This window comes from Phycodurus eques, chromosome 3, assembly GCF_024500275.1.
Source record: "Phycodurus eques isolate BA_2022a chromosome 3, UOR_Pequ_1.1, whole genome shotgun sequence".
Taxonomy (NCBI): Eukaryota; Metazoa; Chordata; class Actinopteri; order Syngnathiformes; family Syngnathidae; genus Phycodurus; species Phycodurus eques.
In genome coordinates, this window is record NC_084527.1 from 20,923,748 (window position 1) to 21,063,625 (window position 139,878).

Sequence of the window (139,878 nt, forward strand, 5' to 3'; positions counted from 1 at the left end):
AACAGGTGATAGAGGCTGGAGATTGAGCAGATTCTGATCATAAAAGAATTGATTCCCAAAACTCAATCACAGATTTCATAAATTCTGTACATCACAAAGGCACCACGGTCACCTCCCTTAACTATGTTATTAAATACTATAATTTTATGCAACTGTAGAATCACAAGAAATGCAATAAAGGATTGTTTTTGCTCAATCGCGCCGCACTTCAATGTCTGTAAACAAGTGGGAGTCAAAGTGAATCAAGAATCGATGGCCTTGCTGTTTTCGAGCCTTGAAGCCGCCAAACAACCGTCGGCTGCTTTGGTCTGATCGTCGGTTTGCGGCGTGTATTTGCCGTGCTGCTTACTTTTGTCAGTCCACCAGCTTTTTCGCCGAGCTCGTGTGACAAGTCACGGTGAACCCGACCGAGCGAGCTGACATTTGTCACAGCGAAATTGATAAACGAATGCGGAAAGAACTAACTCACAAGTCATGTTCGGTTACACTTGATTGGAGTAATATACGAGTGTACCGCATTTACTCATGTTTACATTTGAGCAGAGGAGTTTGACCTCTGCGCAAACATTCCTCCCCCTCCATCAGTCGCACGGAGAAGTCGGAAAGTCAATATTGGAGTTTTTCCGTAAGTAAGTCCTTCACCTAAGCAGATATCAGAAAAATAACATATTTGTGTTTCAGTATAATTTTTTTAAAAAGATTTTGATTGTGGATTTTATTATTATTATTTTCTGATGTTATGTGTACTATATTTGTATGTCTTTTGTCAATTGTTTAATCATTTTTAAAATATTCAGTTTTTTTATCACTTTTTTTCATATTTGGAGATTATTTTGGTTTTATATTTTGTTTCATATTCATTGATTTTTATGTGTTTATTTTCTTCTCGTATTTTTGTATTACAGTAATTGGGAATATTTTTCTTGATATTTATTTATATGTAAATATTTATATATTTTCTCCCAAAATGTTTTTGTTTTCTGGTGTTTTTGTTGAATATTAAAATATTTGCATTTTTGGTATTAATTTCTAATATTTTTGTATTTTCTATTTTTGTTTAATATTTTATTTCTTTTTGAATACTGATGTATTTTTGTGTATTATTTTTCTATTTGTGTGCAATATTTTTATAAAAAAAAGAAAATGTCAAATATTGTCTTGGATTTGTCAGCTGGTATTTTATTTTCTAATGTTTTTTGTAGTTTTTACTTATTACTTTCTAATATTTGTATAATTTCATCTCTTTGTATTTTCATCATGTTCCATTTTGTATTTGTTTTTTATCCAAATTTCAATTATTTTTTGCATTTTTTATATATTACTATCAATAGCATTCATATTTAAAATAGTTCTAATTTCATTTTTTTCTACACAAAAAGAAATTCTGTATTTTTTATTGCATTGGCTCCTGTTAGAATGTGCACCTAATTTTTTGACTTGACCGCTCCCATTAGCAACAGTACTTACACGTACACGTTAACAAGAAAATATTTGGCGCACGGCTCTAAAACAAACATTTCTTGTCTGTCAGATGAGGGGTGAAACTGGTTTGTTTTGAGGGGAAGGGAGCGATGGGGGGGGTTTCACACATTTCAGGAATGCCACACGTCTGGTAAAGCCCCTCCCATCCCCCACCACCCGAGCTTCAAAGAGCCTTCATTCTGACCGTGTTCTGGTGTGATAAATCAGTCGTCTTTCAGTCATTAGATGACATCTATCTTCTTTGTGAGCATATAGTACATCAAGTCGAACTTGCTCTCTAAGTGCCACGGAGCAGTAAGTGTTGCTTTTGATGTCGGTGGGAAAAACCGCAACAACTTCAGAGCTGGGTGTGTGTGTGTGTGTGTTGGGGGGGGGAACACCCTTTGCTTGTTCGGTTTGTGGGAGGAGGTTCTGTCTTCAGGCAAACATGGTGTCACACATGAAAACACACATGGGGGGAAAAGCCTTTTAATTGTTCCATTTGAGGTAAAAACAACTGTTGTGGACAAATTGAATGCAGACAGGATTTGATAAACATTATTCTTCCTAGTTAGGCTAAAACATAAATTGAGTTTAAAAAATATGATTCACAATCAAAAAATACTGACGACCAGTCCCAAGTGTAGTGCCCCTTTAGCCCGAAGTCAGCTGGGATGGGCTTCGACTTTCTGTGACTCAGGAAAGGATATGTGGTGTAGAAAAATGGATGTCTGGATTAATTTAGTGCTTCCTCTTGGGGAATAAAAATTCTTCTTGGCAAATAAACTTGGATTGATTAAACTGATAAAATCGCACAGCCCTATTATGAACATTTAATAACAGTTCTGCTGAGGTTGTATGCCAATAAAAATCTTGGAAGCCTTTTTTAAAGAATTTTTCGAAGTTACTATTTGCCAGACCATCTCGGGATCATATCTCAAACTTTGGCTTTCAAGTCACAGCAAAAACAAACAAACAAACAAATAATCAGACGAGGGATTGCTCGCATCTCCCACAGGTAAGTCGTGTTTCCCAAGTGCAGGTACCACTGTATTATATCTCTATCCCAGTCTCAATGCACAATGCACATACTTCTACACACATTAAACTTCATTAAAAAAAACAATCAATAATGTGTTCTAGTCTTTAAAAAATAAATAAATCACATTTGACCTTCAATTTCAATGGCATGTTCTTTACCTGTGCTGCCTTCTGCACTGCCTGTATTGCTTGCACTTATATCCACATCTGGGGTGGTGTCATCATTTTCAATTTCACAGGTTGGAACCCAGTTGCCTGTAAGAAAATTAGCAAACTGGGGATAAGAATTTTGTTTTTTTTTGTGCAACAGTTGTACAAGTCCAAATATCAGTCAAATCTAGCAATATTTCATAAAAGATGCGAAACAGCATTCACTTAAACTAACATGCAGATACACTGGCATCCAAGCTAAGCCCTACTAACTTTCTGAGTCTCCTATCAATTTCTGAACCTCACTTTCAAGGTTGTTTTTGCGGGAAGTGAAGTCTGGTTCATGGGCGCGGCCATTTTGGAAATGGTCAATGCTGTGGAATCAGGAGAAAGTGCTGGGTGCAATCATGGGCAACCTCTATACATGTCAAATTGGAACTAATACTCACTGGTAGGCCAGTATTTATCTTGAAAGCTATGCCTTTTCTCCATTTATACATGAGTACATTTAGAATGTTGTGCCATATCATGTGTAAATGTGTGTTGGTATGACAATTCCTTGAATCCTTCTCAGTGGCTCATTGATGCAAAAGTACATTGAGCGTGCGATAAACTTGTCTGACTGTTTATTTCTAGGTGCCATGTTTATGGGAGTTTTTGTGGTTGTAATAGTTCAAGTTGTTGTATTTAAGGAGCAGGTCTATCTATGTGAATTAATTAATTAAATAAGTCTGTTTTCTTTCCGGGCGCCACGGTGACAGACTGATGAGCACATCCGCCTCACAGTTCTGGGGACCCGAGTTCAAATCCCAGCCTCGCCTGTGGGGAGTTTGCATGATCTCCCCGCGCCTCCTGGTTCTCCGGTTTCCGCTCACATTGAAAAAACATTCATGCTAGGTTAACTGAAAACTCTTCATTTCCCATACATATGAATGTCAAGGGTCGTTTGTTCATATGTGCCCTACGATCGCCGGATGACTATTATTATTATTGCTAAAGCAAAAGGAGCTCTGGCCCAAAGTCAGCTAGCATAGTCACCAGCAGCTCAACCACACCCTAATGTGAATGAGAACCAGGTTAAGTAGATGGATGTTGTTTCAAAATGAATGCTGGCTTGGCACATTCAGGTTTCTTACCTGCACGAAGTTCAAATCACAATCACAAGCGTTTAACTACGTTGGAGTTATTTTACTAGTTGAGATGGAATTTTTAGGTGTCTGAAATGAATGAAATTGAGAAAAGCAGGGTAGCTATGTTGCATAACGCTATTTAACATTTTGTGATATTCAGGAGTAATAAATTGCCCTTTCCGTCTATTTTCTAACGTTGTCACTGTGCCTTTCCAACAAACGATTCACATTGGCTTTCACAGTCAGTGCTACAGCGCCACCCGTAGCTCCGGTATGACTACAAACAAGATGAACACGTGAACATAAATGTGAAAACTAGCTAAAAGTAATGTTGTGAACATTTAGATGCACTTTGGATGTACAACGTTTGTGTCTGGGAAACAGCTTCCAGTTGCTGTCGTTTGTTCTCCTCCATTTTCTTGACAAAGTTCCTCTTCATACAACGCTATCGTTCTTTCAAACATTCCGAAAGATTTCGTCGGCGGCTGCAATTAGTCGCTCCCTTACCAACTCTTTCGACATTTTGACGTTTTCTTTCGCTCGCAATATCCCGCTTCGTCGCCAGCTTGCGCCAATTGTGAGATGCTTGAATCCGTTTTTCTTCTTCGGTGGTGGTTCTACAGCGGCCGAGCAGCCCATTACGCCAGGCGACCGCCATCTTACGGCGGTATTGACAACGACTCAAAAGAAAAGAACAGAGGAAGAGGTCAGAATCCAAACGGCCTTTATTGTAAAACTACGCGAGGCAAAAACATGACTTTCGACTTGTTCCTAAAATTAAATGTTATAATAATACAACAAAATACAAGGCATGAAAATGTTTGATGTACAATTAACATGATACAAAACAATAACAGCGGCACGGTGGACGACTGGTTAGAGCGTCTGCCTCACAGTTCTGAGGACTGGGGTTAAAATCCCGGCCACTCCTGTGTGGAGTTTGCATGTTCTCCCCGTGCCTGCGTGGGTTTTCTCCGGGTACTCCGGTTTCCTCCCACATCCCAAAAACATGCATGGTAGGTTAATCGAGGACTTTAAATTGCCCGTAGGTGTGAATGTGTGTGCGAATGGTTGTTAGTTTATGTGTGCCCTGCGATCGGCTGGCAACCAGCTCAGGGTGTACCCCGCCTCCGGCCCGAAGATAGCTGGGATGGGCTCCAGCACTCCCGCGACCCTTGTGACGATAAGCAGCTTGGAAAATGGATGGTTGGAAAACAATAACATACCACAGTTCTGGTTAAACAATCAGTATAGCTTTTAATATACGTCTGCTTGTACTCCTTTTCTCACCATGACATCTGACTGTTGTACACTTATAACATTTACATGTTAACATTTAAAGTGTTAAGAATAAGTTGCAAGTATGAGTCTAAAAACAAACACAACCTCAGCAGAACAGTTATTAAATGTTCATAATAGGGCTGTGCGATTTTATCAATTTAATCAATCCAAGTTTAATTGCCAAGAAGATTTTTTTTCCCCAAGAGGAAGCACTTAAATTAATCCAGACATCCATTTTTCTACACCACATATCCTGTCCTGAGTCACAGAAAGTAGAAGCCCATCCCAGCTGACTTCGGGCTAAAGGGGCACTACACTTGGGACTGGTCGCCAGTGTTTTTTGATTGTGAATCACATTTTTTAAACAAAATTTGTGTTTCAGCCTAACTCGGAAGGATAATGTTTATCAAATCCTGTCTGCATTCAATTTGTCCACAACAGTTGTTTTTACCTCAAATGGAACAATTAAAAGGCTTTTCCCCCTGTGTGTGTTTTCATGTGTGACACCATGTTTGCCTGAAGACAGAACCTCCTCCCACAAACCGAACAAGCAAAGGGTTTTTCTCCCGTGTGAATTTGCGTGTGTGTCAGCAGGGTGGACTCCTGAGAGAAGGTTTTGCCGCAAAACGAGCAAGTGAAACTTTTTTCTCCCACGTGAGTTTTCATGTGCCACTCCAGGTTTACCTTCTGAGTGAATCTCTTATCGCAAACTGAACATTTAAAGGAGTTTTCTGTGTGTGTGTGCATGTGTTCGTTTAAATTTCTCTTACAGGAGAAGCTTTTACCACAAGTGTAGCACATGAAATATTTATCAACACTGTGCATTACCGTGTGTGCAATCAAAGCAACATTTGAATTAAATCCTTCACCACAAACCAAGCAGCTAAAGGGTTTAATTCCACTGTGTGTCCTCATGTGCGATGCCAGGTGAATTTTTCGGGAGAATCTATGACCACAAACTGAGCAGTTAAAGGATTTCTCTCCGGTGTGGGTGCTCGTGTGCGACCGCATGCGTGACCCCGGACTGTGTTGATCAAGTGGTGACCAATCGGGCGATGTGTCATCGTCTTCGTTCTTCACGAGGGCGCCGGTCAACAGCAATTCGCTGACGCCAGCCTCCTGTTCCTCCTTAACGTGGGGGCGCTGGGGGTGCTCAAAACTGGAGCTCGCCACAAGTTCATCTGTAGGACAAGAAACCAGAAGTGGGTGTCAGTCAGACATGTGCAAGTCATAATTCTCAAGCCTTAACATTCAAATGTCATAAATTAGTATTTGTGGGAACGATATACCCATTTTGTGGCTACAAATGAGAACTTTGTACACACATACCTATTTCATGGCCACACATTAGTATATTGTGCGCACATGATACCCATTTCATGGCCACAAATTTGTATTTCATGTTGTGAACATTGGCACTTATTCCATAGTTGTGGATTTAAAAATGATGTCTGGAGAAAAAAATCCACCCAAAATAGAATAAGTAGTCATTTTACACTTGTGTTCTGATGACACTTGATTTTCAGCCAGATTTTGGCCCACACACATTCAGGTCAAAAACCTATATGAGCCTGCTGACGTCAGCAACAGAAGGTGAGCACATTTCCTTACGTGTTCTTGGTTGCATTGCAAATCGATACTATTGGTCCGTCCCCACGTTATTATTTTTGACGCAATATTAACCAGTTTAAAGTGGTGAAAATAGCTTGAGAACAAATCTGTAAATGTTCTTGAATGCTCAAAATGTCTTGAGAAGTGTTGTACAACTCCGCCTATTGCATTGTTCTGCAGAAGTCTGCGAAATTATTGGCGCCTATATGAAATAATAATTATTATAATTAAATAATAATAACGGGTGAAACTTGTGAGGCCAGATAAATTTGAGCCGGGAGGGAGGGAGGGAGGGAAGGAAGGAAGGAAGGAAGCTAGAAGAGACATGGAGATAAGAGAGTGCAGATTCAGTTGTGCCTTTTTATAGTCCCCTCCAAAAGTATTGGAACTGCAAGGTCAGTTCCTTTGTTTTTGTTGTACCTGAAGACATTTGGGTTTCAGATCAAAAGATGAATATGAGAAATAAGTTTAGAATTCCAGCTTTTATTTCAAGGTATTTACATCTAGATGTGTTAAACAACTCAGGACAGATCATCTTTTGTTTGAAGCCACCCAATTTTCAAGTGAGCAAAAGTATTGGAACAGATATTAAATTAACTTAAAGTGAATAACATTGTATGCATTCTTCATTTGAAATGCTTTTCCAGGCCTTTACTGCAGTCTTTTTAGTTCCTGTTTGTTTCTGGGCGTTTCTCCCTTCAGTCTCCTCTTCAGGAGGTAAAATGCATGCTCTAATGGGTTAAGGTCCGGTGATTGACTTGGCCAGTCTAAGACCTTCCACTTTTCCCCCCTGATGAAGTCCTTTGTTGTGTTGGCAGTGTGTTTTGGGTCATTGTCTTGTTGCATGATGAAGCTTCTCCCGATTAGTTTGGATGCATTTTCCTGTAAATTGCCAGACGAAATGGTTTTGTAGACTTCAGAATTCATTTTGCTGCCACCATCATGAGTTACATCATCAATAAAGACTACTGAGCCCGTTCCAGAAGGAGCCATGCAAGAAGGCCAAGTCATTACGTTTTACCAACACCATGCTTCACAGATGACCTTTTGTGTTTTGGATCATAAGCAGGTCCTTTCTCCATAATTTTGCCTTTCCATCAGTTTGGTAGAGGTTAATCTCGGTCTCACCAGTCCATATAACTTTGTTCAAAAACTTTTGTGGCTCATCTCTGTACAAAATCCAATGTGGCCTTCCGATTCTTTTTGCTGATTAGTGGTTTGCATCTTGTGGTATGGCCTGTATATTTCTTCTCTTGAAGTCTTCTTTCAACTGTGGATTGTGATACCTTCACCCCTGCCCTGTGGAGGTTGGCAGTGATGTCACTGACTGTTATCTTTGGGTGTTTCTTCACAGCGCTCAAAATTTTTCTGTCATCAACTGTTGTTGATACCCTTGGCTGACCTGTTCGATGTCTGTTGCTCAGTACGCCAGTAGTTTCTCTCTTTTTCAGGACATTCCAAATTGTTGTACTGGCTATGCCCAATGTTTGTGCAACAGCTCTGATGGATTTTCCCTCTTCTCTCAGCTTCAAAATGGTTTGCTTTTTTCCACGTAGACAGCAGCTCTCTGGTCTTCATGTTTGCTTAACAGCAAATGCAGATTTCACAGCTGAAACCCAAAGTCAAAAACAAGCACGAATGTTTAAGCAATCAATCTAAAAGGAAACACCTGAGCATCTAGAAACACCCATCAGTCAGATGTTCCAATAATTTTGCTCACTTCAAATGTGGGTTGTTTCAAACAAAAGGTCCTCTGTCCTGAGTTGTTTAACACATCTTGATGCAAATACCATGAAATAAAAGCTGGAATTCTGAACTTTTGTCTCATATTCATCTTTTGACCTGAAAACCAAATGTCTTCAGTATACAACAAAAACAAAGGAATTGACCTTGCCGTTCCGATACTTTTAGAGGGGACTGTATACGGTAACATGGGTTTAGTCAGCTCAATGTTGTTTTGAAAAGGAGTTTTGGTAGACACAGGCCTTTGCTTTTGTGAAGTTAAAGGCTTTTTGTGCATGGGGTGGTTAGTGTCGTGTGACAGTGACAGACTTTGATAGGCACGGCTGTCAACACAGCAAACACCCGTCAGCACAGCGCAGTGTTCGTACCATTTTATCAATGACACGTAATAATTTAGGATTTTTTTTTTTAGCATATTAAATTAGCGATTGAACATAGTTTTGGGGTGCTGTTCTGTTCATATGAGTGTGCAATGGTATATAATAGTAATATATGGTATAATAGCAACTTGAACAAAGCAGTGTTTGGAAACTGAAGCAATTTTTTTTTTTTTTAATTATTTCCTGAAAAGCTGTCATTTTGGAGGTGTGGGGATTCCGCCCGACAGCACTTTTTAGTATAGTACAATCCTTTGTCCACACAGACTATGCACAAATTTAGTCTCCAGCTCCGTCGCTGACGTCACCCCAAGACATGCCGGCGTATTGATTTTAGTGATGTAAAATAGGCCTTCCCAGGGCAATTAGTTATTTAGCGATTGGTCCAAATTGTATTACTATTGGGAATGACTGCCAGTTTCATTTTCTTGAGCAAAAAAGGCTTAAGAGAACTTGTTAGTGAAATACAGTCCATCTTGACACTATTGGTCCCACAAATGAGAATTTTTGATCACACAAATTAGCACTGACAATGCTAATGTTCGCGCTGCCCCTTCGCCAATGGCTAATTGAAACAAGATGTAGCGAAGCAAATATTTCCCACGTTAGCCATGCTGGTGTATTCACATTAGTTCTCGCAGCGAGCTCGCTCCCTTTTTCCATCAAAGCATGAGCTGCCAATCCCACTTTGGTTGTCAAGCCGTCCCCGTCTTCCCCCACAACACGATTAAGTGATGTAATGTTGTACTTTAGCTCAAGTTTGGCAAAAGGGGAGTGATGTAATTTGGACCACGTTGTCCTGCTTTTGAAAGCTGTTACAATTATCGGACAGCTTAAGCCTACTAATATTTACCACCAAAGATTTAGAATATTCATGTCTTCAACTAAAAAGTTTGAATTTGAGAAAATTCTCCTATTTCCTGAGCTAGATAAAATCTTTAAGATCCCTTTGAGGATTATTAAATAAGTGAATCGTTTCAACACTTTTATTGTAATTAACAAGAACATTGATCAAAATGTAATATAGTTTACTATTTCAACCGCTTTTATCATCACATCTTGGTGATTAAAGGTTTTTTTCTTCATCGCTATACTCGGCTGACAGCAGTGCTACTGCTACTGGCAAGAGCATCATTATCCAGCATTAAATTTTTACAAGGCATGAAGTTAAATCAATGTCAATTTGATGGAAGGTTTTATTTATTTTTACAATAGTAAAATGAAGATTTGTTAATCATATCAATTCATCATAACATTTAGGGCTGGCTAACAGGAAGGAGTTATTTGTTGGCTGTATCCTATGTCGTGTTGGTCATACTATAGAATTATTTATTTATTGTGTTTAGTGACTCACACTGATGATAAACTTACCCATAAAAATTCATGCTAAATCGAAATCGCTGTACTTGTTTAAAAAATAAAAATGCAAACAACCTCGCAATTAGAGTATTTTCCCTAATCGTTTAGCCCTAGTCCTGATTGATGACTAGATAGTTTCGATTGGGCCCACATCGTTACAAGCTTATCAGCTTCCCAGTGACGAGGACTGGCTCAGTGTGGCTAAAGGTTTAGCCACATAAACACACATAATGCTATGGCTAAGTAAACACAAAGGTGGCTGGGAATGTTTTTTTTAATTTTTTGTAAAGTTTAGCCACATTGGCGAAGAGGTTTCATCATGACCCACTGCCAACCCTGCTAGTGCTAGCATTGACAATACTAATGTTAAATTCCTTGTGTCTTGTAACATCCATCCATCCATTTTCTGAGCCGCTTCTCCTCACTAGGGTCGCGGGCGTGCTGGTGCCTATCCCAGCTGTCATCGGGCAGGAGGCGGGGTACACCCTGAACTGGTTGCCAGCCAATCGCAGGGCACATACGAACAGACAACCATTCGCACTCACAGTCACGCCTACGGGCAATTTAGAATCTCCAATTAATGCATGTTTTTGGGATGTGGGAGGAAACCGGAGTGCCCGGAGAAAACCCACGCAGGCACGGGGAGAACATGCAAACTCCACACAGACGGGGCCGGGGATTGAACCCGGGTCCTCAGAACTGTGAGGCTGACGCTCTAACCAGTCGGCCACCGTGTCGCCGTCTTGTAACATACTTGGCAAATAAAGCTGATATTGTTTCTGATCTGTGCATATGTTGTGGCCACAATTAAAAAACTAATCCCATATCATGATGATGGTGAATATCTGGAGCCCCCCCCCCCAACACACAATTGAAAAAAATCTTGGTGTTAGTAGGTGGTCCACCTCACCTTCTCCATCCATGGCATAGCATTTCTTCTCTGCACTTAATTATGCATATAGATTTGTGCATAGAGATTTTGTTCTTGACCATATTAGGACGCTAAACAATTAAGCACCTTTGGTAGAACAATAATAAAAATAAATATCTCAACAAAATATTCCTAAACTTCCAGATCTCGACTAATCTTCACCAGTCTCATAAAGGGAAAAATGCATTAATGAAAAGTGTTTGTTTATTTTGTGTAACAAGTAGTATTTAAGGAACTATTGCAAGATAGTACTGTATGACAAGTCTATTTTACTTAATTACTGCACATAAATAAGTCAGCTTTCTCAATTGTTTTTTCTGTGTGACACCTTGTATTACCTTCAGAGTCTGTACCGCTCCTCAAAAGTTCTTCAATGTCGTCACTGTCTGACAGTGGAGCGAAGATGTGTTCTTCTTGCGGTGCCCCGCAGTGGTCTCCACTGGTCTCTGTCGTCATGTGGGGCGACTCAGGCAGTTGTTCTCTGCTCGTCATGGGGACAGCCGTGACATCCTCCTCCTCCACTTCAACTTTAATGTGGGGGGTCTGTGGATGGTCCAAACTGGTGGTGCCCGCGTGGAGCTGTTGTACTTGATGACCAGTCAGCAGCTGGACATCTAAAGGACACAAGCAACACACAGTTGAGCTCACGTGAAATGAATATGACTATTTGACACACAAAGAACGACCGTGATTGATTAGTTGTGGAATTTGATGGTTCTGATCTAAACACAATAACAGTCCCCTCAAAAAGTATTGGAATGGCGAGGTCAATTTCTTTGTTTTTGTTGTATATTGCAGACATTTGGGTTTCAGATCAAAAGATGAATATGAGACAAACGTTCAGAATTCCAGCTTTTATGTCATGGTATTTACATCTAGATGTGTTAAACAACTCAGGACAGAGCACCTTTAGTTCGAAGCCACCCACTTTAAGTGAGCAACAACACACTTTAAGTGAGGAACAGACATTATCATACCACCTTCAAGTGAATAACATTTAATATTTGGTGGCATAACCCTTACTTGCAATAACTGCATTAAGCCTGTGACCGATTGACTTCAACTGACTGTTGCATTCTTCATTTGAAATGATTTTCCAGGCCTTTACTGGAGCCTCTTTTAGTTCGTGTTTGTTTCTGGGTCTTTCTCCACTCTGTCTCCTCTTCAGGAGGTAAAATAGTACCAATAGAGTACCACAAGATACAAAGAATTTGACATTGCTGTTCCAATACTTTTGGAGGGGATTGTATGTTGCCCCAAAGGGAGCACGGTGGTCCAGTGATGAGCACATCTGCCTCACAGTTCTGAAGGGTTCGAATCACGGCTCGTTTGCATGTCCGTGCTTACGTGGATTTTCTCAAAGACTCTACATTGCCCACAGATGTGAATGTGAATGGCTGTTTGTCTTAATGTGTCCTGCAATTGGCTGGCGACCAGTCCAGGGTGGACCCCCGCCTCTTGTCTACATTCACCTGGGATAGGCTCCAGCTCACCCGCCACCCTAATAAGGACAAGCACTGGAGAAAATGGCCAGATGGATGTCGTCTCAAATTAATTTTGGCCTGGCACATCCACTCGGATCTGTACGAAGCTTAAAAAAAAATAAAAAATAAAATAAAATGTAGCTAAAGAGGAGTTCATTTACTAGTTAAGGTGGAGTTTTAGACTACGCATATGACTACGTTATGTGGACATACATTTCAAAACAACGTTCCAAGTAGAAGTTTGTGAACATCTGAACGCACCTTGTATGTTCAACACTGTTTGTGTCTTGTAAACAGCTTCCAGTTGACGTCGGTGTCGCTCGGTCTCTTCTTTCGCCCGACAAAGTTGCTCCTCGTACGACGATATCGTTCTTTCAAACAGTCCGAAGATTTCATCAGCGGCCGCAATTAGTCGCTCCCTTACCAAATCTTTCAACATTTTGACGTTTTTTAAAATTTATTATTATTATTTTTTTTTACACAAGACGCTACGTCCACCTTCTTCTTCGTTGGTGGTGGTCAATCGTTTTTCTTCTTCTTCGTCGTCGTCTTCTTCTTCTTCGATGGCTTTATCCTGGTTGCCAACAAAAGTTAAGGTGCATCACCGCCACCTACTGTTATAAAGTGTATCTCAGCTTTTCCTACTAACACATGACCCAAAATAAATAAATGCAAATAAACATAACTACGGTACATCCTGATAGTAATTGTCCTCGTATTATTTTCCAAACGCATGCTATCTTCTGTCCATCTCAAAACTATTACTATGACACCCATCCATCTAACTTGAAGTAGTCGCCTGTTCCTGAACTTCACGCCTTCCCTCCTCCCATTTGAAACCCTCCATACTTCGGTGATGTACCGCTGCTATCACGAGCACACGAACGCTTTGTTTTAGATTTTATATCAGCTTTTGCATTTGTTACTCCTGCCACAAAAGTCTTTTCCCACGTTTCCACACCCATCACACACACCTCATCTTCTTTTCACACTCATTCGCCAGATGACCAAACCCCTGACATTTGAGGCATCTCACTTTGTATGCAGCCAACATATACCACTTTTGGAAGTTCCTTTTCATCAAAATCTATCACATTTCTGTAAGGAAGAGAAGGCCAAAATAGCTCCACAGAGATGTGAAGGACTCATTGCCAGTTCTAAAAAACACTTGATTTTGATTTTGATTTCCAGTCGTTGCTGCTGAGGACGGCCCAACCAGTTATTTGGTTTAGGAGGCTATTACCTTTTCACACTGGGCCAACTATCGCCACTTAAAAACAGCATTTTAAGTTCAATTGGGTTATATTTGTCTGATATTTACATTTTTTCCCCATCACCTAATACAGTATATGACCATATTTAATATTTCATCTCTCCCACTTGCCTCCTTGGAATTTTGGTTCGCTTCAATGGATCCTATATGCCCTTCATTCCTCCCTCGCTCTCAAACCTCACGACTACATTCACAATTCCTAAATCCTGTACTTCCTCCCCCTTCTCAACAACACTACTCAATCTCACTATTCGACCCAAACGAGTCTCTTTTCTTCTTTTTCCTTTCTCTTTACTGGCCCTGCTATTGGCTGGCGACCAGTTCAGGGTGTACCACGCCAAGAATTGTAATTTTTCATCATGGCCATGGAACTGTGGACCAGCTCTACACTCTTGATTAGAGTTCTGGATGGTGCATGGGAGTCTGGCTAATCAGTCTACGAGAAGCCATTATTTATAGAGAATAAATTCATGTTACAAGAAAAAAAAAAATAATTCCAACAATAAATATTTCATTTTAATAGAATAAAAAAGAAGCAAAACATTTCACAAGAATGAAAAACATCAAATGAAAAATACAACTTTATTTTCACAGAATACAGCAGCTGTAATAAGTATTTAACACGTCACCGTTTTTCTCACTAAATATATTGCCAAAGGTGCTATTGAAAATGTTCCCAGATGTTGGGAACAACCTACGTAACCCATACATACAAAGCAAGTAGAACAATATCCCAAATTAAATTGTGTAATAATGTGGAATGACACAGGGGAAGGTATTGAACGCGGAAACTGGTATTTAATACTTTGTACAAAAGGCTTAGTTTGCAATGACAGTTTCAAGACCTTTTTGTTGCCTGTCAATTAGGACTGAACCAGCTGATATTCATTTGCACTGACAAGGGACTAGATTGCTGTTTGATTACACTGGGGAAGAATTTGAAAGAAACATTCTGTTGAGTTAGATTTCGATGTTGATTGCAACTAAAATTGACGTGCTGATTCCAAAATCGCATTGTTTTTTTTTTCTAATACGTCACGTTTTTTTTCCACATTTTATCCTCTAGATAAGCAAAATTACACTAATTAGCTGTAGTAAGACTTTCCAGAAAAATGGTGACGTGTTAAATACTTATTTCAGCCGCCGCGTGACGACTTTTCCCTCTTCATTTTACGAAACATTTTTTTTCTCAGCATGGCCCTAATAGTCCTTTACATACATGCCAACAAAGCAGGTGGCGCTGTGATTCCAAATTGTGCAGCCCATTGGAGTCAATCAGGGGCCTGAACAAAGTCTTTTGGGGAAAAGGCACCATTTTTACAATATTTACTGATCTAGTATAGAACAAAGCCCCTGCTTGTTGCAGCCAGGTAAAACGCATCATTTTGCCATCTTTGCTTTCAGACACACAGACACATAAAAGAAAACATCAATTCACTGATAATCATGCCTGTCCCTAATAACAACACTTTTGCTACTATTCCTTGATGGTAAACTCATCACTCATGGTCAAGAGTGTCATAGAAGCTGTGGTAGTCTTGGGGTAAAACATGTTTGAGCTCCTGAAGGTGTTGAAACTTGATGCTGCTGAGCTTCTGGCGGTTCCTGTACAGCGGCGACACAGTTCCAACCGGACCCTCCATTCTAGGGAGCGGAGACGCGTATGGCTGCCACTCCTCAAAGTGATCTAGTTTGTATGCCATCGTGCCATCTGTGTTGTATCTGTGGGGTGGACAGGAAACATTAGAAAGGTGTATAATAATAATAATGATAATAATGGGATCCTTCTGATGCAGTGGACAAACGCCGTAGTAACACATGCAGACAGGTAATATAACAATACTCACAGGCAAATATTCTTCCTAATCTGTTAAAAATTAACGTATTCATGTTATATCGAGACTTTCTTGTTCTACTCTTTTTATAGCTTACAGGAAACGAGTAGCTCCATGCTTGCATCGCACCACACTGCCACAAAGAGGCCAAGGTGCACACAGCACAAACAGCAGGTCCAGTCATTGACTGTATCAAAAGACGCACTTTTTTTTCCATGCCTGTGACATGTAATCAAACTACAACTTTTCCTGTTTTAGGTCGATTACCAACAATATTTTTATTTGCTAAATGCCAGAATAATGAGAGGATTTTATTTAGACAACTATAATAGACAAAGACAATATAGTCATGGCTAAAAGCATTGGCACGTTTTTAGCCAAAAGTGTATGGATCTTTCTTGGCTTTTTAATTTTTTTTCCAATTTCTGTTATTTTAATATATTGTTATTTTACTAGTTACTAATTTATTTTCTGGTTGTAAGTTATATTTAAAGTTGAGTTTTGGTAGTTGAAGAAACAAATATTTGAAATCAATTAATAATCGTGTTTATTAATTGTGATTTCAATATCATTCAAAATAATCGGGATTATTATTTTTTTCCATAATCGCCCCAACCCAAGTGTAGTTAGTCTCGCCTTCACACTGCGTAGGTGCGCAAGAGCTGCAACGCAAACCCAAACAAACAAAACCCTGATGGAAGCCCCCCTAATATTACATAGTATGCACAACATCAAGACACAAAATAAAACATTGTTGGAATTTCTCTGCTTAGCAAATATTTTAATCATTTTGTAATTGGTTGATTCTTTTCAGCATTATTATTAATTTGTACAACTGAAATGCCTTGATTTTAGTCAGGTTAGTACAGAGTCATCGCTTTGAATGCAATTGTACTTATCATTTCTTAAAGTGGCTTAAATAATACAGTATCTTCTTCTTTTCCTTTGGGCTTGTCCCGTTAGGGGTCGCCACAGCGCAGTCATCCTTTTCCATGGAAGCCTATCTCCTGCATCCTCCTCTCGAACACCAACTGCCATCATGTCTTCCCTCACGACATCCATCCACCTTCTCTTTGGTCTTCCTCGAGCTCTCTTGCCTGGCAGCTCCATCCTCATCATCCTTCTTCCAATATACTCACTATTTCTCCTCTGGACGTGTCCAAACCATCGAAGTCTGCTCTCTCTAACTTTGTCTCCAAAACATCGAACCTTGGCCGTCCCTCTGATGAGCTCCTTTCTAATTTTATCCAACCTGGTCACTCCGAGAGCGAACCTCAACATCTTCATTTCCGCCACCTCCAGCTCTGCTTCCTGTTGTCTCTTCAGTGCCACTGTCTCTAATCCGTACATCATGGCTGGCCTCAATACTGTCTTATAAACTTTGCCCTTCATCCTAGCAGAGACTCTTCTGTCACATAGATCACACCTGACACCTTCCTCCACCCGTTCCAACCTGCTTGGACCCGTTTCTTCACTTCCTGACCACACTCACCATTGCTCTGGACGGTTGACCCCAAGTATTTAAAGTCCTCCACCCTTGCTATCGCTTCTCCTTGTAGCCTCATTCTTCCCCCACCAGCCCTCTCATTCATGCACATATATTCTGTTTTACTTCGGCTAATCTTCATTCCTCTTCTTTCCAGTACATGCCTCCATCTTTCTAACTGTTCCTCCAGCTGCTCCCTGCTTTCACTGCAGATCACAATGTCATCTGCAAACATCATGGTCCACTGGGGATTCCAGTCTAACCTCATCTGTCAGCCTATCCATCACCACTGCAAAAAGGAAGGGGCTCAGGGCTGATCCCTGAGGCAGTCCCACGTCCACCTTAAATTCTTCTGTCACATCTACAGCACACCTCACCGCTGTTCTGCTGCCCTGTATTATTCTAACATACTTCTCTGCCACTCCAGACGTCCGCATGCAGTGCCACAGTTCCTCTCTGGGTACTCTGTCATAGGCTTTCTCTAGATCTACAAAGACACAATGTAGCTCCTTCTGACCTTCTCTGTACTTTTCCATCAACATCCTCAAGGCAAATAATGCATCTGTGGTACTCTTTCTAGGCATGAAACCATACTGTTGCTCGCAAATACTCACTTCTGTCCTGAGTCTAGGCTCCACTACTCTTTCCCATAACTTCATTGTGTGGCTCATCAACTTTATTCCTCTATAGTTGCCACAGCTCTGCACATCACCTTTGTTCTTAAAAATGGGCACCAGTACACTTTTCCTCCATTCCTCAGGCATCTTCTCACGCACTAGAATTCTATTGAACAAGCTGGTCAAAAACTTCACAGCCACCTCTCCTAGATTCTTCCATACCTCCACAGGAATGTCATCAGGACCAACTGCCTTTCCATTTTTCATCCTCTTTAATGCCTTTCTAACTTCCCCCTTACTAATCATTGCCACTTCCTGGTCCACCACACTTACCTCTTCTACTCTCCCTTCTCTATCATTTTCCTCATTCATCAACTCCTCGAAGTATTCTTTCCATCTAGCAAGCACACTGCTGGCACCAGTCAACGTATTTCCATCTCTATCCTTAATCACCCTAACCCGCTGCACATCCTTCCCATCTCTATCCCTCTGTCTGGCCAGCCTGTATAGATCCTTTTCTCCTTCTTTGGTGTCCAACCTGCCATACATGTCATCATATGCCTCTTGTTTTGCCTTTGCCACCTCTACCTTTGCCCTGTGTCGCATCTCAATGTATTCCTTTCGCCTCTCCTCGGTCCTCTCAGTGTCCCACTTCTTCTTAGCTAACCTCTTTCCTTGTATGATTTCCTGTACTGTGAGGTTCCACCACCAAGTCTCCTTCTCTCCTTTCCTGCCAGAAGATACACCAAGTACTCTCCTGCCTGCTTCTCTGATCACCTTGGCTGCAGTGGTCCAGTCTTCTGGAAGCTCCTGGCGTCCACCGAGAGCCTGTATCACCTCTTCCCGAAAAGCTGCACAACACTCGTCCTGTCTCAGCTTCCACCACATGGTTCTCTGCTCTGCCTTTGTCTTCCTAATCTGTCCTCCTCACCACCAGAGTCATCTTACTCCCCACCATCCTATGCTAGTCTAAGCCACACTCTCTCCTACCACTACCTTACAGTCTGTAACCTCCTTCAGATTTACATCGTCTGCACAAGATGTAATCCAACTGCGTGGTTTCTACCTCCGCTATTGTAGGTCACCCTATGTTCGTGCCTCTTCTGAAAAAAAGTGTTCACTACAGCCATTTGCATCCTTGTTGCAAGGTCTACCACCATCTGTCCCTCCAAGTTCCTTTCCTGGATGCCGTACTTACCCATCACTTCTTCATCGCCCCTGTTTCCTTCACCAACATGTCCATTACAATTTGCACCAATTACGACTCTCTCTCTGTCTGGGATGCTCAGAACTACATCATCTAGCTCCTTCCAGAATTTCTCTTTCACCTCTAGGTCACATCCTACCTGTGGGGCATAGCCACTAATCACATTACACATAACACCCTCAATTTCAAATTTCAGCCTCATCACTCGATCTGATACTCTTTTCACCTCCAAGACATTCTTAGCCAACTCTTCTTTCAAAATAACCCCGACTCCATTTCTCTTCCCATCGACACCATGGTAAAATAATTTAAACCCTGCCCCTAAACTTCTAGCCTTACTGCCTTTCCTCCTGGTCTCCTGGACACACAATATATCAACCTTTCTCCTCATCATCATGTCAACCAACTCCCGAGATTTTCCTGTCATAGTCCCAACATTCAAAGTCCCCACATTCAGTTCTAGGCTCTGTGTTTTCCTCTTCTCTTTTCTGCCGAAGAACCCGCTTTCCACCTCCTCTTCTTCTTTGACTTCGACCCACAGTAGCTGAATTTCCAACGGCGCCCCGCAGGTTGACGGCGCCGGTGGCGGACGTTGTTAACCCGGGCCACGACCGATCCGGTATGGAATTCTTTGGATGAACGCTCATATTTGTTTGGCAAACTTTTAAGCCGGATGCCCTTCCTGACGCAACCCTCTGCATTTATCCGGGCTTGCGACCGGCCTACAGTTTGCACTGACTTGTGCCACCCATAGGGCTGCATTTAAATAATACAGTATAAAGATGGTAAATACAAAATGATCACTAAAACTTAACATATTATATCATGAAAATACAGGGCCACCACAATTTGGCTTGGGCCAACACAAAAGAAGGCTTAATGTCGGACCCTGTAATAGCTAGCTAGATAATGCTAATCACGATTGCTAACTGTTTAGCATTCAGTATTTTGTTGTCTCATATTCTGTACACCGAATTTATACCATACACCACTCGGTACCCGTTTAAGGAAGAAAGTCGATGCCTCATAAATGAGAATAGAATGCATGTTATTAGTAAAAAAAAAAAATAATAATAATAATAATATTCCAGCACGCCCACGACCCTTGTGAGGATAAAGCAGTATGGAAAATGGATGGATGGATGGATTTGGTTATTCAATCAATAATCAACAGGAGAATCGATTCTAAAAAGATTCGATAGTGACAGCCCGAGTTGCAAGTAGCAAATGTATTTTTTCACAGCTGTATGCATGTGATGAAAAATACCTAATTGCTCGCACATCCTCCACTGATGCATCTCCGCTGGGTTGGATGGAGACGGAGAGGTTTAGTTGGCGGTAGTCTGTGAAGAAATTATGGTCTACGTATTTCACCGGGCACGCTCTGGTACCGGGTCCTCCGATGACAGCCGCATACTCCAACGGAACGTGGATGTCGCGCTTCTTCAGTCGCCTCCTAACGGCGGTGTGCACCGCGTCACACTCGGTCCGGGTATGGCCTCGCTCCAGGAACTTCTGCGTGACGGGCTTGTGCGAGTCTGTGGCGAACTTGAGCAGGGCGTTGCTCAGGACCAGGTTCCTATACTGGTCGGCGTTGCTCCAAAGGATGTACTCCTGGTTGGCGGTGTTGGTTAGGAGGAAGTCCACCACGCACGAGGCTAACTCGTCCTGAGAAATGCCGGCTTCGCCCTCGTGCCACAGGTAGTTGGTGGTTTCCTGTGAAGCCATTTTGAAGAGGGTGAAGTTATGCACGCATAGCTTGGTCTTGGTGTAGTGCAGAGCAGATGGTTGGAGCTTGGGAGCGAGAAGGAGCCCCTGGAGGTCCATGCAAGCTACTAGAATCTCCCGGCCAGCTCGTTCTTGGTCCTGCTGCATCGCGAGCAAGGTGGAGTCTTTTTTACGCCGGTGCTCCTCCCACACTGATGTGTCCACATCTTTGGTCTTGCTGCAGGTGGAGCACTGCTCCCTCTTGGCACGGAACAAAGTCAGGTTGAGGTCCTTCAAAGTTTTATTCAGCACCCGTTTGGATAAGGGCAGAACACCGCGTTCCCGGCAGGAGAGCATGTAGAAGTTGTAGAGGTGGATGGCCGACTTGAAAATGGGCTCCAGGTACACCTTGGATGAAGACGGTCCACCATAGTGCGACGGAACCTGCGGCATTGTTATTGTAGTAAGAAAAAAAAAACAAAAAAAAAACACTAGAACTTAAAACACATTTTCGTTGACTGAAAGAAAAATAATTACCAGACGTTAAAAACATAGTAACCAAACTCATTTCGTGTTGTTTCTAATGACATTAAATATGTTTGAAGTGCTGAAAACGTGCCAAGACTGAGAACACTATTGTACTGAATTGTTGCGATATGCCTTACAACTCTTTTTCACCTTCTAAATTTTCCGGAGAGGTGGAACCAGAAAACGTGTCACCTGTCAACGCGACCGAATACACCCACTATCATGGCGACGACAACAACCATGGATAGCGCCAAAGTATAGTGTGTGTGTGTGTGTGTGGGGGGGGGGGGGGGGGGGGGGGGAAATAACAAAATGAAGCCTGATTTCACATACTTTGTAGTTTTTTTAGTTCAATTCATTCATTGTCAGGCTTGTTAACAAGACTCTTCTCTGTGATGTGTCAAATTTACAAATGTAATTCTCCTGTTTTGTTGCAATTGAAGGTATATGGTGGAACCTCGATTTAACAGACCTCGCACTGAATAGACAGAAAATAGTGTCCAGTTGGAACTCAAAAGACACTTTTGTACAGTAGTTGACAATGTCTGCTAGTTCCAGAATTTTTTCCGAGTGCTGTGTTGCACTCAAAAGGCAGAGACTTGCACCCATATTTACGGGTTGTGCCTACGTTGTCACAGATATGAAGACTTAAGCCGTCTAAAAGACGTGTCTATGTGGCAGCCACATTGGGAGGGGCAACGTTCCCATCAAAGGCAATGCATGGACATTAGCTTTGCGTCGCCGTGGGCACGCAGCTCAATAGGGGCATGTCGTATCTACCTATTAATATCTATGGCTGTTGTTCACTGTTGCGAGCACTTGTCATATAGTACGTGTACACGTCTCTCTGCTATACTGATTTTGGTACACTGTACAGTTTTTTTTTTTTTTTTTTTTTTTAAACCAAGCCCCTCTCTGGGCTGTCCAAACATAAAGGAGGTGGAAAAAAAGGAAGCGTTCTAACCACGTGGCTCATGAAGGCAACCCTTGACTCGCCACCACAACAACCTTCTCCCACCAGCACGCCATTATCACCCGTCACAAGCACTAGCGAGGTAAGTTTGGATGAACATAAATCCATTTTCTGTGCCGCTTATCCTCACTAGGGTCACGGGGGTGCTGGAGCCAACCCCAGCTTTCTCGGGCGAGAGGCGGGGTACACCCTGAACTGGTCGCCAGCCAATCGCAGGGCACATATAAACAAACAACCGTTTGAACTTAGATTCACACCTACGGGCAATTTAATCAACCTACCATGCATGTTTTTGGGATGTGGGAGGAAACCGGAGCACCCGGAGAAAACCCAAACAGGCACAGGAAGAACAAGGAAACACCACACGGGCGGAGCCGGGTTTTGAACCACGGTCCTCAGAACCGTGAGGCAGATGTGATAACCAGTCGCCCACTGATGACCCCTCCCCCATATTAGTCCATTAAATCACGGTTCCATTGTACTGATAAAACTTAAGTAAAACCCAAGTAAACCATTAAAGGGAAAAAAACTGCAAACTTGCTCTAAAACCTCATTGTAATTAAAGTGTTCTGCGAGCTCTGTCACAAATAGCGAAAATCTGTGAGTAATTGACATCCCCCTAAAAAGGTTTATAATAGTCTAAATATGCCCCAAGATGGCGACAAATCACTAATTTAGTTTAAATCAAGTTCCTCAACTCACTTCAACATAGTTACTTGGCCCCACAATGCTGTAAACGCGCACGTTTGACCAAAGCGTAAAACTAGCGACACTGTAGGTTCCGCAAAAAAATCTGCAAACAGGTTTATACGCCAGTCGCAAATATCCATCCATCCATCCATCCATTTTCTGAGCCGCTTCTCCTCACTAGGGTCACGGGGGTGCTGGAGCCTATGCCAGCTATCTCGGGCGAGAGGCGGGGTACACCCTGAACTGGTCAGCCAATCGCAGGGCACATACAAACAAACAGCCATTCGCACTCACATTCACACCTACGGGCAATTTAGAGTCTCCAATTCATGCATGTTTTTGGGATGTGGGAGGAAACCGGAGTGCCCGGAGAAAACCCACGCAGGCACGGGGAGAACATGCAAACTCCACACAGACGGGGGTGGGGATTGAACACCGGTCCTCGGAACTGTGAGGCTGACGCTCTAACCAGTCGGCCAACGTGCCCAGTCGCAAATAAGCGCGAGATAACATAACGTGAAAATCTAAAACTCAAAGCGTAAAAACTAAGGAACATAACTAACTAATACCAAAGAAAATCCCAAACTACTCAAACCCTCACCTGCGGGAGATTGTGTAGGAAGAACCTGAGGAAGCTTCGATCTTCTTTGGTGACGCTTTTCGCTGTCGTCACAGTCGTATTGGGACAGACAACCCGTCTTCCTTTTCCTTTTCGGCCGGCCCACTTCAAGAGGAACCACTGTGAGATACCGAGCGTAGACAGGAACATGCGCTGGCACACACGCACCCGTCGACCGTCCACGACGAGGTGGCAAGAAATGGAGACGCCGCGGCGAGACTGAGCCACTTGGTCGCTCATCTTGGGTCGCTTGACACTGCTGATCTCGACCAGCGACTTGACGAAGTTCCCCTTCCCGCTCCAGTCCAACTCGTTCCAGAAGTGCCGGTAGATCTCCTCCCGACGCGACTGTACCACCAGTCTGCACAGCAGCTTGGACGAGTTCTGGCAAAAGGGCGACTGGCACGGCATTCCCATTTTCCGGGCCAACCTCAAAGCGTGCTCATGGTTTTTCATCCTCATGTACTCTTCACTCATCTTCCATCTCATTTTTTGGACATTGGCCCACTTGTCTATGTTTGTCCTTTTCAGCTCTTTCTTGCCATCCTGCAGTACGTTCATGTCCCCCGTGTCTGCCTCCAATCTTCCTGATTCAAAGAAATATATTATTAAAAAAAAAAAAAATTATTAAAAAAAACGGTTTTCAGGATATTATCCTTCATTCTGTTTATTTTTTGTGTGCTGGTCAGTGCTTATCATCAGTAACTGGCGAGAGAAGAGCCACCGCATTGTACGACGAGCATGGCATTTCTTATTTGACTGTGAATGATTTATTTGTCATAATGTTTTTTTTTTTGTGTGTAAAGCGGTGGTAATGTATCAAGCTTAGATTATGGAAGCCGACAGCATCCCGCCCAAGCTACTCTGTCTCATTTGGGCATACTATCGTTCAATGAGGACCCAGCTACAGATGTTGAGTGGTGAAACCGGGTCATTTGACATCTGCTCTGGTGTTCATCAAACTGTGCATCATCTTCTATCCTGTTCAACTGCGTCGTGAACCCAAGTCCCTGCTCATCGACAATTTTTAATCTCTCCTGGCGCCGCAAATCCTTTTTTTAAAACCGACGGTCTACATCTGAACACACCGGGCAGCCAAATGTTAGCGGCCAATTTGAAGTACACTGTCTTAATGCAGGATTGACGGAACGACGAGTATCAGCACATCTCAGACTATTACCTACCTCTTCTTTTACGACACCACCACAGAGTACCTACTCCCCCCACTGGTTCACCTCCGGGGCCCCGCTGACACCGTCCCATCCTGCTGCTGCTCGCCCCATTCAGCCAATCATCTCAGTCTGATCCCTCCATCCTAACAAGCACAACTCTGTCAACAACTGTCAGTCAATCAAACATTTGAAACGGTCCAAAACCAACCTCCGCCTACTCCCCCACTCCTCGCAACCTATTACACAGCAGCCTCTCCTGAAGCTGGCTCTGGTCAACACACATTCACTCAACAAGAACGCACTCATTTGAAAGACCCAAGTAAGTCGCAAAAAAAAAAAAGTCTTGTAAATTTGACACATCACAGAAAAGCTTTTTGTTAACAAGCCTGCCAAATTTAAATGAAGTTAAAAAAATGTTTTAAAGGAAATCATAAATTATGGAATCAGGCTTCAACAAAATGGTCAAGAATTGAGACGTTCTTTCAGCATCCACATGCTGTGGGCGTGTCGCTGACCTCATCCACTTCACGGTTTTTTTATTTTCATATCTTTAAGCGTGTTAAGTGTTAATAATGTGCATGATGTTACAGTACAGTGGTTACAGTGGCTTAGTTATATCATATTGAATGTAGTTTTTCAGGAATGAAACTAACAATGTGACAAGTGGCTGCCATCTTTGTGGAATTTTCTAAAATGAGCACTTCAAATGCCTCTGAAATGCTCCCTAACAAATAAAGAAGGAAAAAAAAAACAATTGATTACAAAAGTACATGACCTATTCTACTGCCCACACTGCTTTTCTCACTAATAATGTTCCTTTTGCACTATTCAAGTCAGGTATTTAGGGCAGATGACGCGGTTTGAAACGTCACGGTAATTTCGACACGTCGACTTGGAGAACGCCTCAGAATTTCGTCCAATAGAAGCTTATTGGTGGATATTTACAACTGAAACTTTTCATTTAATCGGAGAAGGGGTTCCCCGAGTAGCAGATGAAACCAAAGGATCAAGGAGATATGTTGAGAAATAAGCAAGTGATACTGTTTTACTCTAATTCAAAGGAGTTTTTGGACCCAATTTTTTATAGGCGATACCACACAAAAATGATCCCCCAAAAAGGCTTTTTTTTTTTTTCTGACACAAAGAACTCAATGACTCCGGAACCCATCATCCGATTTTCAAACTTCTTGGTACAGTGTTATCACATTGAGGTGGTCATTCCAACCAGACTCTGCATTTTCACAAACTGTCGTTTTTGGGGAAATCTTGTCACGTTGCTAATAAAACCTCTGCCTGGTTTTTGATGGTTACTTCTATCGTGCAAGGTCGTTCTTATTACGAATACCTGGCAAGAGGAGTATTGCATTCATTTTGTGTGTATGTGAATCTTTTTTACTTTTTGTAATAATTCAAGTTGGATTTCAGGAAGTATAGCATTACAGTACTGTATGACATGTCTATGTAACTTAAATAAATCTCTTTTCTTGGCTTGAGTTTCTTTTTTTGTATGACCCCTCATATCACCTTCAGAGTCCGTACTGCTCCTCGACGGTTCTTTGGTGTCGTTACTGTTGGCCATCGGAGCTAAGCGGCGGTCTGCTTGCTGTGCCCCACGGTGGTCTTCATTGGTCTTGGTCGTCATGTGTTGCGGTGGGTCGCTGCTGTGAGGAAGCATTGGCGACTTGGGCGGTTCGTCTTCGCACTTCACGGGGACGGCGGTGACATCGGACTCTACCTCTTCCTCTTTGACGCGCGGGGGCTGCGGATGCTCCAAACCGGTGGCGACGCCCTGCAGCTGAGGGGGAAGTTGTGGTACTTGGTAACCAATCAGCGGCTGGACGCCTGCAAGACACAAGCGACACAAACACATTTGAGCTCACACAAGTCAAGTATGTTAGTTTATACAGGTGGGATGGAGATATTGTGAAAATGTTTTGCATAAACACAGCTATAATGTGTCATGAAGACCCAGTGGTTAACATGCCTGCTTTACAGTTCTGAAGGGTTTGGTGTTCGAATCTCAACTCATTTGCATGTTCTCACCCCCGGTGCGTTCATGGATTATTTTACTTCGGATACTCTGGCTTCTTCCCACATCCCCCAAGGGAGGAAGTCAAATCCCTTCATATTGGCAAAAATGAGCTCAGTTACTCCTGTAGCGCCACCTATAGCTCGGCTATGACTATAAATCTGCGTTTATTTGGCCATACATTTCAAAATAACGGCTTTGTGAACATTTGGACGCACCTTGGATGAAAAACAACGTTGGTGTTTTGGAAACAGCTTCCAGTTGTTGTCGTTGTCGCTCGATCTCCTCTCTTTTTTGACAAAGTTCCTCTTCGTAGGACGCTATGGTTTTTTCAAAAAGACCGAATATTTCGTCTGCGACCGCAATTAGTCGCTCCCTTACCAACTCTTTCAACATTTTGATGTTTTATTTTTCTCCACTCGACTTCGCCTTGTCGACCTCGCGTTAATTTAGAGACGCTAATGTCCGCATTTTTCTTCTTCGGTGGTGGTCCTTCAGCGGCAGAACAGCCACAACGTCACGCGGCAGCCATCTTGAGGCGGTATTGACGACGGCTCAAAGATAAGAGCAGAGGAAGACAAAAGCGCTGCAAAGCGCGCAGAATCCAAAGGGTCTTTATTGTAAAAGCATGTGAGAGGCGCAAACATGACATTTGACTTGTTCGTCAATTTAAATATTACAAAATACAAGACATTCACATGTTATTGTACAGTAATTATAACGTTATTTTTCCTGTACATTAATAACATACAATAACATACTACAGTATATATATATATATATATATATATATATATATACACAACGTGTATTGGTATATTTGTTTTCTGTTTGGTTCTCCTTTTCTAAACATGACATTTTACTGTTACACTTTGAAAACAGATAGTTCGCACTTACATTACAATGAGGAAATGTGATTAGAACAACTTGGACGCCAGGCCTGTGAGTTTGAAAACAAATAAAACTTCAGAGGAACTGTAATGAAAGGCTCATAATTGGGCTGGGCATTTAATAGACGTTATCCCTTATTAATGTTTATTTGTCACGATGATTATTATTATTTTTTTTTCATTGATTGTTTTTAACAGCTTCCATCGTTCAAAGCGCGTCCAGCTGAGGCGCCCTGCTTCCACCATAGCTGCGAACAGAGAGGAGCGCTTACAAAAGCGCTGCAGTGTGGCCAACTTAGCGATTTTGTCGCTATATTTAGCAACTTTTTCTACCCGTCCAGCAACTATTTTTAAGTGTGTTACTTCTACCAAGAAACAGACATGAGAGGAATTATTTTCACATTGTTTTACACATGACGAGATAGTAGCCCAGTGGAAGAGTCAATTTCCTTGCATTATGATAAAACAAATGTGTATGTTATAGCATCACTGGGCAGGTTAACTTTTATTCAACATTGTGTGTCTGCATGTGTGCTTTAAATTTGTTCTTATGAGAGTAGTTTTTACCACATATCGAGCAATTAAAAGCCTTTTCTCCTGTGTGTGTTCTCATGTGTGACACCATGTTTGCCTTGAGAAAGAACCTCTTGCTGCAAACCGAGCAAGCAAAGGGCTTTTCTCCTGTGTGCATTCGTTCGTGTCCCGTCAACGAGACCTTTTGCGCAAAGCTTTCGCCGCAAACGGAGCAACGGAAAGGTTTTTCTCCCGTGTGTATTCGCATGTGTGTGATCATGGTGGGCTTTTGAGAGAAGGTTTTTCCGCAAAACGAGCAAGTGAAAGGTTTTTCTCCCGTGTGGGTTCTCATGTGTGATTCCATGTTCACCTTTTGAGTGAATCTCTTATCGCAAATTGAACAATTAAAGGGTTTTTCTTTGTGTGTGCGTATGTGTTCGTTCAAGTTACTCCTGTAGGAAAAGCTTTTACCGCAAGTTGAGCAAGTGAAAGGTTTCTCACCGGTGTGCGTTACCGTGTGCGCAATCAAAGCCACTTTGGAAATAAATCCTTCGCGGCAAACTGAGCAGCTAAAAGGTTTTTCTCCCGTGTGTTTCCTCATGTGTGACACCATGTGAATCTTTCGAGAGAATCTGTTACCACATACTGAGCAGCTAAAGGATTTCTCTCCGGTGTGCGTGCTCATGTGCGACCGCATGTGTGCCCTTTGGGTAAACATCTTACAACACACTAAACAACTAAAGGGTTTCTCTCCAGTGTGGGTTCGCGTATGTACATTTCAAACTGTACTTACTGGAAAAGTTTTCACCACAAACTGAGCAACAAAAGGGTTTTTCTCCTGAGTGCGTTCTCATGTGGAGAGTCAAGTTGCACTTATAGGAGTAGCTTTTGCCACAAATCGGGCAGGTAAAACGTTCTTTGCGCTGGTCGTCTCCATCGCAGTCTGTGTCGCCCCTCGAAAGTTCGAACGTGTCGTCGCCATGTGACAGCGGAGCTAAGAGGTTGTCTGTTGGTGGTCCTCCACAGTGGTCTCCACTTGGACTGTGATGATGAAGCTGTGACGATTCGGACGGGTTGTCATCGTCTTCGCTCTTCACGATGACGACGGTCAGTGGCAAATCACTGACGTCAGCCTCCTCCTTTTCCTCCTTAACATGGGACGGCTCTGGATGTTTCTCTTCTTCTTTAAGGTGAGGGGACTGTGCATCCTCCTGCTCCACACTGGAGCTCTCCCCAAGTTTACCTGCCAGACACAAGCAACCAGACATGGGCACACAGTAAGTCACCTATGTACACGTCTTAAGTAAGTCTCAAGTCGAGGAGGGTACTAGCGAGCTACATTTACTCTGTTATATTTAATTAAGTAAACTACTTTGACTCCGTTAAATTGAACTACATTTCACCTGCTACTTTTATTTTTATCAACAGGTATTCATTATCTAAACTGTAAGCTTTTTTGGTAGACTAGTGTCACGAGACTGTTCCACCACTCCAATGTAACTACTTAGGGATGTTTGACTCCATTAGACCAATCAAATAGAGCCAGGCAGTTGATCACACACCAAAGTGACTCATTTACATGAACATGGCAGAAATCTATATATTTGCTTTACAGACAGGCTCCAGCTCACCCGCAACCCGAGTGAGGATAAGCGGTATTTAAAATGGATGGCTGGACTACGAAAAAAACCGCAGCTGTCATGTGCTGTCATCTGTGTCTCCCTGAAAATGTCCACATTTCAGCCTACAAGAGCTCCACTTGGAATTTGATACCACAATAAACACGTTACACCTGTGCCATGTAAATCATCTTGGAGCAGTTCACAAGAACATTTAGCTAATAACGTGACAAAAAAAAACAGAGAACATTTAAGTGTCACACATCCTACTCACGAGACATGCTGATTATTGAATGTATATGTGCAGATCGCTCCAGACTTGCTTTGCTAGTTGAACTTGGCTTGCTCTGACCAACCAATGAAGGGGTGGACAAAATGTTCACCAGCTATTTGGCCCACAATTTTCCAGAAATCCAATTTCCAGTTATTATTAAGTGTTCCTGGGTCCGTGGAAAGGCGCTACATCAATATAAGATATTTCCGAAAAAGCCTCAAATGGGATAAAATAAGGTTTCAGAAAGTGGGGCTACCTTTTGCTTCGTTTTGCCTGGAGACGTTTGTGTGTATATATTTTCAAGACACCAGTATTGTTAAGCTTATTAACCAAAATAAACGTTGAGTGAAAATGCGAACAAACCTTCTTGTACACGTATCACAATTTGAGTCTTGCAAACAGTTTCCAGTTGTCGTCGGTGTCGCTCGCTCTCCTCTCTCGCTCGACCAAGTTGCTCCTCGTACGACGCGATCGTTCTTTCAAACAGTCCGAAGATTTCGTCGGCGGCCGCAATGAGTCGCTCCCTTACCAACTCTTTCAACATTTTGAGGATTTTTCTTTTTCACTCGATTTTGCTTGGCTTCCGCCCCCCGGTCCGTCTCAAAGAGAATCACATTTCCGCCTTTTCTTCTTCGGTGGTGGATTACATTTAAAAAAAAAAAAAAAGAAAAGAAAGCTTTATTTAACAATAATACAACATTACGAACATGGCAAGAATCACTTTTCATAAAATGTTAATTCAACTGCCAAGGGAGCAATAGCCATAGGATCCACATATGATAGACAAATAGACAACAAAAAACTCAAGCAAGAATCAGATAAGACAGAAATAAAGTAATGTAAATAAAGTCAGGCTATATTTAGCTTAACATTCCTTCAGGATGTTAGCAAAACAAAAATACTTAGCCCTCCACCATCATGACCAACATTAAAATATATGACCGTAGTAGGGCTCTAAAACAGACGGAGGGTTTATTACTAAAAAGTATATTTAATATTATTGTCGGCCAATGCAACATTATGCAAAGTTTGAATATGAACATTGTGCTTGAATATAGGGGAGTAAAAATAAGACTGTACTTAAATAATGATCAACTTAAAATATATTGCACATAAAAGTAAATAACACTTGTACCTTATTTTAAAACCAACATCATAAATATTAAATACAAATGTATTGAAAATAAAAGTTAAATACAATTGAACTGTACTTGGACATTGATTCTTTGGCGTACCACTAGAGGTGGTACTCGTGCCATACTTTGAGAACCACGGATTAGAGAACCACACTTATGGAGAGTCGGTTCCTTTAGGCTTTCAATTCATTTTAATTATTTAATGTGAATGCCAAATTTGTTTAGGAAATAATTTATACTGGGGGAAGATTTGATTTCCATAAAGTGCGCATCTTGCAACGGTAAAGACAACGGCTTCACATCTAATTAAGTGTAGAGGAAAAAAATAGTCTTTATTGCAAAGAATAAAACATATATAAAAATGACTTATGGTGCTACATGTAAATTCCTTTTAGTTTTACAGTTGACGCTAACACTTTAAGAGTATATGGTCAGGTCCAATAGAACGCCAGTCTTGAACTTACACCTTTTTTTTTTTTTTTTAATGCATACATGGCGTCCCACGGCCGCCGTCTTGCTGCGGTACTTAAGGCGACTCAAGAGTAAAAGAGAGCCGAGGAAGAAAGGAGCGCTGTTGTCATTTTTATTGCAAAGAACGTGAGCAACAGAGGACGATCCACTGCGTTCACAGTGTGGAACTTCCAAAGGAAAAGAAACTCGGGGAATAAATGGTTGGAAAAAATAAAAATTGCAAACATTCAGTTTTACCTGAACTCCGGCATCAGAAACTTCGGAAACTTTTTTATTTACGTGTATTTTATATCGTCACGTAGAGTGACTTGAAATGTTTCAGTCCATTCATTGGCTCTTGCCATACAACCAGTACATCACAAACATAATTTATGAACACCACCTTGATTTAATGAAGCTTCATCACAACTGAGAGTACATATGCCAACACACACATAAAATCATACAAATGTTGCAATTGCAATATTAAATGAGAATGAGACAATATTACAATATAAAACGTGCAACAAAGACAGCAGAATATATGATGCAGCCAGTGCATCCAGAAAGTATTCACAGCACTTCAATTTTTCCACAATTTATGTACAGCAGTTTGGGTTATTGGATCAAATTCATCTTTTTCCTCACACTTCTACACACAACATTTTTTTTTTCCGAATTAAAAAAAACATGCACAGGTAACAATTACCCTTCTGGTCTGCTATGCAACACTAAGGCAACATCATCGGAGTCAAACATCTTGTAGCTGCTAACGTCAGGCCTTCAAAATAAAACAACTCGGCGTATCCTTCGGCTAACTTGTTAGCCTGCCACGAGCAGCCGTAGCGCTTCTGAGGATTACCGACATGCCGCTAATGCACCAAGCCCGAGTGGACGGAGCAGATGTCCATTACCTCGGGTAAAAACTAACGTGGGGAGTGCCAGTCTACGTTAACAACAAATGGTGTGTGGATGTTCAGGTGATGGAGAAACACTGCTCGAAGGATGTTGAAGCGCTGATGGTAAAGTGCTGGCCGTTTTATTTACCCAGAGACTTTAGTGATGTGTTAACGCTGGCTGTTTACATCATTGCATTACTGCACTCCCGCGACCCTTGTGAGGATAAGCGGCTCAGAAAATGGATGGATGGATGAATGGATGAATGGAAATGCCATTTATCAGTTACAGCGCCAACCCCCCCCCCAAAAATGTGTAATCTGTTTTTAACATTGCACTTTATAATACTTGACTTGATAAAAACATACGGTAATTAAAGAATTAAACCTGCAATCCACAAATGTTTTGTTAAAAAGACATTTTAACCTAAGCCACTACTAGAGGAGATGGCACAATGCTTATTAAGCCTGTCAAGCCCCTAAGCTCCTCAAACCTCTTGCTATATTTTTCAGCATTTTTTAAAAAATGTAGTAGATGCCCGATTCATTTCCTGTGCTGGCCCAGTCGGTGGCGCAGCGCAAATGACGTAGCGGAAATGACAACACAGAAATGATGTAGTTTACCGGGCAACGGGTGGAGCGCGGTTGTAAAAAGCTCACTGAATATATTATTTGGAGCTTCTGTAGCACAAAATAATCATACAATAAAACGATGTAAACGAAAACAATCATGCGAAAATAATTGCCGCAAACGATTCGACGTCTGTCTCGGGCCTTTATCTGCCCAACAAGGTGCCTGATGTAAAATACAAAAAGCACAAACAGTAGCAATAATAGGGAAGTACTCGCTCTGTCTGTAGTTTTACTGCCTGCGATATTTATGTCTGCTATCTTCATCACAAACGCAGACAGGCTCTGATGTAAAAAGAAAAAAATAACTGCCTGCCACAAGTCCACACTTCAGCTCCATATTCCTGAGGACCTACAGCTTTCCTGATGTAAAATACACAAAATTGAGCGCCAAACAATGCAGCCACAAGATGCAGCAATGATAGGGAATTTACAAGAATTACTTCTTCCAAACAAGCCATCCTTTTCCCTCCCGGCTGTCTTTCAAAACATAATAAAAATGCAGAATCACATTCAAGGGGCATAGCATGCATTGCCTACGTCATATCGAAGCGACAGCTGTTCTTTTGTTGTAATGCAGAATTCAAGCTTAGGGGGCACCAAAAGTTATATTCGATACAAGCTTTCAATTGAATGTAGAGAATGTTTTAAAAATGGCTTAAATTCAATGGACATTGTGCTGCTCATTTTGGTGGGCATGCCTTTGCCACCTGAGGGCAGTATAATACAGTTACAATGGCATCCGCGGATTCACCTATTCACAGATTTATTTTTATTTTTTGTACATATTTGTTTTATTTTGTTTTTTTTTGTGGAACGTGCGGGAAGTCTACCCCCTTTTTTTTTTTCTCGCAAAAACGGCTCGTTGGCAGTATTTTTTCCCTACGTCTCACTTATTCACGCTTTTTTTTTCTGGGGAAAGAAATTCTAAAAAAATATTTTTGTATTTTTTTCCCCATGGCTATTATATTGAGCATCAATTATTCACAGATTTTTGCTATTTTCGGTAAGGCCCAGTCCCTATCCACCGCGCACTGCAGGGGTCTACTGTATACATAAATACACAACTTGTCAGTAAGCCTCAGTAATATCAGTCATTCTTCGCAGAGAAGAAAGAAGATATGCCTGTGGGTAATGTTATATTATCTGTCTGCATGCGTTGCTCCACCATTTGTGTTTAAATATCCATTGCTTAAAGGGTGACACACTTACACTGCAACACGATTCTATTTGTTAATTAATTGATGGCATTTTGCATTGGTTTCTTTAGCATTTCTTAACTTTCCTAAGGCAAAGTTATGTGGTTGTTTTAAATACACAAAGTGTAATTCTCTTTGTTTTATGTTTAGTTTGACAGTAAACCTCTACTGAAAGAAGAATTGTTCACCATCCACCAAACTGCTGGATGTTGTGAAGTGAGTTGAGTTGAGTTGAGTTCACGGCCACCATGGAGTGCTCGTATCTCAAATTTTTGCTTTCAGGTCCATCCGTTTTCCGTAGCGCTTATCCTTACTTGGGTCACGGGCACGCCCGAGCTCTTAAGTCCGGTGACTCATATCTCAAGGCACTACTGTACTTTGCTGATGCACCGCTGTCAGCCTGAAATCTTTTTGAGTATGATGCCACAAGCTTGGCACACCTAGCTTTGGGCGGTTTTGCCCATTCCTCTTGCAGCACCTCTCAAGTTCCATCAGGTTGGATGGGGATACAATTTAATCCATTTTGGAATGAGACTATAACATAACAAAATGTAGAAAAGTGCTGTGAATACTTTCCAGACGGATACGATATACATGATATACGACATTCACAGTCATGAAAAGTTTTATAATGCTTTTGTACCTTTTACACAATAAAACTACTTTTTTCCAAGTATGATAGCACAAAAATGAACCCTTGATCACGTCAATTCACCATCAAGTGAGCAACCGCTACTACCTTCTTCCTTGTGTCTCCGCATGTGTGCATTCAAATTACTCTTGTATGCAAAGCTTTTACCACAACGTGAACACGTGAACATTTTCTCTCCTGTGTGCGTTGCTGTGTGCGCGATCAAAGCCACCTTGAGGATAAATCCTTCACCGCAAATCGAGCAACTGAAGGGTTTTTCTCCTGTGTGCGACTGCATGTGCACGTTCAAATTGCTCTTGTGGGAGAAGCTTTTACCACAAATGGAGCAACTGAAAGGTTTTTCCCCCGTGTGAACCCTCATGTGTGTCACCATGGTGGGTTTTTGAGAGAAGGTTTTGCCGCAAAACGAGCACATGAAGGGTCTTTCCCCCGTGTGCGTTCTCATGTGCGTCACCATGTTTGCCTTCTGAGTGAATTTTTTACCGCAAACCGAGCAACTGAAGGTTTTCTCTTTGTGCGTGCACATGTGATCGTTCAAGTTACTCCTGTAGGAATAATTTTTACCACAAACCGAGCACGTGAAAGGTTTCTCTCCGGTGTGTGTTCTCATGTGCGTCACCATGTTTACCTTTTGGGTGAATCGTTTATGGCACACCGAGCAACTGAAGGGTTTTTCTCCACTGTGTGTTCTCATATGCGTAGTCAGCTGGCACTTATAAGAATAGATGTTTCCACACAGAGAGCAGGTAAAATTTGCTTTACGCTTGCAGTCACCTTCGCGGTCTGCGTTGCTCCTCGAAGGTTCTTCTATGTTGTCACTGTGTAACAGTGGAGCTAAGAGGTGGTCTGGTGTTTGTCCTCCACGGTGGACTCCACTTGGACTGCGATGATGAAGCTGCGACGACTCGGGTGGTTTGTCTTCGTTGTCTTCGCTCTTCACGACGATGATGCTCAGTGCCTCCTCCTGCTCGTTATTGTCCTTTTTTTTAATATGGATGGGCTGTGGATCCTCCTCTTCCTCTTCTTTAACGTGGGAAAGCTGTGGAGCAGGAGGGTCCACAGCTTTGGAGCTTCTTCCTTGAACTTCTTCTTGACAAGCTGTCGGCTGCTCGATGTCTGCAGGACACAAGCAGCACAATGCAGTGACATTTGTGAACACGTAATAGGGCTGCACAATATATCGTTTGAGCATCGTCATTGCAATGTACATGCGTGCAGTAGTCACATAGCAGGGTCCTGCGCAATTATGTGTATTGATAAGCACTCGATCAACTGTGGTATTGTTAATTGAGCAGGGCCTAGTAGGACTTGCTAATAAAATTAGCACCAATGTTACAAAAAATGATAACCCACCAAACAATACACACGGAAGAGCCCACAGTGTTATATACTTATTTTTTTTGTATGATAACTATTAATGAGGAAACAGGAAAAAAAATTACATGCTTGCATTTACAGTATCTCTCTTCAAAATGTGAAAAATAAATGTATGTCGCAACAGATTACACTTGAGGGGAGGGGCGAAAGCCACGGCATAATCGAAGGGACAAACTTTAGCTGTACACAATCATTTGTTTTGCTTAAACTAATGCACTCAAATAGAAATAATGGTAAATAATATTAAAACATAGATGTAAAACAACAGATTGATTAAAAACAAACAAATAGTGTTAGGAATGTGCTAATGACTCCTCAGTATAACTGGGCATGAAAAGAAATTATTTTAACTTCATGTCTGGCTGCACTATTGGGCAAAGTTCATACAAATGACTCTGTATACTTTTGTGCTCTACTAAGCATAGTTTTTCTTGAGAGTGGAAAAGAGAAATGTGTGCTTTTTTTCAGATGTTACATGCATATTATCCTGTATTTTTTAACATCACAATATATATCGCAGGGTTTAATGAAATAGGGTTTTTTTCAATATCATGCAGCCCTAACATGTAATCTTGCTGTGATTTAATTTCATTTTCTTCCTTGCTCGTGTTTTGGTGAGACTGCTGCTGTTTCCCCTTGGCCATAGAGGATAGTTGCTCAGTTGCTGGATGCCCTATCTGCAAATCCCTCACATATTATAGACACCCCCTTGCATATATCATACATACTGTACTAATATGAGCTTTTGAGTTTGAGTTATTTTATAGCTGGCCAGCACTTAATTTTTTAGAGCGATGAAAGGACAGCGAAGATATCCTTTGTGATTTTTTTTTTTTTTTTTTTTTTTTTTTAAGTACAGTGGTATCTCGACTTACAAGTGACTAGACTTTGTTTTGTTTTTTTAAGGTAAAATCTGTTACCCGGACAATTTTTTGTCTTGATTTACAATGACATATTTGAGTTACAAGCGTTACATGGTGTCGGTGAACATCACAACAAGCAGAAGAAGCAAATCTTGCTTCAAGCTGTTTGTTGCCACTCCCAGTTGAAGCTTACTGTAAAATTAAACACAACGAAATAACATGTTGTGTATTTAACCAAACCACACAACTTTGTCTGACAAACGTCTGCTAGCTTAATGCTAACACACCCAGCAAAATGCCAAAGAAAGGCCAACGAATCTAGGATCGATGTTGTGGTGTTATAACCTTTCAAGCGACAGATATTTGGACATAAACGGTGCAGCAACATGTAGACAGGGAACATAAAACTCGCATTAACTGCAAAAGATGACTAATATTACTGCAGCTTACTAAGCAGTTGGGACTGTCTTCTAGTTATGAATGTATTTATTATACTGCCCCATGGTCGCCAAAGCACAAACACCAGAAAGAGCAGCACAATGAATGCATGAAATCATGATGCACTAACTGTCTATCCATCCATCCATCCATTTCCTTTTCCGCATCTCCTCACTAGGGTCATGGGCGTGCTGGAGCCTATCCCAGGTATCAAATTCTATTTAAGTTATCACTGTATGTTTTATAACGTACAACAATGTAGACGAGTGCTAATTTTGTTATTCAAAAACACATTACAAACATTTCTGTTGATTTTTCATGGGGGGCTGGAGCAAATAAATGGCATTTCCATGTATTTGAAATGCATAAATATGACTTTAGATGTGTCTTGAGTTACAAGCGTGGTCACGCAACGAACTAAACTTTTAACTCAGTGCACTACCGTGACTGTATTTTTTATATTTTTTTATTATGGTGGACTGAGAACGTTTTCTAATAAATAAATCAAAAATCCAAGTAACAACCTGTCAGCTGCAATTGCTAAGTGGACTTAAATAGAACAACCCGTTCGTAAATAGAAGTTAAGTTGATATCTTTCATGACTATAAAGTACTGATTTTACTGTATGGACTGTGTGCAAACTTTAGGGTTCTGGCTTGCAAATCATGAGGTCAGAAGCATTTCAGTCCATTAATAACAAATACATAGTAAAAGTAAACTGCTACTTATATTTAAGTGCCCATTTTTTAGCATTGTTATCGAGCCTTGCAGGAACGGCACAACTAAACTTAGCGCTATAGCGCCACCTTTTGCTTAGTTTTGCTTGGAGACGCGTTTTCATTTGACTACAGCATATTTTACAGACACTAATGATGCTGAGTTTACTGGCCAAACTTAAATGGTTGCGTGAAAATGTGAACAAACCGTCGTCGTGTAGCACAACGTGTGTCTTGCTGACTGCATCGAGTTCACGTCGTTGTCGCTCGTTCTCCTCTCTTTTCCGACAAAGTTCCTCCTCATACGACGCTATTGTTTTTTCAAACAACACGAATATTTCGTCAGCGGCCGCAATTAGCCGTTCCCTTACAAACTCTTTCAACATGTTGATACTTTTCCACTGGATTTGGTCTTTTTCGTTGTCTCGAAGCCTTAGCGACGTACACTTCCGCCTTTTTCTTCATCGGTGGTGGTTGGACGCGGTAGAGTATCTGCGGCGTCACGCGGCCGCCATCTTGCTGCGGTATTTAGAACGACTGTTGCCATGGATATTCCAAATAACATAAGCAACACAAACATAAAATGTGACTTGTGACGGTACTTGTAGAGATAAAAAAAATAAATCTCGGAGTCCTCACTCACAGCTGCCATCTTTCTGCAGTATTGAAGATTAAAAAAGGTACCGGAGGAAAGGAACACCATGAAGGATACAAATTACTTATAAAAGCTTATGTGTAATATATGAAGAAACTTTTTTTCAGTTGTGACATTAAATAAAACAAGAATCCAAGAGAATATAAAACATTCATATTTGTAATAAAGACAACAGAATAAAAATAATCACAATATGATAAAACATGTTATGGCAAAATGACAAAATATAGTCTATAATATTTTATTCTTGTACCAACCTCCCTTTCCTCTAAAGGACAAGATGTAAATCATCTTTCTTTTCCTCATTCTCCTTCCCTTTTTACAGTTTAAGTAGGCATTGCTCTTCCGTGTGCGCCTCAGAGACAGGCAGACACACAAAGCATCTGGAACCTCTCTTGACTCGCTCGCTCTTTTTGCAAAGATATTATTGAAATTACAAAAGACAAGATTGTTTCCTGATTTAATTTCCAAAAACAAACAATAAACCACTTCTGAGCATATTTCTATGTATGAGAACTTTAATAGACATTGAACATATACATCGTGTTGTACCTTTATACACCACCACAATGGATTACAAATAAAACTTTCAGATTTAATTGAAAACATCAGGAGTCTTATTTAGTTCCATGTGTGATCTCTTGTGTTTAATCATATTCACCTTCCGTGTGAACCTCTGACCACAAACGGAGCAGCTAAAAGGTTTTTCCCCACTGTGCGTTCTCATGTGTAACACCATAATAGACTTTAGGTAGAATCTCTTATCGCAAACCGAACAACTGAAGGACTTTTCCTCCTTGTGCGTGCGCATGTGTATATTCAAATTGCTCTTATAAGAGAAGGCTTTACCGCACACCGAGCACGAGAACGACTTCTCTCCGGTGTGCGTTGTCGTGTGCGCAATCAAGGCTACTTTCTGAATGAAGCCTTCGCCGCACACCGAGCAACTGAAGGGCTTCTCAGCGTTGTGCGTCTGCATGTGCGCATTTAGACTGCTCTGGTAAGAGTAGCTCTTCCCGCACTGGGAGCACACAAATGACTTCTTTCCGGTGTGCGCGGCGGCGTGCGCGATCAGCGCCACCTTTCGGACGAATTTGGTGCCGCAAATGGAACACACAAAGGGTTTTTCCCCCGTGTGTGTCTGCATGTGTCGTGTCAAGCTGCACTTGTATGCGTAGCTCTTGCCGCAGTTGGAGCAACTGAAGCGTCCTTTGCTCGTCTCCGTTTCTGAGAGTTTGTTGTCGTCATCGCCTGTGTCGCTGGTATCTTCTACGTCGTCGCTATGTGACAACGGTGGTCCTCTGCAGTGGTCTCTCCTCGGACTGCAGTGATGAAGCTGAGACGTTTCGGGCGGTTCGGCTTCGTCGTCTTCACCCTTCACGACGACGACAGTCAGTGGGAACTCCTCCTCTTCCTCTTTGACGTGGCGGGGCTGTCGATCCTCCTCGTCATCATTAACATGAGGGGTCGGTGACGCCACCTCTTCTTCTTTGACTCGACAAGAAATCCGCTGCTGGGTGTCTGCAGGACACAAGCGAAAAATACCGAAATATTATGTCAAGTAGAAAAAAAAATAGATACAAAATACACTAATAAAATAGAAGATGAAAAAAAAACTAATTCATAAAATATAACATGAAAAAAAACTAACATTTGAAAATATATCCAAATAATAGGAAAATAATCATTTTAAAAAAACTACACTTCTGAGAAATATTAGGGAAGGAATATAAAAATATAAGGTGAAAAATACATTAACATTAGAAACTAAAATAAATTAGGACTAATTTGAAAGTAAAAAAAACGATGTAGCAAAATAATACTTGAAATAAATATTAGATGAAAAATACAAATACATTAGAAAATATACCAAAATGATAGGAAACACAAAATAATTTGACAACAAATTCAATATTTGAAAAATATTTGGGAAAATAATAGGGAGAAAAGAGAAAATATAAATTTAATTATACACTGGACTCTAAATTGCCCGTAGGCATGACTGTGAGTGGGAATGGTTGTTTGTTTCTATGTGCCCTGCGACCAGTTCAGGGTGTACCCCGCGTCCTGCCCGATGACAGCTGGGATAGGCTCCAGCACGCCCGCGACCCTAGCGAGGAGAAGCGGCTCAGAAAATGGATGGATGGATGAATTATACACTAATATTAGAAAAAAACAAAACTTTGACATTTTTTGAAAAAATACATTACTCAAAACAATATTAGGCAAAAATACCAAAACATTATGGAAAGACGAGAAAAATTGAAAAATATTTTAAAAAACTATTAATGACAACAATAACTATTAGATGAAATACCGTAGATATACAACTATTGGTAATATTAGTATAAAAATATACAGTGGGTACGGAAAGAGTTACATTTTTCACTCTTTGTTATATTGCAGCCATTTGCTAAAATCATCTAATCATTTTTTCCACCTCAATGTACACCCCATATTCCATCCATCTATTTTCTGAGCCGCTTCTCCTCACTAGGGTCGCGGGCGTGCTGGAGCCTATCCCAGCTGTCATCGGGCAGGAGGCGGGGTACACCCTGAACTGGTTGCCAGCCAGTCGCAGGGCACATACAAACAAACAACCATTCGCACTCACAGTCATGCCTAACGACAATTTAGAGTCTCCAATTCATGCATGTTTTTGGGATGTGGGAGGAAACCGGAGTGACCGGAGAAAACCCACGCAGGCACGGGGAGAACATGCAAACTCCACACAGGCGGGGCCGGGGATTGAACCCGGGTCCTCAGACCTGTGAGGCTGACGCTCTAACCAGTCGGCTACCGTGCCGCCGGAGGGACCCAAACAAACAGAATGAGGAAAAACGCGTGGTGGTCGTCACCGGTGCTCTGGAGAGGACATTCATTGAGCTCTGTTCACATACTTTTAATACAATACGGCAAGTAGCCAGCAAAACGTTATGTAGGCTACATAACATCCCAAAAACGTGCATTAATTGGAGACTCTAAAATTGCCCGTAGGTGTGAATGTGAGTGCGAATGGTTGTTTGTTTCTATGTGCCCTGCGATTGGCTGGCAACCAGTTCAGGGTGTACCCCGCCTCCTGCCCGATGACAGCTGGGATAGGCTCTAGCACGCCCGCGACCCTAGTGAGGAGAAGCGGCTCAGAAAATGGATGGATGGATGGTTCCCCTCCCAACACAATACATTGACGTGGCGGGTTGTTGTCATCGCCATGGTAACGAGTGTATCCGGTCGCATTGATCGGTGACACGTTTTCTGGTTCCGCCTCTCCCGACAGGCAAAACAAGGCAACTACCAAACGTGAACAAAGGCGTGATTGTCCCGTCACACGCTGCCGTTCCGCTAAATTTCCATGACAGCCCATCAATATTTCACTTCTCATGTGGACCAAATACCTCCGTGGGGGTTATTTGCTGATTTGCTGTCATTTTCCGTGCAACGGAAATGTATTGGAACAGATGTACTCAACGTAACGTGGCGACAGCTGCCGACCTTGTAGTGTGCTGCATTCCGTGCGTTTGCGCTGTACAAGCTCTCCAAGAAAACAAGTCTACCACAGTAGTGAAACATTCGTATTTCTGTTGATGTTCCAGGAAATTTTGAAATGACACACGTAAGACGATGAAGTTAGAAGGCTGGTGAACATTCCATGTTACCTTCCATGTGTAGCACAATTCGAGTCTTGGAAACTGCTTCCGGATCTCGTCGTTTCACTTGGCTCTCCTCTCTCGCTCGACAAGGTTCATCCTCTTCCTCGTCCAACTCTTTCCACATTGTGGCGGTTTGAAGAAATAATAATAAATTTGTTTCATAAATGATACCGAAGCGGCGGTGTTCACGAAGCTGGCCGTTGCTGTTAGGAGATTTCATCAAATGACTACAGTCGCGCGACTGATGACGTCACACACCCCATTGTTTGTCGAAGTATTATCTTAATGCCGTATTTTATTATTACACTGAAAATATGAATTGTAGATTTAACCTTACAAACGAAAAGAAAACAACGGTTAAGGCCACCCTTTAAATTATGAAATACTGTATATGCCAGAAAAATCATAGTACGCATGCGTATACAGACAGCTATTTTGTACATCTACGGAATGACTTCGTGGACAAATTACATGAAACCCTAAAAAAAAAAAAAAAAAATACCACGGTTGTAAAAATGTACATGTAACACAACAACACACTTTTCTTGCTTAGGACTATGGCTGATTTAGTCTCAATACAGCTTTACTGCTTTTTAAGTACGTTCTCTCTCGGAGTTAAGTCATCATTTTGGCTTTGACTTGTCTCTTATTATTCTTTTGTTTATCCAGTTAGGTGAATTGAGAACAGTGTCTCATTTACAATGCCAACTGGAGGCAACTTAGGGTTTAGGGTCTTGCCAAAAGACAGTCACAGCCAGGATTCAAACCATCGACACTTCAGTCGGTGGACGACTCGATCTCCCAACTGAGCCATAGCCGCCCTGCCTTGTAAATATGAAAGGAAGCATATGCACTTTCTACAATCCCAAAACTTCCCAGGTGTCTTAAAAGAGATGATTTGTGGGCTGACTCTCATCATCACGCTGGAAAGTGTGCGTGCAACAGCGGGTTGAAACTCGCCGGTGAGCGCATGCGTAACAGTGGGATGATCTAACCGGGGTTTGGCTGTCTCTTCTTCTGAGTCACTCACCGGCATGGCTCTTGTCATCACGCCGAGAAGTGTGCGTGGAACAGCAGGCTGAATCTTGACCGAGTGCACATCTTCCAGCTAGAGTTTGGCTTTCTTTTCTTCCGTGTTGCTCTGCAAGTTACTCTTGTCATCTCATCGGGAAGAGTATGCGCGACAGCGGACTTGATCTCACTACCGAGTGTGCGCATCCCAGCCGGCATCTGGCCATCTATCGTCATTTCACCAGCCAATATATGTGTAACAGTAGGTTACTTTTCAACGGTGAGTGCGCGTTCTGGCTATCTCTTCTTTCGTCCGTGTCACCCTGCAGGCTGGCTCTTGCCAGCGTTGTGTGGGTATTCAGGCTGCCCTTTGACCGACTCCCCTTGCGCGTTGCTCGTTGCACTTGCTCTAGTTATATGGCTAGCGAGTGTGTGCCGCAGCTGGCTGCTTGCTTGATTTAAATAAAAGACAAGACTCACAATCATTAATCAATGTAGTCACCCCTAGAGTTAATGCACTTCTGCATTCGCTTCTGCCAGCCACGGAAGCAGTCGGCAAAGTCCTTCTCGTGGAGGTCCCTCAGCTCCCTGGTCACGGCGGCCTTCAGCTCTTCTGGGTTGGAGAAATGACTTCCTTTGAGCTCGACCGTCAGCCTGGGGAAGAGCCAGAAGTCGCACGGAGCGAGATCTGGCGAATACGGCAGGCAGTTGAGAGTGGCAATATGTTGGTCGGTCGAGGACTGCTTCGCAATACCGAGCGCGGCGTCGCAGTAGAGCAGCCAAGGAGCTCGTCTGCTTCACCTGATCCAGTTGAGGAGCCAGTGGAGAGACCTGTTGGTAGAAGTGCTGACTGACGGTCTGACCTTGGGGAAGAAACTCATGATGGACCATGCCCTTCTGATCGAAGAACACCATCAGCATCACCTTGATCTTTGGTTTGGACACATGCACCTTTTTAGGTCTGGGTGACTCTCTTGGTCTTTTAGTTTCCGGGTCATACTGGAAGAGCCATGTTTCGTCTCCAGTGACAATCCGGCCCAGGAACTCTGGTTCATCCTGGATCTTCTCCAGCAAGTCTCGACAAACGCTAACACGGCGCGCCTTCTGCTCGTCCGACGAACACTTGGGCATCATCTTGGCGCATACCGTGCGCATCCTCAGCTCATGAGCCAGCATGGTCCGCACAGACTCCCAGTTGATGCCCAGCTCCTCCGCGATGGTCCGCACCGTCAACGCGCAATCGCTCCGCATCAGCTGCCTCACCCTGTCAATGTTCTCCGCTGTCCTTGTCGTAGAAGGCCACACCGACTTGGGGTTGCCTTCCACCTGCTCGCGGCCTCCCTTGAAGCGCATGTGCCACTCGAAGACACGCGGCCGTGACATGGAGTCCTCTCCGTACGCCTCTCGGAGGAGCTTGACGCACTCGGTCGGGCCCTTACCCAACTTAACCAGGAACTTCAAGTGAATTCTTTGCTCCGTGTTGGTGCTGCCACCAGTGTTTCGACAGCAGTGTGTTACACAATAGCCTGAAAAAGAAACACAGAGTGAGAGCATGAGAAAGCATGACAGCATGAGGGTAGTGTCGAGGTAGAGGGTAAGCCTGTAACGACACATTATCGAAACAGAATACCTGGTTTGCCTTTTCCAACTCTCAGTTTGACTACGTCTTTCGGCTGGCCTGGGAACGCCTCGGGATCCCCCCGGAAGAGGTGGATGAAGTGGCTGGGGAGAGGGAAGTCTGGGCGTTCCTGCTAAAGCTACTGCCCCCGCGATCCGACCTCGGATGAGCGGTAGAAAATGGATGGATGGATGGATTTTAACCCTTGGAATGTCAGTATTATTTGAATTGATTAAATTCTGTAATGTTAGTATTTTGTTTAAAAGTAGTGAGATTTCAAAACTTTTGTTTTCCATCACATTCACCCATTTTCTCCAGTGCAGGCCAAAAATGGTCTGTTGTTATTTTTATTTATTTATATTATAGAGTGATTGCCATTATTAGTTAAATAAATACAAATCACAGAATATAGAAAGGATTCATCCAAATCAGTTCAAAGTAAAGGTTAGTGCTCTTTAATCAGAAAACCCAGTTGTCACATCTACATTTAAGGATCTGGTTATTATAGACACTTTGTAATACATACGTTGGTATTTATAAGCGATCATGTAAAACATTAGGACAAGGCGGGGTCCATGTATATAGTTTATGTCAATGGGGTAAGCATCCCTGACGTTGACCAGTCGCCATCATGAGGCTGTATTGATTACGGCATAAGATTAGACAGTAGAGGAAGAAAAATAGCTACAAAGAGGTCCGAATGTATAGCAAATAATAAAACATACATAAAAAATGGCTCACGGCAGTACATGAACTGTATGTTTTCTACTCCTTTGTACCCTTTCACATATGATGTTCACATTTTGAGAACAGTGTTAGGTCCGGAAGTATTTAGAAAACACTTCTACACATGCGCGCGCACACACACAACCACACACACAGTAGCTCATCACTTTCTAAGGGAAGGCCTCTACAAAGAAGACGAGTAAATCATCGCCAGTGAATGAAAACTGAGTGGAGAAGATGACGAATCAGCTGTGCAGTACGATGAAGATGACAACAATGAATTGTAGTGTAGTGCACATCAAAAGCAAGCATTTACAGCTCTTCGGAAGAATAAAACTCAATAAAAACAAGATGGGGTCTGATTTGTTCATAATGGACCATTTTGCATTTCCGGTAGAAAGGTTGGGAGAGTACAATTTTCCAGTGTCTGCCTGTGACACCATCTGACGGAAAAACAACCTCATTCTTTAAAAGTGTGATAACGTGGGGTTGTATAGTAGGAACAGTGGAACCTCAGTGGACTGTCGGGACCCAACAATGTGTCCGAAAATAATTTCCATTTGTCACTTAAACTGCTGTTGACAAAGTCAACAATGTCAGCATGACCAAGCACACCAGCATGGTAATTTATTTACAATAACTTTGTACTGTACTGGGTGTTAGAAGCTGCGAAAAAACAACAACTACAAAACAATAATTTTGTACTGGGCAGTAATATGACTGCATATGGGGACAAATTAAAAGCGCTTCAATGTAACGGACAATCGGCTATATTGGACGCCCCCTGTCCCCGAGTCCGTTATATCGCGGTTCCCCTGTACAGTATATTGTGCTGGTACTTTCGCGGTCGAAATATCATGTAAGTTTTTTTACGTTTTCAAGACTGAGGGATAGCTCTTTCAGCCAACACTGTGGCGTGCCACCAATTATGTTGAGCAATTCAACTCTCCTTTTTATTTCCAAACTTTTAACAGTGACCCGGTACTACAAGGGAGACTGAAAGTTAACATTCGCCAAGACAGTTTCCCTATTGCAACAACAAGAGTCGGCGGCGGGCGAAGCTCCGTCTCCCTCTCCCTCCCCGCTAGGCGCTACAGTTGGCTCTGGTCGGTCGAGCCACTGCCAGCCGCTCCCGTCACAAAGCTCCTGCCACTAGTATAGGCTTGTCATTATTTGTATTTTTTTTTATTGGTTGTGTTTTATGCTTTCAAAACCCCAGTTTCATTGTATCTGCACTGTAAACTGACAATGAAGGCTTTCTATTCTATATATATGTTCATTCTTTATGTAGAGCAGTGGTTACAGCTGTGGTTGTTTTTCAAAGCGCTCTATAAACAAAATTGAGTTGAGTGTCTCAAAGGTTAAGTCTAAGTACACACGGACCTGCATGTACCGTGAAACTGCGAATGGCTAATTAAATAAGGACCCCTTGATCGCGTCCCTGATACTTGGATAACTAGCAATTACAAAGGTAAAACGACATCACTCATGGTAACGTTACGTAATTCCAGCACAGAGTTGAAGAGTTTGATCCTGTCTTTGTTATCGCTGTGCGTTTGGCTGCCGACCGCAAGTTAGCAAGTCTCCTTACCCCAAATGCGGAAGTGCCCCGTCCGTTCTTGCGGGGATTACTGTAAATCCTTTATTCTCTTTTAGCAGTGTCCCCACATGTGTGTAGTCAAACTGTTCTTATGAGCATAGCTTTTACCACAAACTGTACAACTAAAGGGTTTTTCTCCTGTATGTGTTCTCATGTGTGTTACCAGATGTGGCTTTTGTGAGAATGTTTTATCACACAATGAGCAACTAAAGGGTTTTTCACCTGTGTGCGTTCTCATGTGTGAGTTCACATAATCCTTCGAAGAGAATGTTTTTCCACAAACTGAACAACTATAGGGTTTTTCTCCCGTGTGTATTCTCGTGTGTGTTATAACGTGTGACTTATGAGAGAATGTTTTATTACAGAATGCACAACCAAAAGGTTTTTCCCCTGTGTGTGTTCTCATGTGTGTGCTTACATAATCCCTTGAGGAGAATGTTTTACCACAAACGGAGCAACTAAAGGGTTTTTCTCCTGTGTGTGTTCTCATGTGTCTAATAATTTTTTCTTTAGCTACATTTTTACCGCAAACTGAGCAGATAACACGTTTTGTATGCGTTTGTGAAGTTTTCTTGCTGCCAAAAGTTGTTTTCTTTTCATAGCATTCCCATTGTTTGTCGTCACCTTCACCGTCTGCGTCGCTCCTTAAAGGTTCTTCCATGTCATCACTGTCTGACAGTGGAGCTAAGAGATTGTCTGGTGGTGGTCCTCCACAGTGGTCTCCACTTGGACTGTGATGATGAAGCTGTGACCACTCGGGTGGTTCTTCTTCATCGTCTTCACGCTTCATAACAACCACATTTAGTGGCAACTCATCCTCTTCCTCCTTAACACGTGGGGGCTGTGGATCCTCCTCTTCCGCTTTAGCATGGTAGGACTGTGGATGGTCCTGCTCTAAACTGGAGTTACACCACTGAGGTGGAGGGGGAAGTTCCTCCTGATGACCCATCAGCTGCTGGACATCTGCAGAACACAAGTCAATTATATTGTGGGATGGAAAGGTAAACTGAAAAAAAGTGAAAAGTAGTTTTGTCATGCCTGGATCAGACTACAAGATTTTAGCCCCATTATTGGCCCGATTTGGTATCATGGGCGAATTCCCAGATCGGGCCCGACATATTTTGTCAGGAGCGACAAAACTCCTTGTCGTGTGACATAATCCATGACCAATGATTTGGTTCTACGATGCCAAAATGAAAAGTTCCATTTTTTAAAAAAAAATATCTTCCATGTCGTGTGACATATCAACGAGAACACTCTGACATAGCAACTTGATGTCGACCAATAGGATTGTGGCTTGCAACGGCGAATCGCCTCCCTTGCTAACCTTCGTCAACATTCACACGCACAACCAATGTTTACCGAAACTTTATTGCATAAATTGGCTGAACACCTGCATGTGTACGTACGAACGCTAGTGCTAGCACTAGCTGGCTACATAACGTTATAGTGCCTGCTTGCTAGCGGTATTAAAAGTACGCAAACATTCCATTAAGCTCTCGTTGAAAAATGGACTGCCCAAAACGTCCTCTCCAGAGCACCCAGGGATGACACCTCCCACGTTTCTTCCGCATTTTTGCTCTTTTTTTGTAAAGCAATACATTGCTGCAATTGTTGTTGTTGCCGTCATGGTAACAGTTGTATCGGGTAACATTGACACGTTCTCTGGTCCCGCCTCCCCCAACAAGATTTTATTCGACAAGATGTAGCTCAATGATCGTAACACACAGGATACGGTGAAATCATAATACGTGTCGTGTAGTGTGGCCAGTGTCTGACTGACAGAGTGCCACCGTGAAAGACCACGTGTCTTGTAGTCTGATCCAGGAATTAAGTGTATTTTAAATAACAACGTTCCATAAAATCATCAAGCCTACCCACACAGACGTCTTTGACCCTCATTACTCACAAGAAGACAAGTTAGCGGTTATTAGAACCCCTCAAGATAGAAAATCATCAGGAGTAGGCACACATCAGGAAAGCTCTTTATAACTGTGAGTATCCTTCGTGTACCTTTTCAAATCTGTCAGGAGAAGAAGGGCCACTAAACTTCATCCCAAGGATAAAAACAGAAGGCAAAATGTGGTTGTCCCTTATGTGGATGGTTTGTCGGAAAGTCAAGATTTTCTCCAAATTTAACATACAAATGCACTTCAAATCCAACAACGACCTCAGACAAAAGTTGGTCAAAAGGACAAAATCCCTAGAAACAAACGCAGCAATGATGTTTTTGCAGTGTAGTGAGGTGCGCAGTGACCTCTACATTGGAGAGACCAAGCAGCCCATGTGCAAACACATGGCACAACATCGGAGAGCCGCCTCTTCGAGTCCAGAGTCAATTCATTTGTATCTCAAAATGAAGGGATTGACCTTTGAGGACAACAATCTCCAAATTTTGTAAAAAGGTCCGCTAGTTTGAAAGAAGCCGTCCACGTCCAACTAGAAATGCCGTCTTCTAAACAGAGGAGTCTAAAGAGGAGGTTTGCGGCATCACTTACAACGATGTCATGAGACAAAAAAAGGGCAACACCACACTTAAGAGTTAGAATTGACGAAGCCGAAGTCTTCAACAACCCCAAAAAATCCACTTGCCGGCATTCTACTTTTTCTCTCATTCCTAAAATGTGTTAAATAGTACTGGCATTTATTCATTTTTATTATGTCATTAATATAATTGGTTTATTGTCAGGGGTTCACATAAGTTATGCGCAGGTCATGTGCATGCGCTCTGAAAACATTAAATGCACACTAAATACAATTGTGTCACCGTGCAAGAGAGGAGGTGTGCTTGTTTACTTCCAGGCGCTCCCGTTCAAAAAGTACACTACACAGTACTGTTTCCCCCTCACTCCGCCTCATAGAGCTGTGCTGTAAAAAACAGCTAACACACCTAGCTTCTAACCAATAACAAGACCTTATTTCTCTGAGGTGGGCTGGCATCGTTTTCGGGGGATGGGGTTCCAGTGTGGCACAAAGCAAGCTCACGGTTGAGCTCAACTGAACTATGACAGGAACAAATGTTCACTTCATGAAGTTATTCCATTCAGTACGTTCACGCAAGCGATTTGTTTGAGTCATTCTTGAACGACACTGCACTACGACACTCTTGAGATTGGGAGGAAAATTCAAACGTGAGGTAAGTTGAACACAAATGAGTTACTAATGTTTTAACTTACTGTAACTTCTAGGTTCAGCCATTATCTTATATAGTTCATCATTTCGCATTTTGTTGACAAAAAGTTGACATAACAGGTTGAGAATCTAATGAAACGTGCCAACTTGGATGGTAAAATTAACCGTCAAGAGGTTATGCATTCATGTTTATGTGACATGAATGGTGACACCATGGCAGGTTTTCATGAACTATTTAGGCTTACCAAAATTGCATTAGTTACTCCAGATAGTAGTGCCTCCTGTCAAAGAAGTTTCTCTGTGCACTTAAACCGAGCGAAACACACACAAGAACAACTACGACAGACAGCCGCTTGAGCATCTTAGGAATACAAAATATTGAGTGTAAGAGGGCAAAATCTCTTGAAATGGAAGGAGTTGTCACACAATTTGCTACTCCGCATGGAAACAAGAGACTCATGCTATTGTAAATCATGCAAGTTGTAAAGATCTGTAAATATGAACAAAGGTAAACAATAATATTCAGAAGTGTGTCACTTTTAGACAGGCCACTTCCTTTTTTTTATTGCAAAGATACCATCCATCCATCCATTTCCCATACCGCTTCTCCTCACTAGGGTCGCGGGCGTGCTGGAGCCTATCCCAGCTGTCATCGGGCAGGAGGCGGGGTACACCCTGAACTGGTCGCCAGCCAATCGCAGGGCACATATAAACAAACAACCATTCGCACTCACATTAACACCTGCAGGCTTGTATGCTATTTCTTTACAAAAAAACATGCCTTTGGTAACATCAATGGCTAATAAATCTTCTATTGTGAATCAATTTGCGTGTCATGAGAAGCTTTCGAAAATAGTAATTATTGTACTTTCCATTTAGTGCCTTACGTTCTGACCATAAACCTTTTCCACATCAAGGTTCAGAAAATGGATGAACGGATGGATGTTTATTTTGTTAGATCTATTTAACTAGGTTAGCTCTAAATTAAGTTATACAGTGTAAATACATCTAAAGAACACTTTAAGACATTGCTATAGTCTACATCTATTAATAACGCAGTACTTTAATTATTAGTAATAAATCCTAGAACCACATTCACCACTGCCAGTGAGGTTGGTGGTCAGGAGAAAAAAAAAACAAAAAAAAAACCACACTAAGCAACAAACCTTTTTATGTGCACCTGTTTATTGTTAACGATGAAATTACAAAATAATTGTAAAACAAACACTTTTACATAAACATTTGTGCATTTCATTACGATCAATATTTTGTTGACTATGATTAAATTCATTATAAACCCCGCCTCCTGCCCGATGACAGCTGGGATAGGCTCAAGCACGCCCGCGACCCTAGTGAGGAGAAGCGGCTCAGAAAATGGATGGATGGATGGATAGATAACATTTAAAAATGAGCTACTTTTATTGTCCATTAGTTAAGCCTATAATCTCCCTAGGTGACAGTATTGCTACGTGAACATGTTTTTGTTCCCTCTGCCTTACAAGGATTTTACTTCATTTAAGTTTTATTATACAGTTGTATACTTTTTCTCACTTACCCATACGATACAACTTGGTGACATCAGCCTCCTCCTCTTCCTTCTTGATGTGGAAGGGCAGTGCATCCTCCGCTTCCTCTTTAACGTGAGGGGGCGTGGGTTCTTCTCGACGAGCAATCGGCTGCTGCACGTCTGCAGGACACAAGCAACACACAATGAAACCTCCAGACACAATCTGCTTGAATTTCTGAGTTATACCTTAAACTCAAACAAAAATATGCAGAGGGGAAAAAGTGGAAAACGAAGCAGTGCTTTCTGCCGTTCCGCCCTCCTGCACTGCGATTGGCCAGCAATTCAGTGGGCAGTTCTCCTGTCAATCGCAATGGCCTAACCCAGAGGTCCCCAGCCACCAGGTTGGGGACCTCTGGGTTAGGCTGGTACCCCCTTTTATTTGAGAGTCTTAATGAAGTGGCAGTACCCATGTTCATTTGCCGACGTCTCCCAAACATCGACAGGAGGATGAACAAATTCAGCCGGTTGAACTGGCTGCCCAAAGTCTGTGAGTGTCACTGACAGCCTGGGACGTGGGCCTGTAGATTTACTGTCAGAAACCAAGGGGTAATATTGGACTCGGACTTGAATTTTAACAGCCGCATTAAATCAATATCTTCAGCAGGTTTTACTGTCTGAAAAACATTGCCAAAATCAGAGGAATCGTGTTTAAAACAGACTTGGAGACTAATACATGAGTTTGTCTCCACAGGTGAGACTACTGTAACGGCCTGCGCACTGGGCTCACTAAATGAGCTATAAGACAAGCGCGTTTCATCCAGAATGCTGCTGCTACTGCTCGAGTCCTGACTAGAATCGGGAAATATGGACATCAGCCCCTGCCTGTCAGATCTCTGCCTTGGCTTCAGACTTCAAAACAGCTCTACCTGTGTACAACTCTTTTCATTTTATATTGTATGTAATTATTTTATGTGCCTTGTAATTTCAGGTGGCAACAATGCAATTTGAATAGGCTTGTGTACGAATTGTGCTCTAACAATATTTAAACTTGCCTTGTCGTGCCAAAGTGAATACTAGTGAACAGACCTTGGACCATCTGAGTGGAGGAAACTGCGTCTCGTTGTTGCCGTCGCAGCTCGCTCTCCTCCCTTGCTCGAAAATGTGACATTTTCATGTCGTTGTATTTTCGAGTGATTTCACCGTCGCGCTTTGTCTGCGCTTCTCTCGTCCACTCGAGGCGACGCCGTCTTCCTCCTTTTTCTTTTTCGGTGGTGGATTGACAGCAGCTAAAGCATCCATGACACTGCATTGCTGCCATCTTGCGGCGGGATTGAGGAGCGCTGAGAAAGAAAAATGAGGAAAGAAGCGAAAAACGCTTCTGTTCAGACAGTCGTAGAAAAAGAATAAATGCATAATATTACGAGTAAAAAAAAAAAAAAAAGGCTATATTTTTTCAAGAAAATAAAACTAATACTTTTTTTTCTTCAAGATTTGTTTCATATTGCAAGAAGTCTTTCTTTAATAAAAAGTTGTTATAAGAATAATAGGGAAAATATTCAAGAAAAAAATGAGTCTTGATTTTTGGGGAGAAAATAGTCATTTCTTCAAGAAGAAAGTCCAAAGTTATTTGTAAGCTTTTAGATAAAAAATGGATTTGTTTTGAATACAGTGTGACGAGAATGTATTGGCCCCCTTCTCAAATTCTTATATTTTTGCATAGTTTCCCCACTTTAATGTTTAAGATCATCAAACTAATGTAACCCACGTAAATTTAAAATTGTGTTTTTAAGTGGTGATTTAATTTATGTAGGGAAAAAAAACTATTCAGTTACCAGGACCTGTGTGAAAAAGTAATGCCCCCCTAAACGTAATAACTGGTTGGGCCACCCTCAGCAGCAACCACTGAAATCAAGCGTTTTCCATAACTGGCAACGAGTCTTTCACATCTCTGTGGAGATATTTTGGCCCATTCTTCCTTGCAGAATTGTTTCACTTCAGAAAAAATGGAGGGTTTTCGAGCATGAACGTCCTGTTTAAGGTCATGCCACTGGATTTCAATCACATTCAAGTCTGGACTTTGACTAGGCCGCTCCAAAACCTTGATTTTTATTTTTTTTCAATTTTTTTTAAGCCATTCAGATGTTGACTTGCTGGTGTGTTTTGGATCGTTATACTGCTGCAGAACCCAAGTATGCTTCAGTTTGAGGTCACAAACTGATGGCTGAACATTCTCCTTCAGGATTTTCTGTTACAGAGCAGAATTCATGGTTCCATCAATCACAGGAAAAATGTCTTCTTCTTCTTTTTTTTTTTTTTTTTTACAAGTCACCCAGAATCAAAACCAGGGAATAATTAAATGCAACAAATATCTGGCAGTATATAAATAAGTAAGTAACTTAGTTACTTAGCTACTTTTTCAAAAGTAACTAAGTTAGAATACAAGTAACTTTTTTAATTACTTTCAGAAGCTGCCAAGTGGCAGGAATATCAAGTCAATATCCACAGTACATAAAAGCGCATTAGCTTAACCGTACCCATTACTTGGCAATATGCGCCACACAAGTTACAGAATGACATCATCATGAACCAATAACTGAAATATTAGTGTAGTTGAAGCCACATTAAATGACCTACTTAGTGCAGACTTCACATGCCAAATACAGTAAGTACCTAAACATGTAAACAAGCACTTCTCTAAGAGTCTTAGAGAAGTGATTTAAGACTCTTAAATGATAGATAGATAGATAGATAGATAGATGGATAGATAGATAGATAGATAGATAGATAGATAGATAGATAGATAGATAGATAGATAGATAGATAGATAGATAGATAGATAGATAGATAGATAGATAGATAGATAGATAGATAGATAGATAGATAGATAGATAGATAGATAGACTGTAGCAACCCTGCATATTGTTCGAGTTTTGTGGTTTCCGATTGTGTGTGTGTGTGTGTGTGTGTGTGTGTGTGTGTACGTAAACATGAGAGAGAGTGGCGGTTAGATGTTCCGCTTAGGGGAAAGAGACAGGACTGCACTTCATATTGTTTTGAAAGAGTGATTGCGGATAACAGTACTCATTTAATGTGCATTATAGAGTTGTTGGTAGCTTTTCCTGATACCGTACCCCAACAACAGACAGACACACACACACACACACGCGCGCGCGCACACACGCACTGTCTTGCTCCCCCCATCAAAAATGTCATGCGAAGAGCGAGAAAACGTTTTTGTGCCCGGTGACAAGCTTAAGCAGCTGTTTAACTAGCAAAGCTATGGGTGAGTTAAACCAGCTCACGAGCAGTCCGGACTCCAGATGAACTTGAATGCGCTCACTGTTCATTTTTAATATTATTTAATCTAAGTATTGTAACTCCTTGAGTGAATCAGTACTTACACCCATGAGTATTTCTGACCGCGCGCTTCGGTATGAATAATTCACCCACAATGGACTGCGCGCTTAACACGTCAGTAAACCTCTATTCCTATTCTGTAAATACAAAAGTAACAACGATCAAATACACTTTTTATTAAGGAAAATAACAAAAATACTGTGGCGACAGTGAAGCCGTGCAGTTCTTTTGCACAAACAACGTGTGGTGCCAAACGGCAAGATACGTAACCCAAATAACACAAAACACATTCACGTCAGGCAAGATGTATAATAATAGTGATAATTAACCAATGCAAATCAGACGTTGCTTTTGAATTGTGGTTTAACATAATTGGGGGGGAAACCTCATGCAACAGGCCTGGACTAAAAGTACGGTACTTTCTCATAAAAAAAAAATAATAGAAAGAATTTGATTAAATAAGAGGTGTTTGTTAGTCACTGATAGTGTAGTGGTGCACTCGCCTGACTTTGGTGCGGGCAGCGTGGGATCAGTTCCCACTCAGTGACGGTGTGAATGTGAGTGCGAATGGTTGTCCGTGTCTATATGTGCCCTGCGACTGACTGGCGACCAGTTCAGGGTGTAGTCCGCCTTTCGCCCGAAGTCAGCTGGGATAGGCTCCAGCGCTCCGCGACCCTAACCAGGATAAGCGGTGTTGACGATGGATGGATGGATGGTGTTTGTTTCTATGTGGCACGGTGGCCGACTGGTTAGAGCGTCAGCCTCACAGTTCTGAGGACCCGGGTTGCATTAATTGGAGACTCTAAATTGCCCGTAGGCATGACTGTGAGTGCAAATGGTTGTCTGTTTGTATGTGCCCTGCGATTGGCTGGCAACCAGTTCAGGGTGTACCCCGCCTCCTGCCCGATGACAGCTGGGATAGGCTCCAGCACGCCCGCGACCCTAGTGAGGAGAAGCGGCTCAGAAAATGGATGGATGGATGGATGGATGGATGTTTCTATGTGCCCTGCGATTGGCTCCATGTCGGAAGGTGGCGGTAACGCACGGAAGTTGTTTACCAACTGCCAAAAGAAAGTAGTGGAAGAAGAAAAGGGGTCGTACCATTGTACTTTCGTCGGCGCGGCATTTAGACGACACAAAAATCGACGCTAAGGGGACCAGATAAAGCGAATGAAAAAGAGCATCCGAAAGTTGAAATAGTTGGTTTAGGGGCGATTCATAACACACTATGACTGTTGAACACAACGATGGCGTCTTGCGATGAAAACTGGCGATAACGTAAACAACTGGAAGCTGCTGGCGATAATCTCATCGTGTTTGTACACATAAGGTAAGTCCACGTGTCTGCTACTTTTCTAATTGTAACAGCTTCATGAATGGGAAAAGTAAAGGGACTCTCAGTAAAAGGACAAATATTGTGAGTAAAATAACAATACAACTGAAACAAAAAATGCATATGAATAAGCAGGTTTTCTCGGTCCTTATAAGTATAATGCTTCACAAACATCTACATCCCGTCGCTTTTTAACATATATGTTTTCTTTCCATCCACAATGCTTTCAAATATTGACTTCTTTAAGCTTCTGTAGCATGGATGTATTGCCTCCTCGGTTCAAACATGTTTCGCCCATAACCCCGAAAGTTGTTACTCAAGCCGCCATATTGTCGAGGAAGACGTAAACAATTGTGTTGTTTCGTTCAGAAGAACGAATCTTTTTAGTGACCGAAGTGAATTGAATCAGTTTACGTAATGATTCGTTCTTTTAGCTTGGCCGCCGTGAGGCGAGCGAGTCGGCTGGGAGCGGAAACGGAACTGCTGAAGCGTTATGTCACTAATTTCTGACTCTTCGGCCAATGACCAATGAGCAGTCAGCGTGCAGGCGGGGGCGGGACTTCATTTAACTACTGCGATGTGATTTGCGATTCGCCAGCGTTGTCACTCACTTCGGCAAATGACCAATGAGCAGCCACCGCCAGGCAGCGCCGTACTGAATGTACTGGAGAACTGAAGAGTGATTCGTTCAGTGAACTGGTGTACTGAGGAATTGAAGAGTGATTCGTTTGTTGAACTTATCGTTCGCGATGCGTTAGACACGGGTGATTCGTTCGTTGTACTTCTTCGTTCGTGATCCTCTAAGGAATTTAAATGATTCAATTTAAATGAATGATAAATGTATATACGTACACATACATATCATTCCCTCTGTGTCTCTAATGCGATTATTAAAGCTTTTTATTTAATAATAATGATAATAAATTGAACATATAGCGCTTCTCAAGACAGTGGCTTTCCACTTAACAGATGACAATAACATTAAGGTGAGTGAGCAGGAAGCCCAGGTGGCGGGTGGCGGGTGCCGGTGTCAGGGACGCTGTCCACCGCGGTGGAATGCAGCAAAGTCAGGCCGGCCGGTAAGAGCCTAGCTGGACATAAGGGGACGCGGAGGGATGGTCGGTAGCTGCGCTTGCTGCAGGCATGTTCACGAGTCGCAACCGAAGCGGGGTTTTCGAGAGCTTGCTGGGAGAGAGATAGGTAGGTGATGATTTAGCGTAAGTTTTTTTTATAGATATAAACCTCTGCCGCCTTTCCTAGTTTGCGTGACAACAACGCATAGCCCTTTGGTGAATGTGTTGAGTGAACGTGAACCTCCTTAACTGAATGAGGAAGCACTTGAATGATTTTGTGAAAAATAATTGGATGATTCGGTGAACAAATATTTTGAACGAATCTTTTTTAAAGAACTGATTCGTTGATTCAGAACACTCAAAAGAACTGCCATGCCCATCACTAGTAAGCAAGGCTTTGTCGTTACCTAGTGGACAGAGGTAGGTGGAGTAGCTATGTTACAAAAATATTTCAAACCACCTGTATGTCAAAATATAGGTTATCATTGGATAGAGATTTGAAACACGAATAAAATGAGCCCTAGTTTGTAAGAAGGATTAAGGGGTTTCTGCCACTTTTTATGTTGTGAATCGGCCCCAATTGTCCAGAAATCAGTACAAATAAATAGGAAATTTGTGGCTAAAACCATGACGCTTTCGGAGAAAATATAGATGGCGGCATCCGCTTGAGCCATCTCATTCCGGAACACGCCTACAGCAAGCTAATAATCAAATTTACCTCATCAAATCCTATGAACGTGTGATTTTGGACGCTGAAATCGAGGAACATTTTGATCTTTGTCGGAACCACAGAAAAGCTCAACCGAATTGAAAATTTAAAAAAGAGAACAAGGTAGAACAAGGGTGACTTTGTGAAAAACTGAGAAACTCAATTTTGGTGGACCTTAACGAAATCCAAGCTCAGGAAATCTGGCACAGTGAAGTGGAAAGAAAATGGCACCTGGTCATCTGGGTTTTGTCACATACCTAGGTAGAGTTTCCAAAATTGTACTCAAGTACTTTTAAGTAAATGTAGTTCTCTAAATAATTATTTAAGTATTAAGTGATTCAAGTGTATAAGTATTGAATAACTGTTGAGTAACTTGAAATTTATTTTCTCTGACAAACCTAAATAGATGACGAAAGAAATAATATATTAAAATACTAGTCCCGAGCGGAATGTAGCACAATGTAACAGAGTAAAGGTTAGTCTGTTCTGATCAGAACAAAGTCCAATGTAAAAGGGGTATGTTGCATTAAAACTACTCTGGCAAGTACAAAAAAGACACTGAAGTAAATGTAAAAAAAATTAGCTTGTTACCAACAAGCTCTTCTAGGAGGTCCATCTATAAAAATATTTATAATCACAGTAATCGTGGTAACATACCATAATTTCTTGTTTGTACTACACAATTTTGACGAAAAGAATTCCTTGAAAATCGAGGGTTCATATTATACATGGGTAGAAGGAATTTTCTCTTTTTTTCCACATTGTATAGACGTATACTGGTACCTAGTGGTTGTGAAAAAGGTCTGCTTTCATTCCAATATCATATGTAATGTGTAATGTTACAAATTTATATACAATACAATATAATTTTTGCTGCTCACAGAGAATCATGAGTTATGTTATCATGAATGAATTAATGTCACATGAGAAAAGGGGCCTATAAATTTAAATGTATATTAATATAATAAATATGTTTTATATATATATATATATATATATAAAACCTTTATTAGTCCCACAATGGGGACATCTGCATAATTTCAGCAGCAATAGTGGATACAGAAAATACAAAAATAGCAAGCAAGAGAAGACATTTGGCTGCAACTGTGTCCGCCATTACAAGGTTGTTGCAATAGACATTAATAAATATTGAAGCCACAATTTATTAATGACTACAATTATAGAGTAATGATTATGTTGTGTAATTGAACAGTATGGAGAATTATTTTATCCTATTACGTAATATACTACAATAACTGTCCCACGGTAATGTCCATCATTCCATCCATCCATTTTCTTCCGCTTATCCGAGGTCGGGTCGCGGGGACAGTAGCTTTAGCAGGGACCCCCAGACTTCCCTCTGTCCAGCCACTTCATCCAGCCCTTCCGGCGGGAGACCTAGTCTCTCCAGCGTGTCCTGGGTCGTCCCTGGGGTCTCCTCCTAGTTGGACGTGCCCAGAACACCTTACCAGGGAGGCATCCTAATCAGATGCCCCAGCTACTTCATCTGGCTCCTCTCAATGTGGAGGAGCAGCGGCTGTACTCGAGCTCCTCATGGATGACAAAGCTTCTCACCCTATCTCTAAGGCAGAGCCGGGACATCCTGCGGAGGAAACTCATTTCGGCCGCTTGTATCCGGGATCTCATTCTTTTGGTCACGACCCAGAGCTCGTGACCATAGGTGAGGGTAGGAGCGTAGATCGACCAGTAAATCGAGAGCTTCGCCTTTCGGCTTAGCTTCTTCTTTACCACAACGGATCGATACAAAGTCCGCATCACAGCAGGCGCTGCACCGATCCGCCTGTCGATCTCCCGCTCCATTCTTCCCTCACTCATGAAAAGGACCCCAAGATACTTGAACTCCTTCACTTGGGGCAGGATCTCATCCCCAACCTGGAGAGGGCACGCTACCCTTTTCCGACTGAAAACCATGGTCTCAGATTTGGAGGTGCTGATTTTCATCCCAGCCGCTTCACACTCTGCTGCGAACCGCTCCGGTGAGAGTTGGAGATCACCGCTTGATGAAGCCAACAGAACTACATCATCTGCAAAAAGCAGAGATGGAATACTGAGGCCAGCAAACAGATCCCCCTCTACCCCAAGGCTGAGCCGAGCAATTCTGTCCATAAAAGTAATGAACAGAATCGGTGACAAAGGGCAGCCTTGGCGGATTCCAACCCTCCCCGGAAACGAGTCCGATTTACTGCCAGGAATCTGGACCAAACTCTGACACTGGTCGTACGGGGACCGAACAGCCCATATCAGGGGGTTCAGTACCCCATACTCCCGAACCACCCCCCACAAGACTCCGAGCATGAGGGGGCGAGAGAAGATCACGGACCCACCTCCTTCCAGGCCTGGCTCCAGAGGGGGGCCCCGTGACCTGCGTACAGGCAAAGGAAACCTAAATCCACATATATAATTCATCATAGGGGTCTTTTAGCTATGCTTTGTCTAGTTCCTCACCTAGGACCTATTTGCCATGAGTGACCCTACCAGGGGCGTGAAGCCCCAGACAACCTAGCTCGCAGGATCATTGGGACACACAAACCGCTCCACAACGATATGGTGACAGCTCCAAGAGGGGCCAGGGTAATGTTCTTGACATAATTAAAAAAAATATGGAAATCCAGACAAATCATTGTGGAAGTGAATTTCTTTAGGTTGGCAGCTCTGCAGTCATATCAGCAATTTTACAATAAGTGGCATAGTAATACTAATTTCTCTCGGTTTTTGGTCTTGGGTTCCTGAATTTCGGTTTCAGACAAGATTTTTCATTTCGGCGCATTATTAAATGCTACTTTGAACACATGCTGTTAGTTATTGCAGCCTAATAAATGGGATTCAATGAATAATTGTATTTGTCTGAGCCATGAGTTGCACTACTCTGAGATTCTGAGTTCCTTAGTTAACCAGTTTTCTCAATTTCAGTTTTTGGTTTCGGCCAAGAATTTACATTTCGGTGCATAACAAATTTTTACTCCACAAATGTAGAAAAATATAAAACAAGGTTCGAATTAAGCAATCTCGCATCGCAGTTTGCGAGTCAAAATTCACATTTTGCGCCTCACAAAACGCATTGAAAAGCAGTATTGCGAATCACAGTTTTTCCGCGTTGGTCATGTGATGTTGAATGTTAGCTGGTCAAGTCAAGTTGTACAAAGGATGTTAATGCCTTATCTTTTATGAACAATGTGAATGTAAGAAATAAGTGTTGCTTATATAAAAAAAAAAAAAGAAACCAGTTGGTCGTTTGTTAATGAAGGGTCTTATTTTCTCTTTTGTATTCATAATAGCTCTTTAACCATGCAAAAATATAATTTATCGAAATACTCGATTTGATAGAGTTTTTAGTAGGCTAATCAAATATTAAGTATTCAATAGCGGCAGCGATTCAACCCTCGTTATATTGTCGTATTTTTATTGTTTAATTAAAACCCTGGTGCGATTAACATTGAAAAAAATCGCTCCTTAAAATGAGAAAATGTCTCCTCGAATGAAGAAATTATTAGCACAACTGCTCCTCAAAGAGAAAAAAATATTTAGAGTCTTGTAAAATAACTCAATGGAGCAGTAAGTATTATGGTGTAATGGGGTCCAATGTCTAACTCCGACCAGCAGAGAACACCGTTCACTCTCTTACTAGAGGGTCGAAAGAAGAGGCTGCGTTCTAAAAGCGAAGGACCATACACAATGTTGAAACAGCAGTGTTACTGCAAATGTTATAAACAAATGTTATATTTTTGTGTTTTACAGATAAAATCAAAACGGAGACAGACTGAGACAAACCCTTTCTGCACCACGCTACTCTAACGAAAGTGGCGCAGGAAAATGTCAGCTCTGTTTGTCTGTTGTCATGGACATTTTCGGAATGTTTGAGCGAGTAAATATGCTCACATCTTATCACGGTGATTGACCAGAAATTTATTGTGATCACTAATTGCGATCACATAATCGGCCAGCCCTACTCCTGAGTTAAAACATGTCGAGTAAAAGGGCAAGTTATGCTGCTACCTTTAAGAAGAAAGTGATCAGTGTTGCAGAATCAGTTGGGAACCGTGAAGCAGCTCGGCAATTCGAGATAAGCGAAGCTAATGTGAGATTATGGAGGAAGACCAAGGAGCAGCTCCTTCAACAAAAACCCCATTCAAGAGCTTCAGGACGTGGGAAAGTGGCCCAGTTTCCAGAGATGGAAAAGGAGCTACTTGAGATAATAGCAGAACAGAGGGCAAGCGGCTGTGCAATCAGCACTGTAGAACTTCGCCTCAAAGCTTTGAAGATCATGAAGGACAAAGGTAACCATGAGTTCAAGGCATCAGCTAACTGGTGCTACTTATTTATGAGGAGACACGGCATCCCCTTAAAGCGCAGAATATCAATTGCACGTCTTTCAACCAGCTTTGAGGATGATTTGAATACATACCAGCAAGTAATTTTTCAGCTGAGAAAGCAGCATGGATACGACATCAGCTGCATAGCAAATGCTGATCAAACACCCCTTACCTTTGGTGTGCCATGCAGTCACACAATCAAGGTGAAAGATGCAAAGACGGTCACGATAAAGTCCACTGGGAATGAAAAAAACCACTTTACTGTGATGCTGGGCGCATATGGAGATGGGACTAAGATGATTCCATACATCATCTTTAAACAAAAAAATCTTCCCAATAAGTGCCAGTGGCCAAATGACGTCATAGTGAGATGCCACCCAAAAGGGTGGATGGACGAGGCGCTGACTAAGGACTGGATTAGATCAGTCTGGTGTAAGGGCAAGCCACTCAGTCGCAAAATGCTGGTGCTGGATGCCTGTCGGAGCAATCGCATGCCAGCCATCAAAGAGATCCTAAATGAAAATAAAACTGACTTGGTGCTAATTCCTGATGGCATGACTAAGCAGTTACAAGTAATGGAGGTGTCGTGCAATCGCCCTTTTAAACACCACATGCGGCAGAAATGGAATGAGTGGTTGAGTTCGGCGACTCAATCATTCACTGCTGGTGGCAAAACAAGGAAACCCGAACTGGTGGAAATTACCACATGGATAAAAGAAGCATGGGATGCGGTCTCCCCTGACATAATTTCAAGGGGATTCAAAAACTGCTGCCTCACAAACTCCATGGAAGGCACCGAGGATGACATACAGTGGGATGATGGGGCAGATGTTGATGAGCCAATGCACGAGTACGAGACACTGGACCAACTAGTCATTGAGGACCTCTGCGGCGATGCGTCAGACGTACGTGAAGATGAAGCAGATGGTTCTTTTGAAGGCTTTGCTGCTGAGGATACGGGTATGTAATTTCAGGTAGTGGATAGTCTGCACCATGCACAAATGTTTGTTCCTATGTAAAACAGTAGTAAGTGATGGTGTGTAGAGAATATGTTATCACAATTAGGGCCGTCATTATCGAATCTTTTTAGAATAGATTATCCATCCATCCATCCTTTTTCTACCGCTTATCCGAGGTCGGGTCGCGGGGGCAGTGGCTTTAGCAGGGACACCCAGACTTCCCTCTCCCTAGCCACTTCATCCAGCTCTTCCGGGGGGATCCCGAGGCCTTCCCAGAGCAGCCGAAGGACGTAGTCTCTCCAGCGTGTCCTGGGTCATCCCCGGGGTCTCCTCCCTGTGGGACGTGCCCGGAACACCTCACCAGGGAGGCGTCCGGGAGGCATGCGAATCAGATGCCCCAGTCATGCTCCATCACCAACTTTCATCCAGTATGTTTCAGAACTGTATGGTATGGCACAATTTGCAGTAGACTAATTTTTAAGTTTAAAATGGTCCAAACGGCACGGTGAACCACTGGTTAACACCGCTGCCTCACAGTTCTGAGGACCCGGGTTAAAATCCGGCCTCGCCTGTGTGGAGTTTGCATGTTCTCCCCGTGCCTGCCTGGGTTTTTCCCCGGGTACTCCGTTTTCCTCCCGAATCCCAAAAACATGAATGGTAGGTAAATTGAAGACTCTAAATTGCCCCGTAGGTGTGAATGTGAGTGCGAATGGTTGGTTGTTTATATGTGCCCTGCGATTGGCTGTCGACCAGTTCAGGGTGTACCCCGCCTCTCGCCCAAAGATAGCTGGAATGGGCTCCAGTACGCCCACAACCCTAGTCAGGATAAGTGGTTTGGAAAGTGGATGGATGGAAGATTGTCCCATTGTAGCGTTCGCTTTCCATTTCTATGTGGCTTATGGTACAAGCAGCTATACAACGGTGTCTTGACTCTCTGCTTGGTTTATTTCGCAGTCACACAATGACAATAGTGTTTGTTTGAAAAATATTTTCAGCTGTGTGGCTATAGTTATAGTAATGTAATGGACTTGCTTTTGTCCTGCAGATGTAAATCGGCTCATTGGTTGTAATGAAGAGCTTTCCCCTCAGCAGCCCCTGGCCATTAAAGAGGAAGAAGAGGATCTCCCGCTCCACATTAAAGAGGAAGCCAACGATCCACAGCTTCCCCACATTAAAGTGGAAGATAAATCTCCACAGCCCCCACAACTTAAAGAGGAAGAAGATGATCCACAGCCCCTCTACATTAAAGTCGAAGACAAAGAGCCACAGTTTCTTCATGTCAGACAGGAAGAAGAGGCTCAACAGCCCCCTCACCTTAAAGAGGAAGCTGAAGATCCACAGCCCGCACACGTTAAACAGGTAATGGAAGCTCAAGAGCCCTCCCACATTAAAGAGGAAGAGGAGGAGGCTCTTTCCAAGCTCCGGGGGGCTCTTTCAGTCAGCGACTTTCCACTGCCTGGCGTTTCTGTAAATAGTGGAAATTATGACGACAAAGAACCTGAGTTGTCACAGCATCATCACAGCAGCACACCACACGTGACGACAGCGGCTGATGTAGATAATTCTGGGGGACCACCACCAGACACCCTCTTATATCACAGTAAGTTTGGGGGGTTTTGAATGGCAGTTAAAAGACGAAATAAAAAAAAAATAAGTTGAAAAAAATTGGATATTTTTTATTTTATTTTATTTTTTTAAATTGATTTCCGCATCTAAGCTGCAGATCAGTTTTAATGACTTATACGTCAAAACGACAGGAATGAATTCAATTTTAATGACTGACTTTTTTCATGATAAGTTTGCTCACTTTGTAGGTTGTAGCTTTATTACGTTCGGTCCATTGACTTACATTAGTTTATGGGGCAAATTAAATGCATTCTCGAATGATCCCGTATGACGATGAAGATATGTGGACCTCAGTTTCCCTTGCCGGGACGCGGGTTACCGGGGCCCCCCTCTGGAGCCAGGACTGGAGGTTGGGCGCGAAGGCAAGTGTCTGGTGGCCGGGCCTGCACTTATGGGTCTGGCCGGGCACAGCCCGAAGAGGCAACGTGGGTCCCCCTTCCCACGAGCTCACCACCTGTGGGGGAGGGGCCAAGGGGGTAGGGTGTGTAGTGAACTGGGTGGCGGCCAAAGGTTGATCCCAGGCTACAGAAGCTGGCTGTAGGGCCGTGAAATGTCATCTCTCTGGCAGGTAAGGAGCCCAAGCTGGTGTGGGAAGTTGAGAAGTTCCGACTAGATATTGTTGAGCTCACCTCCACACAGCCTGGGCTCCAGTGGACTATTTTCCACTGTGGAGTTGCCCATAGTGAGAGGAGCAGAGCAGGTGTGGGTATACTTATTGTTTCTGCAGCGACGCGTATTCTGTATCCTTCTATCGTGGTGAAGAAGGAGTTGAGCCAAAAGGCAAAGCTCTCAATTTACCGGTCGATCTACGTTCCTACCCTCACCTATGGTCATGAGCTATGGGTTGTGACCGAAAAGAACAAGATCTCTGATACAAGCAGCCGAAATGACTTTCCTCCCCAGGGTGTCCGAGCTCTCCCTTAGAGAGATGGTGAGAAGCTCAGTCATCCGGGAGAGGCTCAGAGTCGAGCTGCTGCTCCTCTGCATCGAGAAGAGCCAGATGAGGTGGTGGCTGGGGCATCTGGTTAGGATACCTCCTGGACGCCTTCCTGGTGAGGTGACCCATCCCACCGGGAGGTGGCCCCAGGGACGACCCAGGACGCGCTGGAGAGACCAGAAGAGCTGGACGAAGTGGCTGGGGAGAGGGAGCGCTGGGCTTCCCTGCTTAAGCTGCCGCCCCCACGACCCGAGCTCGGATAAGTGGAGGAAAATGGATGGATGTATGACTTCAATGATCTTTTATGTATTTTAAATTCCATGAAAATTTGTATTCATTCATTTTCCGTACCGCTCATCCTCACTAGGGTCATGGGCGTGCTGGAGCCTATCGTAGCTATCTTCGGGCGAGAGACGGAGTACACCCTGAACTGGTCGCCGGCCAATCGGAGGGCACTTATAAACAAACAAGCATTCGCACTCACATTCACACCAACGGGCCATTTAGAGTCTTCAATTAACCTACTAGGCATGTTTTTGGATCTGGGAGGAAACCGGAGTACCTGGTGAAAACCCACGCAGGCACGGGGAGAACATGCAAACTCCACACAGGCAAGGCCGGGCTCTGAACCCAGGTTGTCAGAACTGTGAGGCAGACGTACTAACCAGTCGGCCACCTTGCCGTCAGTAAAAATGTTGTTCAAAGAGTAGCAAGAAAAAAAAAAAATGTTTTCATGTTAGGACCTGGACTAACTAAAAAGTGACGAGTGGCAATTTGTGTCACAGAAGACTTGGATATACAGGGTGATTGAAAAGTAACTCCCTATTTTAAAATACTTATTTATTCATATGCTGTAATATTTTTCAACTTATTTTTTTTGTGTGTATGTTCCATGATTAAAGGAGCAAGTCTATTCTATCAAACCAACAACTTTGGCAGAACTTGAAGGTTGAAAACGAGAAGTTCTGTCTTCCATCCCACAAGAGTTCCTTGTGAACTCAGTTAATGCGGTTCCCGGGCGGCTTGAGAAACTCGGTGGCTAATGCTGGCGCCCATATCGAATTTCAAATAAAACTCCATGCAATACACTTTCATTCTCATGTTCATTTCTTGTAAGAATTATAGTTCTGAAATAAATTACAAGTACTTAATAATAGGAAGTTACTATTCAATCACCCGGTGTGTGTGTGTGTGTGTGTGTGTGTAATATATATACCACCACCCAAAGATTTTTTTTTTGTGTTGCAAGAATTGTCAGTCTCAATTGATGAGTCGGTTACACTAAAGGTTCTTCTAAATGACACAAAACGGTACTTTATAATATGACCTACTAGCTCCTGAGCCTAAGGTTCCGTATATACACCCCTATCTTACTAGCGGAGACGCTAGATATTAGATAGATATTTGGGAGACCAAATATTTGCTTGCTTGCGCTCTTATCAGGAAAATGTCTGGGAGATGTCTCCAGACAACGTGCCAACCAATTCACCTATATAGGCCTACATGCAGTGCATGTATTATTTAAATTGGTAATAATGTACATTATGTTTGTGCTGTGTGTGTGTTCTCCACTCAGCTGGCGCAGCACTGAAACCTACAGTCCTCCAATGAGGAAGACTAAAAGACTAAAACGGGCAATGGTTGAGATATTTTCAAAGGTTGAAGTGGGCATAGGTAGAGATGTCCATGTAAATTTTGGTGACGATTGCTCATGTTTTACACATTTACATTAAGCGACGTTGAGCTTTTTCTGTGTGAGGAAAACTTTTGACGTCCATAAAATCCAAAGTAATGGGGCGATCGTTCTGATGTTTCCAGAGGTTGACATGGTTATAAGAATCATCATCGTCATTATTGTCATGAACATGCACACGTAATTTGTGAATAAACACACTTGTTAGTGGAACACACTGGAGCAGGGGGGCAACTTAAGCGCCCAGGGAGCAGTTCAGGTTATAGGTGTCTTGCTCAAGGACACCACAGCCGTGAGTCCGGGAGATGTTGGTGGATGGTCCGGTCGGGGTCTTGAACCTAGGTTCCCCATGGTGTCAGGCGATGATCTTAACCATTGGGCCACAGTTGCTATAAGTAGAGATGTCCACTTAAATGTTGGTGAAGATTGCTATCAGTTTTGCGACAAGCTACGTAAAGGTTTTTCTCTATAGTAATCATATAGAGGAGTCGCCAGAAGGTCTCCAAGTTGAAAGCGAACGTTCCAGTTCATCGCGACTCCTTGGCACAGCTAGTCTTCCAGGAGACGTCTCCGCAACCAGTGGAGACTCTGGAGATTTGCTATCAGGTCACCAACTAGTGTCCAGGCCAGTCAGAGTGGGCTCTAAGTCAATGTTGTTCCCACAGCTTGTTCTGCTATTTGTAATGTAAGTATTAAAATAAAATTTTTGTTGAAACAAAATATTTTATAATTCGTTGGGTTCAGAAATACGCAGAATTTACTTAAAAATACATTTTTGCGAAGTTGAAATGTCTGATTTATACAGTCTGCAAGTGGCGTTTGTCATGGCGATCTAAGTTTGGTGTATGGGAATTAGTTTTAAAATATGTTTTTCTTGATCTGTTTCAATATATTAATTTGGTGTCATTGATTAGGCATAATGCATGGTTTACGTGAAACGCTGAATCGGATTAACCTTGATTTTTTTGAAAAATAGTGGCAAGATTGCAGTGACAGATTTGACCTAATTTCAGGAGAGGATTAGTTTGGTGCAGGCCAACGTTCTTTTTCTCACTGACAAGGTAAAAGAAGTATTAAGTCATAAGATATTCTTGGTGTTTAATAACAGGAGGAGTTTGCAGTTTTCAAACTGCTGGCAAGATTTGAATGTAGCCTCTCCCTCTCTCCCCCTCGAGTGCTGTCCCAAAGCCACGCCCTTCACCAGCGTGCACGCGTACCTTTACCTGGCTTGCTGACTGCTGATGTACCGTTGTCATCTAGAAGCAACAGCTTTGACAAGTTTCGTTCACTGGTAAGTAAAAAAAACAGGTGTTGTCATAATGAGTTTAAGTAGCCAACGAACTCCGAGGCTTCAATTAAGCGGCATTGCGTTGCTATTTTTATGACGCGAAAACACATTGAGAAGCAAAACTGCGAATCACAGATTATTCGCTGTGGTTGACGGACGCACCGGCATAACAATGCGATTACATTGTCACCGAAAAGGCGGCGGTGAAGCGAAGTTTGGTTGCTGGCGCGGGAAGTGCAAAACTGTATTGCTAAGAAAAATGCAAGAGCAAACGACGGAAAACGGCAAAAGTGCGGTAGCGTTTCATAGTGAAATGCAAGGCGAGCACCTGTGACTTGTAAGGTTACAAGTCACATATATATACCTTACAAGTCACACATATATATATATATATATATATATATATATATATATATATATATTATTTGTACCAGAATGCTTTAGTTAAAACACTGTACGATCACACTGTCGTAAAATTGAATTTATTTTGTTTTGTAATATAAGAATAGCTCAGATCAAATATTTTGTTAATATAGTCAGCAAGGAATGCAAAATATCGCCATAGTTCTTGTCATACTGTCTTGCGTGTTTTTGTTCGCACATTAAGGACAAAAGCCCCGTTTTTGTTTTAATTGCTCATTTAAAAAAGATCAAGCAACAAGTTTTTCCTTGTGTTTTTGAGATTGTAGGGTGAAAGCTGCAGCTGACTACTAGTGTAGACTGAATAGGTGGCAACGTGGGGGAAATTAAATGCCAGTATTTTGAGGGTAACAGCCCGTCAGCAACATATTGAAAGAAAAAAAACAATGGAGTAGTTCATTTTGGGAAAGGTGAGCTTAGTTCAAAATGTTCAATTATGAGCTATGAACTGAACAAGTTTATTTTTTTTCAAAGTAGGTCACATAGAAAAAGCACTTTCCCAACACTGATTTACTTGCGTACAGGGTGCTTGAATGTTTTGCTCAGTGTAGTCACTGTGTGATATATGGCCAGTATACTACTGTCTGATCTGTAAGATCTGTTTGACTTTGAGTCATGTCAGTGAAAAACATGGCAAATGTGGTCAGAGAGGAATAATTGGTCAAATGGATTATGTACCCAAAGAGAAGAGGTTTTGGAGGATACTCGAGTGCTAAAATATTCGATCGCTACAGCCTGAACAATTCGCCAATTATATTGTCGTAATTTTGTTTATTAAAACCCCTGCTTTGGGGCCCTGTGCAATAAACCTGCAAAAGATTGCTCCTCAAAATTAGAAAGTTGCTCCTCAAATGAAGGAATAATTAGCAAAATTGCTCCTCAAAGGAAACATTTTTCGAGCCTTGAACTGGTGGCACTGTATTTACAAAGTTATCAGCACGTCCGTTACATTTGATTGATTAGTAGCTGCTTTTTTTTTTAGCAACAACTAGCCTTGATAAAAGCTATAAATAAGAATACACCACAGTTTAGTAGAGGCAATGTCCGGTGAATTGATATCCTTTGTTGTTCAGAGTTCCCATGAGGAAGAGGAGGACACGTCTACATCTGACTCTGACTATGACCCAGAGCCGAGACCATCGCAGAGTAGCAGACAAGACCCGGCAAGAGAGAGTACCCCAGGCTCAGTCAGGGGAATGTGTGTGCGTCGTCATGCAGCGATCGATGGCAAAGAATTGCGGCGATACGAGGCTGAAGTACCTCGAACCATCGCATACGAGGAGGTAGGCTATGCAATGTGTGATAATGTGATTTGTACACATGCACGTACACACAAACACGGTTTTAATAACAAATAAAGTACACTGCATTGCCAAAAGTATTGGCTCACCTGCCTTGCCTCATGATGATTTTAAGTGATATCCCATTCTATATCCATATGGTTTAACAAAGCTGCCAAATGTTACGGGACGTCCGTATTTGGTTACGGAAATCACTGAACGGCCACAGTGACAAAAATTTCAGAAATGAGCCTCGAAGGCAAAACTTGTCTTTGCGTTCGGTGTCAACGCATTGAAGGTCACTAATCATCGCCGCTGTGGTAGCAAATAAGCTACACTTTTTACATATGAATCGCTTTCCCCGCTATCCAGAAAGGACGAAAGTTTGGGGGAAAATTAGGTTCGATGGGAGGGTTACAAGAGTCCAGACTCGTACATGTAGCTTCAGCAATGGACTATATACTGTACAATGCTGTGAAAACAATTATGAAATTCTAATATTTTTGCGTAGTTTCCTCGACTTAACCGACCTACACAACAATAAGGAAGAGGCTTGGCAAAAATGGTATCAATGGCAGAGTTCCAAGGCAAAAACCTTGAAGGCTGGTTTTACTTTTGGGGGAAAAAAACAAAAACAAACATCTGAATGATGAAGTGTCGCGAATGATGATGATGAAAGTTGAGATTTTTGGAAGGTGTGTGTCTCGTTACATCTGGCGTAAATGTAGCACAGCATTTTAGAAAACAAGAACAAGAACATCATACTAACAGTCAAACATAAAGGTGGTAGTGTGATGGTCTTGGGCTGCTTTCTCCGTCTGGACCTGGACAACGTGCTGTGATTGATGAAACCATGAATTCTGCTTTTTAACAGAAAATCCTCAAGGAGAATGTTTAGCCATCAGTTCGTGACCTCAAGCTGAAGCACACTTGGGTTCTGCAGCAGGATAACAATCCAAAACACACCAGCAAGTCAACTAATGAATGGCTTAAAAAAACAAAATGAAGGTTTTGGAGTGCTCTAGTCAAGGTCCAGACTTGAATCCGATTGAAATGCAGTGGCATAACTTGAAAAAGTCCATTCATGCTCGAAAAACCCTCAATTTTTGCTGAATTGAAACGATTCTGCAAGGAAGACTGGGCCAAAATACAGTATCTCCACAGAGATGTGTGACTCATTGCCAGTTACAGAAAACCCTTGATTTCAATTGTTGCTTCTGAGGATGGGCCAACCAGCTATTGGGTTTAGGGGGCCATTACTTTTTCACACATGGCCAGCTAACTTTGAATAGGTTTTTTTCCCTTAATAAATGAAATCACCATTTAAAAACTGCATTTTAAGTTCACTTGGGTTATAGTTGTCTGATATTGACATTTATTTGATTATCTTAAACATTAAAGTGCAGAAACTATGCAAAAATCCCAACATTTGAGACGGGGGGGGGGCACTACTTTTTCACGGCACTATACGTAGCAGGTGTGTGTCAAATTGGTGCATATTGAGTTGAAAATGATGTCACAGTTATTCACTGTTGTGAACACCCTACACTTCATGCAGGGAGATAATGCGGTAGATTGAATGCAATATTATGTATTGGTTATTTAACAAGTAAAGCAATTTCTGTGGAGAGACATGATTGTAATTTTAAAATTACTGCATATCAAATTGCTCCCCAAGCTTTATATCTGTTCCTGAGGTCTAGGTCTTTTACCATATCCATCCATCTCTTTTCTGTACCGCTTATCCTCACTAGGGTTGCGGGTGTGCTGTAGCCTATCCCAGCTATTGCAATTAGTATTACTATTAATGCTGCATTTGAAAACATTGGCAAAATCCCTTAACCCTTGCAGTCCTATGCAGTGCAGGCTTTAATGTCAAGTGTTGCTTTGTCCCATATGTTTTTTAAGGGCGACATGCAATATGAGCAGTGCAGTGCTGATGACCTGAGGAAATTGCAACCAAGCCCTGTGCCTACACTGGTCGTGTTCACGTCACTTACAGAGACTGTGCAGCCTAGCGAATCTCTAAAGCGAAGCAGTGAGGGGTCTTCATCTCGTCTGCCTAAGAGGATACGAAACGAACATTCGTATTGTCTGGCGTCTGTTCCCGCTGACACTCTGGAGAAGCCAATTAGCCATAGTGAAGATGGTAATTTTGTTGTAAAAAGAAAGCACGCACAAGCTTATCAATATGAGCTGTCTTTCATAGAATTCAAAATGATAAATGAATACGATGCTGTGTCAAAGATTTGCTAGAAGAAGAAAAAGAAAATGCACGACGAGGAGGTGATAATGTGAATGTAAATGACTTCATATTTGATCATTCCTGCAACTCCCTCAGTATTGAATTCATTATATGCAAAATAGAAGACATTTTTCACTCAGCCCATTGGCTCTTTACAAAAAAGGATTGTTCATGAAAGCAAATTACACGTATCCCAAATTATTTTAATCTAAAGTATTGTGCGAATAGTTGTTACTATTGATGCACAATTGAAATTTTACATGGCTCTTAGATTGTGTACAAATGTTTGGCAGTGCCTTTAATAGAATTACAGTAAGAATTATTGAGCGTAAGTACTGCAGTAGCATGATGCAAAGACATTTGGTGTATTACTTTTCATCATTTTTAAATTATTGTATATTAGTAAATCATGGTAGTTGACTAGTAGTTTAACTCAAAAGTAGTAGTTTCAATTGTGAGTTGTTTGTTTGTTTGTTTTGAAATGATTTCTCTTCCTCATTTTGTGTGCAGATGTCAAGCCAGATGTCCATCTTGTGCCCATTGACTCTTCTGCGACAGGCACAATGGCTTCTGCAGAGAATGTCACATGTTCTGCAGCGAGCTGCAATGAGAGATTAAAAGCCATGACAGCCAAGATCGAGAGACTGGAACAGCTTTTGGCGAAAGAAAGACGGGAGAAAAAGAAACTTTTTAAACAAAAAAAAAGGATAGAGCTGTACGTTTCTAAATTATTCCGCCAAGAGCCGCTTGACAAATTCATCAGGCAAGTCAGCAAGGAAGTGGACTGCTGAAACTATCAAAAAAGGTCTGCAGTTAAAATGTGTATGTGGATCTACTGGATACAACATTCTCCTCTCATAATCTACCACTGCTCTCAGCCAGATCACCAAGAAGAAAATTGGAAGTTATACCCCTGGAACCATGGAGACTGCATGAAAAATGCACATCGCAATGGTCTGTGGCTTATCCTCGAAGTTGTAAATTTCACTTAAGACAAACTGTTGTTAAGTTGTAAATCATATGTGTTCAGATACAGATGGGGTTTTGTGTGGTTGGTAAATTTGTGTGAGTGGTTCGAAATTTGTTTTAATAAATTATTATTGCTTCAAAATCAGTGTTATGAATTATTGGCCTATTAAAGGCTGTAATTTATACATCTGAAATATTCCACTTAGCAACTAATTTTTATGCAGATTGCAGAATACTACTACTTTTGTGTTTAGCCCCTTAACGAAATAGGGTTCATACAACAAAAAGATCCTAAAACATGAAAAATCCACTGTCAAGTCAAAGTTTATTTTTATTTTTTTCCTGTCTATTTCTTGTTTGTCAAGGTGACCCGATAAAATGTGATTGCAGTACCATCAGATAAGAAAGATCGCCAGGTCCATTGCTTTCATCATCATCAGGTTCATTTTGGATCTTGCCTGTGAATACTTTGATTCATTCACATCATGTCATTCCCGGCGCATTGATTCAATTCCAACTTAACTGTTCTGGTTGTCTTAGAAATCCATCTTAACCGGCTCCGGCTTTTGGATCTTGAAATGTTATTGGAAAACTGAGTTGTAGTAGTAGTAGTGCAGTATTACAATGGGGTAAGTGACATGGGAGGGAACCGGAGTACCCGGTCCCAGAGTAAAGCCCGTGACCAGCTTCACTGTGGTTGACAAAGTCAGTTGAGGCAAATATGAGTGATTATAGTTCCATACAATATGATACCAAGGTGAATTGAATTCCATTTTATTTAACACAATTCTAAGACTCTCCTCTTTCTCTTACAGACTTGTTTGAAGATTGGGCCTGTCTGTGATGAGCTCGGTTTACGATATGTTCCCTCCCGGCAAGCAATCAAAAGATTTGACAGTACGAGAAGCGGACTGACTAACGACGCTGTACTAGAGCTTCACCGCCTTGCCCTCGGATACTCTGTAACGATAGCTTCAGTTGCCAAAAGGATCAAGGATCTGCTGAAGAACAACACATTGAATATCGGTACCTTGAGGGTAAAAATAGCCAGACTAAAATTGGGATGTGAAAAGAAGAGGAATATAAAGCCCAAAGAATTGAAGAAGAGTGAGTTCATGGCACCAAAACCAGTAGTAAGAAGGGTTCTAAAACTTGAGTACTCAAGTCTGTGATCAAAATGCAGTGGGTGAATTGGAAGGGAATGACGCAAGCATGCATAGTGACTTTGAAGAAAGGCAATTGAGACAACATAATTATGAGCGGAACATTTCTTTGTGACATTATCGCATTGAAACAGAAGAGAACATCAGTCAGCTAATAAAGCAAAGGAAACTTCTCTCCACGGACATCAATAAAAAGGAACAGGAGTTACTTGTTAGGAACAGAAGCTGGTGCAGCTCACAGGGAAAGTGAAGCATTCTCGTTACTTCCTTACCCTGGAATGTTCGTAGGGGAGAGGAAACAAGTCAAAAGAAAATTAGGGATCTAAAACTGTCCTTAACTGCTCAAAAGAGAAGTAAAGAAAGTAAAGATAAACCAATGAAAATCATCAGTGAAAAGCAAAAAAAAAATCAAGAGAAACTTGAAAATGAACAAAGGAAGAAATTGAAGGCACAGAAAGCCCTGTCAAGAATAAAACGACATCTTCAACCTACTACAGTTTCAGAGTCTGGTGACCATCAGCCTACTTTTGGCCTTGCAGAATGGTGGATCTGTATGTCTTGTGCTGGAATAGTTTTGCTGTGCAACAGTTGAGTTTGAGATACTCCTCCTGCTTCCATCCATCCATTTTCTGTACCGCTTATCCTCACTAGGGTCGCGGGCGTGCTGGAGCCTATCCCAGCTAACTTCGGGCGAGAGACGGGGTACACCCTGAACTGGTCGCCAGCCAATTGCAGGGCACATAGAAACAAACAACCATTCACACTCACATTCACACCTACAGGCAATTTAGAGTCTTCAATCAACCTACCATGCATGTTTTTGAGATGTGGGAGGAAACCGGAGTACCCCGAGAAAACCCACGCAGGCACGGGGAGAACATGCAAACTCCACACAGGAGGATTTGAACCTCGGCCCTCAGAACTGTGAGGCTGATGTGCTAACCATTCGTCCACCATTCCACCCTCCCTCTGCTTATTTTATTTATTTTTGTAATTATTATTGTGATGTTTATTGAAAATGCAGCCGGACAGAAAACGGTTTTAGGGGGACAGACAGAGGGATAGAGTGGACAAGGGTAATAGGGGTGAGAACCACAGCAGCAGTACAATAGGGAGACAGTCTACATATTTGAACACAAGTAACATTAGAACAGTCATTTGTAAAAAAAAATAATAATAATAATAATGATAATAATAATAAATAACATGCAATAACTAAACGAGAACAAGATAAGAAAGGACAGAAAAGGGCAGGACAGGATGTGGGGAACTGAGCAAGGCAGTGCTATTGACGAGTGGCGCGGTGGGATTCTTTTTTTAGTGTCTAAACACCTGTGAGAACCTGTGAGTTGATAAGTTAGTATAACCTGTGTTGTTATAAGTGATCCCAGCACTAGTAATTAAAGTCTATAGTGTTTCTATCAAACTTATTAGTGAATGAACACCATATCACACGCACGTTAGTCGACGGGTGTACGGAGTTGCTGAGCCGGCACATCGGGGAAGGGTGAGCTCCCCCCACCCACAAGTGGGGGGCCGAGTCAGCGAGCCCGTCCAGCAGGGGATCCAACCAGGGGGACACCACCGACGCCCCAGGACCCAGGGAGGTCCCGAGCCCAACCGAAGCGCCCTGACTAGTCCCAAAGGGATGGGCGCGGGCACCGGACCAATGCTTTGAAGTATCTCGGGTTTAGTCATTCGTTACAGTTTAAGAAAAAATACATTACATAGAGAGTAGCTATAGTTTTACTGACATTGTTCCTTCTTAAAATGTTCTTGTGTCTCTTATCTTTTATTACATTTCTGGAACTCTGAACTTTACGGAAGCTTATTACTGCCAGTCCCAATAAATAAATAAAAAGTTCACTAACACGTTATAACATGATACGTTTCATGTTATAACGTGATATGTTTCACGTTATAATGTGATAAATTACACGTTATAACGTGAATCATTTCATACAACGTGAAACGTTTCACGTTATAACTCTACCGTTGAGTTTTGCGCAAAACATGGATTTGCTGAGCTTTTTACGAAGTCGTGGTGTACCTGAAGATTGCCTCTTACGCATGGAGCAAGAACATGTACGTTTATTCTTAGTGTCCTGTTGTTTTTCACTCTTTTATGCTAGCTAGGCAACTCGTGTTAGCACACGCTAGCCCAAGGAAACTCCGGCGTGAAATGAATTGGAGTATGTTTGCAAATTCGTGGTTTGTCTGCTGTAGTAGGCATCCTCGAGTAGTCGAGGTTTCTCAACAGGTGGGTGGGTCAAGAACCAAAAGCGGGTCGCGGACTCGCAGTCAGCTAAAAATACCACGGAGTCCTCGGTTCACGACAGTGCGGAACGACGCTCAATTCATGAGTTTGGGTACGAATACGCTATGTCGTACCGTAGCAAAATAACACGACTGTTTTTCGTTTGATTCTTATGGGCTAGAAGTGTTTTTTTTTTTTTGTCACAATATTTGCTGTAATTACTTTACAACGGGGTGTGAGTCACAGACAAATTCCGGTTACGTCGCCGACGTTGGGATGCAACTATGTCGGAAACAGACCACGTGACCCCCTGTGCAGTGAGCTGCACCTCTGGCTAGTGGAGGTCATGGCTTGCAATATGCTTTTGGTGGTATGGCAAACTCTTTTGAAACGGCGTCTTGGGAATGTGAATATCACCACAGCATGAAACAAAGCACACTACAGCTATGTTTAAAAATGGAACGTGTTTTCTGAGGCTATTTTTAAACAATACCTTTTCTTGGTCTTAAATTTTGTCAAAGTGGGATTCGAGACTGCAACAATAATGAAATGTGGGTCCCTGGGTGAAAACGCAGGACCACTCACAGCTCAGTTGGGGGAGGGGAATCCATTCAGTAGAGAATTTTGTGTGACAATGTTATTAAATGAAATTAAAGACAGCCATATAATTATATCATATAATTAGGCCGGACATCTTCCCCCCCAAAGTTGTTGTTACCCCTGTTAATGAAATAAAAATAAATTGCATGATCAATTAAAATAGAAATGATATATTGCAAAAATATAACAATAGTATAGCAATACGAGCATATAAAAATAATCGAATTGTGACTCAAGTATCGTGATAGAATTGTATCGTCGGGCAACTGCTCACCCCCCCTCCAGGTGTCCTCAGTATTTTATATGACTTGTAACATTTTTAGATTGCAACGCAATTGCATTACACAATGGTATCAGTCTACATAATTTAAGTGTGCATATGTCAATGAATTGTGCATACATTTCTTTCTGTTTTGATAGATTGATGCCACAGTCATTGCCTACAGAGATGGCAACAGTCTGGCAGGCGACGTCCCAATATATGGCGAGCGCATCGCAGCAAGACGCTACTGTTTGGAAAACAAAGGTGCAAATAAAGGAACAAGAGAATAAAAAAAAAAATAATTCACTGCTTGAAAAACTAAAGAAAAAGATGGGTGTTGGGAATGAGGATAATGAAAGTGATCATGAGGAGACTACAGCTGAAAAGCGGAAAAGAACCTACACAAAAAACAACAAATGGGCTGAAAAGCTGACCAGAAAAGCTGAGTTGGGGTGGATTTATGAAGGTAAACAAATAAGGAAACGCAAAGGAGGGGGAACGAGGACACTCGATGTGTCCAAAGAGTCCAAAAAAAGCCTACATATTGCAGTATGCTAAGAATGGGAGTGTTACGATTTTACCTTTGCACTCATAGACTGGTAGACTCTGTTGCGGAAAGCTCTGATGCAAATATTGATGTCCAGCTGAGAGACACACATGAAGATGATCTTCAAACCATTGTCATTCAGACGGCTGATTTGAAGGAGTTAGATGCAGATGTAATTTCTGACACATCTGAGGTGATGATCGGCCCTTTCCTTGGAGAACCCATGGCAAGTCAGCTGGATGACACTTTGATACATCAACCCATCCTGCAGTTTGAAGTAGATGAGCTGGCCATCCCATCAGTCACTTTTACCGCATTAAGCAGAGCAACATTCAACACTCCAGACACAGCATTTACAGTTGATCAAGCAAGTGATTCTACAGCTCCATATGCTCTTGAATGTGTCATCACCACTAAAGTTTACATTTGTTGTCACGCTATTGGCACATGGGCTGATTCTGATGTTTTATTTCTTCTTGGTGGAGCAGCAGGCTCAGACGTCTGGCAGATGAGGACCTCTTGGACCACTGTATAATTGCCGTGCTGGATTCATTGTTGATTTCAAGGGCCTGGCAGATGTAGCAAAATTTTGGTTAAGCCGCAGATACTGTTTTTGCTCAGAACTAAGGACAGGAAGTCAAAATGAACAGAAAAAAATACAATGGTAGTGATTAACCTCAAAAATAGAAATGTTTAGGTTTTTAAGTATGTCTGCTCTCAGGAAGAGATACAGCTCTATGGCCTCATCTGCTGTGGTGGGTGAGTGTAAGAGATTTTCTGTCATTATAAGGCAGCACAAGTTGAATACAGTCTCATCACAAGGATATGGTCCTCTCTGTTAACAGGCCTGCACTGCCGCATGAGAGACCTGTTTTAGTTTATCTTGTCCTCCAAAGAGATGAGACAGGAAGGAGAAATTGACAGACTACGCAGAAAACATTTAAAAATAGAGCACTGAAATCAAAATACACAAATAATGGTCTAGGCATAGGGAACAAAACAGCTCAAAAGAATTAGATATGGGACAGAGTAAATGAGTGCTTAGGAGAGGAAGGAGGAAAGGTGCACAGAATAGGGAGGTAAAAACAAGCTCAAGCCCGTGAACGCGAATATTTACATTCATTCAAAGGGAAGGTGTATATAAGGCGAGCGGGGTGAGAGAGAGAGAGACATACAAACATACAGCAACTTTATAGGTAGATAGATAATGACACTTACTTACATGATGCCTACCTCTAGGACGTTCAGGCAAGTAAACAATACAAGCTGTTTGTCCAAGAAGTTTCCCAAAAATCAGTCATTGTCTTTGAGTTCCTGGAGACGGTTCATCCAGAATTGAGCATGAGGCCTTCTCAAAAAGGCCCACCGGCTTTCAATCCTCTGATTGTGATTACTGGACCCAGAATGTCCAGACTCAAAAGTCAGGCCTTAAAGATACACGCCAGTAAACTAACAATTTTACCACACTTTTCATTGCCCTTTTGAACCCTTAACAATTTTGGGAAAATAATGGCTGAGTCACACAGTTATTTTTTTGGGGGGGGGGGGTATGAAAACCGACCGGATGTAAAAAAAACAAAAAAACTGGGACAAAATTTATATGAAAAAAGCCGTTGAAGACCAAATCATACGTACAACTAATACAATGATGATAAAAGTATAATCCTATGAGGAAAATAAGTGAAATATTCTTTTTTTTTTAAAGTGACATTTCTTGAGACATTTATTCTAAAGCAAAAACACGTAATATTATGAGAAAATGATGTTTTTTTAAAAAATATATTTTGAGGTAATATTTTTTGGGAGAATAAGAACATCAGGAGGAAATGGCCCATATTGAGAGAGGGTATTTTTTCAAAGAAAAAAGTTATGAGAAAAAAAAGTTAATATTACAAAAAAAAATTCAATTGTAGAAAATGTTTCGAGATAAAAAAAACTCTTTGTTTTTAAATACCACGAGAAAAATGTTGCTACTTTTTTTAATGAATGATATATTAATAATAGAGAGTAATTAAATGAAAAAATATCTAATACGCAATACATATGAAGCAATACAAATGTGAGCATCGGCAAAAACCACCACTTAAGAAGAAAACTAAAATAAAACTGAAATATTGTAAAGTAGAAACCCCACCAATATGTATAGGTAGAAACGACATGCGCATTTTGAGCTACGTTCCGACGGCGACGCTAAGCTCGGGAGGTGAAAGTTCGTCAGCACATTCCATGTGTGTGGACAGCAAGAAAACCAAAAGACCAGGGATGCTGGCACATTGTGCTGCATACGGTTACGTAAAATGCCGTACAGTTACGACAAGGGAAGTGGGAGCCCCTTTCACATGTAAAAATATAGATATATTTCTTTTTTGTTGTGTATTGATAGCACACGTTTCGGCGTTGACAAAAAAAGAAAATCGGTTGAGAAATGGGCAAGTTATTACTTAATTTCAATGTCCATTCATTGCCTTCTATGGGAAGAACGACCTCCCCAACATGGCCGCGGCGTAGGCACGTCGTTTAGCAGGGTTGTTACTGCGCGCTGGCGTTTCTACTGTTCATATCGATGAGAAATACTATCGCTACAAATGGAGCAGAACGATACTGTCACCTCGTAGCCTTTCACAGGTTTTATGGAGCGGGTGGAGAGACAAGCATCTGGTGGCCGTCTTTTATACCGCCGCAAGATGGCAGCCGAGATACGTGCCGTAAAACGACCATCGAAGGAGAAAAGAGATCGAGAGACGCCACGAAAACAACGCGTAGGTGGCCAGGGTAAATCATTTGGGTGGGGGGGAACTAAAGTCGAAATAGTTGCTACGGGAGAGACTAATAATTATATATTGTGACAGTTTAACAGAACGATGACGTCGGTCGAGGACAACGAGCGTCAGCGAAAACGGCTGGAAGCCGTTGGCGAGACTCCCATCGTGTTGTACAGCCAAGGTCTGTCAGTCCACTACTCTCATTTACTTGTACCTTTTTCATAAATGAATAAAGGGACTCTCAGTAAAGGGAATAGTATTAATATTAAAAAAGGACAGCAATACAATTAGAAACAAAAGGCAATGCATGTGGGTAAGCGGGGTTTCAGTACAGACAGCAAAATGTAATAGAATTTCCACTGCCTTTATTTTTTATTAATGCAGATATAACGTCACTCATCCACGTGCTTTCAGATGTTAACTTCTTTAATTTTCTGTAGCGTGGATGTATTTCCTCGTCGGTCTAAATGGCGAGATGTTTCAAATCGATCGCAACCAGAAAGTTATTCTCACGCCGCCATATTTGCGAGGAGCTTGGGATCGTGACGTCACATCGCGGTGCATCATGGATGGTATCCGTTGTGAATGTAAACAAGGCATCTATGAGAGAGGCGGGAGTAGGTAGATAGTAGGTAGTCAGGTAATTCCTGACTAATTTCTACATTAAAAATATTTTTCAGTGTTTTTTTATTTTTATTTTTTTTATTGTTACGCAATATTCTAGTTTCGAGACATGGTGAATTTTTGGTTTTCGTTTGCTCTAAACTATAATCGTCAGAATTGTGTGCGTGTTTATATAAACATGAAATGTTTCACTGTGTGTATAGTGCATCTCTCTATAATGCGTTTCAAGTTTTTAATTCAATAACTGAATTAAACTTTTTGACATTATTTCAATTTATTGAGCTGTACCTGTATATAGAGAGAACTTATGAGCTATAGTCATATCTGCACCAGTTAAATGTACCGAAGCTTTATAGTAGTTTCAAGTTTTTCTTCAAATCTTTTTTTTTTGACAAAATAGTTTCTTAGGACTGCACAGTCTTTTGTGCATTGTCATCGCGATGTACGTATGCGCAATAGTCACATCGCAGGGTCAGCTGCGATGTTTGTCTACTGTAATATACACTGAATCAACTGTAATATTAAAAGTGACCAGCAAAGGGCCGTGTTTGGACATGCTAATAAGATTAGCACCCATGTTAAAGTAAATTATAACGCTTCAAACAACCCGGAGCAACCCAGAGTGTTGTATACTTCCGTCCTTCTAAGATAATTATGAATTTTCTATTTTGCTCTTCAGAATGAAACGAGGCAGGCACTCTGCAGGTGCATGAGTGCGTGAGGTGCGTTCACCTCTAAATGGGAGTGAATATGTTCTTTTGAAATACAGTACATAATTGTAAAAATTGATTACTCGGACAATTATTTGTATCAGATGCTTTAATTAAAACATTGTACGATTGCAGTGATAATGGAATTTTTGTTTTGTAGTATAACAATACATACATTTGTTAATATAGTCAGCCAGAGCTGCAAGGAATGTGAAGTTATCAATGTCCTTTCACCATCATTCCTGTCATACTCTGTTGCGTGTTTTTGTTTGCACATTAAGGACAAAAGTCCTGTTTTTGTTTTAATTCCTCATTTTAAAAAGTACCATTCAGGAAACAAAGAAAACCAAGCAACAAGTTTTTCATCATGTTTTTTAAGATTGTAGGGTGAAAGCTGCAGCTGGTTACTAGTGTGGACTGAATGACCGACAACAATGGGGAAATGAAATGCCAGTATTTTGAGGGTAATTCCTCGTCAGCAACATATTGAGGGGGGGGGGGGGGGGAAAGAACTATGAACTAGTTTGATTTTGGACCAGTGAACTCGGTTAACATTTTTGAATTATGAACTGAACTAGTTCTTTTTTAGAACTTTGAACTACTTCACATGGAAAATGCTATTTCATAATGCGGATCCTGTATTATTTCACATCGCCATATGTAGCGCAGGTTTAAAAAAAATTGCAATGTAATTTATTTTCCAATAACGTGCAGCCCGACATCAGAAAAATCAAAATCCAATTTATTTGAAAACTATCTATTGAACCGGAAACAGACAATGCTGGCGCGTTTTGGCTGCCGCTTCTCCCTCTAGAAAAGTTTTTCTTTTTTTTTAAATTGCTTTCTTTAATCAGGATCCCTCGCCATTCTATGGCCAAAGGTAGAACCCGGGTTGGTTTTGTGCCTGTCGGTGCCATAAATCATCCTTCCTAGCTAACTAGCGGGCTGGCTCTCGTCATCTGCCACACTGTGTTGGATCAACTTTCTCCCATTCATTCTCCTGCGGTCGACATCCACCTCGGCGATGGCTCCTTTCCGGCTTCGGTAATTTGTAGCGCTGCCATGAACTTCCATGCAGGACTTTGGATGCAAATATCACACGTATCAGACGTGCATCAGCTGCAACAATGAACTACAGCCGCATACATTTTGGCATCGGCCTCAAACACGGGCTAAAAATCGTGAAATATTTTGTATTTTATTTAAATGTGGCGTGGCAGCGGTTGCAGCTCTTGTCAGAATAAAGTACGTTGTATTATATTCTAAAATTCGTTCTGATTTGAGTCAAACAATTCTGATTCGCTGATCGCTTTTCCACGCCCACTTGAATGCCAATTTAAGTCACTGCTAATTCATGCATAGACCTAATGTGCACGTACATTAAACAATATAAGGACATTAAGAGGTGCTTGCACCAGATTTAGTAGAAAGCTCATTTCCATCTGTAGTCTAGAACATAAAATAAACAAACATATTAGAATGGGGTACACAGCAACTCACACCAACTTATAAAATATACAGAATTACAAAAGCAAACATCTCATAGTAACATGATTGACTTGTCCTGCAGACGTCCAGCAGCTGATTGGTTGTCAGGAAGAGCTTCCACCTCAGCAGACCCCTCACATTAAAAAGGAAGAAGAGGATCCAGAGTCTCCTCACAACGAAGAGGAGGCTCAACTGCCTGCCCACATTAAAGTGGAAGTGGAGGAGGCTGATGTCAGCGAGTTTCCACTGACTGGTGTGTCTGTGAAGAGTGAAAACTGTGATGAAAATCCACCTGAGTTGTCACAGCGTCGTCACGGCAACACACAACACATGACCGCAGGGCCTGATGTCGACCACCCTGGGGGAGCACCACCGGACAACCTCTTGGCGCCACTGTCAGACAGTGACGACATGGAAGTCACAAGCGATTCAGACCCTGAATGGTCTAAAAAGGGCACAAGTCAAAGTTCTCAAATGCCCTGTAAACGTCGCAAACCGAAACGTTTTCGTTGCTCCGTTTGTGGTCAAAGATTTCTTCGAGAACCGCATTTGGCTAGACACATGAGAAAGCACACAGGAGAAATACTTCGTTGCTCAGCCTGTTTTAAAGGGTTCCTTCATAAGCACGCTTTGGTTAAACACATGAAAATACACATGGGAGAGAAAGCTTCTAGTTGTTCAGTTTGGGATAAAGGGTTCATTAAAAAGTCAAATACAGCAAAACCTCGGTTCACGAACGACCCTGTTCTCGACCAAATATTTTTGGACAATCCTTGCATCGGTTCACCCACGATGCTTGATTTGGCGAACAGTCACAGCATTGAGGCAGAATGCTTAGCTGTGCCATCTCTCGCACAGTGTGAAGGTTCTCTGAGTGCTGCACACAATTCGGGTAATTTAGCCCTCAGTACGTCCCCAAAGCAACTGAAAACTGTTAGCGATGGTATTATTAGGAGGCCTATTCGTTTGACTGTAGAACAAAAGAAGGAAATAATAGCCGAACATGAAACTGGTGTCCGTGTTTGTGATCTCGCTGCGCAGTTTGGTTTGGCGAAATCTACCATCTGTACAATTCTTAAAAACAAAGCGTCAATAAAGGCAGCTGACGTGGCTAAAGGAGTGACACTTTTGACGAAGCAAAGAACTCAAATACTAGAAGAGGTAGAGAAATTATTATTGTTATGGGTTAATGAAAAAGAGCTTGCTGGTGGTGGTGTTAATGCGGCTGCAGTTTGTGAAAAGGCAAAGAAGTTGCATAGTGATTTGGTAGCCAACACACAGACTGCAAATAGTGTTGAATGTGAAAACTTTAAAGCCAGCAGAGGCTGGTTTGATAATTTTCTCAAGCGAAGCGGAATTCGTAGCATTAAGCATGACGAGGATGTTGCGAGTTTAAATAAAAGGGCCGCAGAGAAATGTGTTGGGCAATTTGCAAGGTTTGTGAAAAGTGAAGGCTATCTTCCAAATCAAGTGTTTAATTGTGGCGAAGTCGGGTTGTTTTGGCGAAAGATGCCAAAAAGAACCTCCCTCACTAAAGAGGAGAAGGCACGGCCTGGACACAAGCCAATGAAAGACAAGCTCACACTTTTATTATGTGCGAATGCCAGTGGTGATTGTCAAATCAAGCCACTTTTAGTCTACCACTCTGAAAATCCTCGTGCATTTAAGAGCAATCATGTGATAAAGGCCAATCTGCCTGTGATCTGGAGAGCAAATGCTAAAACCAGGGTTACAAGAATCCTTTTCGTGGAGTGGGTGGCCAAGGTCTTTGCACCAGCTGTCAAGATGTATCTTCAGGAGAATGGGTTGCCCCTTAAATGTCTTCTTGTCATGGATAAAGCTCCTGCTCATCCCCCAGGCTTGGAAGAAGACCTGGACATCGAATACGACTTCATAAAAGTCAAATTTCTGCCATCCAATACAACTCTATTGCTTCAGCCCATGGGTCAGCAGCTCATTTCTAATTTCAAGAAATTGTATACGAGGGCACTTTTCTTGAGATGTTTTCAGGTCACAAAGGGCACCGATTTGACCCTGACAGTTTTTTGGAGGGACCACTTCAATATTTTCCACTGCATCAACATTATTGATGAGGCCTGGAGAGAGGTCTCTTATCGTACCTTACAATCTGCTTGGAAGAAACTTTGGCCAGCTTGCGTGCCAGAGAGAGACTTCGAGGGCCTCGATAATGAGGAGGCGGCCGTCGTGGATGATATCGTGTCCATTGGCAAAAGTATGGGCTTAGAGGTTGACAGACCAGATGTGGAGGAACTGGTAGAGGAACAGGTGGAGGACCAACACAAAGAACTCACCACAAAAGACCTTCTTGAGCTGCAGAGTGAACAGGTTAAAAGCTCATAGGCAGGAGTATTCATCGGAAGATGAAATAGCTAGCACCATGATAGAAGAAATGTGCTCTGTGTTGAAGTGCAAACGTTTTTTTTTTCTCTCTCTCAAACCTGTCCTATTCGGCTGTTAGGTCAAGCACAATGGAGACGCTGTATCCCTTTTATGCCAGAACAGTTATACTGTGCCACAGTTGAGTTTTTATGCTGCCACTGTGGTTCTTTGTATTTTGAAGGATATTTATTAAAAATGTCAGTCGGACAGAATGAGGTTTTAAAGCAGAGTGGCAGGGGAAAAAAAAAAGAGGAAGAGACTGAGAAGGTAACTAAATTACACAGGAAGAGCATACAACAAAAGATAAGCAAAATAAGTCATATGTATGGTACACATGACACATTACATTCAAATATTGTATGGAGCAGGAGTGCTACACCCTTTGAGGGAAGGACAAGACAATATAGGACAGGACTGGGCAGAACAAGGAAAGGACAGGAGGGGAAGCATGCAGAACAGAGGTGGTGGACCCGGCTGTACAACTGAAGTGTGGTGGGAGTGGCTATGTAAATTTGAAACATCTATAGAAACGGAGTGAATGTGAGAGAATACCCGGGAAGTTTGCATCGTTATGAGTTATATATAGCAATGTGTGAGTAGCCCCACACCAAGCAAGTAAGTCCAAAGGTTGCGTGTCTGCGGACACATGCAAGTGAACTGACACCGTCTCACATGCACAATAACCCTCACGAGTGTCTTGTAATTGTTGCGGCAGCGCAGCGGGATCTGAGGGCCCCACCCCACCCATCCGAGAGGCGGGGCTGGGCCTAGGGGCCCACCCAAGAGTGGCCTGGTGGATGGGACACTAACCACACTGAGGGGCCCGGGCCAGTCCCCCTCCCCACTGACAGGGACTGCCAATGTAGCCAGCCCCCGACCAGCCAGAGGGCGAGACAGTGTCCCCCGCTTGGTGGACATGAAGGCGGATAGGGGCACCAAACAGGGGAATGACAATTGGGGGGGAACCAGAGCGCAGCCCCGGGGCATGAGAGGGGAGTCCCCCCATGTTAATATGACTGTCAGGTCCCCGACTGGCAGTCATTGGGCCTACCAAATGCACAATTGGCCCCCGAGTGTTGACCCTCGCCTTCCCAGAGATCAGTGTATGTAATACAATTTAAAAAAGGGGATGAGTGTGTGTAGTGCATTAAAAGACCTGGGGGGGGGGGGCAGGAAGGGCGGAGGAGCAAAGCATCTAGACCGGGAACCTTTTTCTTTCCCAAATCTTAAAACGGTGACCAAAGAAGCAGGTCACATGGTAAATGACAATGTGATGTCCCACTTTGGGGAAAAAATCTTCAAGGGAAAATATGTTACTCTGTATTGATTTATTGTGCCCAAACCAGCCTGTGAATTATAAAAGAAATAGAAGACAAAAAAAAAAACATGGTATGGAAGAAGACTACTAAATGCATTATGAACATTTTTTTTTTTTTTCATAATGTAATAAAGTGTTTAATTTTTTTATCTGTTCTACTTTTGCTTTTTTTTTTTTTTTTTAAACTAAACCCACAAAAAAAAAAACCAAGTAAACCTAACTTTATTCTAAGGCTGGAATGGCTTAATTCTAATTCCGTATATTTTAATGGAAAACAAATGTTTGGTTCACGAACAGGGAGACACTGATCGTGATGGTGTCAGTCTGAACTTGCACTTGTTGAAATGCTCCGATACTACGACACCGGTAGCAATTTACCAACTTCATCCAGCCATCCACTCTCTTAACTGCTTACTCTGCCCTCGCTGAGTACGTAATGCAGTAGCAGATGGTGCACAGTTCTTTAAGGTGCTACGGAGGAGGCCAACAAAATCTTGCAAATTCAACACAGCACAGAAAAGAGTAAGGATAAGCCCGACAATGAATGAATGGATGAAAAAAAATACTGCAGCCATAAAATTCTAAGTTAATGATTATTTGCTAAAAACAATAAAGTTGATCAGTTTGAACATTAAATATCTTCTGTTTGTAGTGTATTCAATTAAATATAGATCGAACATGATTTTCAAATCATTGTATTGTGTTTTTATTTATGTTTAACATAACGTCCCAACTCCATTGGAATTGGGGTTATACGTTTCATCATGTTTTGTTATTTTTTTTTAAATAAAGAACGTGGTTATTTCCAAAATAGGTATTCATTCATTCATTTTCCGTACCGCTTATTCTCACTCGGGTGTGCTGGAGCCTCGCCCAGCTGTCTTCGGGCGAGAGGCAGGGGTACACCCTGAACTGGTCGCGAGCCAACCGCAAGGCACACAAACGACCATTCGCACTCATATTCACATCTGCAGGCAATTTGGAGTCTTCAATTAACCTACTTTGCGTGTTTTTGGAATGTGGGAGAAAACCCGCGCAGGCACGGGGAGAACATGCAAACTCCACACAGGGGAGGCCGGATTTGAACCTGTGTCCTCAGAACTGTGAGGCAGATGTGCTAATCCATTTAGTTAAAGGAAACATCCACGGGTTCTGTAGATGCATTCGTTCAAAATAAAAAAAAAACAAGTCGTCAAAATTTAGTCAAATTAAATTATGTTCTTTGCCAGATGGCATGAAGTATTTTCTAAAGCAAGTTTTGAAATGTTTATTTATGTATTGATGTTTACGAAATCATTCTACAACACTGCCGCCTCCGGTCCCTTTGAAAACACTTTGGTAACATCAGCACAACATATCCAGTTGTGAAAGCTCTTTTTCATTTTGTTAAATCACGTCAATCAACATACCATGCAGCTCCTTCAAGTCCATTTCAACATTTAACAACTAGACTGGGTATGTGTTGCAGATATCTGTAATTCACATGTGCCTGTAGTCAAAAAGAACATTTCAGATATCCGCTAATACAATTTTCCTATCCACAATTGTCATTTCAGATATCAAAAACATTCTTCCTCGAACAAATGACGTCCTATTTGCCATTCCTGGGTATGGAGGGTCTCATCATTTTTTATCTACAATTCAGTTTCAGATATCCGCTATGTGAATTAGGCATATCTTCAACTGAATTGTAGATATCTGTAATTCCAGTTTGCGATATCCACAATTTGATCCTGATGACGAGCCATAAAACCAGTTCAAGATATCTCCAGGGCTAGTTTATGGCTAACTGTTAAATGGGTTTGATGTTGGGACCTGCTTTGGAGTCACAGTTTGCTCCAATCCAGTTTAAGTGCTAGTGACGTTTAAGTCTAGTTCACCAATCAAACGAGACAAGAAAGTCACATGTCCTCGCACAACGTCTTCTATTGGGCTTCCCGGGCATAGGTTTTCACACTAGATAAGCCAACCCGGCTCACTGTGGCCTATGTGGCGGCCATTTTGGGAGTGTCGTCGTTACCATGAAGGGAACGGCGCGCTACTTGTTTAGACGTACAAAAACAACAACTTTCATGTATTGTAGTGTTTATCTGCCCGAACGTGGATATTTCAGCTCACTTATAACTTGGGACAACACCTTGCAGTAAAAAAAACATTTTATTTTGTTATTTTTATTTTATTGAACGGTGCACGACTGGTCAGAGCGTCAGCCTCACAGTTCTGAGGACCCGGTTTCAATCCCCGGCCCCGCCTGTGTGGAGTTTGCATGTTCTCCCCGTGCCTGCGTGGGTTTTCTCCGGGCACTCCGGTTTCCTCCCACATCCCAAAAACAGGCATTAATCGGGGACTCTAAATTGCCCGTAGGTGTGAATGTGAGTGCGAATGGTTGTTTGTTTGTATGTGCCCTGCGATTGGCTAGCAACCAGGTCAGGGTGTACCCCGCCTCCTGCCCGATGATGGCTGGGATAGGCTCCAGCACGCCCGCGACCCTAGTGAGGAGAAGCAATTCAGAAAATGGATGGACGGATGCTGTGGTTAAAAAAAGGAGAACTTACTATTTACTCAGTACTTGAGTAATTATTTCACTGTGTACTTTTTACTCATGAGTAATTTTGGGGTCTGGTCTCCTAAAGGCTTGTTACAACATTAATTCATCTCTTCAAAGATACCTGATTGTATTATATAATTTAATGTTGTGGGTTTTTTTTTCATTTCCCAACCTTTCAATTTAATGGTTAAGCTCTTTGCCTGCCACCGTGGGGGACTAAGGTTCAAGACCCCGACTGGACCATCCGCCAACATCCCCCGGACTCACGGCTGTGGTGTCCTTGAGCAAGACACTGATACCCCGAAATGCTCTTCGTGCGCTTCAGCTGCCCCCTGCTCCAGCGTGTTCCACTAACATGTGTATGTGTTCACTGTGATGGATAAAATGCAGAGAACACATTTCGTGTGTACGCATGCATGTTCATGACAATAAAAGGTGATTCTTCTTCTTCTTAGTGGCGGTAATGCACCTTTAAGATGGTTTGCCAGCCACCAGTAAACACCACAGAAGAAGAATAAGGCGGAAGTTAGCATCGCAACCAAAGCTGCAGCGACAACGAGGCAAGGTGCGAGTGTTTTCCATTTAGTGTTTGAACTGTCTACGACATCAACATGTTGAAAGAGTTGGTAAGGGAGCGACTAATCACGGCCGCCGAGGAAATCTTCGGACTGTTTGAGAAAACGATCGCGTCGTACGAGGAGCAACTTTGTCGGGCGAGAGAGGAGACCGAGCGACACCGACGACAACTGGAAGCTGTTTGCAACACTCAAATTGTGATACGCGTCCAAGGTCTGTTCACTAACATTTACAACATCTTATTTAATTTAGAGCTTTCAACGACAGGAATAGTGTCCGTTTTATAAAAAGAGTGGCAAAATATAGGCATTTGCAATTGTTGCCACTCATTTAGTTTCTGCATCCTTTTGCACAATTGTAAAAATATATATATATATTTGTACCGGCATTACAAGATAACTAGCAAACCTTTATTGCTCGACATGGTTCGTTCGACTTCCAGGGATCATCAAGAATCAGTGCGAGAAAACAGCGCAACTGTCAACTTACCGTTCTTAGCTGTCCAGGATGCATACAAGTTGTTGCTGTAATGTCTTGATCAGAAAGTCTAGCCAAAATGGGGCACGGTTTATTCTTGTTATGCCAGTAGTGGATCTTTTGTTGGTGGTGTTACTTGTAAGGCCTATTGTCGATCATAGCACACTTAGCATCATACCGCTCTCCTGAAATCACATCTAATGCCCTCCGATAACTTCCCAAAGACTTAAATCAGCCCCAGAGGACTGCCGAATGCCCGTTGGGCCCAATTGCCACTCAATCCCTGACCCCACCACACAATGATGTTGTTTTTGTTTGAAAAATGTTTGTGACAGTATGGCAGTGGTTGTACTAACAGAATTGTCTTGTCCTGCAGAGGTTGGACAAGTGATTGCTCGTCAGGAAGAACTTCCCACTGAGCCGCAGGAGGGCAGCTCCAGTTTGGAGCAAGAATATCCACAGCCCCCCTACGTTAAAGAGGAAGTGGAGGAGGCCGACATCACCAAGTTGCCACTGACTGGTGTCTTTGTGGAGAGTGAACACGCCGAACCACGCAAGTCATCAGAGGGTCAACATTGCAGTCCAAGTGGAGACCATCATGGAGGACCACCACCAGACAACCTCTTTGCTTCATTGTCAGACCGTGATGACATGAAAGAATCTTTGATGAGCGACACAGACTGTAAAGGTGACAAGAAACAGTTGGAATTCTCTGAAAAGGAGACCACTCTAAATAAGAAAGCTTTTGAAACGCACATAAGAACACTCACGCGGGAAAACTCCCTTAGTTGCTCGTTATGTGGCAAAATAAAGGAAACCATGCTAAAACACATGACAACACCCGTAGTAGAAAAACCCTTTAGTTGCTCAGCGTGTGGTAAGTCATTCTCTCAAAAGCCGAATATGTTATCGCACATGAAAACACACACTACAGAAAAACCTTTTTGTTGCTCAGTGTGTGGTAAAAGTTTCACTGCAAAGGCAGTTATGGTGAAACACGTGAGAACACACACAGGAGAAAAACCTTTTAGTTGCCTAATTTGTGGAAAAGCATTTTCTCAAAAGCCACATCTGGTGTCACACACGAGAACACACACTGGAGAAAAACCCTTCGGTTGCTCTGTCTGTACTAAAACGTTCTCTACTAAGTCACAAGTGGTATCACACAAGAGAATACACACAGGAGAAAAACCCTATAATTGTTCAGTTTGTGGTGGAAATTATGCTCGTAAGTCCTCTTTGACTGCACACATGTGGACACACAGCAAAGAGGGAATAAATGTTCACTAGTACCCTGAAATTCTGTGAGCTTCGAAGCAAGTGCTGTTTTCATTGAACTTTGAAATATGAACATTGAATTGAATGTCTTCTTCTGAAGAGCTGTACATTAGTTGCTGTTTTGATGTGCTCTGCAGTATAATTCACTGATGTCATTTTCATTGTTCTGCACATCTCATTCATCAATGATGTCTTCACTCAGTTTAGATATCTTAATGGGAAACGATTTACTCGTTTGTGTTAGTCACCTAGAAAGTGATGCGCTGCTGTATGTGCTTAAACCTGTCATTGCCCAAATACTTTCGGATTTAACACACAATGTGTTCTCAAAAGCAGTGGAAAACATACAGTACAAAAGTCTTTTTAAAATTATTATTATTTGCTATTAAGATTTCCTTCCTTTCCAAATTGGAAAAAAGTAACTACTCTGATTTTTGTTAGTTGCTGAGCTGTATTCTCTTTTGCTATGGTTTCCCCCAAAAAGCTTCTTTATACTGATGTTTTTTATTTATACCGTGTCGTGTAGCACCGTGGGCCCTTGAGTACCATAATTTCAATCCTGTGAATGTGCTACGCATATTGTAGAATTGACAATAAAAGTACCTTGTACTTCGTACCTTTAAATACTGCCCCAAATACATCTACTTAAGTATAAAAAAAAAAAATAATGAGAGAGAAAAGAAATTTAAAGTATAATGAGTACACAAAGAAATATTCCAAAATTACCGAAGAAACCAGTAATGTGAATGAAAATGTTCTATATTTGACTGGTGGAAGTACTGTAGTCAACTACCTGTTAAGGTATCAAGCAATTTTGATTAAATACATATTTTTTTTAGTGTGGGGAAACACGAGCATGTGAAATGTGTAATAAAATGGAATTGATTCTATATAAAATTATGAAGTGTTAAAAATATGAGAGAGGAGCTAATGGGAGGACAACAGGCTTAGAGAAAACAGTTTAATTCAAACAATTTGTCCCGCTACATTTTCAATAAACATAAGAATAATTAACAAAAATAATAAATACATTAAACAGAGTGAGTATTTCAAACTCCACTATTAAACTGCAAAACTGTTCCAACACAAAAGGCATACAGATCACCATTCTGCATGGCCATGCAGCTGAACAGGACAGGTTAAAAAAGATGAACATCTAACCTCTTTTCTTTACTTCATTTTTATTTTGTTTTATGAAAATGACCGGTTTAGATTTGTGACCAAAGTAGTAATATTTCAAATAAATAAGTGGCGGTAATGCAGTAGTACAGTTTGCGAACCTCCGTTAAACACAACAAGAAGTCCCTGAAATTAGCATCAAGTTAGCATAACAGCTAAAGCTGCAGCGACAACGAGGGACAAATGTTGAAGAATTTACATTTGTGCACATACAACTTGGCAATAAAGAGGATGAGGTTAATTATGTCATATTAATTTTTAAATGAGGCTTTACATGTTACAAAACCCAGAAGTAGCTGCAAGATTATTATTATTTTTAAACTTCTTAGTCATAGCATTATAAAACTGTATATCTTATTATACACATTACAGCTGTACAGAACCATTCATAACAATATACATATAACAATATGGTCTTAACTAACATGTATCACAATACTTGAAAATATATACTATCATACATATAACAAGAAATATAACGATACATTTAAAATACAAATACAAACTTGAGAGGGATAAACTAGATTAAGCTAAAAGGATAGGAAAACACATTATTCATCAAAATTTTCTAGTGGAAATTGTTTTAAGAATGTTGTCTAACTTGTCTCTTGTCTCTTCACCACACTAAAGTGTGTGGACGGCAAGAAAACCAAATGGGACAAGGGAACTGGGTGTCCCTTTCGCATATATTTGCTTTTATTTTTTTCAAATGTTGTGTATTGATAACATACGCTTTGGCGTTGACAAAACCGTACCCCCATGAAAGTCGCTTGAGAATTGAGCGAGTTATGACTTTATTTCAGTGCCCGTGCATTGCCTTCAATGGGAACGACGACCTCCCCAACATGGCCGCCACGTAGGCGCGTTGGTTAGCTGAGCTGCTACGGCGCGATCCTCATATCTATGATTCGAACGAGTACTTCCGGTTCTGGTTCATCCGGCTCGGATTGGATTGGAAAGGAATGTTCCGACGCAAAAACGAGAATACGAAGAGGGCCTTAGTAAAGTTAGCATAGGGACGAAGTGCGAGGTTCAAGTGTTGTTCCTGTGCATTATACAACGTCGTAATGTTGAAAGAGTTGGTACGGGAGCGACTCATTGCGGCCGCCGACGAAATCTTCGGACTGTTTGAAAGAACGATAGCGTCGTACGACGAGCAACTTTGTCGAGCGAGAGAGGAGAGCGAGCGACACCGACGACAACTGGAAGCTGTTTGCAAGTCTCAAACTTTCATACACTTGGAAGGTTTGTTCGCTAAATGTGTATATTTACACAATTGTATTGATCTCATACGCTCGTTAAACGACATGAATGACGTCCGACAGTGACGTCGTTAGGCCTCTTTTCGGGGGCGTCAGGGGGCGTTTCTTCTCGCGCTTTCCATCTCTCGCTGTGTTTCATCTTTTCCAGTAAGTTTACTGCCCCAAAGAAACCTATATTGTATTGTCTATTGTAGAGTTGCCGACGTACTCCCGCAAATGAGCAATTGCACAATTGGACACCCAGAACAGGGAGCCTGTATAGGCGTTTGATGCTGTGTATTCAGTAAATTGTACTTTATCAGATTTATCAAACCATAAAAGAAGAAGTAGGTTGTTTTATATATATATATATATATATATATATATATATATATATATGTGCGTGTGTGATGTGATGTTTTTAGCAAATAATCATTAACTTAGAATTTTATGGCGGAAACACGTTACCAAAAAGCTGGGACGGGCGAATTTTGTAATTAAATTACATAATTTAGTTGCTTGTAATTAGTTACTCCCCAACACTGACTGTATGCCAGTAGTTGTGGTAATAAAATTGACTTTTGACTTGTGTGGTACAGACTTACAGCAGCTGATTGGTCATCAGGAAGAACTTCCCCCTCAGCCGCATGGGGGGAGCTCCAGTTGGGAGCAAAATGATCCTCAACCCCCTCACATTAAAGAGGAAGAGGAGGATCTAGAACCACCTGACTTTAAGGAAGAAGATGAACATCTAGAGCCCTCCCACGTCAAGGAGGAAGAGGAGGCGTCTGAAATTTGCAAGTTTCCGCTGACTGGGGTCAGGGAGAGTGGAGGAGACAAAGACGGACCACTCAAGTGGTCACAGCTTCATCATCATCACAGTCTAAACGGAGAGCACTGTGGACGCCCAGCACGAGATAACCTCTTTGTTCCACTATCACACAGTGATGACATTGAAGAACCTTTGAGGAGTGACGCAGACTGCCCTGAAAAGGAGACAACTTTTAACAACAAGGAACCTTCTCAAACACACACAGGAGAAAAACTCTTAAGTTGCTCAGTGTGTAGGAAAAGATTCTCTCAAAAGCGTCATCTGGTATCACACATGAGATCACACACGGGAGAAAAACCCTTTGGTTGCTCAGTGTGTGGGAAAAGATTCACTCTCAAGTCAACCATGGTAAAACACATTTTTCGGACACACACAGGCGAAAAACCTTTCAGTTGCTCCGTCTGTGATAAAATGTTCCCTTCTAAGTATGATGTGGTATCACATATGAGAACACACACAGGAGAAAAACCCTATAGTTGCTCAACTTGTGGCAAAACATTCTCTCATAAGCATCATCTGGTCGACCACATGAGAACACACACAGGAGAAAAACCCTTTGCTTGCTCAGTGTGCGATAAAAGATTCACTCTAAAGGCAACTATGTTAAAACACATTAGGACACACACAGGGGAAAAACCTTTCGGTTGCTCGGTCTGTGATAAAAAATTCTCTTCGAAGTATAATATGCTAAAACATGAGAACACGCACAGGAGAATAAGCTTATAGTTGCTCTGTTTGTGGAAACTTTGCTCATAGGTCCACTTTCACTGCACACGGGAGAAAATGGAACCAAGGGACAGTAAATGTTTTACACTAGTACCCTGCGATACTGCAATTTGGCTTTTGCAGTAGGCCAGATTTTTGGGGGAAATTTAGAGGTTTTTTTAGCGCTGTAAATGCAGTTTAGGTGTGCAGTACAGTATACGACAAATAAGAGTAATCTTTCAGCTGATTCATCATCACCGTCTTGACCTAATTTTGGTATCTGTGCGTGTGTAAGCGTGTCATTGTCCAAATACTTATGGACCTCAGGCTGAGTTCTCAAAATGTAAACATCATGTGTAAATTGTACGAAAGCGACATAGTTCATACATGTAGCGCCCTGTTTTATGTATTTTTGATTGTTTGCGATAAAGTACTACTTGCTTGTTGTTACTATATTGCTGATTTTGTCAGCTGTCCATGTCTGATTTTTATTGGTGTGTTTGTGTGGTTTTTTTTTTGGGCCTTTTGTCAATTTCAACTTATTTCAGTGACCATTTTGAGGTGTTCTGTAATTCACAGAGGGGTTCCAACAATTTGGTCCACGTGTGAAAGTGGTTAAAACAATCTTTAAAAATTTTAGATTAAAAAAGATATGATCGGATACTGCTCTGTCATTATTATTAGTTATTGTTATTTCATAACAACGAGGCGCTCTAAAGTAGCCACGCCGGCGGTCTATCCAAAGGGAAGATGAAGTTTCAGGGTGGAGATCTAGCTCATAGATCTAGCTTACTGCATGTCGCAATTGTGCCAGATAACAGCTGATGCAAACAAAGGCCGTCAAGTTCTTATATAGTGGCCGTGCCAGACTACACAATTTTAGTCACACCCCTCAAAAAAATCGGAAAAACTGAAATGGTGAAAAATAGTTGAACACTGTTGGCTCTGTTTTTGTAGACGATCCACCTGCGCTTCAGTGTAAAAACGTGCGCGAAAGTCACTGTGCGTGTTTGTCAGTTTGGCAGACCTGTCTGCGCCAAGCTGCGCATTTCAGTGCAGTGAGGGTGTGGCCTTGAGGGTGTTATGTATAATGTGATTAGCGGCTATGCCCCACAGGTAGGATGTGACCTGGAGGTGAGAGAGAAATTCTGGAAGGATCTTGACGAAGTAGTTCTGAGCATCTCAGACAGAGAGAGAGTCGTGATTGGTGCAGATTTTAATGGACATGTTGGTGATAGAAACAGGGGTGATGAAGAAGTGATAGGTAAGTTCGGCATCCAGGAAAGGAACTTGGAGGGACAGATGGTGGTAGACTGCCAAAAGGATGGAAATGGCTGGAGTGAACACTTTTTTCCCCCAGAAGAGGCAGGAACATAGGGTGACCTGCAAGAGCGGAGGTAGAAGCACGCAGGCGGATTACATTTTGTGCAGACGAGGTAATCTGAAGGAGGTTCCCGACTGTAAGGTAGTGGTTGGGGAGGGTGTGGCTAGACAGCATAGGATGGTGGGGAGTAAGATGACTCTGGTGGTGGGGAGTGTCAGGTTCAAGACACCTAAAACACTTGTAAAAAATCAAGACAAGACACAGAGGTAGTTCAGTTTTCAGACTTGCAAGGAGAAAACGGCCAAGAGTGTACTTAGTTACCGTCTCCAACCATTTTTTTCTAAGCCCACTCTGTCCGTACCCTCTCTTTTTATTTCTTTAGGGCAGTTCCCTTGTTACATATGAGTTTCAACAGTAAAAATGTGGGGGCATACGTGCTTGTTGCAACTCAGGTGATCATGACATAACATTCTTTGTTGTGGTTGAGACAGTAGAAGAATGATATACTTCTTATCAAGACACAGAAAGACTCCTCTCAAATTTGTCCTTGCACCTGCAAGCACATACAACTCATCCTGTGGGAGAAAGCTTTGGAGTGATAAAACATTTCTCTAAGTAGAAGCAAGCAGAAAAGCACAACACGTGATAACGTATTTACATTTTTCCATCATTTCCCTCCTGTTTATCATGTTTTTTTTGCTCATGTTATACATCACTTATTTAGCAGACGCTTCTTCTGATTTTTGGCTGTAAGATCATTATCATGAACACAAGACATAATATGCTTTATTTGATCTCCTCAGCTGAATCAAATAATGTCCCGATTTCCATTTCCCCATCATCATCGTCATCAGAACTATCCTGGTTCTGTTTCGTTAGAAGGGGGTACATTTGTTCTGCCCGATTGCTCATAGGTTGGATTGCGGTGGTGATTAATCTATTCAGAAGTGCTCGTAAACATGGAATACAGCAACATCCGCACAATGTCAGTCTTGCAGCAAATACTGCTATTGATATTAAAATTGATGAGACCAACGTCTTATACTTGCCAAACACTTTCATCCATTCGTTCCACATGGATGTCCACGCCAGAATGCTCTTTCATCTTGCGGTTGAGGGTGCGCAGGCCATCAATGGCCCTGGTCAGGCTGCCATCTGCAGCGGTGTGTACAGCACAGTTCTCCAAACATGGCACACACTTCCCCTCTCTCCGCCAGCAACATAGCTAGTGCAATTCTGTTCTGAAATGACATTAAAGATGTGGCAGCCAGTTGTTCATGTACGGCCTCAAAACCGTCTTGTGTCCAATTTCCTAACGCTGTACATTGTGGTGGATGTAGTTTATTCGGTCTGCGTTTTTATTGGTTGTACACCACCAACAGATTGTAGATTCAAACCCTGATGTTACTTGATCTACTAATTTTGTATTCATCAGGTACCCCTCTTGGAATTCCAATTGCATCTATGTAAGTTGGATCTGTCTGGGAGAAGGTTTTGATATATGTTTCAGCAGAAGGTACCGCTGGCCTTGGGTGTTATCAGAAAAGGGAGTCATCCTAAGAACGTCATTCTTCAGTAATCTACCTTGAGTGCTATAAAGAAGAAAAGGGAGTCATCCTAAAATGTGGGCACCCCTCTCTCTGGCCATGCATGTTTTGGAAATTGAACTTATTTGTTAAAGAAAGGAGTACAAATAGAACAATCCAACAATTCCCCTGTTTACATAGTGGAACTATGTAACATACCCTAAGCAGTACTACTCTTATGTGGAAGGCTTATAAGAGGATATATCAACAATGTAGTCATGAGCTAAGCATTCTTCTCTTGAGACAGGCCAAAAACCTCCCCATATATTGATCTGAGGAGGGGAAAAGACATGTCCCGTAACATGCTAAGAGAAAAGACACTGTATATTCTTCTTCAATAATTCATCCATCTGGACACGACGTCGTCTTGTGTGAGCAGAACTTCGGGAGTGGGAGCTCCTTCGGAGGTCATCAACATCTGTGATTCCGGCCGGATCATATTCTTTCCCACCACTCCCGTGACAATCTGGACACACAGTGTCCTCGTACATGGAATAATACAGCATCCGAAAAGCAATAACAAAGTAACAGCAGTAACAATAGCAATTATCAATGTAATTACAAGGTGTTTTCATTTTCCAAACCACTTCGTAGCCCAATCTTCCAGGGGGTTGGAAACGCCTGTTGAATCTGCCATTTCAGCAGCCAAAGTTTGTAACCCATGTAGGGCTCTCGTTACTTTTCCATCCGGGGCTGTGTTGTTGGGAATACAACACTGTGGACCAAACATTGCACAAACACCATTCTTTTCGGCAAGGGTCATGTTAAGGGCCATGCGGTATAATGTCTTTACATAACGTCTTCGCTACTGTTAGTGCGTCGGGATGTTTTGTGGGGAACAGCTCAATCCATTTAGAAAATGCATCAACGATGACCAAACAATACCTTTTCCCTTCACTTTGGTTTAATTCAATAAAGTCCATGTGAATTATTTGAAAAGGGTATTGAGGTGCAGGAAATGTACCTCTCCTGGGCCTCAAATTGCCCTGTGGATTATGCCTAGCACAAATCATACATGCTCTACAAAAGTTTTTTGAATAAGAATTAAGACCATAAGTTGTATAATATTGATTTATCTGTCTTACCATCCCTCCTGTTGAGACGTGTGTTGAACCATGGCTCAATACTGCTGCCCATTTATATAAGTTCACTTTTCGGACTTGCAAGGAGAAAACGGCCAAGAGTGTACTTAGTTACCGTCTCCAACCATTTTTTTCTAAGCCCACTCTGTCCGTACCCTCTCTTTTTATTTCTTTAGGGCAGTTCCCTTGTTACATATGAGTTTCAACAGTAAAAAGGTTGGGGCATACGTGCTTGTTGCAACTCATGTGATCATGACATAACATTCTTTGTTGTGGTTGAGACAGTAGAATAATTATATACTTCTTATCAAGACACAGAAAGACTCCTCTCAAATTTGTCCTTGCACCTGCAAGCACATACAACTCATCCTGTGGGAGAAAGCTTTGCAGTGATAAAACATTTCTCTCAGTAGAAGCAAGCAGAAAAGCACAACATGTGATAACTTATTTACATTTTTCCAACAGGGAGGAAGATTAGGAAGACAAAGGCAGAGCAGAGAACCATGGGGAGGCTGAGACAGGACAAGTGTTGTGCAGCTTTTCGGGAAGAGGTGAGACAGGCTCTCGGTGGACAGGAGGAGCTTCCAGAAGACTGGACCACTGCAGCCAAGGTGATCAGAGAGGCAGGCAGGAGAGTACTTGGTGTATCTTCTGGCAGGAAAGGAGAGAAGGAGACTTGGTGGAGGAACCTCAAAGTACAAGAAATCATACAAGGAAAAAGGTTAGCTAAGAAGAAGTGGGACGCAGAGGACCGAGGAGAGGAGACCAGAATACATGGAGATGCTACGTAGGGGAAAGGTAGAGGTGGCAAAGGCCAAACAAGAGGCATATGGTGACATGTATGCCAGGTTGGACACTAAAGAAGGAGAAAAGGATCTAAACAGGTTGGCCAGACCGAGGGATAGAGATGGGAAGGATGTGCAGGATGTGATAAAGGTTAGAGATGGAAATATGTTGACTGGTGCTAGCTAGATGGAAAGAATAATTCTAGGAGTTATGAATGAGGAAAATGAGAGCGTAGGGAGTGTAGAAGAGGCAAGTGTGGTGGACGAGGAAGTGGCAATAATTAGTAAGGGGGAAGTTAGAAAGGCATTAAGGAGGATGAAAAATGGAAAGGCAGTTGGTCCTGATGACATTCCTCTGGAGGTATGGAAGAATCTAGGAGAGGTGGCTGTGGAGTTTTTGACCAGCTTGTTGAACAGAATTCTAGCGGGTGAGAAGATGCCTGAGGAACGGAGGAAAAGTGTACTGGTGCCCATTTTTAAGAACAAGGGTGATGTGCAGAGCTGTGGGAACTATCGAGGAATAAAGTTGATGAGCCACACAATGAAGTTATGGGAAAGAGTAGTGGAGCCTAGACTCAGGACAGAAGTGAGTATTTGCGAGCAACAGTATGGTTTCATGCCTAGAAAGAGTACCACAGATGCATTATTTGCCTTGAGGATGTTGATGGAAAAATACAGCGAAGGTAAGAAGGAGCTACATTGTGTCTTTGCGGATCTAGAGAAAGCGTATGACAGAGTACCAAGAGAAGAACTGTGGTACTGCATGCGGACGTCTGAAGTGGCAGAGAAGTATGTTAGAATAATACAGCACATGTACGAGGGCAGCAGAACAGTGGTGACTCCAATTTGGACCAAGAGGATCCACAGCTCCCTGGTGTTCAAGAGGAAGACGATGATCCACAGCCCCCCTTAAGCAGGATGACGAGGAGGCTGACATCAGTAGGTTTCCACTGACTGGTGTCTCTGCGGAAAGTAAAGAGGATGAAGACGAACCACCCGAGTGATCACAACTTTCCATCACAGTCCAAGTGGTGATCACTGTGGAGGACCGACACCAGGCAACCTCTTAGGTTCTCTGGCACCTTTGAGAAGTGACGGAGACTGTGAAAGTGACAATAAACAGTCAAAATGCTCCGAAAAAAAGAGGAGTCACTACAAGAACCCTCCTCAAACACACACGAGAGCACACAGACGAGCACAAAAGAACTGCCGTCCCCATCACGACTCACGGCGGCACAGATCACTATCCTTGATATGATACCATCATAGATGGACTGCTGCCACAGTGGCAACCACATGGGCAAAGTTCACACATTCAACATGGCCGCCACGCAGTAAGGTCTGTTAGTTGGATCTCGTCATATTGGCTATTGATGACCCAGAAACACTTGTCTACCAGTCCCTGTCTATATTGCACCAAAGGGCCAATAAACAACAGTGGCAACAACTCTCAAAGAGAACAGCTAGCAAGGCTTGGTACAGCACAATTAAGTTCACCAAAGGTACCAGATTTTTCAGTCGAATATAGTGTTTCTAGTGTGATGCAGTTTTGTATTATTTCGTGTTTTTTCCCCCCTCTTGGCATGTTTCTTTCCCTGAACATTCTCTCACTCCACATTCCAGTCCAGCTGGTGGCGGTAATGCACCATTTGCCAACCGCAAATAAAGCCCACAGAAGAAGAAGCACAAGACGGAAGTTAGCATAGCAACCAAAGCTGCAGCGACAACGAGCGACAGACCGCGGTGCAAGTGTTTTCTCTTTTGGTGTTTGAACTGTCGACAGCACCAACATGTTGAAAGAGTTAGTAAGGGAGCGACTCATTGCGGCCGCCGACGAAATCTTCGGGCTGTTTGAGAAAACGATAGCGTCGTACGAGGAGCAACTTTGTCGAGCGAGGGAGGAGAGCGAGCGACACCGACGACAACTGGAAGCTGTTTGCAAGACTCAAATTGTGATACACGTCGAAGGTCTGTTCACGAACATTTACAACATTTTATTTAACTGGGGCGATCATCGACATTAATGATGTCGGTATTAGGTAGGAGTTAGTTATATTTAATTTACTTTAACTATAGACGTTTACTGTCACGTGACTACATTCGGGTACTGGTCACCACGGGGGCCGTATGGTAGGGTTGGGCGACACTGGGAATTTTGGTATCGATCCGATACCAAGTAAATACAGTGCTAGTATCGCAGATAGCAATATTTTGCCTTGAGTTAGTTGATTATGATTACGGTAAAACACAGCACAAAGATAGGTGTGTGGCTTTCCTTTTTTTATTGACGAACTCCAACAATAGAACAAAACGTAACAAAAATAATAAAATAATTATTATATTACTACAATTGTTTCAGGAAGAAAAAAAGTCATCCATCCATCCATTTTCAAGTTATTGGAGGCGAATAGATTTGATTTGAGAAAAGTGGTATGGTGCTAATGTGACGTCATACAACTTCTGCCTTTGAAGACGGTTTCCGTATTGGTTGGGTGAATGCAAGTAAACAGTACAAAGGCTTACGGTACCGCACACCGAGTGACTGGGTCGAACCCGATTGAACTGTTGTTTGGTGTGCAGGGTTTGGCAGCTGTTTCCATGAGTGGCCGATGAGTCTGCTACTGGTTTTGGGCGCACACTTGTCGCAACGTCGCCGTTTACAACCAATCTAAATGCACAGAAGCTTTCACTCAAACTGAAAATACATTTGCAGGTTTGCGAGCTGGCCAAGTCGCCTCAAGCCATCTAATGCGTTTTTCCATTACAAGTTCCAGAACGAGCGGCACGGTGGACGACTGGTTAGCACATCTGCCTCACAGTTCTGAGGACCGGGATTAAAATCCTGGCCCCGCCTTTGTGGAGTTTGCATGTTCTCCCCGTGCCTGCGTGGGTTTTCTCCAGGTACTCCGGTTTCCTGCCACATCTCAGAAACACGCATAGTAGGTTGATTGAAGACTCCAAATTGCCCGTCGGTGTGAATGTGAGTGCGAATGGTTGTTAGTTTATATGTACCCTGCGACTGGCTGGCGGCCAGTTACGGGTGTACCCCGCCTCTCGCCTGAAGATAGCTGGGATCGGCTCCAGCACGCCCGCGACCCTAGTGAGGATAAGCGGTACAGAAAATGGATGGATGGACGGACGGACAACTGGCTGCAAGATGTAAATAATCTGGTGTTGGCTCAAAGTTAAAAAGATGTACTATTTCCACTGATATTTTGAAGGTATTACAATTGAGCTGACGTTGAGTATTTTTCTAGACAAGTAGCGATAACGTTACAAATATCTGAGCACAGTGTAAATTGTTACTTTGATTTAAGTTGAGTAAACACGATTGACAGTGTGGGTAGTGAGACTCATGACGTGATGCGGTGACAGTGTGTCCAACTTCCACGGTGAGTCGGAATTTATAAAGCTCACAACACGTAAGGCCAGTGTTCTTCTCAGCCTTACCAACGTAAAACAAAACATGTAACTTTACAGGTCGTGTTTCACGTGAGGAGCAGATAGCATGAATTCCATGTCGGGCTTGTAAGATTTGTCTCCCTTGCCGAGTTAGAGGTCCGACTTCAGGAAGAGGTGGTGATTAAAAAAGTGAGGTGGATGGATCAATGTCATGTCATTGTGAAGCTGAGTGGGTACCAGTTCTATCTTGCGCCCTTTTCGGCGCCACATCACTCGCTGTGGCGAGAGGGCACGCGGCCATTGGCGGTTCATATCATAGAGAAGGCGCTCTTTCAACCACCAAAAAGACGGCAGCTTTCAACCACCGTGACTTCTATAGTGAGACTGTGTTAAGGAAGCATTAAAACATGTACTCACGAAAGTGCGACCACTTGAAATTTTTAGTCAAACACTGGAAAAAAACAGGGCGACCATTTGGGTTGCAGTCTCGAGCCCTGCTTGGAGATGCGCTTGGTGGAATTAGATTTTGGAGTCTGTGCTTGGGTGGTCCACCAACATGTCTGAAAGTTTACAACTCCATCACACAATGACAATGTTGTTTTTGTTAGAAAATATTTGTGTGTATTGTGGTGGGTATAGCAACAAAATTGGCTCGTGTCTTGTGTCCTGCAGACCTCGAACAGCTTATTGGTCACCAGGGAGAACTTCCACCTCAGCCACCAGGAGGAAGCCCCAATTTGGAGCGAGATGATTCCCAGCTCCCTAATATTAAAGAGGAAGCGGATGATCAACAGCTCCCCCCTGTTAAGCAGGATGAGGAGGAGGCTGACATCAGTAAGTTTCCGTTGACTGGTGTCTCTGTGGAGAGTAAAGAGGATGAAAACGAACCAGCCGAGTTATCACAACTTCCCCATCACAGTCCAAGTGGTGATCACTGTGGAGGAGCAACACCAGACAACCTCTTTGCTCCTCTGTCAGACAGTGACAAAAAGGGAGCGCCTTTGAGAAGTGACGGAGACTGTGAAAGTGACAATCAACAGTCAAAATGCTCTGAAAAGAACAGAAGTCGCTTCAAGAAACCTCAAACACACACGAGAGCAGACAGACGAGAAACCCTTTTCAGGAGCTCATGTAGCAAAGCATTCTGTCAGAAGCAAAGTGTGGTATCACACATGAGAAAACACACGGGAGAAAAGCGCTTTTGTTGCTCAACTTGTGGTAAAAGTTTTACTCGAAAGCAAGGCATGGTTACACACATGAGAGTGCATTCTGGAGAAAAACCCTTTAGTTGCTTAACTTGTGGTAAAACATTCTCTTACAAGGAAAACTTGGTAACACACATAAGAACACACACTGGAGAAAAACCCTTCAATTGCTCAACTTGTGGTAAAACATTCCCTCAAAAGACAGGTCTGGTATATCACATAAGAACACACACGGGAGAAAAACCCTTTAGTTGCTCAACTTGCGGTAAAACATTCTCTCAAAAGCAAAACATGGTATCACACATGAGAACACACACGGGTGAAAAACCCTTCAGTTGCTCAACTTGCGGTAAAACATTCTCTCAAAAGCAAAACTTGGCACCACACATGAGAACACACAAGGGCGAAAAACTCTTTAGTTGCTCAACTTGTGGTAAAAGTTTTACTCAGAAACATAACATGGTAACACACATGAGAACACACACAGGAGAAAATCCAAATGAAGGGGGCATAAATGCTTTTCAGTAGTACCACGTAATATCCCAACATTAGAAACATTTCAAATTTCATTCAACTTAATTCTTCCAAAGAGCTGTAATTGCTTTTTGTGTGTGCTGTACACTACAAATCATTGTCGCCTTTGTCATACTCCACAACTAATTCATCTTACCGTAATCATCTTCACTCAATTTTTGTATCTTCACTGGTAATGATTTGCTCCTGTGTTTGTTTTTCTGCTGAGACCTTCACCTGCGAAATGATAAGCTTTTGTGTGTGTATCACTGTCCAACTACTGTGTAAGAAATGCATGTCCCACCTTAAAGGGCCTATTTGATCATGGGCACTCATTCCAAAGTTCTGGACTTACAAATGACGTTTGCAGAAAAAAATACCCCCTCCCCCCAAAAGACTCTTGTAATTTTAGGCTTGTTTTCTGATGAAATATTTGATTTCGGCGGGATTTTCGCACGTCCGCTTTTTGGACACATCAGCCTATATCACGGCCTGACAAGTTGATGGCAGATGGTGCAAATATTTTCTCCTTGAATTAATCTGTGTTCTGCATATGTACATTTTTGCCTATATTGATGTTTTTGGATGATGTTTTTGTTTTTTTGTTTTTTTTGACAATGATTGCAAATAGCGATGTGGAACATGTTGAAAGGCTTTTTTATTTTTTATTTATTTATTTATTTAGTTATATATATTTTTTTTTATTACGCGGTGACATGGCCCTTTCAGGAAAGATAGCCATGTCATCCCACATGAATTCTTGCAGATTCATTTCTGCATATGTTAGGTCAATTTTGTATTAATTGCATCACAAATACATACAAAAAAACATTTGAAAAGAGTTACCATGGATGACAAAGGCATTTTTGTATGGTGGTATTCTGTCACAGACGTGGACTTTGGCAGGCTGTCATAACTGGATCACCTGGCCAAAAGCATTATATCACTTAGTGTCTCAAAACTGTCACCTTTGGTAACCAAAATGTATGTGTACAACCTACACTGGGTACGGAAACTATTCAGACCCCCTTAAATTTTTCGCTCTTTGTTTTATTGCAGCCATTTGCTAAAATCATGTAAGGTAATTTTTTCCCCTCATTAATGTACACACTTATGTAGACAGGTGTGTGGCTTTCCTAATCAAGTCCGAACAGTACAATCAAACACAGCAGGACTTCAATGAAGATATAGAACCATCTCAAGGATGATCAGAAGAAATGGACAGCGCCCGAGTTAAATATGATGTCACAGTCAAGGGTCTGAATACTTACGGGTGTGTGATATTTCAGTTTTTCTTGTTTAATAAATCTGCAAACATTTAAAACATAGTTTTTTTCTGTCAACATTGGGTGCTTTGTGTACATTAATAAGGAAAAAAAATAACTTAACTGATTTTAGCGAATAGCTGCAATATCGGTCTTCAGTTCTGCCACTGACGTCCTACCACGATGTGAGGGCCGTGTCAATTTTAACGATGAAACAAGACTCGTTCCAAAGGCAATTATTGTTATTTCCCGCTTGCTCCAAAATGGTTTATTATTGGAAGTGACTGCCAGTTTCATTTTCATTTTAATTATACATATAAATCAAATGATTTATATGTATTATTTGCTCAAGAAAATTAGTTAGTGAAATACTGACAATATTTTCACTCTCGCTGGTACTGCAATCGTTACAGCACCTTGAGAGTAACCAACTACGAAAAGAAAATAAGTGTGTGTCAAGAGGGAAAATAGAACTCTGAGGTTTTTTTAAATTATATTACTTTATTGTAGTTTACAATACAACAGTGAATGTCCAGTTTTCTTTTACGTGTTGTGTAATTTGATATATTTTCAACTTCTGTTAAGTTTATTCTAAAACTAGTAATTTATCTTTGTGTCATTATGTTTGAAGACTGCTTGTGTGGAGAAATGGGCCAAAATAACACCAGAGTAATGCAAGCGACTAGTTTCTCCATACAGGAGGCATCTTGAAGCTGTCATTGCAAACAAAGGCTTTTGTACAAAGTATTAAATAAATACCAGTTGGTGTGTTCAATACTTTTTCCCTGTCATTGCACATTATTACAATTTAATTTCTGAGATTATTTGTTCTACTTTCTTTGTATGTTTTCTCCCTCATTAATGTATACACAACACCCTATATTGACAGAAAAAGAAATGAATTTTTGAAATCTTTGCAGCTTTATTAGAAAAGAAAAACTGAAATATCACAGCCATTTGCTAAAATGGTGTGCAATATAACGGAGTGAAACATTTAAGGGGCTCTGAATACTTTCCGTACCCACTGTGTGTGTGTATATATACAGGGTGATTGAAAAGTAACTCCCGATTCTTAAGTACTTGTAATTTATAGCTAGCAATGATTTTTAGCAGATAGGCTCTTGTCGCCGATGTAACGTGTGCCTCGCAGTTCCGCTGGGACCACCACTAGTACACAATGAAATAATTACTCAAGTACGGAGTAAACGGTGAGTAACTGATTTTTTTTTTTTAACCACAGCATGAACATCAATTTATAAAAAAAAAAAAAAAAAGGTGAATGTGCAAATTCTAATGTTACTGTGTGTGTGTGTGTGTGTGTGTGTGTGTATGCACAGCCAAAACTACAACAAATAATCTGCAATTTACTGCAGAGTGTTTTCCCAAATTGTAAATGGGCTGGAATATCCACGTTTGGGCAGACAGTGCCAGACAAATACTACAAGACAAGAAAGCTGTTGTTTTTGTTCGTCTAAATGTAAACACGAGTAACGTGTCGTTGCCTTCATGGTAACAACGACCTTCCCAACATTGTGGCCACGTAGGCACGACGATCAGCTGGGCTGGTATATCTTGGGTTAATATCTATGCCCGGGTAGCCCAATAGAAGAGGTTGTGTGAGGTCATGTGACTTTCTTTGATTGGAGAACTAGACTAAATGTCACTACCGCTTACATTGGATTGGAGCAAACAGCGTCCAATGCGGAAGTCGCAGTCTCGCGCACGAAATAGTTGAAAAGCAATAATTGATAAATAAAAGTAGCGAGCGACATTTCGATCATTGTAACGGAGTAAAAGTACTGTTACTTCTTAACAGCAGAAGCGATTTTTCTGGTCTCGTCAACTCCTGTGTTGTGTTGGACAGTACGATTTGAACTGCCAGAACCAAGATTGAAACAAGTTCATTCTCATAATTAATCACTGCTTGAGACAGTTTCAGAGTTGGGAACTGTTTTGAATACTGTGGATGAATACCGCTCGCGATTAGGGTGCACCTGCATAATTAAAAAAATTAAGAGAAGAAATGCAGTGGCGTGATCTCTTTCGCCCACGATTCAGAGGGATAAAGGCAGACCCTTTTTTTTTGTTTTTTGTTTGTTAGTTTCTTGCTCTTGCTGGCTCTGGTGTTTCACTCTGGCTCCTGCCTGACCCCTCCCGGGTGTTGCCAGCCAACCCAACGGGTGGAAGGTTACGAGTGCAACTCCCCGCATCCTCGTGACCACCAATTTTCATTTTTGGGTCCTCTCCCATTTGTCCGAATTTTCTTCATCTTTCCCCCGACTATTCGACTGCCTGGTTCCCGCCTGAGACTACTGAAAACGAACACCTCCCAGTCGGTGACCCTGTGGTCCACTAATAGTGAGTAAACATTGCTGCAATTACCAGAATAAATACAAATTGGTACGTAGTAGCTTGTGGTTATTTTAACGATCTTACAGGTCCCAACTTTCTTCTCTCTTAATGACTCATCAGCTCATCTCACAAGTTAAGCCATTCACACTGTAGTCCACTATGTTACTCGTCTTTTATTATGTAGCTAACTCCCTTCACATTTGTCCCCATTTCCCCCGTAGTTTCACAATAAATGTTCCACATATCAAGCATTCTATTGTGTCCTGCGTGTGTTTGAGTCAAGGATCTCTGCAATCGGCACTCATTTTACATACAGTAAATGTGGCAACCCTTTCAGAAAAAGACTGATCCACAAGGTTTTTCATCATTTTGCCCTGCTGTCAGCTAATCAATGACATTTTGATGCTAACTAAACATCCTTAGTTACCACATCCTCCCATTTCCATTGAAACGGACCCTGCAGAACGAAGGAGAATGCTAACGTTATCCTCCAACCCCTTAACACATTTTTTTAAAACACCAATATAGGATACAACGGTATTGCAGATTGCGCAGGATGAGTAGAGGAAAAAAGAAGAGCTGCTAAGAGGTCAGACTCAGAATCAAAATCTTTAGAGCAAAGAATAAAGACGACATTTTAAAAAGTGACACAGCAATACATGTATTTTTTTTCATACTGCTTTTGTGCACTTTACACGTGAGAACAAGATGAATGGAAGAATTAATTTTGATTTCTTCATCCTCAGTCTCGAATGACATCTATGTCCCAATCCTCCGTGACACACATCCACTCGTCACTTTTTAGTCCAAGTCCTAACAGGAAAACATTTATTCGGTCTCACTGTTGTGTTTCCGCATGTGTTCAGTCAAACTGGCCCTACGACCATAGCTTTCTCCACAAACTGAGCAACTGAAAGGTATTTCTCCTGTGTGTATTTTTTTCATGTGTTTTGCCACATGTACTTTCCGAGTGAATGTTTTACCACAATCTGGGCAGTGAAAGGGTTTTTCCCCTGTGTGTTTTCTCGTATGTGTTACCAAATTTTCTTTGTGAGAGAATGTTTGGCCACAAATTGAGCAACTGAAGGGTTTTTCTCCTGTGTGTGTTCTCATGTGTAATTGTATACTTCCTTTTTGAGAGAATGTTTTCTTGCAAACTTGGCAACTAAATGGTTTTTCCCCTGTGTGTACTCTCGTGTGTCGTAGCATTGGTCCCTTTTGAAAAAATTCTTTACCGCAAAATGAGCAACTAAATGGTTTTTCTCTTGTGTGTTTTCTCGTGTGTGTCCTCAAAGTTTGTTTTGTAGCAAAGGTTTTCCTACAAACTGAGCAGGTAACACGATTTTTACACATTTGTGAAGTTTCCTTGTTGAGAGTTGTTTCCATATCAGAGCAGTTGGTCGGTTTGTCATCATTTTCATAGTCTGCGTTGTTCCTCAAAGGTTCTTCTGCTTCCGCACTGTCTGACAGTGGACCTAAGAGATGGTCTGAAGGTGGTCCTCCATCGTGGTCTCCATTTGGACTGTGACTATGAAACTGTGACCACTCCGGTTTCTGGTCTTCGTCTTCGTTTTTCACAAAGACACCAGTCAGAAGCAAGTTGCTCACATCAGTCTCCTCCTCCTCCTCCTTAATGTGAGTTGGCTGTAGATCCTCCTCTTCCTCTTTAACGTGGGAGGGCTGTGGCTCTTGCTGCATGTCTACAGGCCATAAGAAACACAAACCGTTTTGTCAGTCTTTCCCAGATTTTAATGAGCCTTGGCACATATTTTACATTAGAAAAAACTCATGGCACACCACCAAACCAAAGTCAAAATACAGTGGGTACGGAAAGTATTGAGACCCCGTACATTTCTCACTCTTTTTTTTTATATTTCAGCCGTTTGCTAAAATCATTTAAGTTATTTTTTATTTTTTTAAACAATGTACACACAGCACCCCATATTGACAGGAAAAACAACAGAATTGTTGAAATTTTGCAGATTTATTAAAAAAGAAAAACTCAAATATCACACAGCCATAAATATTCAGACCCTTTGCTGTGACACTCATATATTTAACACGGGTGCCGTCCATTTCTTTTGATCATCCTTAAAATGGTTCTACACCTTCATTAGGAGTCCAGCTGTGTTTGATTATACTTTATGTCAGAGTGGTAGCATCTCCTCAGCTGCCGACGGTAGCATCTCCTCAGTGCAAGACACATGAAAGCCCTCATGGAGTTTGCTAAAAAAAAAAAAAAAACACCTGAAGGACTCCAAGATGGTGAGAAATATGATTCTCTGGTCTGATGAGACCAAGATAGAACTTTTTGGCCTTAATTCTAAGCGGTATGTGTGGAGAAAACCAGGCACTCCTCATCACCTGCCCAATACAGTGAAGCAAGGTGGCGGCAGCATCATGCTGTGGGTGTGTTTTTCAGCTGCAGGGACAGGACGACTGGTTGCAATCGAAGGAAAGATGAATGCGGCCACGTACAGGGATATCCCGGACGAAAACCTTCTCCAGAGTGCTCAGGACCTCAGACTGGGCCGAAGGTTCACCTTCCAAGAAGACAATGACCCTAAGCACACTGCTAAAATAACAAAGGAGTTGCTTCAGAACAACTCTGTGACTGTTCTTGAATGGCCCAGCCAGAGCCCTGACTTCAACCCAATTGAGCATCTCTGGAAAGACCTGAAAATGGCTGCCCACCGACATTCACCATCCAACCTGACAGAACTGGAGAGGATCTGCAAGGAGGAATGGCAGATGATCCTCAAATCCAGGTGTGAAGAACTTGTTGCATCATTCCCAAAAAGACTCATGGGTGTATTAGCTCAAAAGGGTCTTCTACTAAATGCCGAGCAAAGGTTCTGACTATAATGGCTGTGTGATACTTCAATTTCCTATTTCATAAATCTGCAAACATTTCAACAAGTCTGCTTTTTTTCTGTCAATATGGGGTTCTGGATGAACATTAATGAGGAAAAAAATAACTTAAATGATTTTAGCAAATGGCTGCAATATAACTTAAACTTAGGGGAGGAGGTCTGACTACTTTCCGTATTCACTGTATATTAAAAAAAATGCATGACATAAATCAACAATATAACAAGTTAAACAACTAACGTTAACTACATTTGTAAGTACGTAGCAAATTCATAGAAATGTGATAGCAAAATACCAGGTAATCTATAATTTCACCGCTCCGTTTTAACCAGCTGTGCGTACTTCTTTCCGTTGACGTGATCGACCAAGCGTGTTCTCCCTCCAGATCCATACTTCACATCCTGATGACACAAGATGCAGTATGCGTTCCCAGGTGCTTTAATCTTTCGAATATTTTCGTGAACGTATTCATTTCTGACTTTTAATTCCAGCCAGCGTCAATTCCCGTTATCCTTATCAAGCTTCTTTACAATGTCGGTTTCGCCGTTCTCCCTCTGTACTGTGTCCCTTCGTGAAACACAGACATACTGCAAACTTGATAGCATGCAATGAATTTTAACTCATTCAGTGCCAGCCTTCCCAGTTAGCATGGATATTTGACTTCTAAAGCAGTCAGTGGCAGTGAATGTGTAGGAAGATCGCACCGATAAAATATCAATGGTGGAAGATCTGAGTTTGAAACCCCTGCTTTAGGGGCACTGTTATTTTATTAATCATATCTTGTGATCTCATATTTACATGAATAGATCGTTGGCCTAATAGCAAAACAACATTTGCGGATAACAATAACCTGGATTGCTGACAATCTGCACATCCATTTTCTTTTCTTTTTTTGTTTCCGGAAATTGGGTAAATGAATTCAACGGCGGGCTAAGAAAAACGCGTTGACAATTTTAGTAACATTGGTACGTAGAGAAATAAATCAATATGTCAATATAAATCAAATCGATGAAGTTTGACACGCTGCGTTACACAGTTTTACCAACTAGCATCAGGTCGTATGCAAAGGCGTAAACCATTACAAACGGATTACTATTAGGACAAGTTGAAACTCACCAAAATTTATGTGGCTTAATTAGATATGTCCCTTGTTAATAACCAACCACTTAATAATTACTTTGAGGTGCTAAACCACTCTTTGGGAAATCGTTAATTTATTTTTCTGCTCGTCTAGTTTATGCCGTGTGCGCGTGCGCAGTGTTGTTTTTTCTTCTTCTACTTTTCATGTATTGTTGGATTGAAAGCAATGGTACGGTGCATACCGCCACCTACTGTACAAGATAGTGTGTAACACTCGTCCCCACCTTTACAACTCATTAATTTCGTTTCCCTCAAAAAAATAATGGTTTCCTCACACATTTAATCTTATCCCCAACTCCCTCTGCTCACACAACTCTGCAGCCTTTCTCTCGCTGATGTAAACTTTAAGAAAAACATAATTACATGATCCACGCTTATTTTTTATTATTATTAATATTTTCTTTTTACACTGCATCGCTCACACGTATCAGAATTAATGCCTAAGGACCTTTTTTTTGCTAAGTCATCAGCGACCTCATTCCCCTTCACCCCTGTCTGTGCTGTGCACCCAGCACAATTGAACCTCAAAGCTACCCCGTGAAGGCTGAACAAACTGTGCTGTCTTTCAGTGAACAAGTCCTCCCTGATTCTACTTCTTGAAGCTCTCCACCATCGACAGTGAATCTGTGCGTCTGTGTTCTGAGCTTCCCCGATGTGACCTAGTATTGGTGCGTATACTGTACGCTGCTGAATATGGGTGATAAAGACACCACATTCATTCTGTCAACTAATGTTGGATGTGTGGATGGTGACCCCCTAGATGTAAAAAAAAATAATTTCAGTGTGAGCACAGTGGCCTCCATAATCCTTAAATGGAAGACGTTTGGGACGACCAGAACCCTTCGTAGAGCTGGCCGTCCGGCCAAACTGAGTAATTAGGGGAGAAGAGCCAAGGTGAGAGAGGTAAAGAAGAACCCAAATATCACTGTGGCTGAGCTCCAGAGATGCAATTGGGAGATGGGAGAAAGTTCTAGAAAGTCAACCATTGCTGCAGCCCTCCACCAGTCGGGGCTTTACGGCAGAGTGGCCCGACGGAAGCCTCTCCTCAGTGCAAGACACATAAAAGCCCGCATGGAGTTAGCTAAAAAAACACCTGAAGGACTCCAAGGTGGTGAGAAATAAGATTCTCTGTTCTGATGAGACCAAGATAAAAATTGTTGGCCTTAATTCTAAGTAGCATGTGTGGAGAAAACCAGGCAATGCTCATCACCTGTCCAATACAGTCCCAACAGTGAAGCATGGTGGTGGCAGCATCATAGCATCATGCTGTGGGGGTTTTTCAGCTGCAGGGACAGGGCGACTGGTTGCAATCGAAGGAAAGATGAATGCGGCCACGTACAGGGATATCCCGGACGAAAACCTTCTCCAGAGTGCTCAGAACCTCAGACTGGGCCGAAGGTTCACCTTCCAAGAAGACAATGACCCTAAGCACACTGCTAAAATAACAAAGGAGTGGCTTTAGAACAACTCTGTGACTGTTCTTGAATGGCCCAGCCAGAGCCCTGACTTCAACCCAATTGAGAATCTCTGGAGAGACCTGAAAATGGCTGCCCGCCGACGTTCACCATCCAACCTGACAGAACTGGAGACGATCTGCAAGTAGGAATGGCAGATGATCCTCAAATCCAGGTGTGAAGAACTTGTTGCATCATTCCCAAAAAGACTCCTGGCTGTATTAGCTCAGAAGGGGGCTTCTACTAAATACCGAGCAAAGGTTCTGAATATAATGGCTGTGTGATATTTCAGTTTTTCTTTTTGAATAAATCTGCAAAAATTTCAACAATTCCATTTTTTCTGTCAATATGTGGTGCTGCGTGTTCTTCCAAAATCGTCGGTTTGGTAGAATGGACTTGCTCCTTCAATCATGGAACATACACAAAAAAATTGAGAAAAATATTACAACATATGAATAAATTATAAGTATTTTAAAATAGGGAGTATCTTCTATCTTCTATCACCCTGTATATCCAAGTCTTCTGTGACACACATTGCCACTCGTCACTTTTTAGTTAGTCCAAGTCCTAACATGAAAACATTTATTAGCTCTCTGTGTTGTGTTTCTGCATGTGCTCAGTCAAACTGGCCCTATGACCATAGCTTTCTCCACACACTGAACAAGTAAAGGGTATTCCTCCTGTGTGTGTTCTCATGTGTGTTGCCACATGTTCCTTTCGAGAGAACGATTTACCGCAATCTGAACAGCGAAAGGGTTTTTCCCCGGTGTGTTTTCTCATGTGTGTTATCATATTTTCTTTTTGAGAGAATGTTTTGCCACAAGCAGAGCAACTGAAGGGTTTTTCTCCTGTGTGTGTTCTCATGTGTAATTCTATACTTCCTTTTTGGGAGAATGTTTTCCTGCAAACTGGGCAGCTGAAGGGTTTTTCTCCTGTGTGTACTCTCATGTGTCGTATCATTGGTCCCTTTTGAGAAAATTCTTTACCGCAAAATGAGCAACTAAAGGGTTTTTCTCCTGTGTGTGTTCTCATGTGTGTTACCAAAGTTTGCTTAGTAGCAAAAGTTTTACCACAAACTGAGCAGTTAACACGTTTTTTACGCCTTTGTGAAGTTTCCTTGTGGAGAGTTGATTGCATTTCAGAGCAGTTGGTTGGTTTGTGATCATCTACACAGTCTGTGTTGTTCCTCAAAGGTTCTTCTGTGTCCCCACCGTCTGACAGTGGACCTAAGAGGTTGTCTGACGGTGGGCCCCCACAGTGGTCACCATTTGGACTGTGAATATGAAATTTCGACCACTCCGGTTTCTTGTCTTCGTTTTTCACAGAGACACAAGTCAGTGGCAAATTGCTGACGTCAGTCTCCTCCTCTTCCTCCTTAATCTGGGGCGGCTGTAGATCCTCCTCTTCCTCTTTAACATGTGGGGCCTGTGGATCATCTTGCTCCACACTGGAGCTCCCACACCGTGGTGGACGGGGAAGTTCTTCCTGATGACCAATCAGCTGCTGAACGTCTGCAGGCCATAAGAAACACAAACACAGTTTATGTCGGCGTGGCCTTTATTGAGCCAAGGCACATATTTCCCATCAGAAAAACCACAGGGCACCCCCCCCCCCCCCCCCCCAAAAAGTCACAATAAGTTTATAAACAGTGGACTCCCGCTGTCCCATAGGGACCCAGCCAGACAGTGAATAGCAAACATCTGTGGATAATTGACGCCAATTGTAATGACATTGAACAGCCCAAACATTTTCAAATAAGAGGAGATGAACCACCAATAAGTGTTTTCGGGGTTGGTTCCCCCCCCCCCCCCAAAAAAAAGAAAAAAAAATAGAGAAAACTGAAAAAATTTCCAAAAATATTGAAAATATTTTTTTTTGTGGGGAGGGGGATAAAATCTAACCGCAAGTATGCAGGGGTCCACTGTCCTGAAATAATGATGACGATATTGTCTCAATTTACGTAGTGTGACATCTGGGCCTGTTTAGTTCAACACAAAGACGTACTAGGAATTTAAGAAAGGCACACACAAAGATCCTAAATAATAATCTTCAGACCAATTACTGTAGGTGAATTTGGATAATTTCGCACATCACACGTGATGATCTCTCATGGCACACTGATGTGTCACAACACAGGGAGAGGGAATCACTGGTTTAAATGACATGGGGCAAATGGGATCTGGTATGATCTGCTGGTCAAAAGGGTTTTTCCAAACTAAAATAACTTTCAGACGTAAAAGGGAACACAAAAGAGACAAAGGTAACGTTTGACCACTGTGGGACCATCTTGAATTCGTAAAATCGACTCACTGAGTGGTCGATTGGGTAAATCAAACTGTCCGCCGTCTTGTTTGTTATGCTCACTAGTTCAAATGAACTTACAGCTAAAGTGATACCATTGTATCATATTTACACATACAGGCGTGCTTATGTGCTTAAATAAACGACATGACTGTCAGCGGATTCCCACTGCTTTCTCAGCCCTGTTATCTTTGGGAAACATGCACAGTTTGAGATAAGTGAGCTAAGCAGCTAACAACAATCGGAGTAGATAGTCGGTGGTGATTTAGTTAAAGGTCCCATGCCATCAAAATCCAATTTTTTTTCTACTGTTTTATGCATAACATAAGTCAAAATGTGTTTGTGAGATGGCTTCAGGTTGACATCGATGCTGTTTGCCGCTTATATGCAAAAGCCTTTGAAAGCCAAACCGCTTGCAAAACGAGCGGATCTGAATTTAGCGTCCTTGTGACGTAGACTCGCTAATCACTATTCAAGCACCGGCCCACTCAACTCAAATTTGCGTGACGCTGCGTCGGGACAGCCAATCGGCATCGAGAATCTCTTGCGTCGCTCACAGCGTCCTGAAACAACGGCGGATAAAACGATCGGCATGATTCGTGGGCCCACGGAACTGAAAAATGAGCCGGCCTGGAGAATGGTGAGCGAGGAAATTGGAGTATCTGGTAAGTACTACTTGTTTACAGCCGTCAGTTGTACAAGCGAATACACATTAAGTGAGGACACTACCAGCGCGGTCACACGCCAGAGTCAAATTAATGAGAACAGTGAGCCAATCAGTGTAACGCTTATTTTCATATCAAATATGAATCAGAAATGCCAGTTAGTACATGTGTTTTATAATGCTTTTGTATCTCTTATACAAAATGTTCACATTTTGCGAACATGCATTAATAACAGTTAAATAATCGTCAGTCAATCACGCCGTAGTCTACAATCAATGAATCGAATGGTAATAGTCAATAAAACCATTGTGGTCTGCTTCAGAAGTCATGCTATGAAGGGGGACTACTGAAAACGTCCATTCTCGCTTTATTGTGTCCGCATGTGTGAAGACAATCTGTTTCTATGAGCATAGCTTTCACCACAAACCGAATTAACTCAAGGGTATTTCTACTGTGTCTTCTAACGTGTGTTACCACACTTGACTAGTGAATGAATCTTTTACCGCAAACCGAGCAGTCAAATGTTCTTCCTGTGTGTATGCTCCACGCGTACCTTTCGTGAGTATGTTTTATCACCAAATGAGTAAAGAGCGGTTTTAATGCTGAAATGTTCTCTAATGTGTCTAGAATGTTGAGCAAAACCTTTATCACAAACTGAGCAGGGTACGTTTTTGATTTCAACGTTTTTCCGTTACCTTCACAGTCTGCATCGCTCCTCAAATGTTCTTCCATTGTCGACCCCGACTGTGATGATGAAGTTGTTGTTCGTCTTCGTCACTCTCAGTCAGTGGTAACCTGCTGACGTCAGCGGAATGTCTGCAGGACACAAGTCAATTTTGTGACTATAACTACAGTTACATAGTCGATAATATTTTTCCTTACAAAAACTCCATTGTCATTGTGTGATCGAGTAGTAAACTTACAAGTGTTTTTTTAGGACAGCCCAAGCACAGAGTCAGACAGTTGGTTTGAAAGCGGTTAGTCCCTTTAGTCATAAAGATATGGATATTAAAAACAGATCCATGTTTGCCCTGTCCTGTGAAAAATATTGATCACCAAAAATATTCAATTATAATGTTTACCATGCACTATAAAGTGTGAAATTATGAATTTGAGAACATGATTTCCTGAAATAGATAGGGCGTGTGTGGAGGCCCAAAGTTTGGACACTCTTTGAACTGGCCATACTGCTCTGTCATTGGTTAAATCCACGGGGCTCGTGGACAACGCGTTGTCAACCAAGGTCCCCAATCCCACCATTTTCTTGCATTAGCCTACGTTAGTGTTGGGCCTTTTTTTAAAGTGGACTTTTGGCAATTTTTAGCAACAATCTTTTTTTTGTGTGTGGCTGTAGGCTGTTGCAAACATACAAGACAAGCTGCGCGCATGCATTGTTAACTAAAAAACAACAACCCAGAACGACGACCTCTGTGTGTGCTTAACCCTATTACATACCCTGATATTATTATGACAGTAAGTTAATAATGACTTGGTCAATTATCCCATTAGGCTAACGGCATATTGCTAGGTTTCTGTGGGGGGGGGGGGGATCCGTTACATATGGTCAAGTTTTGAAATGTATTGCATTGTGACGTTAGGTCATTGGGTGACAATATGGCGCCCTCTCCTGTCACTATCCAGACTTTGTTTTCTCCGCATTCGTGTAGGCCCCTCACACACAAGCGCCTCCTCAGGTCCCGACTTCATACGGGAAACAACAACACAAGGGGAACACTGCCCTGTACGACAGGTCGTGAGAGAAATACGTCAATATGTCAATATAAATCAAATCAATGACGTTTTCACACAGTTCTGCCAACATTAGCATTTGCTCGCAAGCGAACGCGTAAACCATTACAAACGGATTCATATTAGGAAAAGTGGAAACTCACCAAAACTATTGTGGCTTGATTGCTTGTGGTCCTTGTTAATAACCAACCACGTAGTAATAACTTTGAGGAGCTAAATAACTCCCGTATTCGTTCATTTTCCGCTTGTCTCGTTTGTGCCTGTACGCGCATGCGCAGTGTCATAGGCGACCGGGATCTTCTTAAAGGGACAGTACTTAATACAAGATGAATTAAAAACATGGCCGTGGAATTATGACACGTTTTATTTAATGAGCTTCCCTGACGTGACCTCGTATACATTCAGTGGTGCGTGTACTGTATGCTGCTGAATGTGGTTGATGAAGGCACCACATTTGGAAATCCTGTTCCCGAGCCCGCTCGACAGAGTGTTTTGGCTGGGACATATATCCATCCATCCATCCATCCATCCATTTTCTGAGCCGCTTCTCCTCATTCGGGTCGCGGGCGTGCTGGACCCAATCCCAGCTGTCATCAGGCAGGAGGCGGGGGGGTACAGTTCGCCAGCCAATCGCAGGGCACACACAAACAAACAAACAACCATCTGCACTCACATTCACACCTACGGGGCAATTTAGAGTCTCCAATTCATGCATGTTTTTGGTATGTGGGAGGAAGCCGGAGTGCCCGGAGAAAACCCACGCAGGCACGGGGAGAACATGCAAACTCCACACAGGCGGGGCCGGGGATTGAACCCGGGTCCTCAGAACTGTGAGGCTGACGCTCTAACCAGTCGGCCACCGTGCCGCCTGGGACATATATGGATGGTCTAATTGTTGAACCTCAACAATCAATCAGCTAAAGACAACGAGCTGAGAAGTGAGATTAGCAGTTTGTGATCAAGTTATTGAATCTACAAAGTATGTTGAGCCAACGTTATTTTTTTTCAACAATAAGTCATTGAATCAGTATTGAAATTTGATATTGATTCCACATCGTTTTTTAATATTGAAACAACGTTACAATTCTGAACATAGAACATAATTTCAATAGTACAGTATTTCAATTATCAGAAATATTGAAACAACGCGATTTCAATTAGATTTCCACTGTAATAATAAGATGATATCCATGTCTAAAAATGTTTTATTTATCTACAGCCAGGATCTTGGAGGAGGAACAACTTTTATTGTATTATTTTATTTTAGGTTACTTCATATTATTTTTGATATTTTGGTTAAAAGTGTGTTGAAAGGCTGCATAGTACTTAGAATTAGTCACAACTCTCTATGTTGCAATTAAAAATGTTTTAATAAAACTTACACTAAGTGAAACGGATGAAAAGTAAAAGCTTTGTTATTTAAACATTACAAAAGTGTAAAAAAAATGGTATAAAACTATTATGAGCAAAAGGTCCGCTCACATTGAATAAGAGTAAGACAATATTAAATGCTTTTAAGACAAAGTTGTTTCGCATGAGTTCATAAAGCAGCCCTGGTTTTGTCTGATACAAATGCCTGTTGTAGCTTTTTATGGGAGGCAGCACCTTTTAACCTGATGTTGACATTCTGGGACAAAAAAAAACCAAAAACAAACAAAGATAGGAATTTTATCCCATTTATTTATCTTCCCTCTTGAATAAGATATTAAAGATGCCCTGATCTCGTGTCACACACTCAGCCACTCATCACTTTTTAGTTGAAGCCCTGAGAACAACTGGGCAGGAATACATTTATTCTCTCTCTGTGTTGTGTTTCCGCTTGTGGTCAGTCAAACTGGCCCTGTGAGCATAGCGTTCACCACACAACGAGCAACTAAAGGGTTTTTCTCCCGTGTGTGTTCTCATGTGTGATACCAGATGTGGCTTTTTAGAAAAGACTTTACTACAAGTTAAGCAAGTAAAGGGTTTTACACCTGTGTGTCCTCTCATGTGTGATTCCATACTTCCTTTTTGAGAGAATGTTTTACCGCAAACTGAGCAACTAAACGGTTTTTCTCCTGTGTGTGTTCTCATGTGTGTTACCATGTTTTCCTTTTGAGAGAATGTTTTGCCACAAGTTGAGCAACAAAAGGGTTTTTCTCCTGTGTGTGTTCTCATGTGCGCTTGCATACTTCCCTTTTGAGAGAATGTTTTACTGCAAACTGAGCAACTAAAGGGCTTTTCTCCTGTGTGGATTCTCATGTGTCTTAGCATTGGTCCACTTCGAGCAAATTCTTTACCACAAAAGGTGCAACTATAAGGTTTTTCTCCAGTGTGCGTTCTCATGTGCGTTGTCAAAGTTTGTTTTGTCACACAACTTTTACCACAAACTGAGCAACAAAAGGGGGTTTCTCCAGTGTGTGTTCTCATATGTGTGACCATAGTTTGTTTTCTAGAGAATGCTGTACCACAAACCGAGCAACTAAAGGGTTTTTCTCCTGTGTGTGTTCTCATGTGTCTATTCAATGTTGATTTTTTCGTAAAACCTTTACCACAAACTGAGCAGGTAACACATTTCTTACGCATTTGTGAAGTTTCCTTGTGGCCAAAATGTCTTTGTTTTTCAGAGCATTTCCTATGTTTGTCGTCAGCTTCACAGTCTGCATTGCTCCTCAAAGGTCCTTCCATGTCATCACTCTCTGATAACGGAGCTAAGACGTTTTCTGATAGTGGTCGTTCACATTGGTCTCCACTTGGACTTTGATGATGCATTTGTGACCACTCCGGTTGTTCGTCCTCGCTTTTCACAGAGACACCTGTCAGTGGCAACTTGCTGACGACAGCCTCCTCTTCTTCCACCTTAATGTGAGACGGCTGTGGAGCCTCCACTTCTGCTTTAACACGGATGAACTGTGGATCCTCCTGGTCCAAATTGGAGTTCCCCCACTGCAGCCGAGGGCGAAATTCTTCCTCACGACCAATCAGCTGCTGGACGTCTGCAGGGGACAAGCAAGAAAACGCATAATTTGGATCAGTGTTTCCAAATCTGACTGTGAATATTCTCATTCATCCAGGTCATTTCATTCTCAGCGCATGAATCGTTACCAACCGGACTGTTCTGTTTGTCTTAGAAGACGTTTCGGCTCTCATTTGACCGGGGTTCATCAGTTCATACAACAATGTTTAGTTCGGACGCACTAGCAGAGCTGCCAACCTATAAAAAAATCACTTTCAGAACAATTTGTCACAATTTGTCTGAATTTCCATATTTTCACAATTTTGTCAAGATCATTATCGCGGGATAGACATAATCATAATCGTTAATAAATTATGGCTTCGAAATTTTTGTACATATTTTAATGTTTCATTACATCAACATTGTCATGGCGGACGCAGTTGAAGCCTGAATTAACGTGTCATCATCAAAAATATTGATGTCTATGGATTAATTCGCCTTTGCCAATTCTGTTTAAACAAAAAATCAAGACTTTTAAATCAGATTAACCAGCTCTCAAACGTAAACTTTTAAAACTCAGCCCTCTATTTTGCCATCAATCAAATAAAGATTGATAGATTGAATTGGATAGTTTATGTATGGACAATAGTCTCGGTTTATGTACTTCTTGCACGTCTTCTCTTGCATGCTATGTACATTCCATATTTATATTTCCTATATCCACAACTGCTGCTGAAACGAAGCAAATTTATTCATTCATTCATATTCATTCATCTTCCGTTCCGCTTATCCTCATGCGGGTCGCGGGCGTTTCTGGAGCCTATCCCAGCTATCTTCGGGCGAGAGCCGGGGCACACCCTGAACTGTACTATATCACCAAATCACTTATTTCAATGTTGTGTGACTGCATGACTCGATAGCTTATCAATTAGCATAGCTTTGAGATAGTCTTTGCCTAGCCACCCCTCGTCCTCACTTCGTGACGACTTGTAAGAAGCGTGGTAAGAAGTGTAGCTTTTTGGAGGCAATGACTAGTGACTTACAATGCGTTGACATCGGACGCAAAGAGAACTTTAGCCTCGGCGGTTTAGCAGCCAGGGGCATAATAAAATAGCGTGCACCAAGCTGTTCAAGGTGAACAGACTTTCTCAATGGAAAGTTTTGTTATTGTGAGCGTAGCATGATTTTTGCTGCAGCAATAATAGCATTTTGGAGGTAGCGTATACGAATGTAAACATTGGATGGACGGGGATAGAAGTGCACGATAATATCTGATGTGAAGATGTCTTTTTCACAAAAACCTGTGGGGAAACACAGAAACTACGAAAGCCAATTGAGAAGGTACTCGGCGAGTAAGTAAAAGAGAGGTTTTTCATCTCTTCACCCCACCTGTTGGGTCAACCTTCCTGTAATACTATGAGCTTTCCTACAATACTGCAATAACTACCGTACCGTGAGATTGATACCGTGATTAAACCGAACTGTGAGATATAGCAAAGATTTAAGTGCACTTGACCTAACAGGGAAAGCTCCAGTTTGCCACGGGGAAGCAAACATTTACCCTTCAGGCAATTGCTCTAAAAAGTTAACTTTGAGCCATGGTCTAACTTGGAGCATAAATAGTTGAGTTTTCCACACAAAGACTGGTTCGTGCGTCCTAAGTAAGCCTTGTTGCATAAACTGATGAAGCCTGCTTGAATGAGAGGCGTAACATCTTCTAATAGAAACAGAACAATCCAGTTGCGATCGATTCAATGCCCTGAGAATTAGTCAATATGTTTCTTTGCTATTTGGGCTTATTTGAACCCCAATAAGTGTAAAAACCTACACATGATTTAGCTTACAGAAAAATGATAACCACATTAGGACACGCTTTCTGAATACCCATTTAACGCAATAAAGTCATCTTTGAGTCACTGACTGCCCAACTCTTTATTTCCAACCTGAACACAGCGTATGCATGTATCAATAGGGCTTACACAATACATTTTGAACATGTTTCAAACACCGCAGTGCAAAAGTCTAAACAAAATGACAATATTTCTTCCACTTTTAGACAGTCACATCGACAGTATGGCTCATTTGAAATTCTGCCAACAGTTGCAAGCATTTTGTATTCAAACTAGGATTGCCCTTTACTTGAGGAACATGTATACATCAACACATGAAAAGCTGTGTAACAGTTGCAATCAGCTCGCAAGCACAAGAACACCTTGCAGCTCACACAACACACTTGGGTTCTCCCAGTGCACCATGCTGCGTTCCACATGCTGATCTGCTCGAGGAGATACACATTTGCCCCCGCTGAGGACTGAGACGTGGGGCACTGCTGTCACAGGCCATTTTCTTCTCGTGGTTTGAATATTCTTCTTCCTCTGACATCTCTGAAAGCTTGCCATCGTCCTCGCGACTGTGATGCTGGGCCAAGAGTGCGTAAGCTACTTCCGTACGGAACTCAAGGAACTGTATAATGGTCTTCATTAGTGGATCATGGAGACATTTATGTCCTCTGCTGTGGTCAATGGGCTGTGGAAAGGAGTCCTCATCGGTACTACTGCTGCTTTGCTCCATTACTGGTTGTTGATAATCAGCATCCAGGATGGCATCATCCTCGTCGGATACATTTTCAAAATCTGATTCATCTCCATCAATTAATTTGAGGAACTCCAGTTCTCTTTGAAATAACGCTCTGGAAATAAAATCATGAAACATCAAATAAAAATTCATGTCATTTATGTATGGATGGCTGTATTCATTTACTAAACTAAATGATTTTACTGAGACAATGTACCCCTTTTAAGATGCACCAGCGTTAGCTAAAACCTTGTTTACTTATGCTTTCCCTGAGCAAATGTTTGCTAACATACTAACATTTGTTAATGGAACCAAGGCCCATGTCATTTAGCAGCATACTAGATTGTCACATTTACAAATTATTGTCAGATTTGCGCGTCACGATGAACTCACAATTATTTTATGCATAGCTCAACAAAATATAACCATGAAAATGACCTTACCTTGTTGATGTTTGGGTTTAGAGTGGCCACCATATTTGTCCCGCCGCCGTTTTGAATATTTCTTTAAGCGTACTTATAATCTTCTGAGACTATTGGATGTAGGATTTTCCTCCCATGTGTATTCTCGTGTCTTAGCAATGATAGGCTCTGAGCAAATTCTTTCCCAAAAAATGAGCATCCAAAGGGGTTTTCTCCTCTGTGTTTTCTCATGAGTCTAATCAATGTTGTTTCTTTTAGGGAAACATTTACCACAATCTGAGGAGATAACACGTTATGGACATGTTTGTGAAGTTTCCTTTCCAGAGCATTTGGGCATTTTGTCACCTTCACAATCTGCGCCACTCCTGAAAGTACGATGTACGATGAAGATGACAACGATCTGTGCTGCGCAGCTAAACACAGCATTTATGGCTCTTCAATAAAAACAATACGTGGTCCGCTTCGGAATCGCTATATTGTGGGGTACCACTGTAAAACATTTATTTTCCCTTTATCATGTGTCCGCATGTGTGCAGTTAAATAGTTCCGGATAGACGGATTTTTCCCCTGTGGGCGTTCTCCCTTGTTACCATGCTTGGCTATTTAATTCATCTTTTACCACAAACTGAGCGACTAAAGGTTTTTCTCCTCTGTGTATTCTCATGTTTGATACCACACATACCTTCCAAGAAAATCTTTTACCACACAATAAGCAACAAACAAGCTTTTCTCCTATGTGTGTTCTGTGGCGTTTGTGATGTGCAGCGAAAATTGTACCACAAACTGAGGAGGTAACATGTTTTCTTCATGTTTGTGTAATTTCCTTGTTGCCAAGTATTTTAGAGCATTTTCGACTATTTGTCGTCACCTTCACATTCTGCGTTGCTCCTCAAAGGTTCTTCCATGTCGTCACCGTCTGGCATAGGAGCTAAGAGGGTGTCTAGTGGTGTTCTTCACAGTGTCTCAACTTGGCTTCTCTACTCTCCACAGAGACGCTAGTTAGTGGTAACTTGCTGACGGCAATCTCCTCCACGTCCTCCTTGATGTGTGTGGGGGAGCGCTGAAGTTTCGTGATCACCCCCGCTGTGGCTGAGGGGGAAGTTACTCTAGTGGCCAACTAGGTCCTGGATGTCTGTAGGAGACAAGCAACACAATCACAGTTTTACCTCCAAACAAATGTAAAATACAGCAAATTGTTAATTAACGGTGCCATACCATAAATTTGTCAATGTCAAACTCGTACTGGATTTTCTTGAACGGGGTGCAACAGCTCATTCAGAGTTAATCGAATTATTCCATTCAGAAAAAAAATTCACAAAATGTGATGCTTTCAGACATCCTCTACTTGATACATTATATCACTTCACAACTTAACCTTCTACAGTATGTGGACCGATATACCAGCGGGAACAACAGTCAACCATCTGGATGCCAAGGTGAAGGATGCCTACTACCAACTCAGGACAGCTTCAGATTCATTCGCAGAGGACACTGATGACATCCGCGGCTGTGTTACGGACCACTTGAACTCGAGGTGAAACAACCACCTACCGGAAGCAAAGGCACAACAGCTCAGGAAAAGAGTGTCAGCAGCTCTCTCCTGTGCCAAATTACCTCCAATGAATTTCCTCCTAAAGAAGGAGGACAACGTCTCAATTCTACTAGCAGACAAGGGAAGATTCACTGTGAGCCTCATCACCACAGACTAAAAAGCATAAGCTGCCGGGCGACAATGAAAGGCTAAAAAGGGATTCCAACTGTGGATAGTGAAAGATCATCAAATGTAAGGAGACCCACTCAGGCCAATCTTCAGCAGCATCTACTCCCCACATATATTAACAAACATTTAGGCACCATTCAAACTCCATTGGTTGAAAACAGCTCAACGTGTCCACAGCTCCACAGATAGAGTTGCTACACACAACTCCGTGGGAGTGTGTGTGGGTAGGTCCCTTTCGCTCTCTCTCTCGCACACACACACACACACACACACACACACACACACACACACAATATCAATATATTGTCAATCAAATCAATAATGTTTTACACTTGCGCCGCGTCGTCTCTTCGGTGTAACAACGTTAGCATTTAGCTAGGAGGCACTCGCATAAACAATACAAACGGAATCATAATAGGACGAGTTGAAACTCACCCAAACTGTTGCGGCCCTTGTTAATAGCCCATCGCGTAATTAAAATTTAAGTCACTCTGAGGAAAGTAGTTCATTTGTTCGTTTTGTCTGCTCGTCTCAGCTGCTCTCTTGACAGCGGCTGTGGAGGTTGTGTGCGCATGCGCAGTGTCGTAAGGACTCGATCTTTGCATTGAACGGCGTTTGCAAGCTGTAATAATACATTACAGCCATCTATTGATCTGCAATGATTCCTGCTTTGGTTTATAGACTAAAGTGTTCAGGCACACAAATAAAAAATAAACACATTAAAGAGTTTTGATTTTCAAATTATTTTATGGAGTTCTATTGTCCTAAGAAAAATCAAAGAAATGTCCAATGACTAAATAAAGACGAGCTTAGGTTTCAAATTATTTTATCTAGTCCTGTTGTCCTAAAAAATTCGAAGAAATGTCTAATGACTTTATCTATTGAAAAATAAGACTAAACAAATAGTCCGCATAGGCTAATACCACATGAACAATATATTTTCATATTTTAATTGAAAACAACGTAAACATTCACAGGACAGGGAAGAAAACGTAGGTGAACGTTTGGATTTAATAATAGGTTGACCATCCTTTGGCCTCAATAATAACGATAATGAAACTTTGAAATAATCACATTAATATTCACATAATTAAATACATGTTCAAATAAATATTGAAACAATTAAATGACTGTGGCAATTATTAAATACATGTTTAAATAATAAAATAAAGCCTGAAATAATTTAATAATTCATGAAATATCTGATTATTTATTATTTTTATTTAATTTGGGTACTTTTGGGCCTCCATAAATACCACCGCAAGATGGCGGCCGTGCGGCATCATGGACCCTTTGTAAGCTGTAAAACCACCACCGAAGAAGAAAAGGCGGTTAATGGCGTCGCCGCGAGCAGACGAAAGACAAAGCACGACGGCGAAGTGGTAAACTCGCTCTAAAAGACAACATGAACATGTCAAGAAAGGAACTTTGTCGAGCAAAAGAGGAGAACGATCGACAACGGCCACAATGGGACACAGTTTCCTCCACTCAAATTGTCCAAGGTCTGTTCGCTACTCTGCACATTTCTGTAGCTAAAAAAAAGTGGACAAAACGCGTAGAAAATGTTTTGTGGACTCAACGTTAGTATTGGTCATATACGAGAAATAATGTTTGCTTGAATGTTGTGTACAGTTTAGGACTATGGAGAGTTCACTGGGGGGCCCATCACAGTCCGATTTTGGCATGCCTTTTAAAGTTAATAGATGCGGTATCAAAAACAAGAGTTCCTGATATGTCACCATGCAGGAATGTTTGTAAAATGTTTCAAGATTAGGCGTTGGTTTACATGAGACAAGCATGAGCAGACAAATCCGTTTAAGACGAATCCAGTGATAGTATCATTTCCTATGATAATACTAAAACGATTATGAATCTTTAAATCCGGTGAAAATGCCCCAATGTTGGGACTGTCCAAAACGCCTAATGTAAAAAGGCTTAACATCGCTTAATGTACAAAAAAAGTGATCTATTGTCACCAAAATGTATCTGGACATATCTACTTAATGCCCACTTCAACCTCTGAAAATATCAGAACAATTGCTCCTGTATTTTGTATTTTATGGAAGCTAAGCGTTTCTCTCTCTGTAGAAAAAAACAAAAAAAAACGTTAATGTCAGAAAGCTGTGATCAATATTCACCATTTTCTATGTGGACTTCTCTACTTATGTCCACTTCAACCCCTGAAAACATTCGAATGATCGTCCCAATATTTTGGATTTCATGAGCGTTACGCGATTTCCTCCCCATAGCCATTCACTATACAGAAAAAGCTTAATGTCTTTTAATAAGGAAAACACTTAACATCCATAAAATCCATAATATTGGGGCTGTCATTCCGATATTTTCAGAGCTTGAAGCGGGCATAAGTAGAGATGGCATGAATGGAAAAAAAGACATTGTAGATGTTTAAAGGTCTTACGGTTGCTTTGTCATAGCGCCCTTCGCCATTCACCAAAAGAAGTGCTTAGACCTGTTTTACCAAATGCAGAAGTAGGTTCTGCATATAGCGCATTGGCCAGCTAGTCAACTACTAGTGGCTAGTACCTAGTAGCCACTAGCAGGCTCGCAGACGGTGGACTGGTGTTAAGTACGTCCAATACTTCACAGCCTCTCTCCATGCGTCACGCATAGATCCAGCCACACAACAGAGACACGTAAGGGAAAGTTAACTATTACGTTCACTAGCTTGTGAGGTAACGAGCTAGCAAGCTAGCAGTGGGGTCGTTTAATATGTCAGCGCCTCGCTCTGTGTTCTATATGACTCCCCTTAAGCTAAGTTAACTTACAGGGGAGTTAGCAGTTTACTGAACACAGTGGCGCACATTATTCAGCCTTTATAGCTGATTACAGACACTTGAGCACATACTGTACGAACAAACATATTTGATTGATATGTGAAAGTCAGGCAGTGTGAGTTTCCAGCACATTCACACACATACATTTTGTTGTTGCTTTACAGGGTCTTTAAAACATCGATTTTTATCCCATTACTTGATTAATCAATGGGATAAATGATAGAATACTAAATAAAAAAAATATTCAATAACATCAGCCCTAAGCAAGATTGTGTTTATAAGTTCCATTGTGTGTCACTTGTGTCCTGCAGACGTCCAGCAGCTGATTGGGCACCGAGAAGAATCTACGCCCCCTCATGTTAAAGAGGAAGCACAGGATCATCTGCCATGCCGCATTAAGCAGGAAGACGATGAGAGCAATGTCACCAACTTGCCTCTGACTGTCGTCGTCGTGAAGAGCGAAGATGAGTTGTCGCAGCTTAATTGCAGCATCTCACCGCACCAACACAACACAACAGAAGAGCTTCCCCCTCAGCCGCAGTGTTGCGCCTCCATTTTGGTGCAGGAGGAGCAGCAGAAGGATCCACAGCCGTCCCACTTGAAGGAAGAAGAGGAGGAGGCTGAGGTCAGCAAGTTGCCAATGACTGGTGTCTCTATCAAAATTGAAGCTGACGAAGACGGACCACTCGAGTGGTCACAGCTTCGTCACAGTCCAAATGGAGACCACAGTAGGGGAGCACCACCAGACAACCTCTTAGCTCCACTGTCAGACACTGATGACATGGAAGACCCTTTGAGAAGTGACATAGAATGTGAAAGTGACGATAAACAGTCAAAATGCTCTGAAACTGAGTCAACTCTTGCCAACAAGAAAACTTCACAAATGCGTACAAAAACTGTCACCTGCTCTGTTTGTGGTAAAACCTTTGCTACAAAACAGACTTTGATAACACACATGAGAACACACACAGGAGGAAAACCCTATAGTTGCTCACATTGTGGTAAAGAATTTTCACAAAGGGGATCAATGCTAGAACACGTGAGAATCCACACAGGAGAAAAGCCGTTTAGGTGCTCAGTTTGCAGTAAAACATTCTCTCAAAAAGGAAGTATGCAAGCGCACATGAGGATGCATACAGGAGAAAAACCCTTTAGTTGCTCACATTGTGGTAAGACATTCTCTCAAAAGCCATATATGGTATTACACATGAGAATACACACGGGAGAAAAACCCTTTAGTTGCTCAGTTTGTGGTAAAACATTTTCTCAAAAAGGAAGTATGCACTCACACTTTAGAAAACACACAGGAGAAAAACCTTATAGTTGCTCAACTTGTGGCCGAACTTTCTCTCATAGGGCTGCTATGGCAACACACATGAGAAGACACACGGGAGAAAAACCGTATAATTGCTCAACGTGTGGTAAAATCTTTTCTCAAAAGCCACATCTGATCTCACACATGAGAACGCACACGGGAGAAAAACCCTATAGTTGCTCAACTTGTGGTAAACTCTTCTCTCAAAAGCCACATCTGGCAACACACATGAGAACACACACAGGAGAAAAACTCTTTCGTTGCTCAGTTTGCAGTAAATCATTCTCTCATAAAGGAAGTATGCAATCGCACATGAGTAAACACACAGGAGAAAAACTCCATCGCTGCTCAACTTGTGGTAAAACATTCTCTCAAATGGAACATGTGGTGACGCACATGAGCACACACACAGGAATACCCTTCAGTTGCCCAGTGTGTGGCGAAAGCTATGCTCATAGGGGCAGTTTGGCTGAACACATGCGGAAACACAACACGGAGACCGAATGAGTGGGTTAGTTCTCAAGGCTTTGACTAAAAAGTTGAGTGGCCAAGTGGGTCATCCATGTGATTTGACTGAAGATGAATAAATGGAATATTCTTCGATTCAGTTTGTTCTTAATGTGTAATGTCATGTATTAATGGTAGAAAAGGATTTGAGCATGCATCACCATAAGCCATTTCTTATGTATTTGTACTTAGCTACAAAGATGATGTGGATTCTGACCACGTTGCAGCTCTTCTTCCTCTGCTCTTGCTCTTGGGTGTTGTGAATGTGTTGTTAGGATTCCCACAAAGTTTCCAGGCAGGACACGACCTTCTTCAGTATTACTGGTTCACGGAGACGCGTCGCTGCTCAATGACTTTGACTGTTGTATCCCCCCCACCCCCCACCCCGTGTAACACGCGCTATTGCTTCCAGGTGGGAAAAGAAGTATGTGACTAAAGTGTGGCGGCATTCGCGTTTCCCACTAACCCTAACCCACCCTCTCATCGTAACCTTAACCCATTTCCTACTTCGTGGCGAGTGTTGGAGAGCAACCAATTACATTTAGTAATTTGATGTAATTTAGTTCACAATTCATGTAATCTGTTACATTACTGGGAGAAAATAATAAATTAAATTACAGTTGCTTTTGGTTACTATCCTCAGAACTGTGAGGCAGATGTGCTAGCTGGTTTTATTATGCATTTAAATGTCATCATAATTTTCTATCAGTTTATTATTTGTTTAAAGAACAAATATTTAGTTATTTGTATGATTGCAAGTTCATGATCTATGGTTTTAAATCACTTCTTTGGAGGAGGGTCCAATCCAAGGGTCCTGTTGATGCATTTGTTCAAAATTCCATCCATCCATCCATTTTCTTCTGATTATCTGGAGTCGGGTCGTGGGGGCAGCAGCTTTAGCAAAGAAGAACAGACTTCCTCCAGCTCTTCCCAGGCCAGCTGCGAGACATGATCCCTCCAGCGTGTCCTGGGTCATCGTCGGGGCCTCCTCCCACTGGGACGTGCACCTGGTACACTTCACCAGGGAGGCGTCTAGGAGGCATCCTAACCAGATCCCCGAGCCACTTCATCTGGCTCCTCTCGATGCAGAGGGCTAGCGGCTCGACTCTGAGCCCCTCGGGGATCTATCTCCAAGGGAGAGCCCAGACGCCCTACGGGGGAAATGAATTATGTCTGCTTGTATCCACAATCTTGTTCTTTTTCGGTCCTGACCCAGAGCTCATGAGCTTAGGTGAGGGTAGGAACGTACAGTGACCAGCAAATCGAGAGCTCATTTAAAATTAAGCCAACTAATTAAAATGTTTTCATTTGTAATTAGTTACATTGAGAAAGTAATTTGAAGTACATTTTCAACAGGGAACTTGCTTGTTATTTGAAGCCTCTGTGTGGACTTATCACGCTGAAATTAAAGAAACCATCAATACTAAAAAAACGCTGTATAACGGCATGTGACTGTCACTCTCATCTGGAGGAGTTCAGAATCGATATACAACATGAACTTTACTAAAACGAGTAAAGGACGTAATACCAGCGGTGCTGATTATTAAACAATGTAGTGCAGATCGCTACAGTCAAGTTTTACTCGTCGAACTTGACAATATAGCGCTGATCAACCAATCAGGATGGGAAAATGCTGATATTATTGCGGGCCAGCTGGTCCTGGGAGGGAGAATTTGATCTGATTGGTTACAAAACAGTTACTTGGTGTCCAACAAAGCAGACAGTGTGCTGACTTTGATTCAATTCACCATTTCTTATAAGGAGCTGACAAAGGTTTGCCCGTTGCCAACTTTCAATGACAATATGGAAAACAACACATGCTTTATGAAGAAGTCACTGTTATCAGGCCTCAGTGAGAATTGAACTCACGACCCCTGGTTTACGAGACCAGTGCTCTCACCACTGAGCTATGAGGCCTTGCGTTGAAGAAAACTGTTTGAATTTTGATTAACGACATTATACACTGTACGACCGTATATTGACCAAGTAATTGGTTATTAAACAGGAATCTGATTTTTTAATACACTTTAATGCAAAAATAAATTATTTGTTAGAATGATCAATTATAAAGATATTCAACAGTGACTAAAACAGCAGCTGTTTAATTTGTCAACAGGCCTCAACAAGAAAACTCACGACCCCTGGTTTGAGAACAGTCTTCTAACCACCGACCTATTAAGCCTTGCATTAGCATGTCGGTTAACATGCTAAGAGATTCGGTTACGATCATGAGTTCCATTCTTGCCGCGGTACTCCACCACCGAGCTAAGAGGGTTGTGGCTTAAAGTTAGTATTTATGTTAACAAGCTAACGTCTAACTTTTTGAAGCTAAGGGCTTTGCTAGCAGCAGACTAAAGACACATTACAGTGAGCTACACTTAGCACGTATGGCCAACAGATAAACAACAGCACAGCAACGCATCGCAACTCATTGACTTGTTCTCCCAGGGTGGTTAAAGAGATGCCTCGAGATACGAGTGACACAACATCCAAGTTTTTCACGATACGAGCTGGCGTTTGGACAATTTTTTGCTTTGACTTGCTCGTGCAAACCTGAGATACGAGCACTGTACACTATGGTGGCAGTGAACTCAACTCACTTTACAACCCGCAGTTTGACAGATAGACCTACAAAGAGAATTACACATGTATTTAAAACAACCCCATACAGTAGCTCAGCCTTTAAGTCGTCTAGCTTAATACTAAACCATGATGGGAAATGCCGGACTTGCTAACGTATAGCATCTCTGTGGTGGTGTTATAACCCTTAACAGTGGAGCAACACAAAGAATAGAATATTCATACGCATATATTCTTCATCCTCTGCAAAGAAGGACTAATATTACCATTGAGTTTTGATGTCTCCTCTGTCTCCATGTACCTCCATATATCTATTCTACGACCCCCAGGTGGCCCAAGGACCGCACACCAGAAGCAGTATAACCATTGAATTGAAGCTAAAAGTGTGACAAAGGGTTTGTCTTTAAATTGTATTTAATTGTGTCATTAATGCATGTTTATAACAAAAAAATAAGCATTCATGAAGAAATTGGAGGGGAAAAAATAGCTTGCTTGAGAGTTATCGACTTCTTACTACAGATAAATAATCCATAAATCAAAAATATAGAAATCAAGGAAAAGGAGCACCTATAACGCTACTGAAGTAGAGACATAATAGATGCACAAAGACAGATATGTAAAGCTAGATAGACTAAATAGATACACCTACATAAACAAACTCGTTACATGTGACATTTACATGTTAAGAACATAGTCAAGCCCAATAGTTATTGGATGATGACAGATTTTTAAGTACGTTTTGAATAGTAAAAGAATAAATAAAAAGAAATTCTAGATGTGATTTCAGTGAAGAATTGAAAAAGTCTTGAAGCATTGAAAAGTTTTTGATGACCTGATCTTATGTCACACTTTCTCGGCAAAACCCTGAGCACAACTGGGCAGAAAACATTTTATTCTCTCTGTTTTGTGTCTGCATGCGTGCAGTCAAACTGGCCCTAATAGCTGAGCTTTCATCGCACGTTGAACTCAAGGTGTGTTGTCCTGTGTGTTTTCGTGTCTTAACTTAGCTTTCTCACGAGTGAAAGTTTCACCAAGTCATTGCTTTGCAAGTCACAACGAAGTCTGTACCCTCAAGTCTCGAGTCAAGTCCCAAGTCGAGACAAGCAAGTCCAGAGTCAAATCCTACACTTTTAGTTTTAAAGTCTTTAACAATATATTGAATTCATATATTATACACTTAATATATTGAATACGCATACAGGCGGCACGGTGGACAACTGGTTAGCACATGTGCCTTACAGTTCTGGGGACCTGGGTTCAAATCCAGCCTCACCCATCTGGAGTTTGCATGTTCTCCCCTTGCCTGCGTGGGTTTTTTTCTGGGTACCCCAGTATCCTCCCACATCCCAGAAACATGCATGGTAGGTTAATTGCCCGTAGGTGTGAATGGTTGTTTGTTTATATGTGCCCTGCAATTGGCTGGCAACCAGTTCAGGGTGTACACCCCCCCTTGCCCAAAGCTAGCTGGGATAGGCTCCAGCACACCCACGACCCTAGATCAGGGGTACGGAAAATGAATGAATATATATTTTAAAATCCATATTTCGTTATCGAAACCAATTTGATAAACAAGTGCATTGAAACGTTATAAGAAAATTCGGGAGCTGATCAAAATGTTTGCCCCTTCAAAACCGATCGTCAAAGGGGGAAGTGCGGGGGGGGGCTTAGTTTTTGCCTTTTCAAAACCAATAGTAACTTTTCAATTATTCTATGTAAATGGTGTGCTATGACTTACTTTTTCTCACTTTATTTATGAAGTTACATTAAACAGACATGTCACAAATGAGAATTGGCATCCAGTAGTGCTGCAATTAGTTAGAGTATTCTACTGACAATTCTATCGAATAATCAAGAAATGGGGTATTTTTTTTGTTTGTTAAAGAGCAATTATGAATACACAAGAGAAAATGAAACATTGCGCTTAATAATAAATGACCAATAGGTTTCCTCTTTAACCGCATTTTTCTTAAATTCACATTGTGCATATACATATCAAGAACCTACATTTTCTTGTCTACAAACATTTGCAGTGAGGCAATTTCAAACACAAATCCAAATTAATAAAACACAATTATAAATAGATTTCAGTTTAAACTTGTCATTTCTTGAGAGTATCAAAAACATAAGGCATTATTTTTTTTTTTAAAAGAACAGTTTGTCATTCTGTTGAAAAGGCTATCCAACTGTAGTATCTCAACCACAACATTAGGGGGCACTGCATAAACATATTACATCACAAGGAGGCAAAGAAGAAGAAAATGACACAAAAAAAGCACGCAGTTTCATGTCGAATAGATGCTAGCTTTGTCTTGATCGGTAAATAAAGTGAATAAAAAAATAAATATGACTAATTCTTGAGAACACTATACTGACTAAACCAGACTGTAATGAAAAGGAAATCCAGACAGCATATGGCCGGCCCGCCGTGTAACTATTTGTGTAATCGCTCACAATGCTGGCTGCTAATGCTAGCAAAAACGAGCATACGAGATGTCAAGCCACGCGATTTCCACAATGCAATGTGGATTTTATTTTTGAAATAATTAACATTCCTATTATTACGTTAATTGTCGTTTCTGTGTATGTTACCAGTACTTGGTGGAATGTGTACCTTATGTAACTGCCACATTTATTGTTGATTTATGTTATGTTAAATATTTTTTAAATATTAAATATTTATTAATTATTTTATTCTAAACATTAGATAGTGCCTGAAAGAGTGAAGTCCTGGTCAATTCCTCTACTTAAGAGTACCCAACAGGGTGTTCACTGTAAATTACCCCCCCCCCCCCCCCCAAAAAAAACACAATTTAAAAAAAGTAAACAAGAATAAGTTTGAATTAAACTTAAGTACTGTGAGACATTTTCACTTGATATCCATTGAGGGCATCAACTTAATGGTTACATCATTCTGAAATTCCCGTAATAAATTAAACATTGGCGTGTTGAACTATTGAGAGAGATTTGCAGGCTGTTTGTTTCTCAATACATTGGCAAAAGTGCCAAGTATTTTCAAGTCAATGGGCTTGAGTCCGAGTTAAGTCACGAGTCATTGCTGTTCAAGTCGAAGTCGCGTTGCATCTCTTGTGACACTTTGTCGAGTCATGTCTGAAGTCATCAAATTCATGACTCCAGTCCAAGTCACATGACTCGAGTCCACACGTTTGACACAGACTGAGCAACTACAGTTTTATTCTCGTGTGTGTTCTCATGTGTGTTACCATGGTTGACCTTCGGGTGAATGTTTGGCCACAAGTTGAGCAACAAAAGGGTTTTTCTGCTGTGTGTGTTCTCATGTGTCTAACCATAACGGACTTAAGGGTAAACCCTTTACCACAAATTGAGCAACTAAAGGGACTTTCGCCGATGTGTGCTCTCATGTGTGCTACCATGCTTCGCTTTGCAATGAATCTTTTCCCACATACAGAACAACTAAAAAGTTTTTCTCCTGTGTGTGTTCTCATGTGTACTGCCAGATAATCCTTTTGAGAGAATGTTTTAACACATAATGAGCAATGAAAGGGTTTCTCCCCTGTGTGCGTTCTCATGTGGGTTACCAAGTGTGACTTTAAAGTGAATCTTTTACCGCAAGTTGAGCAACAAAAGGGTTTTTCTCCTGTGTGTGTTCTCATGTGTCTAACCTTATTTTTTCTACCAAACCTTTTACCACAAACTGAGCAAGTAACCTGAACATTACACCTCTGCTTGCTGCTGATAGTTGTCTCCTTTTTAGAGCATTTCAACTGCTTGTCGTCACCTTCGCAGTCTCCATCGCTCCTCAAAGGTTCTCCTATGTTGTCTATGTGCGATAAAAGGTCGTCTAGTGGCGGTCCTCCACAGTGGTCTCCACTTGGGCTGTGATGATGAAGCTGTGACGACTCGGGTTGTTTGTC

At 41.8% G+C, this 139,878-nt stretch overlaps 14 protein-coding genes and 1 non-coding gene across 31 annotated transcripts in view; 5 read left to right on the forward strand and 10 right to left on the reverse strand.

Moving 5' to 3' along the window:
- Nucleotides 1-1,941: 1,941 nt before the first annotated feature.
- On the reverse strand, nt 1,942-13,103 carry LOC133400196 (uncharacterized). 3 transcript variants are annotated; one of them, XR_009768310.1, is made up of 5 exons: nt 12,830-13,103; nt 11,423-11,698; nt 4,290-6,244; nt 2,662-2,757; nt 1,942-2,150 (listed from the first exon to the last, which is right to left on the reverse strand). XR_009768310.1 is itself a non-coding variant. In XM_061672612.1 (3 exons), exons 1-3 carry the CDS (start codon nt 13,005-13,007, stop codon nt 8,249-8,251), a joined length of 489 nt encoding a protein of 162 aa, XP_061528596.1. In that variant the 5' UTR covers nt 13,008-13,103; the 3' UTR covers nt 7,182-8,248. The 3 variants fall into 3 exon arrangements, 1 of the variants encoding a protein (XP_061528596.1); XR_009768309.1 differs by having other exon boundaries at nt 1,942-2,757; XM_061672612.1 differs by lacking the exons at nt 1,942-2,150; nt 2,662-2,757; nt 4,290-6,244 and adding an exon at nt 7,182-8,283.
- A 1,333-nt stretch (nt 13,104-14,436) lies between these two features.
- Nucleotides 14,437-27,175, reverse strand: LOC133400154 (uncharacterized). Of its 3 annotated transcripts, none has more exons than XM_061672475.1 (5): nt 26,923-27,175; nt 26,200-26,517; nt 23,486-24,090; nt 20,254-21,137; nt 14,437-15,563 (listed from the first exon to the last, which is right to left on the reverse strand). In XM_061672475.1, the coding sequence occupies exons 1-5, from the start codon at nt 27,098-27,100 to the stop codon at nt 15,341-15,343; spliced, it is 2,208 nt and encodes a 735-aa protein (XP_061528459.1). In that variant the 5' UTR covers nt 27,101-27,175; the 3' UTR covers nt 14,437-15,340. The 3 variants fall into 3 exon arrangements, with proteins under 3 accessions (XP_061528459.1, XP_061528460.1, XP_061528461.1); XM_061672476.1 differs by lacking the exon at nt 26,923-27,175 and adding an exon at nt 24,688-24,818 and having other exon boundaries at nt 26,200-26,288; XM_061672477.1 differs by lacking the exons at nt 26,200-26,517; nt 26,923-27,175 and adding an exon at nt 24,688-24,989.
- Nucleotides 27,176-28,761: 1,586 nt separating this feature from the next.
- On the reverse strand, nt 28,762-30,599 carry LOC133400233 (ras-responsive element-binding protein 1-like). Its single transcript, XM_061672682.1, has 2 exons — nt 30,364-30,599; nt 28,762-29,350 (listed from the first exon to the last, which is right to left on the reverse strand). Exons 1-2 carry the CDS (start codon nt 30,542-30,544, stop codon nt 28,845-28,847), a joined length of 687 nt encoding a protein of 228 aa, XP_061528666.1. The 5' UTR covers nt 30,545-30,599; the 3' UTR covers nt 28,762-28,844.
- A 1,121-nt stretch (nt 30,600-31,720) lies between these two features.
- LOC133400187 (gastrula zinc finger protein XlCGF8.2DB-like) lies at nt 31,721-38,799 on the reverse strand. 2 transcript variants are annotated; one of them, XM_061672598.1, is made up of 2 exons: nt 38,566-38,799; nt 31,721-36,079 (listed from the first exon to the last, which is right to left on the reverse strand). In XM_061672598.1, exons 1-2 carry the CDS (start codon nt 38,741-38,743, stop codon nt 35,013-35,015), a joined length of 1,245 nt encoding a protein of 414 aa, XP_061528582.1. In that variant the 5' UTR covers nt 38,744-38,799; the 3' UTR covers nt 31,721-35,012. The 2 variants fall into 2 exon arrangements, with proteins under 2 accessions (XP_061528582.1, XP_061528583.1); XM_061672599.1 differs by having other exon boundaries at nt 31,721-36,068; nt 38,566-38,750.
- Nucleotides 38,800-39,498: 699 nt separating this feature from the next.
- Nucleotides 39,499-43,029, reverse strand: LOC133400200 (oocyte zinc finger protein XlCOF6.1-like). Its single transcript, XM_061672623.1, has 2 exons — nt 42,669-43,029; nt 39,499-40,533 (listed from the first exon to the last, which is right to left on the reverse strand). Exons 1-2 carry the CDS (start codon nt 42,880-42,882, stop codon nt 39,608-39,610), a joined length of 1,140 nt encoding a protein of 379 aa, XP_061528607.1. The 5' UTR covers nt 42,883-43,029; the 3' UTR covers nt 39,499-39,607.
- Nucleotides 43,030-45,730: 2,701 nt separating this feature from the next.
- On the reverse strand, nt 45,731-53,496 carry LOC133400202 (zinc finger protein 774-like). Its single transcript, XM_061672627.1, has 3 exons — nt 53,343-53,496; nt 52,305-52,436; nt 45,731-48,580 (listed from the first exon to the last, which is right to left on the reverse strand). The coding sequence occupies exons 1-3, from the start codon at nt 53,428-53,430 to the stop codon at nt 47,670-47,672; spliced, it is 1,131 nt and encodes a 376-aa protein (XP_061528611.1). The 5' UTR covers nt 53,431-53,496; the 3' UTR covers nt 45,731-47,669.
- Nucleotides 53,497-81,553: 28,057 nt separating this feature from the next.
- LOC133400149 (tigger transposable element-derived protein 1-like) lies at nt 81,554-88,762 on the forward strand. 2 transcript variants are annotated; one of them, XM_061672469.1, is made up of 3 exons: nt 81,554-82,077; nt 82,155-82,248; nt 84,972-88,762. In XM_061672469.1, the coding sequence occupies exons 2-3, from the start codon at nt 82,167-82,169 to the stop codon at nt 87,248-87,250; spliced, it is 2,361 nt and encodes a 786-aa protein (XP_061528453.1). In that variant the 5' UTR covers nt 81,554-82,077; nt 82,155-82,166; the 3' UTR covers nt 87,251-88,762. The 2 variants fall into 2 exon arrangements, with proteins under 2 accessions (XP_061528453.1, XP_061528452.1); XM_061672468.1 differs by having other exon boundaries at nt 81,554-82,064.
- Nucleotides 88,763-91,339: 2,577 nt separating this feature from the next.
- LOC133400208 (zinc finger protein OZF-like) lies at nt 91,340-94,107 on the forward strand. The gene is made up of 3 exons (XM_061672635.1): nt 91,340-91,514; nt 91,611-91,944; nt 92,585-94,107. The coding sequence occupies exons 2-3, from the start codon at nt 91,767-91,769 to the stop codon at nt 93,496-93,498; spliced, it is 1,092 nt and encodes a 363-aa protein (XP_061528619.1). The 5' UTR covers nt 91,340-91,514; nt 91,611-91,766; the 3' UTR covers nt 93,499-94,107.
- A 1,501-nt stretch (nt 94,108-95,608) lies between these two features.
- Nucleotides 95,609-102,072, forward strand: LOC133400201 (oocyte zinc finger protein XlCOF7.1-like). Of its 2 annotated transcripts, XM_061672625.1 has the most exons (3): nt 95,609-95,910; nt 96,506-97,086; nt 101,901-102,072. In XM_061672625.1, the coding sequence occupies exons 1-3, from the start codon at nt 95,733-95,735 to the stop codon at nt 101,949-101,951; spliced, it is 810 nt and encodes a 269-aa protein (XP_061528609.1). In that variant the 5' UTR covers nt 95,609-95,732; the 3' UTR covers nt 101,952-102,072. The 2 variants fall into 2 exon arrangements, with proteins under 2 accessions (XP_061528609.1, XP_061528608.1); XM_061672624.1 differs by lacking the exon at nt 101,901-102,072 and having other exon boundaries at nt 96,506-97,936.
- A 1,849-nt stretch (nt 102,073-103,921) lies between these two features.
- On the forward strand, nt 103,922-116,614 carry LOC133400188 (zinc finger protein OZF-like). The gene is made up of 5 exons (XM_061672600.1): nt 103,922-104,188; nt 106,295-110,963; nt 112,253-112,290; nt 112,400-112,592; nt 115,538-116,614. The coding sequence occupies exons 1-2, from the start codon at nt 104,011-104,013 to the stop codon at nt 107,353-107,355; spliced, it is 1,239 nt and encodes a 412-aa protein (XP_061528584.1). The 5' UTR covers nt 103,922-104,010; the 3' UTR covers nt 107,356-110,963; nt 112,253-112,290; nt 112,400-112,592; nt 115,538-116,614.
- On the reverse strand, nt 111,129-121,394 carry LOC133400212 (gastrula zinc finger protein XlCGF8.2DB-like). 7 transcript variants are annotated; one of them, XM_061672647.1, is made up of 6 exons: nt 121,281-121,394; nt 120,312-120,373; nt 120,084-120,204; nt 114,945-117,933; nt 114,171-114,229; nt 111,129-112,657 (listed from the first exon to the last, which is right to left on the reverse strand). In XM_061672647.1, exons 3-4 carry the CDS (start codon nt 120,118-120,120, stop codon nt 117,008-117,010), a joined length of 963 nt encoding a protein of 320 aa, XP_061528631.1. In that variant the 5' UTR covers nt 120,121-120,204; nt 120,312-120,373; nt 121,281-121,394; the 3' UTR covers nt 111,129-112,657; nt 114,171-114,229; nt 114,945-117,007. The 7 variants fall into 7 exon arrangements, with proteins under 7 accessions (XP_061528631.1, XP_061528630.1, XP_061528629.1 ...); XM_061672646.1 differs by having other exon boundaries at nt 114,124-114,229; XM_061672645.1 differs by having other exon boundaries at nt 114,171-114,395.
- Nucleotides 121,395-122,598: 1,204 nt separating this feature from the next.
- On the reverse strand, nt 122,599-129,354 carry LOC133400189 (oocyte zinc finger protein XlCOF6.1-like). 4 transcript variants are annotated; one of them, XM_061672603.1, is made up of 4 exons: nt 129,224-129,354; nt 128,520-128,615; nt 127,937-128,200; nt 122,599-124,112 (listed from the first exon to the last, which is right to left on the reverse strand). In XM_061672603.1, the coding sequence occupies exons 3-4, from the start codon at nt 127,989-127,991 to the stop codon at nt 122,929-122,931; spliced, it is 1,239 nt and encodes a 412-aa protein (XP_061528587.1). In that variant the 5' UTR covers nt 127,992-128,200; nt 128,520-128,615; nt 129,224-129,354; the 3' UTR covers nt 122,599-122,928. The 4 variants fall into 4 exon arrangements, 3 of the variants coding, with proteins under 3 accessions (XP_061528587.1, XP_061528585.1, XP_061528586.1); XM_061672601.1 differs by having other exon boundaries at nt 128,284-128,615; XR_009768308.1 differs by lacking the exon at nt 122,599-124,112 and adding an exon at nt 125,976-126,761 and having other exon boundaries at nt 128,284-128,615.
- Nucleotides 129,355-130,115: 761 nt separating this feature from the next.
- On the forward strand, nt 130,116-133,941 carry LOC133400169 (zinc finger protein OZF-like). The gene is made up of 2 exons (XM_061672545.1): nt 130,116-130,290; nt 131,895-133,941. Exons 1-2 carry the CDS (start codon nt 130,194-130,196, stop codon nt 133,403-133,405), a joined length of 1,608 nt encoding a protein of 535 aa, XP_061528529.1. The 5' UTR covers nt 130,116-130,193; the 3' UTR covers nt 133,406-133,941.
- Nucleotides 133,942-135,249: 1,308 nt separating this feature from the next.
- trnat-cgu (transfer RNA threonine (anticodon CGU)) lies at nt 135,250-135,322 on the reverse strand. The gene has a single exon. It is a non-coding gene; the product is annotated as a tRNA-Thr (tRNA).
- A 3,519-nt stretch (nt 135,323-138,841) lies between these two features.
- Nucleotides 138,842-139,878, reverse strand: part of LOC133400207 (zinc finger protein 572-like) — a 3,943-nt gene continuing 2,906 nt past the window's right edge. Inside the window, exon 2 of the mRNA XM_061672633.1 lies at nt 138,842-139,878. This exon is cut by the window's right edge and continues 209 nt beyond it. Coding sequence (XP_061528617.1) covers nt 139,168-139,878 — 711 coding nt within the window. The 3' untranslated portion in view covers nt 138,842-139,167.

Excerpts from the sequence above, each read along its gene's own strand:
- LOC133400169 (XM_061672545.1), top strand. The coding sequence starts at position 130,194 with ATGAACATGTCAAGAAAGGAACTTTGTCGAGCAAAAGAGGAGAACGAT. Across the intron at positions 130,291-131,894 it reads CTCCACTCAAATTGTCCAAG|ACGTCCAGCAGCTGATTGGG; the intron begins GTCTGTTCGCTA and ends TGTGTCCTGCAG.
- LOC133400149 (XM_061672468.1), top strand. The coding sequence starts at position 81,936 with ATGGAGCGGGTGGAGAGACAAGCATCTGGTGGCCGTCTTTTATACCGC. Across the intron at positions 82,065-82,154 it reads AGACGCCACGAAAACAACGC|TTTAACAGAACGATGACGTC; the intron begins GTAGGTGGCCAG and ends ATATTGTGACAG. Across the intron at positions 82,249-84,971 it reads CATCGTGTTGTACAGCCAAG|ACGTCCAGCAGCTGATTGGT; the intron begins GTCTGTCAGTCC and ends CTTGTCCTGCAG.
- LOC133400187 (XM_061672598.1), bottom strand. The coding sequence starts at position 38,743 with ATGTTGAAAGAGTTTGTAAGGGAACGGCTAATTGCGGCCGCTGACGAA. Across the intron at positions 36,080-38,565 it reads CGTTGTGCTACACGACGACG|ACATCGAGCAGCCGACAGCT; the intron begins GTTTGTTCACAT and ends TGTGTCCTGCAG.
- LOC133400200 (XM_061672623.1), bottom strand. The coding sequence starts at position 42,882 with ATGAAATCTCCTAACAGCAACGGCCAGCTTCGTGAACACCGCCGCTTC. Across the intron at positions 40,534-42,668 it reads AATTGTGCTACACATGGAAG|ACACCCAGCAGCGGATTTCT; the intron begins GTAACATGGAAT and ends TGTGTCCTGCAG.
- LOC133400189 (XM_061672602.1), bottom strand. The coding sequence starts at position 127,991 with ATGCCAGACGGTGACGACATGGAAGAACCTTTGAGGAGCAACGCAGAA. Across the intron at positions 124,113-127,936 it reads GAGCAACGCAGAATGTGAAG|ACGTCCAGCAGCTGATTGGT; the intron begins GTGACGACAAAT and ends TGTCCCCTGCAG.
- LOC133400233 (XM_061672682.1), bottom strand. The coding sequence starts at position 30,544 with ATGTTGAAAGAGTTGGTAAGGGAGCGACTCATTGCGGCCGCCGACGAA. Across the intron at positions 29,351-30,363 it reads TGTGATACGTGTACAAGAAG|GTAAACTTGGGGAGAGCTCC; the intron begins GTTTGTTCGCAT and ends TGTGTCTGGCAG.
- LOC133400201 (XM_061672624.1), top strand. The coding sequence starts at position 95,733 with ATGTTGAAAGAGTTGGTACGGGAGCGACTCATTGCGGCCGCCGACGAA. Across the intron at positions 95,911-96,505 it reads AACTTTCATACACTTGGAAG|ACTTACAGCAGCTGATTGGT; the intron begins GTTTGTTCGCTA and ends TGTGTGGTACAG.
- LOC133400208 (XM_061672635.1), top strand. The coding sequence starts at position 91,767 with ATGTTGAAAGAGTTGGTAAGGGAGCGACTAATCACGGCCGCCGAGGAA. Across the intron at positions 91,945-92,584 it reads AATTGTGATACGCGTCCAAG|AGGTTGGACAAGTGATTGCT; the intron begins GTCTGTTCACTA and ends CTTGTCCTGCAG.
- LOC133400202 (XM_061672627.1), bottom strand. The coding sequence starts at position 53,430 with ATGAAAATGTCACATTTTCGAGCAAGGGAGGAGAGCGAGCTGCGACGG. Across the intron at positions 52,437-53,342 it reads CTCCACTCAGATGGTCCAAG|ACGTGCAGCAGCCGATTGCT; the intron begins GTCTGTTCACTA and ends TGTGTCCTGCAG. Across the intron at positions 48,581-52,304 it reads CACCAAGTTGTATCGTATGG|ATGTCCAGCAGCTGATGGGT; the intron begins GTAAGTGAGAAA and ends TGTGTTCTGCAG.
- LOC133400154 (XM_061672475.1), bottom strand. The coding sequence starts at position 27,100 with ATGTTGAAAGAGTTGGTAAGGGAGCGACTAATTGCGGTCGCAGACGAA. Across the intron at positions 21,138-23,485 it reads TCCTACACAATCTCCCGCAG|GTTCCGTCGCACTATGGTGG; the intron begins GTGAGGGTTTGA and ends ACAATGCCGCAG. Across the intron at positions 15,564-20,253 it reads GAGGATGTGCGAGCAATTAG|ATACAACACAGATGGCACGA; the intron begins GTATTTTTCATC and ends TCCACCCCACAG.
- LOC133400188 (XM_061672600.1), top strand. The coding sequence starts at position 104,011 with ATGTTGAAAGAGTTAGTAAGGGAGCGACTCATTGCGGCCGCCGACGAA. Across the intron at positions 104,189-106,294 it reads AATTGTGATACACGTCGAAG|ACCTCGAACAGCTTATTGGT; the intron begins GTCTGTTCACGA and ends TGTGTCCTGCAG.
- LOC133400196 (XM_061672612.1), bottom strand. The coding sequence starts at position 13,007 with ATGTTGAAAGATTTGGTAAGGGAGCGACTAATTGCGGCCGCTGATGAA. Across the intron at positions 11,699-12,829 it reads AACAGTGTTGAACATACAAG|ATGTCCAGCTGCTGACTGGT; the intron begins GTGCGTTCAGAT and ends TGTGTCCTTTAG. Across the intron at positions 8,284-11,422 it reads GAGCGGTACAGACTCTGAAG|CTGTGAAATCTGCATTTGCT; the intron begins GTAATACAAGGT and ends TTTGGGTTTCAG.
- LOC133400212 (XM_061672642.1), bottom strand. The coding sequence starts at position 120,120 with ATGGAAGAACATTTGAGGAGCGATGCAGACTGTGAAG. Across the intron at positions 117,934-120,083 it reads GAGCGATGCAGACTGTGAAG|ACGTTCAGCAGCTGATTGGT; the intron begins GTAACGGAAAAA and ends TATGGCCTGCAG.